General features: G+C 46.6%; 4 protein-coding genes across 4 annotated transcripts; all 4 read left to right on the top strand.

The window, feature by feature from the left end:
• The first annotated feature begins 29,571 nt into the window (after positions 1 to 29,571).
• LOC115642558 (serine/threonine-protein kinase pim-1-like) lies at positions 29,572 to 39,523 on the top strand. Its single transcript, XM_030546184.1, has 6 exons — positions 29,572 to 29,659; positions 30,670 to 30,776; positions 31,019 to 31,069; positions 35,841 to 36,207; positions 38,206 to 38,382; positions 39,366 to 39,523. Exons 1-6 carry the CDS (start codon positions 29,572 to 29,574, stop codon positions 39,521 to 39,523), a joined length of 948 nt encoding a protein of 315 aa, XP_030402044.1.
• A 13,277-nt stretch (positions 39,524 to 52,800) lies between these two features.
• Positions 52,801 to 83,928, top strand: LOC115642543 (putative bifunctional UDP-N-acetylglucosamine transferase and deubiquitinase ALG13). The gene is given in 17 exon segments (XM_030546167.1): positions 52,801 to 52,941; positions 54,192 to 54,275; positions 64,061 to 64,111; positions 67,497 to 67,543; positions 68,733 to 68,805; positions 70,230 to 70,311; positions 70,581 to 70,761; positions 71,869 to 71,944; positions 72,753 to 72,861; positions 75,191 to 75,255; positions 75,976 to 76,076; positions 77,251 to 77,303; positions 77,306 to 77,365; positions 77,753 to 77,972; positions 78,149 to 78,262; positions 78,462 to 78,612; positions 83,905 to 83,928. Coding segments are annotated over 17 exon segments (1,632 nt in total).
• On the top strand, positions 83,913 to 112,001 carry LOC115642559 (fibroblast growth factor receptor 3-like). Its single transcript, XM_030546185.1, has 16 exons — positions 83,913 to 84,074; positions 90,665 to 90,788; positions 91,227 to 91,414; positions 92,025 to 92,169; positions 94,933 to 95,100; positions 95,963 to 95,982; positions 96,081 to 96,229; positions 96,317 to 96,438; positions 97,988 to 98,098; positions 103,447 to 103,634; positions 105,019 to 105,141; positions 105,840 to 105,910; positions 106,583 to 106,720; positions 108,566 to 108,671; positions 108,967 to 109,085; positions 110,804 to 112,001. The coding sequence occupies exons 1-15, from the start codon at positions 83,934 to 83,936 to the stop codon at positions 109,057 to 109,059; spliced, it is 1,887 nt and encodes a 628-aa protein (XP_030402045.1). The 5' UTR covers positions 83,913 to 83,933; the 3' UTR covers positions 109,060 to 109,085; positions 110,804 to 112,001.
• A 6,254-nt stretch (positions 112,002 to 118,255) lies between these two features.
• On the top strand, positions 118,256 to 137,245 carry LOC115642557 (protein phosphatase 1G-like). Its single transcript, XM_030546183.1, is given in 11 exon segments — positions 118,256 to 118,398; positions 118,400 to 118,459; positions 121,222 to 121,291; positions 129,370 to 129,455; positions 130,179 to 130,311; positions 131,747 to 131,895; positions 132,448 to 132,585; positions 133,403 to 133,637; positions 134,694 to 134,823; positions 135,210 to 135,312; positions 136,552 to 137,245. Coding segments are annotated over 11 exon segments (1,371 nt in total). The 5' UTR covers positions 118,256 to 118,332; the 3' UTR covers positions 136,753 to 137,245.
• The last annotated feature ends 6,027 nt before the right edge of the window (positions 137,246 to 143,272 follow it).

Below are 143,272 nucleotides of genomic sequence, written 5' to 3'. Positions count from 1 at the left end.
TTTGATTAAAGGAAATGAGAAAATAAGAACAAACAAAAGTAAACTTTCTGTGAAAGAGTACAACATGTGTTTCTTCTGTAATACACTTCATCTGTGCTGAACACAAAATGGCAGCTGCAATGAGTGGACAGTGACTCCTAGAAAATAAGATTTGTACTCCAGAGGAAACAAGACCATCGCAGTTACATAGCTGTATATAGTACAAGATAGAGTGGGGTGCAGTGTATGGCCCACCCATAGTCCAGTGGTCGAAGCATGTAACATATAACTGTGCTTTAATACATATTAATATTTATTGTTGATTTAACTATATCAGTTTACTTAAAGCAACATAAACACCTAGTATGGACACAGTTATTCTTATATAAAGGTGCTTCTACTGGTGTACTTTATTCACATACAGCCAACAGGAAGGAGAATAAACTATACCAGTAGAAGCACCTTTATACTAGTATAACTGCATCCATACTAGGGGCTGTAGCAGTATAACTATTTCTGAGAGAAAAAAAATCCACACCCCTAAATGAAATAGTTATGCTAGCATAAAACCTGTATGTAAACTAGGCCTTACACATCCAGGAACCACAGATTTGAATTTTGGCAGGAGTTCAGCTAAAGATATTTATTCACCTTCATAAAATATTTCAACATATTATTATACAATTTGTTGTGTGTGAATCTTTCAGGTAAGACCTTAAAAACCAAGGTCATTTCTGCCCTGGATATATATTACTAGATCTAATGGGCCACTATTCAAAAGGGTTTTCTCTTACCTGTTAGCTAACAGGGCATGTTATTCAGCCACCAGTGCAGTTGTGCCACTGTAGTTCTACTGAAGACAGGAGAAGTAATGTCTTTTATTTGACCCATTGGCATTGGTACTCCACCTACGCAAGAAGCAATCACACTCCCATCTACATAGCACTGTCTATACCGAGGGCTAGGTTGGTATATAACTATGTTCCTCAGGAGTGTGGAAAATCCTGAGCAATGTAGTTATGTCATCATAAATTTGTAGTGTAGACCACAGCTTTGATCACTGATGTGATCCATGAAGTCTACATTTCTGCTGGGATAATAACTGTAAGAATATGCACTGGCATATTTTGAAATGGTTAGTCACTGTAAATAAAGCTACAGCTTTTACCTGCCGAGGGTGAGTCTCTGTGTTCTTTGTAAGGTTAGAGAGGGTTAAGCGGATGCAAGTCATTTTCTCTGAGTACAGTTAACATTTACACTATAAATACGTGACAATTCACATTGTCTAATACTTGTTTAGATTCCCCTTCAAGATGATCTTGCATAATTAGCATAGCCTTTTAAATCAGGATTTTTTCCCTGCAATTTATTTAATTATACAGATCAGAACTATTATCTATTCCATGAAAAAAAAATCTAGCATTAATGCAATATTAAAGCAGAGAAATCAAGAAATTAAGAGCTTAAAAGAGAGAAAATTCAGAGTTAAAGTTGAAAGCTCAACCCTCAACTTTATTCCTTTTGTTTATACAAGGGATTGGCAACCTTTGGCATGCAGCCCACCAGGGTAAGCCCCCTGATGGGATGGGATGGTTTGTTTACCTGCTGCATCTGCAGGTTCGGCTGATCACGGCTCCCACTAGCTGCAGTTTGCCGTTCCAGACCAATGGGGTCTGCAGGCCGAAGGCTGCCGATCCTTGGTTTATACCTTAAATATGGTTTCTCTTTGTAACATACTAAATTATCTATCAATAAAACAAATCATGTAATACCAATCAGAATTTCTAATATTTTTCAGAAATGTAACAGTTTTCAAACTTGGTCTAATTTTTTAGTCTTAGGTATTATCTATACAAAAAGGTTGCATCTCTTGAATTCAAGATTATTTAAAACGTGTCATGGTAAATCTGTATAAACATGTAATGTCGATATATTTAGCCAGTTTAACCCCTGCTTAAATTGCTTTATTTTGCATCTGTAATTTAAGCAATGGTTAAAGTGGTTTAAGTGTATGTACAGTAAGGGTTAAATTGATTTTTGTATCAATTTACTTAAACTGGTATAGATAAAACCTTTAGAGAGATCTCCAAGGCAAAACAAATTGGAAAAGAATATGTTAAGTAGTTTCTCAGAGAGTTGCAATAAAATCTTTACTAATCTAAAACACTAGAGACAAACTGAAAATCTTTGCATACGGTGGATTTCATATAAAGCATGTTTACAGTGCCTTGAAATATATTTGTTTTGTCTTGTTTCCCTCTGATTTGTTGTTCTGTTTTGTATGCACTGCAGACTACTAGACCCTACTTTAAAGGTTAACTGGACTTTAGTATCATAGACTGGGTGAGTGAAGTCTTTCTTGTATCACCTTTTGTGTCAACACAGACATGATATACCATGAAACATATGATGATGTAATACATGAATATGATGCATGTATTACAGAAAAAGAAAATGATTCATTGTTAGATTGGAGATTCTCACTCTTATGTGGAACAAACTAGCTAGTAATTAAGTGAAATACTGTATAACATTTAGGAAACCTGAAGTCCACACTCTGTCTAGTCTCCATAGGGCCAATCCTACTCCCATTTAAGTTTATATCAACACTGCTAAAAAACTGGGTCTTAAATCAGAAAGTTATTAAGTGTAAGAGATGATGTGTCAGAAATCTACATTTTTCAAGAAATATTCTTGATTAAATGGATCTCAATAAATCACTAAAATCCATGTTGAAAAGTCATAGCTCATACTACGATTAATTTAAAAAATCTACCAGATTTATTACAAGGTGTGACACCCTGTAAATTCTAGGATTAACGAAACTGGGGAAGCAGTAGGTGTAGGTGACTATACTGCTGAAAGTGAGATAAGATCTGGTGAAACAGGAGGCCAGAAGCACTTTGCTGACAAAGAAGGAACAAAGGCTCTTAGTTAGAGCCCTCTGAAGTGAACAGAAACGCTCCCTCTGAAGTCAATGCTTTGAGCTTTGGATCAAAGGAGAGCATCCAGGATGGGAAGAAAAGTCACTATTGGGAAAAGGGAGACATTGGAGCAAGGAACTGTAATATAGGAGTGGCATTTCACCAGCTCACAGCAGCTTAGCAAAATGAGTTTTTTTATTTATTTGTTTTTTGTTGTGGCTGCCAGCTTGTGCTCCAGCACCTAAACTTCTATTAAAAAATTATTAAGTGTCTAGCCCAGATGATTACAAAGATCATCTTTAAAATGTGAACCAGTGCAGTGATGTCACCCTGAGTTTGCAAACAGCTTGAAACAAAATTCTGTAAGGTATGAAAGGGAAGTTACCTTTCATAACTGGAGTTCAAGAAGTGTGGTCCCTACCTGTATTCAACTACAGGTCCATATGTGCTCCATGCACCTGAGACCAGAGAATTCTAGTCCGTTGGTCCATGCCTGCCTGCACCATTGCTCTCCTCATACTCTGTGCTGAAGGTTTAAGGGTGATGTCTCTCCAGTTTTTCCTGCTAACACAAATCAGAGAGGATCTGAAGCAGAGGGGGAAAGAGGGTGGATAGTGGAATACAGATAGAGAGCACACATCTCAAAGAACTCCAGTTGCAGAAGGTAAGTAATTTCCTTTTTCGCTTTGAGTGCTGATCACTATGGATGTGATCTGTGAATGACTGATGATTTGACAAGCAAGTACTCAGAGAGGTGGAGGGGAGGGATAGCTCAGTGGTTTGAGCATTTGCCAGCTAAACCCAGAGTTGTGAGTTCAATCCTTAAGGGGGCCACTTATGGTTCTGGTGCAAAATCAGTACTTGGTCCTGCTAGTGAAGATAGGGGACTGGACTCAATGACCTTCCAGGGTCCCTGCCAGCTCTGTGAGATAGGTATATTTCTATATATTATGTAGGTATATTGCTGCTCACAGAACCACTTTTCCAAAGGGTGCATCGGTAGAGGTTTGGACCAAGGCATAATGTGTGAATGGAAGTCCATGTTGCTGCCTTAGAAAATATCAAGATACTTCTTGAAGTGATGCCACTGAGGCTGCCTGGCTCTCATAGAACGAGCCCATATCCCATGTGGGAGAGGAAGATGTGCCAGCTGATAAAGTAGGATACAGACAGAGATAAACTTGGAAGCCCTTTCAGAGGAAACAGCTTGACCTAGGGCTTGTTCTGCTGTGGCATCCATAACTTTCTGATCTGTTTTGTCCTCTGTAGGTAAAATGGCAAAGTTCATCTCATGTCAAGGGAATGAAGTCTCTTTTCTATGCTGGAGGCTTGGTGCTTCAGGAAGAACACAGGTAAGTGAATAATCTTGTTTATACGGAATTCTCAGGGCCATCCAGAGGATTCAGGGGACCCCCACCACTGAATTGCCACCAAAGACCCGGCACTTCAGCAGCAGGTCCCAGGGAGGAAGGACCCCCTGCTGCGGGTTTTTGGAGCACTTTGGCAGTGGGTCCCAGAGCAGAAGGATCCCCTGCCACAGGTCTTCAGGGCACTTCAGCGGAGGGTTCTAAAGTGGAAGGACCCCCCACCGCCAAATTGCCACCGAAGACCTGGAGCGGAAGAAGCTCCAGGAGACCGGGCCCCACGAGAGTTTTCCGGAGCCCCTGGAGCAAGTGAAGGACCTCGCTCCACAGGCCCTGAAAAACTCTTGTGGGGGCCCCTGGGCAAATTGCCCCACTTGCCCCTCACCCTCTGGGCAGCCCTGGGAATTCTGAAACAAGGAGTTAATTGGTGAGATCTTATCTTTATGAAATATTGTGTAATGTGCATCTGCCATTGGGGTTCCTACTTCACCTACATGTCTGGCCAACATATGATGGCAAGAAGAAAGACAACCTTCATAGACAGGTAAGACATCAATGGGCAGGTATTAAAAAGGAGGCTTGGTAAGTGTTGAAAGTACAAAATTAAGGTCCCATTAAGAAGTTGGTCTTCTAACTGGTGGAAAAGTTCTAATTAAGACTTTTAAGAATTCTGGAGGTGATTGAGTGAGTAAAGACTGTCCATTGGAGGGCTAATTGCCTCTGGGTGAACCCATATCAAGCTAAGGGAAAGATCCATTACTCTGAAGGGAAGGAGGTAATCCAAAGTAGCTGGAATATCTATTGTCTCAGAAGACATATGGTGCTGCTGGGCCCAGGCAGAGAAATGCTTCTACATAGGACTGCTGGAGTCCTTCCTGCTATTAGTAAGAACAGCCTGTACAGTTTTGAAACAGGAGTGTTCTAGGTCCAACACCCCATCCAAATACTCAGCTGTAAAGTGAAGAACTTTGGGACTGGGATGTCAGACTGTGACAGGATCCCACTGGGGTGCCACTGAGCCCCTGACCCATCAGCTTGGGCTCCCTGTACACAATACTGCCATGACCAGCCTGACAAGCCCTCTTCCAGGATCCAGCCTACACTTTTACCATCACACATACAGGTAGGGACACACCCTGCTGCAGTTACATATAGATGTGTGATCAGCTCTGCATGGGGATGCTTCAGCTAAGGAACTTCTCAGCTATTCAGGTACCACCTCAACCCCCTGGGGTTTAAACCCAAAATTATACCTTCCTGAGCTGCACAGAGAACTGTGCAGAGAAATTTACCCCCTGTGGCAAAGTACCTGCTTCTCCTCTGCTGGCTCAGCCCCTTGCTGCCTTAGAGCCACAGGCTTGGGCAAGGCAAAAGCCCTTCCCGGTCACACAGGGTCTGGCCAATCCCTTGCTCAGTTTTTCTCTCCTTCTGGGGAAGAGTGCAGTCTGCCTTGCCGGAAGCATTTCAAAGTCCTGCTGCAGCTACTCTACTTCTCTCCTCCCCTGCTTCCCTGCCAGGGAGGGTTTAAAAAGGTCCCCAGCAATTGGGGCCAGCAGAAGCTAATTAGTTCCCTGGTAACCCCTATTACAGCTGAGCCTTGTTCCTCCATGACTATCTCCCCTCAATGGCTAGGGAGAGGCCTTTTAACCCCTCTGGGATTAATTACTACCCCTCTCCTGGTAGCTAATTGTCCTGAGCTTGCCACACCCCTTACTCAGTGTGGAGTGGAAATATACAAGAGCTTTTTGCCCAGAGTTCTGACTCCCACCCACACTGCTTTTAGACAAAGCAAAAACAAATGTATTAACTACAAAAGATAGAATTTCAGTGATTATAAGGGATAGCAAACAGATCAAAGCAGATTACCTACCAAATAAACAAAACACATAAACTAAGCTTAATATACTAAAGAGATTGGATATGAATAGCAGATCCTCACCCTAAGTGATGATCCAAGCAGGCTGCAGATTCTTAAGGGGCAAGCTGCACTAACTTACAGCTTGGAATCCCCAGGTGTTTCATTCCCAGGCTAAAAATCCCTTTAGCCTGGGTCCAGCACTTCCCCCCCAGTTCTGTCTTTGTTCCTCAGGCATTTCCAGCAGTCTTCTTGGGAAGGGAGCCAGTGAAGAACCACAATGATGTCACTCCGCTGCCTTATGTAGCTTTGTTTCAAAGCTTTGTTTCCACGCCAGTCAATGGAAAAACACTGGTATCCCAAAATGGAGTTCAGCACCAGGTGACCAGGTCACATGTCCCTGTAGTGTCACAGCAGACATAACTCGGAGGCTGTCTGTAAGGTACTCAGGAAGGTTCCCTGGTGGGAAATAAGCTTCTTCCAAGGCCTTTTGTTTTCTCCTAATGGTTCATTAACTAGAATGGCCCTTCCCAGCCAGCCATCTAGACCGAGTCTTTTGTCTAGTGGGTATTCCCCATGTGTAAACATTTGTAACACTGATACATAGTCATCTTCCTAACTTCAGATACAAAAATGATACATGCATACAACTAGGATAATCATATTCAGTAAATCATAATCTTTTCAATGATATCTGATATGACCTATCTTGCACAAAATACATCAGAATTATGCCATAATTATATCAATAATATCTCTATGAAGAACATGGTGTGCAGTGTCACACAGACCTTGCTATTCTCTTGAGTCAATAAGTCTGGAAAGGAATGAGTGCTAAAGAGTCCCCAGGCTGACATATGCAGGAGACCTGGGAACAGGAACTACATGGGCCATTTGCACACTTTGAGATTGACTTGTGTTTGTCCTGTTGAATAATCTGCAGTACTTGAGGAACAAGTGGGACAGAAAGAAAGGCATAGTTCAAATGGTTTGTGCAAAGGAACAAGAAAGCATCACCTTTGAGGATTTGTGCAGTTCTAAACTGCAGCACCTCCCCACCAGCTTCTAACTCAACCCTCAAGCTGTTCTCACCCTGCCCCCACACCACACAGGGAGAGACACAATTATGTGAAGGAGCTCAAATGGGGCCTGATCTGATAGGTATGCTCAAAGGCATTGCAATGTCTAAGTCCTTTTGTGAATTCAGACCAAAGCAACTTTCCCTAGATCACACAGGAAAGGCTGTGGCAGAGCCTGGAACAGCTCTGACTCCTAGTCCTATGCTTTCCCACAGAACCATCCTTCTTTATATTCTATAATATGGAATTTTACTTTATTTATTAAGCACATTCTCAGTATTTGATAGATAAGTGATACAAATAATGATAGGATAAAGAAAACTCCCATCTCATTCCATAGTAGTAGCATGATAGGAAAGCTGTGCTCAGAAGAACATTGGGCAAAAAACTTGTCTACACCAGTAGCTCTCAACCCTGTACCCCTGGGGGTATGCAGACGTCTTCCATAGGGTACATCAGTTCATCTAGATATTTGTCTAGTTTTATAATAGGCTACATAAAAAGCACCAGTGACGTCAGTACAAACTAAAATTTCATACGACTTGTTTATACTGCTCTATATACTATAAACTGAAATGTAAGTAGAATATTTATATTCCAATTGATTTACTTTATAATTATATGGTATAAATTAGAAGATCAGCGATTTTTCAGTAATAGTGTGATGTGACAGTTTTGTATTTTTATGTCTGATTTTGTAAGTAAGTAGTTTTTAAGTGAGGTGAAACTTGGGGGTACGCAAGACAAATCAGACTCCTGAAAGGGGTTCAGTAGTCTGGTAAGGTTGAGAGGCATTGTTCTACACTACAGAATTCTTGCAAAATATTCTCAATGTTAGTAATTGTGATTCAACTGTACTAGTGTTAGCAACACTGGGAGCTCTAGTGTACATGGCTCTCTGGATCTGGCAGCCATTTCTAGCATTATGTCAATTAAACCTACTAAGAGCAAATCCAGCCAGCACATCATTGAAAATGGCTGCTGGAACCAGAGGACTGTCTCCATCAAGAGCTTGTCTTCCCGTGAAACACTATAGTAGCACCGATGTAGCACATCAGCATAAACATTACCTGTGCTGACAGGAGGGATTCTCCTGAGGTAATCCAACTTCCTGAAAGGTGATAGTCATATCAACAGATGAATTCTTCCATTGACTTAGCATTGTCTACACAGCGGGCTAGGTCAGTTAACTACATCACTCAGGGATTGGATTTTTCACACCCCTGAACGATGTAGCTGGGTTGACCTAACTTTTTAGTGTAGACTGGGCCTGAGCTTCCCAACTTTGCTACCACTTGTTTGGTTGAATCAGTGTTAGCAACAGTGGGATTCTTTGGTAAATATTTACTAGTAAAAAAAGGAAAAGAAAAGAAAAAATCCCCAAAACCAAAAGTCTACATTGCATTCACAGTTCTTCCTCTAGGGAGAGAATGAGAGAAAAAACTAACTATATGCAACAGATGTTAGACACGTAGTTTTATGTACTGAGGGTAGTACAAGAACATGTGTAGAATAGAACAGAATGGACAAGGCTAAAGGGTCTGTTCTCTCCCATATCCTCTTACTGCCCCCCCTCCCACACCGCCAAAATGCATAGGCCCTAACTTCTTTTTTAAAACAGTGTTTTGTTAGATGGCCATTCTTCTATAATGGCATCATTTACATTGTTCTATTTAAATCAATGCCTCATTGAGGAGAATAAAAGGTTAAAAGAATAATTTAAAGGATAAATTGGCCAAAATCAACTGTTTTTTTTTAAAGTGTAGTAATTCCAGCTGAGGGTTTTTCTTATATTGCCATTGATTTAAGTTAGTATATAAATAGTATGACCAGCTTTCAAAATTAACAGCTCACTCTGGTGATAATTGTTCGGGAGTCACAGGTCATACTTGGCTACTACTGTTCTTTGTCTGGAGACAGCTTTCAGCAAAACGCTTTAACAGGATAATGTTTTACCCTCCGATGCCTTTGCAATAGTAAAATATGGAAACAATTTGCTTAAAATAATAATTTTGTATGTAATGTTTATTTAAAATCGGTGGCTCACATAAAGCAGAACATAAAAACCACTGAAACTGGTAAAAGCAAGTAACATGAAGGCCCATACTCTCTGCTGGTGTTTATTAAAGTGTGACTCAAAATTAAGAAAATCGTATCACACCATATTCCCTAGAGAGGAACAGAAAAAGTTTTATAAAAAATTCTGGAAAGCTTGTCTAGAAAAGGAAAAAAAATTTAGTTCTTCCTTGTAAAAATATTAACACTATATTTTTCACTTTGTTTATTGGTTTGTATTTTTCAAATGTAATTCATGTTAGACATTCCTTTGCAAATTTGCAGGGTAAACAATGACTGGGTTCATTAACATGCAATAAGCATTAATAACATTTATAAAATGAATAAAATTAATAATAGTATTGTATTTTGACAAACTCTAAGAATGTTCATCTTATTAAGGTGCTGATGTGGGAAAACATCCTTATTCATGTTAAGTACTTTTATGTATCTTCAGTAACTGACAGTATAGGTGAAATCACCAGTGGTAGCAACCGTGACTGTTGTACTGCAGCCAACAATTAGGCATTTTTACAGCCAATATGCTTCTACCCAGGGCCGGTGCAACCATTTAGGCCACCTAGGTGGTTGTCTAGGGCACTAGGATTTGGGGGGTGCCATTTTCTTCGGCAGCGACCACAGCGGCCAGATCTTTGGCCACCCCAGTCGCCGCCAGCATTTAGGCAGACGGAGCTGGGGAAGGGGAGCGTGGGGAGGGAGGGCCGCCTGCAGCAAGTAAGGGGGGGTGCGGCACACAGGGGAACTCCCCGCACCAGCTCACCGCTGCTCTGCCTCCTCCCCAAGCACGCCATGGCTGCATCACTTCTCCTGCCTCCCAGGCTTGCGGTGCCTAAGCTGATTGGTAGGGGGGAGAAGTGAAGCAGCGACGGCATGCTCGGGGTGGAGGCAGAGCAGGGGGGAGCTGGGGTGTGTGTGTGGGTGCCTCAGGGTGGGGGGTGGGGAGCTGCCACAAAGGGGGCACCTCAGGACGGAGTTGAGGAGCTGCCATGGGGGGACCTCAGGGAGGGGGTGTGAGGGGGGAGGGCGCAAGGTGGAAGTTTTGCCTAGGGTGCGAAATATCCTTGCGCTGGCCCTGCTTCTACCAGTGACAATTTACTAGTGGTGGTAATGTAGGTTAGTCCTAAGAATCTGATCCAGCAAACACTTGCAATTGTGTGTAGTCCCACTGAAGCAAATATGTCAATGCCCAATAATAAAAATTGATCCTTGCACATGAATGAATTCAGTTACAGTCTCGGGTCCTATGTCTGGCAGTAAGTCTTTCCAGGATCAAACTCTAAAATTCTAAAAAATCCATATACTCAGTATAATCATATATTAGCAACTCTTGCAATGTTATCTTGAGTCATGGGATATTTGATGTTTTTCTTAAACACCTAGCTCCTGCATTCATTAAAAAAAATTCTAGTCCTCATGTTGGGGGAAAAAACATGGAAAAGTCTCAAAAAGTAGAAAGCTAATAAAAAGAACCCCAGATTTATTATTTTTTAAAAATCTCATGATTTACAGGGGCCTGACTCACGTTTTTATAACACTTTGGGTTGGCAATACTATATGGTGGTGTAAGGAATTATAACCCCCCACCCTTTATATGTAGCTTTAGTGCCGGCCAGGTCAGGCCTTCTTTAGCCACTGCCTCTAAAGGTTTGCTGTTACTGGTGTGGACCCCGCCCTAGGGTTCTGGTCGGAAAATAATGCACGAACAGTACTCTTGTGGAGGGTTCCCAACAGTGATATGGGCATCTGTGGTCCTGATATATAATTGAATACTTGTAGCTTTCTGTTCTTATAGAACCTTGTTCAGCCACTGCCTTTAAGATCTTGCTGTCACTGGTGTGGCTCCTGCCCTACGGTTCTGATTGAAGACCATGTATGATCAAGTACCCTAGTGGTAGGTCCCCAACAGTAATATGGGCATCTACAGTTCAAATATAATTAAATACTTGTAAACTTTTGTTCTCATAAAATCTTGTTTAACCAGTGTTCTTTTAAGAATTTGCTGTCACTGCCACGGATACTGCAGCAGGACCCTGATTGAAATAATAAATCAAATCAGTTCCGGCTGCAGATCCCTGACATTGATATAAGCCTCTGTAATTTTAATATAATATTGTAATAATTATAAATGCTTTTAGCTTTATTGGTTTATAGGCCCATATATCCAGGCCTACCTTGCTTATCAGTAATTTCTCGCGCTGGGTGGGGAGGAAACAAAATATTGTGAAATAGGGTATAGTATACTGACAAAAGAGGAACTGGGTAGGGAGAGAACAGGGGTCTTTTCCTGCCAGTCTGGCTTTAAGCAAAATATAGCATAATAAGACTTCTTGCTTACAGAAAATTGCCAGGTGGCATTGTCAAGTGACCAGTTTAATCACTGCCAAAATGTGTGACCTATGCAATATGCTAATAGCTTGTGCAATATGTATTCGCAATCAAGAAGTCATAAGACAATGTAATTGCAAAAGCCCCTAAGTGGAAATACCCCAAGCTGAATTTACAGTAAATAACCTGTTGATCTGCAATATTAACTACCAAAATAAGCAAATAACTTGTGTAATCAATATGACGTCTTGCGGTTTTAGCCTTTATAAGCTGGGTGAAATTTGTAAGGGACAGAGCAGTTTTTCCCTTGCATGAGATTTTCTGTCTCTCCCTGTATGCATACTTGTACTCTTCTTTAATCAATAAAGGTGCCTCGACCTGTCTGACCAAAATCGAATGGGTGGTGGTCTTTTCCACAACAGTGGTGTCTCTGCTAGAGTAACATCAGGCTGATCTTTTCATGTTAGTACTATCCTGCATGGTCCTGCAAGATGTTAGGTACACTGAAAATGGATTGGTGCAGCATTAATATATTAGCCTTTACAAAAAACATACAAACTTAACCACAACTGGCTTGCACTGATGGGCTCGCTAATATTGAATCATAGAATCATAGAAATGTAGGACTGGAAGGGACCTTGATAAGTCATCTAGTCCAGTTCCCTGCACTGAGGCAGGACTAACTATTGTCTAGAGACCACTCCTGACAGGTGTTAGCCTGGCTTGTTCTTAAAAACCTCTAAGGAGGGAGTTTCCACATCTCCCTAGGTAATTTGTTCCAGTGCTTAACTACCCTTACAGTTAGGGAGTTTTTCCTAATGTCTAACCCAGGGTCGGCAACCTCTGGCACACGGCTCACCAGAGTAAGCACCCTGGCGGGCCGGGCCAGTTTGTTTATCTGCTGCATCAGCAGGTTCGGCTGATTGCAGCTCCCACTGGCTGTGGTTCACCGTCCCAGGCCAATGGGGGTGGTGGGAAGCCATGGCCAGCACATCCCTTGGCTTGCAGCGCCTCCCGCCATCCCCATTGGCCTGGGATGGCGAACCGCAGCCAGTGGGAGATGCGGTCCGCCGAACCTGCCAGTGTGACAGGTAAACAAACTGGCCTGGCCCGCCAGAATGCTTACCTTGGCGAGCCGCGTGCCAGAGGTTGCCGACCCCTGGTCTAACCTAAATTTTCCTTGCTCCAATTTAAGCCCATTGCTTCTTGTCCTGTCCTCAGTAAATAAGGAAAACAATTTATCACCCTCCTCTTTATAACAAACATTTATATACTTGAAGACTGTTATAATGTCACAGCTCAAGCTTCTCTTCTCCAGATTAAACAAACCCATTTTTTTCAATCTTTCCTCTTAAATCATGTTTTTTGTACCTTAAAACATTTTGGTTTCTCTCCTCTGGACTTTCTCCAATTTGTCTACATCTTTCCTAAAGTGTGGTGCCTAGAACTGGACATAGTACTCCAGCTGAGGCCTTATCAGCGCTGACTAGAAGTGGAAGTATTACATGTCATGTCTTGCTGAATAGCTCAGTGGAAGCTTGACAGCTTGTCTTTCATCAAAAAAAGTTGGTCCAATAAAAGATATTACCTCATCCACCTTGTCTCTCTAATTTAGTTTGTGATCCACTATAATTTCCAGATCCTTTTCAGATGTACTCTTTCTTAGGCAGTCATTTCTCATCTTGTATTTGTGCAATTGATTATTCCTTTCTCTGTGTACTAATTTGCATTTGTTCTTACTGAATTTCATCCTATTTATTTCATACCATTTCTCCAGTTTGTCCAGATCATTTTGAATTATATCACATCCTCCAAGCACTTGTAACCCCTCCCAGCGTGGCCACAGATTTTATAACTGTACTATCTATGCCATTATCCAAATTATTTATAAAGGTATTGAATAGAACTGGACCCAGGACAAATCCCTGTGGGACCCCACTCAATATGCCCTTCCAGCTTAACTGTGAACCACTGAAAACTAGTCTCTGAGTATGGTTTTCCAACTAGTTGTGCACCCACCTTACAGTAGATTTGTCTAGGCTGTATTTCCCAAGTTTGTTTATGAGAAGGTCCTGTGACAGTATAAGAAGCCTTACTAAAATTGAGATATATCACAGTACCCTGCCAAAAAAACAGGTAGATAAGGTTTTGTGGCTTTCTACATTTTTATCACCTTGTTAATTGTTAAGACACCTTTTGTAGTTGTCTCTAAACTACTGGACACTGGGTAGAGGAGATGTTCTGGAAGAAAAGACTGCATGGCCAGACCATTTGTGTGCTACAGCAATCCCTTGTGGCTAAAATGGTCCAGAGAGAAGTAATTGGCAGGTAACATCATTTATATACTCTGCTCTAAACTATCCTGGAGATCAGGTAGGGGTCCAATCCAATTCCCATTCAAATCAGTGGAAGATTTTAATGACAGTTGCATCAGGCTTTAAATACAGAAACAGCCCAAGGATCAGGGGGATGTGAAACAAACAGTTCCTTTGCCCTTTCCCTATCACTTTCAGTCAACTGCATAAAAGAGGTTCTGGTCTTTATTCCAAGTCAGTTTCAGATGCAGTTTCCCCACCCCCAGGAGCCACTGCCAGACATGCTGTGTGCCACTGCCAGCCCGGAGTCGCTTGAGGTAAGCAGCACCAGGCTGCAGCCCACACCCTGAACCCCTCCTGCACCCCCCACTCCAATCCCCTGCCTTGAGCCCCCTAACACCCTGCCTTGAGCCCCCTGCTGCACCTCGCACCCCTCCTGCCCCCCAACCTCCTGCCCTTAGCTCCCTCCTGCACCCCAACCTCTTGCCCCAGCCCCTGCATACAATTTCCCCACACAGGTGTGGCCCTCGGTCCAAGAAGTTTGCCCACCCCTTGCCTAACAAGTAAGGATGTCTGCACTGGCAAGACAATACATGTACCATGACATAACATGCTGTCCCCAAACAGGGAATGAGTATAGTCAGGCCTTCTGGTGTCAACCAATTCTAAACACAGGTGCTTGCTACTTCCAACTCAATGCCTGGTCTACCTCATGCTCTCAACTGCAGCTTATTGTAACACTTCCATTGCTGTAACAGCTGAGCACTGTGAGATAGCTGTACAAACTGTGCATTGTAATATTAAACTGTATTGTATTCATAATAGCCCATCTCCAGTTCATACCTGAGCTTGTTACAGCAAATACAGGTGTAGTGAAAAAGGAAATACAGTATTTGAAAATTGCAAAGGCTACCTTATCATTAGTATGTAACAGGCAGATTGAATTGCTTGAGCTTGATTTTAGGCGCATTGCTTGCATTTTACGCTGCCATAGAGGGACAGCAAAACCATCAGACCCTCAAGGCTGCTGTAACTCATGCTACTGATCAGATAGATCATTGGCCACCTCCAAAATCCAGAAGAACACAAGATTTCTACTGCCACCTTTCTTCTCCATCTTCCTGAGTTCTGCCAAGGTCAGATCAGTCTCAGCTTAGAATTAGTAGCAAAATGTAGCTGGGTAAAAAGTTAATATTAGGGCAATTTCACAGAAAGCTGTTATCAATTTAGAGAATTTTTCTTTCTTGTATTATCCAGGAGTAATCTAGATAAGCAACTGCAGTGACCTCCTTTATGGCCTTGACAAATGCAGTCATGTCCCCTAAAATCCATTATAAATGCTGCTGCAAAGGTCATCTTCCTAGCTTGTTGCTTTGACCATCTTAGCTCCATTAGCTCCTCCTTTCCACTACATGAAACAGAAAATACTTATCTTCATTTCTAAGACCCTTCATGATCTAGCCCCACCCTAGATAACATCTCTTGTTCTGCTGTCCATGCATTATTCCCCCCACCTCGACTTTGCCAACAATGCCACCCTTTATTGTCCGTTAGTCACATTTTCCCAGAAGCATCTCTGTGCTTTATCCTTTGCCACATCTGATGCACGAGAGAAGCTCCCCATACAAATCTGCAATACCACTACATTTTCCTCCTTCAAATCTACCCTTAAAGCTCATCTCTGATGCCTTCAAAAAACTCAACAATGGCAAGGCAATCAGTGTTCTGTTGCTACTGCTTATTACACTTACTAGAATAATCTCATTGTTACCTTGTATGGTCCCTCATCTGTTTGTTGTATCCACTTGTTATCCATTTTATACAAGATTTTAAGCTGTTTGGGCTTTTCTTCACTAGACTTTTTATTAGACTATAGATCTACACTATATTTTGTTTATCTCCATTACCAATTAACTCATACTTAAAACATCTGTGGAGGCTGGCGTAGTCACTCCCCATATGCTTGATCAGGGCTACAGGTTTGTGTACACTGCACAGTTAACCCAAGCGCTTACCCAGGTTTTAGCCTTAACCCTTCTCCCCTGTCATCCACACAGGAAAACCTCTGACCTAGGTTTAGAGTGGTGTTAAACTCAGGCTAGCTTACCTGGCTGAGGTAGTGGGTTAGTACTTAGGTTCCACTTTCACTTGGGCTGGAACTAGGCAGTGATGAGCTGCCAAAGTATTAACAACAGTTTCCCTCCTCCTCAACCCATGAGGGGGTCGTGCCCCCCCGAGAGTCGTGCCCCATCCAATCCCCCATGCTCCTTGATGCCCCCCCAGGACCCCTGACCCATCCACCCCCTTTCTCTGTCCCCTGACTGCCCTCTGCCGCCCCATCCAACCCCTCCTCTTATGGGACTGTGTGAGGAGCTCGCCTGCAGCCTCTGGCGCAAGGACACGATATTGAGACCTGCCCTGATGGTGGAAAAGTGGGTGGCTAGTGCAATGTGGAACCTGGCAACTCCAGACAGCTACTGATAGGTCGCTAACCAGTTTGGAGTGGGAAAGTCGACTGTTGGAATAGTGTTGATGCAAGTTTGCAGGGCCATTAATCGCATCCTGCTCAGAAGAACAGTGACTCTGGGTAACGTGCAGGACATTGTGGGTGGCTTTGCCCAAATGGGTTTCCCTAACTACGGTGGGGCGATGGATGGGACACATATTACAATTCTAGCACCAGCTCACCTAGCCTCCCAGTGCGTTAATTGGAAGGAGTATTTCTCTATGGTTCACCAAGCGCTTGTGGATCACCGTGGGCGTTTCATTGACATTAACACAGGCTGGCCTGGAAAGGTGCATGATACATGCATTTTTCAGAACACTGGCCTGTTCAGGAAGCTGCAAGCCGGGGATTTCTTCCCAGACCAGAAGATCACCGTAGGGTAAGTCAAAATGCCCATTGTGATCCTTGGAGACCTCACTTACCCATTAATGCCGTGGCTCATGACATCCTACACAGGGAGCCTTGACAGCAGCAAGGAGCAGTTCAACAACAGGCTGAGTGGGTGCAGAATGACTGTGGAGTGTGCTTTTGGCCATTTAAAGGGCCGCTGGTGCTGTCTGTATGGGAAGCTAGACCTGACCGATAACAGGATCCCTGCGGTTAAATCCACATGCTGTACCCTCCATAACATTTGTGAAGGGAAGGGTGTACAATTCACTAAGGCATGGAACTTGGACATTCAAAACCTGGAGACTGAATTTGAACACCCAGAGAGCAGGGCTATTAAAGGGACCCAGCACGGGACTGCAAGGATTATGGATGCCTTGAGGGAGCAATTTGAGGCTGAAAGCCACCAGTAATGTCTGGTGCCCTGCATGGGAATGAAGTGCAGTGGTTCCAATGTTAGTAGGAATCTGTGTTTTCTACGCCGACTTGCAGTGCCTGTTTCTTTCCTGGGCTAAGGTATCTTTTACTTTATGCAATAATAAAGAATGTTTTCAAAGCCAAAAAAATTCATTTATTGAAAAGAAACACAACTGCTTGGGAAACAGAAATGGCAAGGGGGTGGGGTGGGAAACGGTACAATGACAGATTTGCATATGTCCTGTCTGGAGTGGTGTGCAATGAGTGCTGCACTTCAGGATGGCTATACTACATGGTGATGGGGGTTGAGTGCAGTGGGTACAGGTCATGGTTTTCAGGGCTGGGTGGTGAAGCTACCAGTGTTGGAGGCAGCTGGTGGTGGTAAGAACCCAGATGTTGGGGAAAGTGGGTTGGAGATGAAATGGGGGCACAAAGGAAAGAATTTTGGGACAAGGGCTGCAGGGGGGAGTGGGCGCAGTAGTGCTCTGCCTGCATGGCTACGAGCACCTGGGTAGAGTCTGCTTGGCACTCCATTATGCTTATCAGCCGATCCATGCTTTGTTGCGCGAGCACCGTGCTTTTGTGCCGGTGCTCCTTGTTCTGCTGGTGGATCCTCCTTTCACTCTCCCACCACTCCTGAACTTTTTGATTTTCATTACTTGAATGCTGCATTACCTCATGCAATATGTCTTCCTTGCTTCTACGTGGCCTCTTTCTGATTCTTTGGAATCTTTCGGCCGGTGATAAGAAGGATGGCTGAGATCTCAAGGTTGCATCTATAATGGCAAAATGCAACATTTAACAGAGACAGCATTGTTCACACTAGACAGAGCAATGATTCCCCCGCACAGTCTACACAATAGCATAATTTGCCTGTCCCAAAGCGAGCATACATAAACCCACAGAGAGCCCCAAAATGGTGTGTAAGCACAGGGGCAAGTGTGACTGATTGCTTCATGGCCGTACTGTCCTCTGGGTTTCTGTGCCACTGAGAGAGCCAACAGCTGCAGGGGGTCCCTATACTGAACACTGTCCCCACATTTTCCACAGGAGTTCGTCCTGGAAAATATCTCACTGCTGAGGGTGACCTGGGAAGCAAGGGAGGGTCTTCTACTACAATGTGGTTTCTGCTCTGGCCCACATACAACCTAATCAAGGCTTTTAGGGTGCTACTGCAATACAAATAATTAATGAGAGTATGTTTTGTAATCTGGACTGACCAGGATCTTGTGCACAGTGGACTGCTGTGAAGCCAATTATAGCGTCATCATTATCATAGTGTGCTGTGCCAGTCCCAGGCATCCCAAAATCACTAATCCAGCCCTCACCCCCCATATCATGAGATTCTTTTTAGAACAATAAACTGTGGGAAGAGGCTGCAGGAGACCTCAGGTGAGAGTGGTTCTGGTGGGATGAAGGAGGCAGGATGGAGTTGGAGGGGTGCATCTGGAGTGGTGGGGATTTTAGAGGAGGTGGGGCCTAGGACTGTGTCAGAACTTTAAGCGGGGGCCTAGGAAGAGTAGGATGAAGGGGGTGTTGAAGTCTGGGAGGGAAACGGGTGGCATTGCAGGGACAGTACTGAGTGGTGTGCAGGGGGCATGGCAGTTGGTTGGACTGTGGGAGCCATATGGAAATGTGAGACAAATGGGCAAGAACTGGGTGGGGTCTGATGGGAAGAAATGAAGCGGAGAGGAGGAGCCATGGTGTGATGACCCACAAGTGACCAGCAGAACAGAGCTCCTCCTCTCTGCTGCACTTTCTGCCAGTTTTTCTCCTCTCCCCTTCACATCTCTGCTCACTCTCCCCCTCCTTCACCATCCCTGTTTGCCATCCAGATGCCGCCCCCCCCCCAACACACATACAGCCCTTGCTGTGTCTCCCAGCACGGTTGCTTATTCCACCTTGGCTCCCCATAGTGCTGCTGCATTGTGACTGGGGGAAACCAAGAGTGATGGTGGGGGAGGATGTGGAGAGGGAGTGAGGGGTGCATGTGGAGAGGGGAGGAATGTTTTGGGTGGAGAGGTTTGCTGGGAAGAACAAGGGGCATACAGATGGTACCTTGGGGGTCTAGGCAGCATGCTTGTCGGCACTCAAAGGGCTCTTCATCTGCTGCTGCCTTGACTCCCGAGTGCATTGCGCTGGCAGTACTGTGGGGAACCCCTGGTACATCACTGCCTCTGCACAGAAGCACTTGGCTCCTCTGGCTCTGCACAGCATGGTGGGCCAGAAAGCAGAGGATGGGCTTCCCCTTTTCCTTCCCACCTAAGTCTCCCTGCTCAGTGTCAGATCCCTGCACCCTAACTCACCCCTATAAATCTCCACACCTCTCATGCACCCAAAGCTTCCTTCACTGGCTCTGCCTCCTGACCCCCTTGCTGCCACACATGGGCTTCTCCAGAGCCCACCCCCATGTTCCCTGCCTTCCCACAGGCTGTGTGAGAAGGAAAGCTAGTGAGTCAGGGAATGAGACTAGCAGCAGCCCAGAAAACAGAAGCAATTGAAGGAACTTGCCCAGTGTTGACAGCGCTGCAGCATTTAAAGCGTAGACATATCTTGACTGACAGAGGGAGGGAACGAAGAGATGTACCCACACATCACCAAAGCTCAAATGCTTCCAGAGTGCCAGAACTCAGTGTCCCCTATGCTGTCCCACTTCTGAAAGCTCCGACTGGCCCCTCCTCCACTGTGGAAACTTTTAATTCCCCCCTCTGCCAACATCAGCTATACAATTAGGTTTTTGCCATACAAATATCTGCAGCATGTTGAAAATGTAGGGGCAGTGTAAACCCATTCAACACCACACACTACACATTGGATTAGTTAGTAAGAAGCCTCTGTTTTTATACTTACCAAAAGAACATGGCCGTACCAGGTCAGACCAAAGGTCCATCTAGCCCAGTATCTGTCTACTGACAGTGGCCAATGCCAGGTGCCCCAGAGGGAGTGAAGCTAACAGGCAATGATCAAGTGATCTCTCTCCTGCCATCCATCTCCATCCTCTGATGAACAGAGGCTAGGGACAACATATTTTACCCTTCCTGGCTAATAGCCATTTATGGACTTAGCCACCATGAATTTATCCAGTTCCCTTTTAACATTGTTATAGTCCCAGCCTTCACAACCTCCTCAGGTAAGGAGTTCCACGAGTTGACTGTGCGCTGTACGAAGAACTTCCTTTTATTTGTTTTAAACCTGCTACCTATTCATTTCATTTGGTGACCCCTAGTTCTTGTATTATGGGAATAAGTAAATAACTTTTCCTTATCCACTTTCTCTGCATCACTCATGATTTTATAGACCTCTATCATATCCCCCCTTAGCCTCCTATTTTCCAAGCTGAAGAGGCCTAGCCTCTTTAATCTTTCCTCGTATGGGACCCTCTCCAAACCCCTAATCATTTTAGTTGCCCTTTTCTGAACCTTTTCTAGTGCTAGAATATCTTTTTTGAGGTGAGGACACCACATCTGTACACAGTATTCAAGATGTGGGCGCACCATAGATTTATATAAGGGCAATAACATATTCTCAGTCTTATTCTCTATCCCCTTTTTAATGATTTCTAATATCCTGTTTGCTTCTTTGACTGCCTCTGCACACTGCATGGACATCTTCAGAGAATTATCCACGATGACACCAAGATCTTTTTCCTGACTCGTAGCTAAATTAGCCCCCATCATATTGTATGTACAGTTGGGGTTATTTTTTCCAATGTGCATTACTTTACATTTATCCACATTAAATTTCATTTGCCATTTTGTTGCCCAATCACTTAGTTCTTCACAATCTGCTTTGGTCTTAACTATCTTGAGTAGTTTAGTATCATCTGCAAACTTTGCCACCTCACTATTTACCCCTTTCTCCAGGTCATTTATGAATAAATTAAATAGGATTGGTCCTAGGACTGACCCTTGGGGAACACCACTAGTTCCCCCTCTCCATTCTGAGAACATACCAATAATTCCTACCGTTTGTTCCCTGTCTTTTAACCAGTTCTCAATCCATGAAAGGACCTTCCCTTTTATCCCATGACAGCTTAATTTATGTAAGGTGCCATAGAAGCTTGAGTCTGCGACACCAGAGAACCACAGAAACCAGGGACACTGGCAACATAATTTAGATCAAGTTGCTAGAAAGTACGTGGGCTTTTCAAATGCAACTGCAATGTGATTCTTTTCAAAATTAGATAGGATTATTTAAGTAGTCGGCCTGGGCATTTTGAAGTTAACCCTTTGGAAACAATGGCTAAATGATATAAACACTCAATGACTTTCTCCTCTTATTCTGGCCCCCACTCTGGTTTCTCTCTCTCCCTTCTGATCTTGGCTTCCGTTTAACACTTTCATATTCACTACATGAGATTTGCACAGCACTTTAACCACATACAAACTCTATCATTCCTAAGTATTGGTGATATGTTTCTTAGAGACAGACGTACCTCATCCTACCTTCAAACTTGTGTCCCCCATTATAACTCTTTCCTTCTGCTTTTACGCTCCATGACCACCTCACCTTCCAAACCCTTTGGTCGTCTCCATATCCTGTAGTGTTTTGTGCAACTTCAAGGCTCTACACTCTTTTCTCCAGTTCTTCACCTCATAGGTGCATTCAGTATTTGTTGTGACAACCCAAAGGTCCTGTGAACCTCCCTTCCTGGCTTCCTAGAGGAAAACATACCATTTTAATCACTCCCTAGTTTATCTTTCCATAAACTGATCTTTCTTCTCTGATGAATACACTTTACATGACAGTTCTTTTCCCTCCACTGGATTTTTACCATAAAATACTTCTGTGTCAGTGGCACTTTCAGTTTCCTGGTCTAAAATAAACCATGTTGCACACCACATTATTGGATTCTCAACCTGTGGTCCATGGACCATTGGTATTGTATGGAGAGTTGGTTGGTTGCATGGTGCTGGCCTTTCCTAATCTCTAGCTATTAGATCAAATTAGAAACACATAAACAGTCATCCAAATACATTCTTAATATTACACTTCCACGTTACACAGGGATGTCAGGCAGTTATGAATGGGAAGTGGAGGGGGTCCACTTGCCAGTGAATGGGAAAAGAGGTGTGCATGAGGCACTGTCTGTCAAGTTGTGGTCCACACAAAGACCTCGATTGAGGACCCCTGACTCATAGGGTGTCACTAATGTAATATATTGTACCCAGCAGTTCCCAGGATCTGTTAGGAAAATCTTCTCTTCATTAGCATGCAGGAGTGCCCTATCGCAAATCACTACCAAAGCTAGTAGATGTCATTGTCCTTTGTTAATGTTTGTAAACTCTCCAAAGATATAAGGCACTCTCTAAATGCTAAGTGTTGTTATGTTATTTCCGGCAGACACACAAACCACTGGCATTGGAGCGTTCCAGGGGGTTTCTCTACAGCTGGGAATTTGTAGTAGATTGAATGGTAAGAAATAAAGCTTTTAGTATGAAATAAGACTTACGGGTCTCTCACATCAGTAGCGCCTCCCCTTTCTGAATCCTTTCTAGAACAACTGACAAAATTGGCACTCGGCTACCTTTCCCCCGCAGTATCTTCCTGATAATCAGGGATTATAATGTACTTATTTGCCCTGCAACAGTGAGCCATCACTCAGAGTTTAGGGCCTGATTTTCTATTGGTCTACGCCTTGTGTAATTATTTACACCAGTGAAAAGCATGTGTAAACCTCAACCACTCAGATTTGGTGGCGTCTTAACCCCCCTTGCACGGGTATAAATGACTGCACAAGGCAGAGAGCAATGGCAAATCAGGCACTTAGTTAGTAGTCAGTGTTCACAGGAAACTGACTGAGGCATCACTAGATCATGTAGTGAAGAATCATCAGCACAGACAGGGTTCTTCTAGCTCCCCTACCTTCGTTCTAAGCAACAGGGACAACATTTTCCTGTGGTGGTTTATACCATTTACACCTAAATCCATATTTACGCAGCTTAACAGAAGTGGCTTCTTCAACTCTGCAAACCAGACCACTCATTTTGGTGCCTGACTGAAGAGCCTTGCATTTGAAAATGTTGTGACAGAAGGCTGCAGTTTCATACACTGTGTCGGAACCTGCAGTGGTGCCCTGTTCACACCATCATCAAGGGTAGAATTCAAATTCAAGAACCTAGTGGCAGAGACTCCAACCCTGTTCACTACACAACTCTCATTTGCTGCTAAGAGACACTTCAGAACCCGCAAGGCCTCACCCAATGCCCACTGAAATCTTCTGTGGATGAGGGCCATGGTGAAGGTACACGAGTACTTGTAGCACTGGGACGGCCCCCAGTCTGAGCCAAAGGAGTCAAATTACAAATCCCATGCTGATTAGTTTGGAATGATTTGTCATATTCATTACGTTCTAATTGTTCTGCAATCAGCTGAAACTGCTGACTAATGGTGGTTACTACACATCAGCCCTAATACACCTACTACATTCTTCACTGTATCACCTCACTTTCCCCCATTTCTCACGTAACTCCTAACCGAAGTTCACGCATATGGTATCAACTAACAGAGCCCATCAGCAGAGATTCCTCTTCTCTGGCAGGGTAGCATAATTAAAACACCCACGATAGTAAGTGTACAGGAGTAAAGACATAAGGGTAAGTTTTAATATTCAATTGAGTCTCCAGTGCTCTAGTAGCTGCAATATTTCAAGTTAGCTTTATCACTCAGGCTGCCATTCTGTCATATCTCCAAAGCTAAGCAGGCCAGAGCCTGGGCAATGCTAAGGATGAGAGATGGTCATGGGCAAATAAAAGTGGGATTTTCTAATGTGCTCTGCACACTAGCCTAAACTCTGTTCCCACTGAAGTCAGTATTAAAACTCCCACTGGCTTCAGTGCTGAATGCTTCTGAAATCCCCCCTCAGAATGCAGCTGGAAATGGTAATGGTGATTTCAGGAAGTTATGTTCTTCTCTCTCAGTCTCTTCTGAACCAACACCTTTGAGTAGTGCTAGGGGCCCTGTGTTGCTGGAGATGCTCTTTCTGAAGGGACAAATATCCTTCGACGCTTGTGGTCACTAAAAATCCTACTACACTTTTCACCAGAGCAAGATAGTTGGCACCAGCATCCTGTCTGTCTAACTGGCTGCAGCCCCCGTGCTGCACCCTGTGTGTGGGGGGTCTGGTCACTGCAGCCACCCCCACTGCACCCTGATGGGGGGGGTCTTGTCACTGCAGCCCCCCTGCTGCACTCTACTGAGGGGGTCTGGTCACTGCACCTCCCCTCCCTGCTGCACCCTGGGGGGGGGTCTGGTCACTGCAGCCCCCCCCCACTGCACCCTGCCAGGGTGGTGTCTGGTCATTGCATCCCACTCCCTGCTGCAGCCCCTACACTGCACCCTGGGGGGTCTGGTCACTGCAGACTCCCTGCTGCACCCTGGGTGGAGGGTCTGGTCACTGCACCCCCCTCCCTGCTGCACCCTGGGGGGTCTGGTCACTGCAGCTCCCCTGCTGCACCCTGCTGGGGAGGGTCTGGTCACTGCCCCACCCCCGCTGCACCCTGGGGGTATCTGGTCACTGCAGCCCCCCTGCTGCGGGGTCTGGTCACTGCAACCCCCCATGCACCCTTCGGGGGGGGGTCTGGTCACTGCCCCCGCTGCACCCTACTGGGCGTGTCTGGTCACAGCAGCCCCCCTACTGCACCCTGCTGGGGGGGGGGTCTGGTCACTGCCCCCCCTCCCTGCTGCACCCTGAGGGTATCTGGTCACTGCAGCCCCCTACTGCACCCTACTGGGGGGGTCTGGTCATTGCAGGCAGCCCCCACCCTCGCTCTCAAACACCGGAGCGGGGGGAAACTTTCTTCTTGCGCTCCGATTGGTCAGGGCTCTGTCTCCTCTTCCTATTGGCTGTGCCGGGAGGGGCGGAGCTTCCCGAGGACTTCACGTGGCCCTAAGGCGCTCCGGAGGTGGTTGCTGAGCGGCACGTGGCGCAGCCTGGAGCGTGAGCGGGTAAAGTGGGGGAGGGCGAGATTCCTACATACGCCCCGCCCCCTCCCCAAATACTCCCGGTCCCCCTCTTCTACGCCCCACCGCAAAACACCCCCTACCCCCCTCCTCTAGCCCCTAGTCCTGCCTTTGCCCCCCCCAACACCTACCTTGGCCCTCCAGTACTCCCCCATTCCATGACCCCTCCCCTTCCTCCATCTGTAACCCCCTCCCCAGCACCCCCCCTGAGCTCCACCAGCCAGGCCTGGAACCCAGTGCTTTGCAACCTTTTCCATTTGGGGCCCCTCCCAAGCATTTCAAAGGGAGGTGCAGACCGCGCTGGACATCTCAGACGTGATCTGCAGACCCCCAGGGAGCCACGTATCATAGGGGGAAACCTACTGACCTAGCCCCCCCCCCCGAACATCTACCCCAGCTCCTCTGTCCTGGAGACCCCCTGCCCAGCCCCTCTTTCCTGCTCTAGCCTTCGGAGATGAAAGGGGTCTCGGGGCGGGGCCTCTGCCATCACCCCTGGTGGCTTGAGGACAGGCTGGCCCATTGCAGGGGGCTCCCAGTACAGTTTAACCAGCCGAGACTGAGGTGGAAAGGGGGGGAGCCATGGTGGGTGAGTGGGGCAGATGTGGGGAGGGAAGATGGACATCATGGTGTAGTGGGGGGTTGGTAGGAAGGGCTGGGGTTGGATGGATGGTGTGGCATAGTGTAGGGCGAGGGTCTGGCTGGCTAGGAATTAATGTCAGTTTAGAATAGCGACATCAAGAGACAAATTCCAAATGGCTGTGTACTGTACACATCTTCCCAGAAAACAGATCCATAGGGTGTGTGCCTGGCTCGCTCCTCTGAATGTGAAGGGCCTGTGCCACAGGAAAGGTGAAAGAACATCCTGGTCTCTAAGGAGTGAAGGTTATATGTGTGTAGCTGAAGCTGCATAACTTAGATCAGTTCCCCTTCTCCCCCCGCCCAGTGTAGAGCAGGCCATCGAGAATTGCCAGTTTAGGCCCACAAGGTGGCCAGCTGACTGCTTGTCCCTTCCATGTCTTTAATACATCAGGCAAAACAATAACCTCCTCTGAGCTCATCAGTGTCACCCTGGATATACCTTAGTGCCCCTACACAATAGCTGGTTTTCCTGGCTACTTCCCCTCAGAGTCCGACTCCTACTCAGAAATCTGTAGACACAACCTACCTGTGTTAACTAAAGGGAGAGTTCAGTGGCCCTGTATTCTCTGCTTTTTTTTTTCCCTGAAAAGAGATAAAAATAGTTTTGTTTCTCTTAACTCCTCCTCCTCTCTCTTTCACATTGAATTCCTAGCAAATAACTGAGGTTTTCCCCCCAGAAACGTGAAGTGTCATGTTGTAACTGTATTACTTTGAATGCTGTATTACTGCTTATCTTTTAAAACCAAACTCAAAGAGCAACCTAGTGAGCCCCATTATCTGGTTGCCAGTAGAGCGCCCTGGCTAGGATTTGCTGGATATAGCTCTTGTATATGTACATAGCTTCAGATTTCAGGGACTGAAGTTTGAGGTTTTGGATTTGGGTTTTGAAGCAAGTTCTCTTTGCTAATCTGTATATTCTGGGGGCAAAGAATAAAGCAGTATTTATGACTGACCTGTCTTCAGACTTTCCAGAAGACCAACTTTTTATGTTTATTTTCAGATTTTAGATCTGTTGAGATGAGATTATTGATTATTGTCAACAGGTAATACAAGTTCATCATGAGACAAGACCTTTGTAGAGTTAGTCATCAAGAGAGCTAATTGTTAAAGCAACCTGAAAAGTATTGATGAAATATTTTATGCACGAATGCACATTGGGCAATGCACTTCCCTTATCTTGTGATTGGAATTCTTACTCTGCGATGAACATATGAGAAATAATATTCAGCCTTTTGCAGTGCTTGATGGAACAGCATAAGGATAGGTTACCCACGAAAATAGAGAGGAAAATGTTGAATTGCTTAAGTAGGACCATCTTCAAAGATGTCCTATGCCTTAAAGTGACACCATTAACTTAAAACTCACCTTCTGTCTGAATTTACAACTGTTTACATTTGTTGCAAGTAAAATTATTGTACTGACAGGCTATTGAAAAAATACTGTTTTCTGTTTGCTTGCCTTGGCTATTCAAAAAGTTATATCAAATATACAATTTCATTATAATACTCCCTATCTCTTCTATAGCACTTTACATCAGTAGATCTCAGAGGAGAACAGTATCTTTATCTCTGTTTTACATACGGGGAAACTGAGGCACAGAGAGGGGGACGTGATTTGCCCAAGATCATCCACCAGGCCCTCAGCAGAGCCAGGACTAGAACCCAGATCACCCTGAGCCCCAATGTAATGCTTTAACTGCTAGGCCATATAGTTAGTTTCTTCTGTTGTTTGTGTGAGTCTTTCACAGAGCCATGGGAAAAAGAAAAACACCTTTAAAAACAGGAATATGCAACTGTAAAACCATTAATTTTGGCATAGGGATTGAGGGCCAGGGTAGTGTATAAAACTTATTTGAACCTGTTTTTTAAAAAATTGGTAGATTTCAAATTGACAGTGTCCCTTTAACAAATATATGGTTCTAGACCTGGGAACAGTGAGTGCACTTGGAGAACTGCCAAGAATGATGCTGTTAAGGGGGAATCTGTAGAACTTTTGACAGTGATTGAAAGTTTAAAAAAAAAAGGAAAACATTTCTAAAGATGAAATATAAAGCATTTGTTTAAAAGGGAAAGTGTATCTCATTTGTATGGGTCACACTGGAATTAACTAATGTAAGAATAAGTTGCTAATTACCATGGCAATTCAGTTGAGCTGAATATCATAAACTGATTATTACAGTGTGTTTCCAGACAGATTATACTTTTCTTTTGTATTGCAGTAGCCTCCCCGTGTCCCCCCACTGCCGCTCGTCCAGTCTCTCCTCTCCTCCAGCTCCCTCCCTGTGTCCCTTCTCCCACTCGCCCAGTCCCTCCTCCCCTGCACCCCTCCCTGTGTCCCCACTGCTGCTCATCCAGACCCTCCGCCCCTGAACCCCCCTCCCCATGTCCCCACTGCCGCTTGCCCAGTCCCTCCTCTCCTGATCCGCCCCTCCCTGTGTCTCTGCTGCCACTCGCCCAGTCCCTCCTCTCTTCCACCACCCTCCCCATGTCTCCCCGCTGCTGCTCGCCCACTCCTTCCTCTCCTGCACCCCCCTCTGTGTTCCCCCTACTGCTCGCCCAGTCCCTTCTCTCCTGCACCCCCCTCCTCATGTCCCCACTGCTGCTCGCCCAGTCCCTCCTCTCCTCCAGCCCCCTCCCTGTGTCCCTTCTCCCACTAGCCCAGTCCCTCCTCTCCTGCACCCTGCTCCATGTCCCCCCCGCTGCTCACCCAGTGCCTTCTCTCCTCCACCCCCCTCCCCATGTCCCCACGGCCGCTCGCCCAGTCCCTCCTCTCCTCCACCCCCTCCCTGTGTCCTCACTGCGCTCGCCCAGTCCCTCCTCTCCTGCACCCACCTCCCTGTGTCCCCGCTGCTGCCACTCGCCTAGTCCCTCCTCTCCTCCACCCCCTTCCCTGTGTTCCCCCACTGCCGCTCGCTCAGTCCCTCCTCTTCTGCACCCCTTCCCTTTGTCCCCCCACTGCCCCTTGCTCAGTCCCTCCTCTCCTGCACCCCTTCCCTGTGTCCCCGCTGCACGCCCAGTCCCTCCTCTCCTCCAGCCCCCGCCCCATGTCCCCCCACTGCCACTTGCCCAGCCCCTCCTCTCCTCCAGCCCCCTGCCTGTGTTCCCCTGCTACCACTCGCCTAATCCCTCCTCTCCTCCATCCCGCTCCCTGTTTGACCAAGTGTGACAAAGTGGGTCTGTTCTTATTGTTTTCTGTGAATACTGTGTGGGTGCCTCAGTTTCCCCTTTGTCTTTCTTAAGTGTCTGGGTGGGGGGATCAGGGTGTGTGATTGTTGCAGAGCCCTAGAGGGCCGGTGTGATGGTGTCTGTACAGAGAATGGCCAGCACCCTGTGTCCTGGCAACTAATGGCGTGGGCTCCTTCCCTGCAAGGTGCCACCTGAAGGTGTTGGAGAACAGAGGGATCAGGGGACTCCTGGTCAGGGAAAGACACAAACTGGAGAGTCTGGCTGGGAAAATGGAGAGAGACCCAGCCCAGGCAGGGCACTGGGCTCCCTGCCCCTCAAGATGGACCTGGCTAAGGGGTCCTGTTTCCTGTATCTACAAGCTCTGTTTTAGACCATCTTCCTGTCATCTAATAAACCTGTTTTACTGGCTGGCTGAGAGTCTCAGAGAATCGCAGGAAGGGGGGTGCAGGGCCGTGACTCCCCCACACTCCGTGACACCAAGTCACCTGGTACTGGACGCTATGATAGAATTACTAGTGTTTCTCTATTGAAAGGAAAGTCCTGGAGTAAGGGGACAGGATGGGGATGCTGCTCTCCAAGTCCAGCTCGCTGGCCAACCTGTGGTCCGGGTCCGAAGGGGAACTGCACCCGGCCAAGCTACAGCCAGGTGAGGCTCAGTTGGGTTCAGTTTGGTTTGGATGGACTGCAGGGGTGGGGGTCTGCAGTGGGGGGGCCCGGAACAGGCCGGGATCAGTTTGGGAGGCGCCCTGTCCTGCTAGGCATTGGAGAGGCTCATAGAGGAGTCTGATTCAGTTTGGGTTGCAAGGAAGTCTGATCTGGTTTGGGGGAGGGATGTCGGTCTGGTCCGGTTTAGGGGGGTGGGGCTTGTTCTGAGGAGGGATGGGGGTCTGCTCTGGTTTGGCTTGGGGAGAGATGTGGGTCTGGTCTAATTCTGGGGTGGGGGTGGGGATTCGTTCTGAGGAGGGATGTGGGTCTGGTCCGGTTTGGCTTGGGGAGGCATGTGGGTCTGGTCCGGTTTGGGACGGGGGGTCATTCTGAGGAGTGATGTGGGTCTGGTCTGGTTTTGGCAGTGGGTGTCGTTCTGAGGAGGGATGTGGGTCTGGTCCGGTTTGGGACGGGGGGTCATTCTGAGGAGGGATGTGGGTCTGGTCCAGTTTTGGGGGGTGGGGGGTTGTTCTGATGAGGGATGGGGGGTCTGCTCGGTTTGGCCGGGGGAGGGGTGTGAGTCTGGTCTGGTTTTGGAGGGTGGGGGGTCATTCTGAGGAGTGATGTGGGTATGGTTTGGTTTTGGGGGGTGGGGGTTGTTCTGAGGAGGGATGTGGGTCTGCTCCGGTTTGGAGGATGGGGCTCATTCTGAGGAGGGATGGGGGCCTGCTCTGGTTTGGCTTGGGGAGGGATGTGGGTCTAGTCTGGTTTTAGGGGGTCATTCTGAGGAGGGATGTGGGTATGGTCTGGTTTTGGGGATGGGGGTCGTTCTGAGGAGGGATGTGGGTCTGCTTTGGTTTGGCTTGGGGAGAGATGTGGGTCTTTCCGGTTTTGGGGGGTTAGGAGTCGTTCTGAGGAGGAATGAGGGTCTGGCCTGGTTTAGAGAGTTGGCCTGGTCTTTTGAGGACACAGCTGGGTCTGATCCTGGTGTCTGTGTCTCTCTCCCTGCAGGGAAGGAGAAGGAGCCGCTGGAGAAGCTGTACCAGGTGGGCCCGCTGCTGGGCATGGGTGGCTTTGGTTCTGTCTACTCGGGCACCCGCCTGTCGGACAGCGCCCCGGTGAGTAGAACCTGAACAGGGACCCCCCCACCCCACCTCTGAAGCCCGCTTCTCATGCATGCTGCTCTATAGAGCGCCATCTTTGGTGAGAGACCCGTCCCTTACCTCGTTACATCTCCTTTGCTTTGCCCTGGCATAGCCACCATCTTGCCTCCTCTTCACTGGTCCCTTGTTTGCCTCCCCTCTTTCTGGGGTTGCTTGACCCGATTCTGATTGTCTGGCTGGTTCTGGTTGTGTCCTAGGTAGCCATCAAGCATGTGGACCGGGACTGGGTTTCTGACTGGGGAGAGCTGGTAAGTGTCTTGGGCAGGGATATCTGCTGTGGCTCTGCATTGCATGGTCTTGGCTATGTAGTGAAGGTGTCATAGGTAGCTGTCACGGAGTCCCCGGGCGATGTTCTGGAACTGCTCCCCACAAAGCCAGTCAGGACTTTGGGGAGCCTCCTCTCCCTTGGAGCAGACTGTCTTTAGGGCAGGAAGCTCACATGGAGCATTCAGCAGGTGCCCCTCCATGTGCTTCCCCCAGCGAGTCCGCCCAGGCAGGATCCTGGGGAAGCCACAGGGTCCTGCACCCCCACTTTGCAGTCAGACGTGACTCTCAGCCAGCCAGTAACACAGAGGTTTATTAGATGACAGGAACACAGTCCAAAACGGGTCTTGCCAGTACAGACCACAAGACCCCCCTTAGTTAGGTCCGTCTGGGGCCCCAGGGAGGCCACAGCCCCGCTGGGAGGCCTGAACCTCCTTGGGGCTCCCCTCCATTTTCCAATCAGCTTCCAAAAACTCCCAAACCCCCTCCAGCCCCTCCTCTCGGGGCTGTCTCTCTTTCCCGGGCCAGGAGGTCACCTGATCTCTCTGTCTCCAACACCTTTAACATCCCGTGGCAGGCGGGAAGGGCCCGGCCATTAGTTGCCAGGTGACAGAGGGTCGGCCAGAGCTGAGCCCCCCCACAGTAATCAGAGGGAACCTTAAAACCTGTCCCACTTCATCACACCTCTCCCTCCTTCAAGACCGAACTGAGCGGGGTCACTTCAGCCAGTGACCTGGGGAAGTTCAAACCTATCCGCGTTCCCATGGATGCCCCAGCGTCCCCCCCTCGTGGGGGAAGAGTTACACCAGGTCCTTCCAGTTTCCTGCCCCCCTTTAGGTTGCGGGTGCTCGATGGCACCTGTAGTCTGCAGGTGGGAAGGCTTATGTGGCTCATGTCCTTTCCCCACCCTAATACCCCTGGGGTTCAAACTGGGCTGAGGTCTTCTCCCTGCGTTCCAGTCTGAGGGGCTGTGATTCGGGCTCTCTTGGTTCAGAGCCCCCCCTTTTGACCCTGGCCCCCCTCTGGAAAGGCTCCTTTGTGCTGGGCAAGGGTCCTACAGCCATTTTCCCCTTGTCTCGGGCCTTCCCCACCCCTCTGGCAGGGGTCACAGGAGCGGCAGTGCTGACAGACATGAGTAAAGACCCCAGGCCAGTAAAAGTTGTGTAGCAGCCTCTGCTGGGTACGCCAGGTTCCCTGGTGCCCTGAGAGGGGGATATCATGGGCCCGGCACAGCAGCTGGCGGCAGTATTTCCAGGGTACCACCAGCTGCCTCCTGATCCCCCCCGACTCCATTTTCCCAGGGGGAGCCCATTCTCGGTACAGGAACCCCTTCTCCCACAGGAACTTTTTCCAGCCACTTCCTCCCATGGTCTGTACCACACTGAGGTCGGCCAGGGCCCTTATCTTCCACAAGGAGGGATCTTTCTGCAACTCAGCCTGGAACTCAGCAGCTGGGGCAGCAATGGGGACCTGCTCTCTCTCACCAGCTGGGTCTGAAGCTGCAGCCTCCTTGAGCTGTGTCTCTGGGCATTCTCTCCCCACCAGGGCAGGGTTCTGCTCCTCGGGCAAGGTACCCTTCCCGAGGTCAGGGCGCAGTGTCGCATGCAGGCTTGGGCTACAGGTCACGACCAGGGCACCCTGGGGGTTGCTTGGCCAGTTCTCCATGTCCTCCCCCATTAACACCTCAGTGGGTAAATGGAGGTGCATTCCTACTTTCTTGGAGCCCTCCTTGTCCCCCCATTTCAAGTGTACTCTTGCCACAGGAACCTTGAATGGGGTCCCACCCACCCCCATCAGGGTCAGATAGGATGTTGGGCATCACCTGATCTGGAGCTACCACCTCGGGTCGGGCCAGTGTTACCTCAGCGCCCATGTCCCTGTATCCATAGACCTTCCTCCCATCCACCTCCAGGGCAACAAAGCACTCGCTCTGTAGGGACAGCCCAGTGCCCACCTTGTAAACGAAAAACCTGATGTCCAGAGCATCCAGCTCAGTGGAGGAGGTGGCCTGGGGCCCTTCTCCCTCCTGAACAGTTGATAAGCTGCCAGCCCCCCTTTCCTGGGAAACCTGCCCCTTGTCCAGCTGGGCCGCTACCCAGTTAACCCTCTGTGGGTTCAGTTTGCTTGGTCTATACCTGAGCCTGGGGCACTGGGTCTGTTTGTGGCCTCTTTGGCCACAGTGATAGCAGCGCATGTCCCACTGGTCCCCTCGAGCTGGTCGGTTGGCCCTGATGCCGGATGTTCCCCTTGGGAGGGGGTTCTCCACGTTTTCCTTATGGGAGGTCCAAGGATCACTCTCTTTCTGCATCGCGGTGGGCCTGTTCCTTTGGGACTCCTCCCTGCCACCCCCCCGACCGGCTCTTCACAAACGCATCGGCCAACTGCCCTGCATGTCGCGGGTTCTCTGGCTTTTGGTCCCTCAACCACAGCCTCAGGTCGGATGGGCACTGCTCATACAGTTGCTCCAGTGCCAGCAGTTTAACCAGGCCCCCCTTCGTCTGGGCCCCATCTGCCCACTTGCTGGCGTATCCCTCCATGCGGACGGCTAGCTGCAGATATGAGACCTCAGGGGTTTTATCCTGACTCCGGAATCTCTCCCGGTACATCTCAGGAGTCAGCCCAAACTCCTGCTTGAATAGTTTGTAGTTCCCTTTCTCCTCCTCTCCCAGCTGGCAGTACAATGCCATGGCCTTGGTGTCCAGTAAGGAGTGAGAACCTGGAGCCTGTCCACAGGATCTACCTGGTGCAGCTCGCAGGCCATCTCAAAAGCATCCAGGAAGTCATCCATGTCCTCCCCCTCCTTACGCTGGGCCAGGATGCACTTATCAAACTCTGCGCCGTCCTGGGCCCCCCCTCGCTCACCGCAGTCGGGGGCCCGCTGCCCCTCAGCCTCACCAGTTCCAGCTTATGCTGATGCTGTTGTTCTTCATGTTCCCTCTGTCTCTCTTTTTCCTCCAGCTCCCATTGTCTTTGTCTCTCCTCATGCTTCCTCTGTTTTTCACGATCCTCCAGCTCTCTCATTTTTAGCTCTCTCTCTCACTTCAGCCAGTTCTGCTCCACGGATGCCGAGCGTCGCCGGGATTATCCCCTGCTGGGGGGTGAGCTTTGCCGGGAGGATCCCCTGCTGGCTGGGGGTGTCACGGTGCCCTCGGTATTCGCTGGGCTCCTCCCCGCCCTTCCCCTAGGCATAGGAAGAGGGGGTCTCGGGAAGCCCTCAGCCGGCGGCTGACCACTCCCAGTGGGGACAGACACAGGTGCCTGCGCTGCATCTTCCAGGCTGCTTCCCTCAGAGACAGGGATCAGTTCATTCAAGCGATCTCCCTCCTCCAGCTGGGCAATCAGCTGGTCTTTGGTGAGCCTCCCCATGCACAGCCCCCTCTGCTTGCACAGCTCCACCAGGTTGCCCTTAAGGGTCTTGGCATACATCTTCCTGCTGTCCACTTGCAGGCCTGGGTGCTCACTGCTCCCCATGGTTTCCAGGGAGACCCCAAGCGTGCCAGTCCTTGAGGTCATCACCTCTCTGCCAGGGTCAAGTGGCAGACTCCTCCGCCCGTAGGACTGCTCGCTGTGATCCCCCAGGGGACCCTGTTCCTGCGAGAGCCTTCTCTCTGGTCACACACTCCCAAGGGTTAATCGTCCCCTAAAACTGTCTCTCTCTGAATCTTCGGCATGCCTGGGCCCCATCAATCCCCTTAGTTTTACTGCTCTCCAGTCACTTACTGCAAGAAGCACTGTCCACAGGGTGCAGTAGATCTCACCCCTGCCACCAGTTGTCACGGAGTCCCCGGGCGATGCTCTGGAACTGCTCCCCACAAAGCCAGTCAGGGCTTTGAGGAGACTCCTCTCCCTTGGAGCATACTGTCTTTAGGGCAGGAAGCTCACACGTAGCATTCAGCATGTGCCCCTCCATGTGCTTCCCCCAGCTAGTCCACCCAGGCAGGGTCCTGGGGAAGCCACAGGGTCCTGCACCCCCATTTTGCAGTCAGACGTGACTCTCAGCCAGCCAGTAAAACAGAGGTTTATTTGATGACAGGAACACAGTCCAGAACAGGTCTTCCCAGTACAGACCACAAGAGCCCCCCTTAGTTAGGTCCGTCAGGGGCCCCAGGGAAGCCACAGCCCCGCTGGGAGGCCCGAGCCTCCTCGGGGCTCCCCTCCATTTTCCAATCAGCTTCCAAAAACTCCCAGACCCCCTCCAGCCCCTCCTCTCTGAGCTGTGTCTCTTTCCCGGGCCAGGAGGTCACCTGATCTCTCTGTCTCCAACCCTTTAACATCCCCTTGCAGGGGGGAAGGGCCTGGCCATTAGTTGCCAGGTGACAGAGGGTCGGCCAGAGCTGAGCCCCCTTACAGTAATCAGAGAGAACCTTAAAATCAATCCCGCTTCATCACACCTCTCCCCCCTTCGAGACTGAACTGAGTGGGGTCACTTTAGCCAGTGCCCTGGGGAAGTTCAAACCTACGCACGTTCCCAGGGATGCCCCAGCATCCCCCTCTTCATGGGGGAAGAGTTACACCAGGCTCTTCCAATTTCCTGCCCCCCTTTAGGTCGTGGGTGCCCAATGGCACCCATAGTCTGCGGGGAGGAAGGGCCTGGCCATTAGTTGCCAGGTGACAGAGGGTCGGCCAGAGCTGAGGCCCCCCCCCACAGTATTCAGAGGGAACATTAAAACCAGTCCCACTTCGTCACAGTAGTTCTTGACTTTGTGGGTCGATTTGCCTGCCTCTGATGGAGCTCTCCTTTCTCTCTCTCTGAAGCCTTGCGGGAGCAGAGTGCCCATGGAGATCCTGCTCCTGAAGAAAGTGGGCTCAGGCTTCCGGGGAATCATTCCGCTCTTGGACTGGTTTGAGAGACCGAACAGCTTTGTCTTGGTTTTGGAGCGACCTGATCCTGTGCAGGACCTCTTTGACTTCATCACGGAGCAGGGTGCTCTCCCCGAGGAGCAGGCCCGCAGCTTTTTCCGACAGGTTGTGGAGGCGGTTCAGCACTGTCATAGCTGTGGGGTATTGCACCGGGATATCAAAGATGAGAACATCCTGGTTGATCTGAACAGCCGGGAACTTAAACTCATAGATTTTGGGTCTGGGACATTACTCAAGGACACAGTGTACACTGATTTTGATGGTGAGTGTCTATTTCCATCCCCTTCTATTTTATCTGCATAGGGATGGAATCCAGGGAAATTCGTCTTTGAAATGAGTTGTTCTCTGCCTGTAAATGTTCAGTAACTTCCCAGCCAGGGAATGGTTTGTTCCCTCCTCCCCCTGCCATTCTCATTTGCTAAATATACTCTTGTGTGATGTGCAGCTTTGATACCTTTGGGGCTTTCCTCCCTGCCTTGTATCCAAAAAGCATTTAACAAATGTGTTTGCCCTTTTGTTGGGTGTTAACCGGTGGCAGCTGCCCATGTCATGCAGGGGTTGGGGGTGGGGGCACATGGCAGAAACCGGGTGTGAACTCACAAGCATCAATCTCTGGAGTCCCTGTGAGCAATAAGAGGAGAAAGTTGGGCTCTGGTTCCAGTGATTTGGTTTTCTCTAGGTCCATGACATCTGTAGCATTTCACCAGGGGTCTGGCTGGTATTCCACCCTCCAGGGGTGGTGCAAACAGAATCTGCCTCACCTCCTAGATGGGGAAAGATTGAGTGAAACCTCTCTGCAGCCATGGCTGCTCAGGTGTTGGATCCTACCCTAATCTACCAGCTAGAATGCAGGGGAGGGGAAGTCCCCTCCTCCCAAGAATAAAGAAGAGGGCTCTTGTGCAGTTTCTTTCTGTGGGGACGGATGGACATCAATGTGGTGAGGGGATCAAGAGGAGAAGCTGCTGTCTCTGCCATCTCGGTAAATTATTCATTTAATTGGAAAGTTGTGTTTTGTTACGGGATGAATGTTGTGAAATAGGATCGGTGGGAGATCTGCTTACAGCTGGCTCCCTTTCCTCTGCTCCCCAAAGGCACCTGAGTCAGATCTTTGGGGAGGGGGGAGCCAGACCCAGGGAGGACTGTTTGACATTGGAGCAGGGATGCAGGGATCTGCGTGGGGGACAAATAAACAGAGCAGCAGGCATTCTTTCTGATGCACTTGAAAGATACATTCAGGATAGGGCCGTTGACTTTCAAAAAACCAGATCACTGTTTGTTGTTGAGGGTTTGTTCTGCTTCTGCCCTGCAGGATGGGTGCTGCATTTTTTGTTTTTAATGTAACGGTTGATGACAAGGGATGGGTTTTCCCCTCCCAACCACCCATCTCCTGCAGAATTTCCCAAGCTAGTGGTGCCCCCGGTGGAACACCAGGTTTCTTTTTACAACCCAAAGTTTGTAAACAGTAGTCACGTGGCCAGAAACCAGACTAGGAGCTCTGACCTCAGTCTCCTCTTCCTGCCAGAAGGGAAGAGATCAGATACAACAAAGGCAAAGGGCGTAAGCCTCTGCAGAGGCCAAAACCAGGGTTCCAAGCATAATTATCACATGCACAACGGTACAAACTAAAACCACTCCCTTGAAGTTGTACAACAAACCTTTGTCCCCAGCTCTGGAGTAGGCAGGCTTTATCCCTGGCTGACTCAACAGTAGTCAGTGCCAGAAAAGGAATAAACTCTTCAAGGTATCTGCCCTTCTTTGGGTTAAGCAAGGAAACCCTTTTATGTAGAAAGGACTGTAAGGTTGTCTGGGGTCCTTGTTGTGCAGTAGACAAGGCCTCAGCCCCTCCCAAAATGCTCTGGCTGCACTGGGTCACCATAGACTGAAGCATCTGCAACCTGCCTCTCTCTTTACCTCACTGAGAAATGGTTACATTGACAGAGATGAAGTCAGGATAATGGTGGCCTTAAGAAACCTGTTATTTATTGTGGCTTGTATTGCAGCTGAAAAACATGGTTGTTTGCACTCCATTTGGTTCTGCTTCATTTGTAGTCTAAGCACCTAGGGGTTTAAATCCCAATCAAACTGGGCTGAAAGTTAAACAATACTAAGATATTGCAACCTGAATTGGGGGCTGAAGTACCTGACTTGGTCTCTTGGTCACCCTGATAACACCTGAACAAATCATTAATAACTGGTTGCTCTGCTTAGGGTAAGAGATGAAATATTTCTGCTAACCGTGCTCCTCTGATCTCCTCCACAGGGACCAGAGTGTACAGCCCCCCAGAATGGATCCTCAATCACCAATACCATGCCACGTCAGCCACAGTCTGGTCTCTGGGGGTCCTGCTGTATGACATGGTCTGCGGGATTCTCCCCTTTGAACATGATGAGGAGATTATTAAGGGCCGCATCTGCTTTCGGCGGCGCATCTCTCCAGGTGAGCACACTCTTTTGTAGTGTTAGAGCTGGGCGAACAACTGCTTAGCCTGAATGCCACACTGACAGAGCGATAATATGATGACTTAGAGGTGCATTTATCATCACTTCATGCAACCAACGAGACATGCAAGGCATAGTCTGTGATCTAGTGGTCCCTTCATGTCTTGAACTCAATGAGATGCTTCATGCTATTGAATCCCCGGGAAATGCTGGGGATCCCGCTGTCTTCCCTGCCTTAGACAGCTGCTTCAGGGCTCACTGTTGTCGTTCACTTCAGCACTTGACTCTCCTGCCACTCGCTGGGGTCTTTAATGTGGCTACTGCCGCTGACTGATGAAGCAGTCTTACAGAAAGTGGAAATGACAAAACAGCATGAACCGAATAACTCTCCAGTTTAATCATCTCACCGGGGAAGGGAAAGTTGATTTTTGCTATTAGTCTGCGTATGAATGGCGGGGTAGGATGGCCTGCTCATGGACTTGCACTGCTAATTTGGTCCCTTGTGTATTTTTGGAGTCTCCATCCAAAGATGGGACATGGTTCACCTACGTACTAGGGTGTGGGAAGTAACTAAGAAACCACATCTAGGGCAGGTCTACACTCCGGCCGGAATCGATGCTGTGAGATCGAGCTGGGGGGGGTCGATTTATTGTGTCTAGTCTAGATGTGATAAATTGACCCATGAGCGCACTCCCCTTGACTCCTATACTCCAGCACCACAAGAGGCGCAGGCGGAGTCAATGGGGGGATGGCAGCTGTCGACTCACTGTCATAAAGACACAGCAGTTGCATATCCTAGATCAATTCCCCCCCTCCCCTAGTGGAGACCAGGGCCTAGCCACAGCCATGGTCATCTGTCCTGTGAAGCAAGAAAGGCAGATCCCAAAGCAGACTTGCAGGTGGTAAAAGAGGGAGGCTTGCAGGCTTCCCAGACATTACTCAGCAGCACATACTCACTGACTGCTTGTTTTCTCTCCCCAGAGTGCCAGCACCTCATTAAATGGTGTCTGGACTTGAGGCCTTCAGAGAGGCCATCCTTGGAAGACCTTCTAAATCATTCATGGATGCAAGACGTCCCTTTGCCACAGAAAACAGCAGAGATGCACCAGCACAATCTAATTCCAGAGTCTGGCGAATAGCAGTTCCTCTCATCCATTGGGTGTAAAAGAGAAAACTCTTGCCAGTGGTTGCCTGCCTGTTACATGGGAACATTCATATCTCATTCCGGAAGCCAGCTAACTGGCGATTCTTCTGAGAGGCTGGAGGTTAGGCCCTGCCTTACTTGATGTCTTGCCCAGGGGCAGTTCCAGGCCCCAGCACACCAAGCACGTACTTGGGGTGGCAAGCCGCGGGGGGAGCTCTGCCAGTGCCGCAAGGGGGGCAGGCAGGCTGCCTTCACTGGCACGCCTGCGGAAGGTCCGCTGGTCCCATGGCTTCAGAGGACACCTGCGGGAGGTCCGCTGAAGCTGCGGGACCAGCGGACCCTCCATTGGCAAACCGCCAGAGGCAGCCTGCCTGCCGTGCTTGGGGCAGCAAAATTCCTAGAGCCGCCCCTGGTCTTGCCAGTAGACTTTTTGTTTTGTTAATATTGTAAAGGGGAATTCAGAAATCCTGTTGTGTTTTTTTTATACATGCAGTTTTAAATAAAAATGAATCACTTGACTTAACCTGAGACCCTGTCTCTTTCGGGTGGAGTAAAACTGTCAGTTTGACAGCGCGGAGAAGCAGTAAACATCAGTGCTACATTGGGGCTGCAGTATGTTACTCATGGACGTGGCACATCGGATGCTGACCATCCGTGTCAGGGCACAGTGTGTTTCAGTAACACGGATCCTGTGGGGTGGGCTCTGGAGACACTAATGCTTCACATCTGTGAAGGGATTGTTAATAATTGCCTGTTACGGATGTCTGATTCGTTAAGTACTATCACCATCTACAGCCAGGTTGGGACTGGCCCAGAGCTATGGGGGCTGTTGGGATCCAGGTTAGGAGACCTTGGTCATTTCCACACTCTTCAGCATAAACATGCTGGTCTTCCCTTCTTTAGACTAAAGTGCCCACACCTTGCAGGCGACTGCCTATCAGTATGAACAGTGACTTGTGCAGCACTGAATCTAACGCAAACTTTAAAACTCTGCTTTACCCTGGTGGAGCCAGGATCTATTCTTTCCCTGTTCCGTTTCAGGCTGCCTGCCTGTGGGCTGAATGGAACAGCACGCTCCCCCTGGCTATAATCTTCATGGCGTTGCCTAAAACCGATGCTGTTAGTTCATATGTAGGGCTGTCTAATGTTCAGAGATGGCGCGTGACTGCGAGCATTGTTTGCAAAGTGCATTTCTTTTTAAGACCTTGTTGTTGGAGCCTCCCAGGGAAATATTTGACCTTCTCGGTGCACTATCCATTTGCTGCTGCTAATCTCCAGCAAGTTGCTTGCCACCAAGTGAGCGCTGGAGTTGCCTGGAGACTTCTAGGATGGGGCTGGAGTACTAGCATGAGTAGCAGGATATAGGAGTTCTATTCCCGCACCGCAATTTCCTTGCCACGCGCCTTGGGCCAATTCATTTTCTGCTCTATGCCTCAGTTTCCCCACCTGTAAAGAGCCCCCTGTGCAGTCCTTGCAGGTTCCTTTGAGGAAAGGCAGTAGTGAGTTCATTTTTCAAACATCACTGTGGTGGGTGGAACAAGACAGCTCAGCTCCACATCTTCAGAGGCTGGGGCCTACTTCGCGTTGTGGTTTCCGTTTAACCACAGGCTCTTGTGCTAAACCAAGACAAACTTTATAGCGTCTTGTTTTGACAAAGTCCATCTCACCCGTTTATAGCAGCAGATGAGTCTCTCGTGGTGAGTGAAATTTAGCTGGGTGCAGTTACCGTATCACAGCAAAACTGCTCCCCCACTGCGTGCGGGCTCTCCCTCCTTCCTGTAAACACTGCTCAGGTGCTACTCCCCTTCTTAGAAACCTCACCACAGAAAGGCCAAGTAAGATCAGAGGGACCAATGTGATGATAGCCACTATGCTTCCTGCTGCAGCTTATGTTGCTTGCCCGGCCCAGCCAGCTCAGTAGGAGGGAAATGCTGTCAGGGAGACATGACATCCAAATGGCACAGAGTACCTAATCTGGCCCTTTGCCAGGTAGGCAGAACTCCTCACTGAGCTTGGGAGTTAAATCTAAGAGCCTGGTTCAGGAAAACACTTAAACATGTGCTGAAGCCCTGGGAAGTCAATGGCCCCTAACTGGTTACGTTTACACTGCAGCTGGGAACACCCTAGAACAGGGGTACGCAACCTATGGCGCGGGTGCCGAAGGCGGCACGGGAGCTGATTTTCAGTGGCACTCACACTGGCCAGGTCCTGGCCACCGGTCCGGGGGGCTCTGCATTTTAATTTAATTTTACTTCTTAAACATTTTAAAAACCTTATTTACTTTACATACAACAATTGTTTAGTTATATATTATAGACTTATAGAATGAGACCTTCTAAAAATGTTAAAATGTATGACTGGCACATGAAACCTTAAATTAGAGTGAATAAATGAAGACTCGGCACAGCACTTCTGAAAGGTTGCCGACCTCTGCACTAGAAAATAGCAGTGTCGACATCTTGGTACCGGTGGAGGACCAATGGTAACATGGTTCCGCAGTAGTGGGGACGCAAGCTGCAAGCGAATGTAGGCTTTCTATATAGTGCGTATCATGAGATCAAATTAAAATGCAAAGCCCACTTTTTTGAGTGGGCAAACTTTTTGGCCCGAGGGCCACATCAAGGTTCCAAAATTGTATGGAGGGCCAGGTAGGGAAGGCTGTGTCTCCCCAAACAGCCTGGCCCTTCCCCCATCCGAGTCCCACCCACTTCCTGCTCCCTGACTGTCCTGCTCCTTGGCCCATGACTGCCCCCGCAAGATCCCTCCCACCACTGCCCTGGGACCCCACCCTGTCCCCTGACTGCCCTGACCCCATCCACCCCACCCTGCTCCCTGTCCCCTGACTGCCCCCCCGAGATGCTCCCCATTGCCCCAGGACCCCACCTCCCACCCTGCTCCCTGTCCCCTGACTGCCCTGACCCCTTCTCCCCACTCTCCAAGTCCTGACAGACCCCAGAACTCCCACAATCCAAGCCCCCTGACCATCCCTGCCCCCAGAACCGCTGCCCCATTCAACCCCCACCCCGCTCCCTGTCCCCTGATTGTCCCCTGGACTCCCTGCCCCTTATCCAACCCCCTTGGCCCCAGCCCCTTACCATGCTGATGAGTATTTGCTTCAGGTTGGGGGGCTGTCTGTAAGTGAGGACTGGCCTGTCTCCCAAGATCTGTAAGAGTGCTGGGTCATCCTTCAGGATAGGTTGTAGATCTTTGATGATGCGCTGGAGAAGTTTTAGTTGGGGGCTAAAGGTGACAGCTAGTGGCGTTCTGTTATTTTCTTTGTTGGGCCTGTCCTGTAGTAGGTGAGTTCTGGGTACTCTTCTGGCTCTGTTAACCTGTTTCTTCACTTCAGCAGGTGGATATTTTAGTTTTAAGAATGCTTGATAGAGATCTTGTAGGTGTTTGTCTCTGTCTGAGGGATTGGAGCAAACACGGTTGTATCTTAGAGCATGGCTGTAGACAATGGATCGTGTGGTGTGTCCTGGATGGAAACTGGAGGCATGTAGGTAAGTGTAGTGGTCAGTGGTACTTAAGAAATGAAGCAAAGTCATAGGGTTTTTTGGTAAAATTTATACCCATTTCGCATGTAACTGCACAATATGTTTGTTGCACCACTAGCATAGAAAGCAAAGGAGAATTCTGGAGAATTTTAATAAAACTGGAGATCCCAATCTCGGTGCCAATGAAGGGAAGGTTAACACTCCAAATAATCCCAGTGTTGGGACAGCAGGACTGAAGTTTACGGACTGAAGTTTTCAGTGTAATGTGTCAGCATTATCTGAACAAAAGTATTCCTTGCCTTCCAAAGACAAGTTGACAGCAAATCGACGCAGGTTCAGTCTACCTGCTTTCTTCATTCCTTTCAGGATATGTGCTACTCCTTAGGTATGCCCAAACATTTCCAATTTTGCTCTCAAAAGATTTCCCCGAGAATTGTTTACAAGAGAAAACAGTCATTTGAGTGCAAACATGGCATGTACATTCATTTCAGACTCAACATGGAGTTAGAAGGTATGAGCTGTACACGGCAGACCTATAAGCAGGGTAAACCTACATCAACAATGCATCATTCATTGACCAGTCACAAGACAGGCATGAATAAATTGCAGGCATGGGCATAATATTTCCCCATGCTTATCCTCCCCCCGTCCCTCCAGTTCCTTACATCTTGTCAAGTGCTGGAAATGGGCCATTTTCATTACCATGACAAACTGTTCTTTTTCTCTCCTGATGACAACAGCTCACCTTGACTGATCGCTCTCCTTATAGTGTGTATGGTAACACTCATTGTTTCATGTTCTCTGTGTATATCTATATCTTCCTTCTGTATTTTCCACTACATGCATCTGATGAAGTGGGTTGTGGCCCATGAAAGCTTATGCTACAATAAATGTGTTAATCTCTAAGGTGCCACAAGTCCTTCTGTTCTTTTTGTGGATCCAGACGAACATGGCTGCTACGCTGAAACCTGTCATACACCTTTCAGTATCACCTCATGTCATAACATTTCTTCCCAGATCTGGACCTTAGCATCCAAAATATGGGTGTTAGCATGAAAACCTCCAAGCTTAGTTACCAGCTTGGACCTGGTATCGCTGCCACCAGCTAAGAATTATACAGTGCCTAGCTCACTGTGGTCTCCCCAAAACCTTCCCTGGGGAACCCCAAGACTCAGATTCCTTGAGTCTCACAACAAAGGGGAATAAACCCCCGCCCCTTGTTACTTCCTCCCAGGCTCCCCTCCCTGGACGACCCTAGGAGATTCCCTGCTTCCAGTCCTGGAAACACAAGTACCGAGAGATCTAATCTCTCCCCCTCACCCAGAGGGTATGCAAAGTCAGGCTTAGTAAATCTAACACAAAGAGATTTTCCCCCTGACTTCTTCCTCCCAGCAATTCCCTGGTGAGCTGCAAACTCAATTCCCTGGAGTCCCCACTAAAGAAAAACTCCGACAGGTCTTAAAAAGAAACCTTTATATAAAAAGAAAGAAAAAGGACATAAAATATCTCTGTATTAAGGTGACAATATACAGGGTCAATTGCTTAAGAAAAAAGTGAATAAACAGCCTTATTCCAAAAGAATACAATTTAACACATTCCAGCAACTACACACATGTAAATACAAAAAAATATATAAACCTATTGTCTTACTATCCTTGTACTTACAACTTGGAAACAGAAGATTAGAAAGCTAGGAGATAGAAAGATCACTCTGAGACGAGAAAAGGAACAGACCAAAAACAAAGGACTCACACCCAAAACTTCCCTCCACCCAGATTTGAAAAAGTCTTGTTTCCTGACTGGTCCTCTGGTCAGGTGTTTGGTTCCCTGTGTTAACCCTTTACAGGTAAAAGAACATTAACCCTTAGCTACCTGTTTATGACACCTCATTCTCAGCTATGCCCTTCATCGGTCATTTTACTGTAATTTAACTAATCAATCCAAACATAATGTCACTTGATTATTTAACAAATTAGATCCCACCACCTTCATTGGTTTACACCCAGCAAAATTACTTCATCAGAAAAAAAAAAATCAACCAACCAGGCAGAGACCAGACAGATAAACAATAGCGAAATGGGGACCAATAAAATCACCATGATTACAGGCATGCAAACCATTTCAGAAATGCCTATGCAGTTATTGTAAAGACTCTTGATTATCCACACAGTTGAATGGCGATGGTGTGGCACTGGGCATAGGGTGTCCGAGGGGTGGTGGGCAGGGGGCTTGTGCGGATCTTTGGATGTAGGGATGCTGGGCGTAGAGGGTCTGAGGGGTGCTGGGGATGGGTGTTTTTGTGGGTCTCTGGGGGTTGTGGTGCCGCACGTAGGAGGTTCGAGCGATGATGGGTGGGGGGGGTCTCCAGGTGGCATGGCGCTGGGCATAGGGTGTCAGAGTGGTGCTGGGCAGGGGGGTTTCATGGGGTCTCTTGGGGGTGTGGCACTGGGCGCAGGGGGACTGGGTAGGAGGGTTGTGGGGGTCTCCGAGAGGGCGTGGCGCTGGGTGTTGGGGGTCAAGGGGTTTCTGGGCAGGGTGATCTGTGGGAGTCTCTGGGGCTGTAGTGATGGGCAGGGGGGTAGCATGGTGAAGCACAGGCCCTCCCCCAGGGAAAGAAGCACGATGGCAGTGCAGGGCCGGGCTGGCCAGTGTGTGTCTGGCGGCTCCCAGTTGTGAACAGTGCCTTGTACTGGGCTGGGTGGAGCGGGGCTGTCCCTGCCGTGCCATGACCCATCTCCCATTGCCTCAGGCAGCCCCTCGCTCTGAGGACTCTGCCCCCCCACCCCATGTCCCTTTGCCCCCATGCAGGCCAACAAAAGGGTAATCCAGCCCTGTTTGGGGTGCAGGCTGTGGGGAGAGTGGGTGAGGGGTGCAGGCTCTGACCTAGGGCAGGGCATTGGGGTACAGGAGGGAGTATGGACATTTGGGCTCGGGGAGGGAGTGCACGGTCAGTATTTCACAGCGTTCAGTCTCCTGGCTGCACTTGTATAAGCTAGAGAGGAGCTGCAGTATCTAAACATTTGCAAAGATGTATATTTTAAGACAGGGTGACTCACAGACTTTAAGGTCAGAAGGGACCATTATGATCATCTACTCTGACCTCCTGCACAATGCAGGCCACAGAATCTCACCCACCCACTCCTGTAACAAACCCCTAACCTATGTCTGAGTTATCGAAGTCCTCAAATCGTGGTTTGAAGACCTCAAGCTGCAGAGAATCCTCCAGCAAGTGACCCGTGCCCCACGCTGCAGAGGAAGGTGAGAAACCTCCAGGGCCTCTGGCAATCTGCCCTGGAGGAAAATTCCTTCCCGACCCCAAATATGGCGATCAGCTAATCAGTTCTGGAAGCTACTGAAGTGAATAAAACTGGGGAGGAAGATGCAGTCCTAAAACCAACCTAAGAAGCTGTTTTTAGAACAAGCTTCTGGTTGTGGTGAAGTGAAGGAAATATTACTAAATCCATTCTACTGTTTGATAAAGCCTCAATTCTGTCAGGTACTAACAGCATTGTCTGAGCCCATCTAGAAGGCCAAATAGTGTTTTAACCATATTGGGAATTAATGTGAAACCAGGTCCTCCACCACAGCAGCTTCTTTGGTAATCTAGCCTGGTCCACACTTGGAACAGATCTGTACTAATTACACTTCTGTTGATACACAGCTGTTATCAAAGTTTAACCACATCTCCCCAAATGTGGTGGGGTTGGGTTTTGTTTTAGGCGAACAGTCGAACATAGTGGTACACTGCTAAAAGTTAGTCTTCAAGAAAACTCACTAGCACAATTTCCAGGGGGAAAAAATCACTGTCCACACTGACTGACACCCTGCTAGTTACACGCATATCAACAAGCATGGTTTAGTGTGGTTCTGATCCCTGTATATGGGATACAAGTCAACCTACACTTAAATGAAAGTGCTCTGCCTCTAAATGTTCTTTAAATGTGTTTGTATTTGAAAGTGGACAGTGATGCCGTTCCAAATGTCACGTACATGTGAATACAAACGATTGAAACAAATTCATTTATTTCATAAATGCCAATTGAGCGAGGCAGCAGACATACTTAATAAAAATCCAGTCCCTCCTCCTAAACGTTTATAAGTTGTTTTGATAGTTCCCCCCCAAATTTAGCTGTGTGATTTTGGATATGCAACAAATATGTGAAAGGGACAGAGCAGAAGAGAAGCTTTGTTTGGAGTATTAAAGAACTGAAAAGAGGAAAATTGGCTCAACTGAATCTCCTAAAAAAATAGTATGAACACACACTCTGCAACAGATTTCAGAATTCTTCATTTCAATTATGTGCCTTCCGCTGACATCTTTATGTCAACAAAGAGGTTTTTTACATGTCATAGCATCAGAAAAGCAAAGCAAGGAGGCCGATGTAAATTTTGGTGAAGAAGTACAGTGAAGTAAGGTTTGTATAAGGGCTGTCAAGCAATTAAAAAATTAACTGTGATTAATCGCACTTAAACTTTAACAATAGAATGCCATTTATTTTCAATATTTTTGGATGTTCACTACATTTTCAAATACATTAATTTCAGTTACAACACAGAATACAAAGTGTGTAGTGCTCACTTTATATTTATTTTTATTACAAATATTCCCACTGTTAAAAAAATTGGATTTTTCAATTCACCTAATACAAGTACTGTAGTGCAATCTCTTTATCATGAAAGTTGAACTTACAAATGCAGGTTTTTTTGGTATATAATTCTACATTCAAAAATAAAACAATGCACAAATTTAGAGCCCACAAGTCCACTCAGACAAATAAGGTTGGTTACGATTTGCAGGTGATAATGCTGCCCGCTTCTTGTTTACAATGTCACCTGAAAGTGAGAACAGGTGTTCGCATGGCACTGGTGTAGCTGGCGTTGCAAGATATGCATGTGCCATATGCACTAAAGATTCATGTCCCTTCATGCTTCAACCACCATTCCAGAGGAAGTGCTATTTCTTTTGCTTACCATTTTTACAGTGCATATATTTGTAATTAAAACTAATAATATAAAGTGAGCGCTGTGCACTTTGTATATGTATTGTAATTGAAATCAATACTGAAAATGTAGAAAAACATTCAAAAATATATAATAAATTTCAACCTGCGTGACCTCTGACATGGACTTGCAGCTGTGTAAATAAATCAGACCTAGAGTCCAGAAAACATTTAGGTTCTGTCTGGAGTAGAAAAACAGGAGTTTAGGGTTGCCCATGACTACCTAACACATGGAGACAGATCTTGCCCTGTCTCCACTAGGTGATTAATCACAATTAATTTTGAGTTAATCATGCGTGTTAACTGTGATTAATTGATAGCACTAGTTTGTATGTATTATGTTTGTGGTGTGTGTATTAATAAACATTTACACAACAAACAGAACTTATTCTTGGTTAAATACACCTTTGTCTGACAGAATTTTGGAAAATCTAGACTATTCGGTCGAAAGGTCTTACAATATTGTAGACCTGTCCAGCGAGGTGAATAGGTTGGGTTTTAAACCACGTTAGCAAACACATTTTTAAAAATACAGTATTATCCAGCACTTCTCACCTAGTGGAGACAGGGCAAGATCTGTCTCCATGTGTTAGGTAGTCATGGGCAACCCTAAACTGCTGTTTTTCTACTCCAGACAGAGCCTAAATGTTTTCTGGACTCTAGGTCTGATTTATTTACATAGCTGCAAGTCCATGTCAGAGGTCACGCAGGTTGAAATTTCAAAGTGCCAATAATTCCACCAAACTGAGAACAGAAAGCACATCTATATCAAATCAATCAAATATCTGTGTGAGAGTCTCAGAATATATGTATACATATGCACACACGAACACAAAGCACCAATAAAATGCAGCATCCTCTAAGGTGAGAGTGTGGTAACCAACCAGTCTACTGCACAGTGCACAACAGCTGCAGACGGAACGTTTAGTCCAAGCACACCAGGAAAAATCACTGCTACTTCAAGAAGTGTAATTGGGTCTTTAATGTTTATGGAGGGAAAACAGGACCTTGTTTTTTAAAAAAAGAAGGTTTAATTTAAAATAAACTATTTAAAAATCATTTTAACCAGGGCTAAACAAGTTTTGTTAAACTCTTGGCCACATATTCACAGACACCAACACTGCTAGATGTGATCAAACCCAGCACCAGAAGAATGCATCACTTGCACTAAGGCAAGTCTAGGGAGTTGGCTTCACTGCAGAGTTAACGGTGTTCTAAGTTGCGTGTTGCCCCCAGATCAAATCCCATCCACACACAAAATCTCTGAACTCAAGCATGGGAGTGCTTTAACTTGATTTGGCTGGCCGGTCAATGGAGCTCAAGTGAACACAACTCAGCAGGCAATTCAATCACTACGATCTGAATGTTATTTCACTGTGTAGCTGCTCTCATCCGAGTTAGGCCAATTTGAGGTGTCAACTGCAGTGAAAACCTGGGTTAGAAGTTAACAGACTGTACAGAGGTGGACACGTGAAATAGGCTCTCTTATTACTGGAGCTAGGTGGGAAATAGTTTTCCCATCCCATGAAAGTTTTAAAGATTCTGAAATTTATCCTACCACAAATTGTGACAAATTATAAATCTCATATTTTTATGAACTGAACCTGAATTGTTTTTTTTTTAATTAGGTAAAATGAAATGTTTCTTTTTGATACTTCCAAAATTTTTTATTTTTATTTCAACCTTTTGGAACCTTAATCTCCAAAAAGAAACAAAAATTTTCAAACCAAAAAATGTAACTTTTTGTTTAGATAATGTTGAAACAACATTTTGACAATTTCAAAACATTTTTTAAAATAAAAAATTCAAATTGGGAAATTTGTCAAAACCAACCCTTTCCCCCAGAGTTTCAGTTTGACAAATGTAGCATTTTCCATTGAAAAATACTTAGTTGGAAAACTCCAGACTAGCTCTACTTATTACTTAATTGTTCTAATGTCCTGACAAAGAAAAATATTGTTTGTATATCATTCTAATATATTGGATATTATCCTCCTTGCTCTGACCTGAGCTTTAGGTTGGGATGGAGATGGAAAAGATTTCAGATGATTCATTAACACTTTATAGAAAAGGAAATTATGTGCTTTACAATGTTTACAGTGCCTACTCCCCAAAAATTGTTCAGGTCTTTAACTGCTGGGACACTGTTCGTATTTCATCCTGGATCATCTAAAGACCTGTAACCTTCTGATTTCCTATTATACGAATCTCTGTACGAGTTTCCATTTCTCTTCTATTGATCAGACACTCTAGCCCGTTTCTAAGCACTAATATTTCCATTCCAGGTCATGGCATTTTCATCGTTTGTAGTTAAAGGAACAAGTTTTGATAAGTTTTTACAGTACTAATATGAATGGTTTTCAGTTTTTAGGGAAAAGGACTGGTTTGCTCTCTCGTTGTAGTATTCTGGTCATCTTTTTGTACTGTTTTCTACTAAACCATCAGAGGCCTCTACATTTAGGGGGAATCACATGGCTTGTGAGCTCTGGAAGTGCATTTAGTTTGCCAGTTCAAATCCAGCCCTAAATAAATAATAAACAGATGTTTCAAAGAGGGTTATTTGAAATTATTTACTTTAAAGAAAAACCAAACCATCAGCATAAAAGCATGCGCATCCAGGCTCGAGGTGAGCTCCACAACAACCGAAAGCACAATCCAAAAATAATTACAAAGAAAGTAACCAAACCGAGATGCCATCCTGCAAGCTGCTCCCAGTGGAGCTAGCCTCCTATGCCTCTGTGGAGAAGCTCACAAAATCAGCCCATAACAGTCACCAGTCAGCAAAATCAGTTGAGTTCCTACTCTACCCTTTCTCTTCAAATGAACCTCACTCCTCCTCAGACAGGCTTTGCAAAGGAGTTTTTTAGGCCACAACAGGAAACGGGGCCCTCACAGAACATATTAAAAATCCCCACTCCAACTGGTAGTATCAAGAAGGAGCCGCAGGATAGACTAGGCACGCACACTAACGTTCTTCCACCTGGTGCCGGTACATTGTTAGTGTGGTGTAAGGCTTGCACGTCAACTGCCCTGCAGTTTTGTTCTGCAAATAAATAGAAGTCATCAGCACTCTCACCATCGGCACTTACAGGAGCATGGAAAAAGAGTAAGAAAGACGAAAATGCCAGCAAGCGGGCTTTTAGAGGGTTTTTTTCCCCAGTACGATTGGCATTACCACCCATCAAGCAGATACAATTAAACCTGCTCCAGTTTTTAAGTAAGAGTTGTGAGCCTTGACATTATCAACACAGAATATTTTGTTTCTACTACTAAATGATCAAGTAATTGTGCAATTGGTCTTAAATGTCACTCCATTAAATACTGTTTGGCCTAAAATAAGTTTTTGTTTTTTTTTAAAAAGCTCTGCAGCTAGGTGTTTGATGTGTAGTTACATCCCTTATTAACACCTGAGAAACACAAGCGACAGCTGTCTTCAGAATCAAAAAATTTGTATTCAAATACTGCTCTATAACCAGTTTATCTGCTGGCCAATGGCACAAGAGTGAATTTTTCTAAGCCCCAAACATTTTCATCAAGGAGATTTTCACTTCCTAAGTCGGCAAAGAAAACACAGCTTGGTTAATATTTACCACTTTCAACCCAACTCCTGCAAGACACACAGTCCCTATGAAACTACTTAGTGGTTTTGGCTGAGTAGGGACTGAAGGATTGAACCCCCAAATTGCCACATTCTATTTATAGTCATATATAGGCACATCAGGACAAAAAAAGCTCTAAATGATCAAAATGGACTCAGCTAGCATGAAATCCCTTCTCTCCCGGGGGTGGGATGAACAGGGGGAAGGATAGTTCAGTGGTTTGAGCTTTGGCCTGCTAAACCCAGCATTGTGAGCTCAATCTTTGAGGGGGTGATTTGGGGATGGGTCCTGCTTTGAGTAGGGGGTTGGACTAGATGATCTCCTGAGGTCCCTCCCAACCCTAATAATCTATGATTCTAGACAAATAGAGAGCAGCTGTTTCCAGGATTTTAGTGATCTTTCAGTCAAAGAACAAGCCATTTCAAGAACAAAACCCCAGCTCCACATATGACCCCTGAAGCTGCACCTGAGGAATTTGCCATGGGAACAGGGCCACTGAGTTCAATGATTTGCAGGAGTGGGGCCTACAAGCATAAACAAGAAAGCCCAATGCTTTTTACTGACTTGCACTACATCTCCAGGAGCCTAGCAAGGCAGCTAGATGTGCATGTTCTCCTCGTTGCTGGCCTCCTTTGCTCAATGGAAGTGAATGGCAGCAGCTCTGTGGATTAGGAGCAGAAGCGCCTTTGCACCTGCTAGGAGGCAGATGTGAAAGGGGACTGTACCCACCTCCCAGGCCAAAGCAGAGCACCTCGGGGCGGCAGTCCAAGGAACTACAGCCTGGGACGGGCTCTAACTTGGTTCCATTTTTATGCATTCCCACAAGCAAGTTAGCGCACGTGTGCAAAGCAGCCCCCAGCCAGCTTCTGCTGCAGGCGCAGGAAACGCTCCTCGCGGCGCGCATTGAGCACGACGCCCGCTGCTTGGAGCGGACAGCGCTGCAAGGAGCAGCAGCCCCCCAGCCCCGAGAGCGAGCTCTGCGGCCTTGTTAAATTCCCCCGGGCTTCGCGCACCGACTGACTCCGGGGCTCGCCGGCTGCAGCGGGGCTCCCGGGGAGCCATCTGCACGCAGCGCCCCCCAGCGGCGCCTCCCCTCCGCGCCAGTCCCCGGGGGCCAGCGCAGCCGCCCCGGCCGAGGGCTCGCCGGGCACATCGCAGGAGTTCCCCGCTGGCAAGATGCAGCCGGTCTGGAAGAAAGACTTCGGCCAGAAGTCCGAGGAGGAGGCCATCATGGACACGTATCTGGCCAGCCTGGGGCTGTACCGCAAGCTCACGGCCAGAGACGCCTCCTGCCTCTTTCGGGCCGTTTCCGAGCAGGTAGCAGGAGTTTCACCCCCCCCCCTTGGGGGCCGCTCGTGGGCCTGCCTGGTTCCCCCCACACCCAGGTCCTAGCAGCCACTTCAGAACTTCTCCTCTCCCTGCCCCCACGTTTCTGGTCCCCTCTCTCCTAAACAGGACCCGCTCAGCTTGCAAGTCCAACCCCACTTACTTTCTTTGGGGGGGAGGGGGGCTGGGGTTGGATGAGATAAGGCCCCATTTGGATTTTGGAGCAGAGGGGGAGCTGGGTTAGGCTGCAGCTGTGTAAAGCGACAAGGGTGCCCGTGGCACTTTGTAGGCTAACAGAAGTCTTGGAGCATAAGCGTGCATCTGGCCAAGCGGGTGTTCACCCACAAAAGCACCTGCTCCAGGACTTCTCTTAGTCCAGAAGATGCCACAGGCCTCCGTGTCACCTGGTATTTTTGGCTTTGAAGTATCCACCTTGGAGACATCTGAATCCTCTCTATTCCCAAAGCTGGAGCTGCAGGAGTTGCATCAAAGTTTCCAGTTCTGGTCTCTCTCTCACAAAATGGGGGTTGGTTCTAGTTTTGCAAAGTGACTGTAGCTAGGGTCTAGTTTCCCTTTTCTCCCAGAGTTTGGGGTAAAGGGTCTTATTTGGACTAATACTCTACCAGTGGTTACCTAAATAACAGTAATTAATTTTCCTTTAGCAACTTCAAATTCTTCCCCTTACAAATGCATGGGCAAAGAACAGAAGGCACAGATGTGCATCCAAAAAGGAGCATGCTATATATTGAGGTTCTATTTATGAGTAGCTTATAAAGGTTTTATTAAATGATTAATCACTTTCTATAGACTGTTAGTTGTGGTTGATCTATAGACCTGTTGGACTATCACAGCAGTTTGCAAACTTCTGTACTGGTGACCCCTTTCACATAGCAAGGGTCCCCCTTACACATTAAAAACCACTTGTTTATATATTTAACACCATTGTAAATGCTGGATGCAAGTTGCTTAGGCATTGGCTTCCACCTCAGGTGACAGGGCTCAGGCCTTCACCCCATTCAGTAGGGCTTCAGCTTCCTGCCCTGGGCCCCAGTGAATCTAACGCTAGCCCTGCTTGGCGGTCCCCCTGTAATCTGCTCACTGCCCAGCAGCAGACCCTGGACCCCCAGTTGAGAGCCACTGATGTGAACTATATGGAAAAGGAGCCTTAGTGTAAAAGTACAATTTAAAATGAGCTGCAACCCTTTGTTTCAGTGCCTTTTAACACCTTCTCTATTTTCTAGGTGTTTTATTCTCAGATTCATCACCAGGAAGTCAGGAAGGCTTGTGTTTCATTTATGAGGGAAAACCGAGAGAACTTTGAGGCTGTAAGTAGACTTGTGTTTATGAGATGCAATGTTTTGTGTGTAAACTTAGGAAAAAATGGGGGTGTTTACACATCAACATTATTTACGTAGATCTGTGCACTGAAATCCTACATCGCACTGTACTGTGGGTTGTTCTTAGCGTCTACGTTTTGACCAGTCACAGGTTTAAGCTAGTACTAAGCGAGATGAGAAGTTGAGGGGAAAATGCTTGCTCTTTTGCCTCACTCTGTATACTGTCCATTAGCTTCTAGTCAACTTACATTTGTTTTTAAACCTTGGAAACATATGGCACAATATTTTTATTTGTAAAATATAATATACAGTTACTCTAAACATCTGAGCTCTTGCTTTAAGGAACTGTGATTACAGACATTAATAAGCTGTCTTGTGAAACTGAACCTTCGTGTGTGTGTGTGTGTGACACTCTGTTCTGAAGTAAAACATGCATCTCTAGGAACAGTGGTGTTGCTGGCAGATAACTGCCTGAGGCCAAGCAACAGCGGGGGGGTCCGTCGCCTGGTGTGCCGCGCCAATAAACACACCAGGGTGGAGAAGCAAACCAAGTTTATTTGAGATCTCAAAGCGATGCAGGGAGATTGACTCAGATCAAGCACACCTAAACGAAGCAGTCTGTTCCTTTATATCCATGAGAACTTTTCTCACTGACTAGCAATCCCCCGTTTCCCCTCCCTCCTCCTCCTTCCTCCCCCTGTAGCAATTATGTAAGCGCAGGTGCATTAAGTAATCTTGGCCGCGGCAGCTCGTTAGTAAGTTTTCCTTCTGCAAGTTATCTTGTCCTTCTGCTAAAGGTGCACAACCCTCATTATTTCTGATTTAGACCAGTTAGAACTGTTGCAACTGATAACAGCTGTTACACCTGGCCTTTTAGGTCGATTAAAGTTCAAACATGGAGGGACTCTTGTCTGCTGAGGCCTAAAACCAGGAAGGCTCCATACTCTTGTGGCCTTCCACCCTCCCGAGTTACGTAGGGTTATGCTTAGTGACACCAACAACTCCCTCCTTTGAGAATACTCAACAAACTTTTGGCTGAGTGTTCTCACATTTAAAGGATAACATGTGATTAAGCCCTAGGGAGCTGGAGTGCTTTACAGCAAGCAAGCAAGAGAAGAGTAACAATACACAACACCACACCAGTGAGCAGGAGGTGAACAATGCCTTCCCCTAGTTCTCCCAGGTTGAGTAACCAGCCCCAGAGAGAATCAGAAAGAGTAGGTTTCCTTTCCTGGGCCTTCCACTGTTCAAAAGCCTGTTTGGCTGACAGGATGTGCTTGTTAATATCCTGTGCGCTTTCTGGGACATAAGTACAGCATTCATCCCCTGTAAGGGCGCACACCCAGCCCTGGGAAGCCACACTTCCACCCAGGAAGTGTCCAAGTATGTCTCCATGATCACAGATCAGATGGTATTCCTGATGCGTCTGTAAGGGCAGTGGGCCACGTCTGGTACTCAAGATCACTCCGAATGGCCATCAGCTGGTCATTTAGGAAATCGCGAATTCCTAAACATACTAGATCCCACTGCAATGCCTTCCCAGCCTCAGTTATATTTAATACCATCTTTTCTTGGTGTAGTACTATAGTACACCTGTTGTTTAACTATTCTCAGGTACTGTCAAAAGGCATTTCCATTAATAGCATACATTATTAGTCACTGGAATGGTTTCAATATGGGTAAAATTTCTAGTAGCAGAACAAACTCTTTGGGTACTTGTTATTTAAAATCCAATTAGAGAGAGATATATATGCTGCAGGATTTATCCAAAACACAGGGCGCAGCCTGTAGAATAAACCCCAAAATCCAATTAATACCACATTCCCAAACATGGGTCCCACAAATGTCCTCCCACCAGTGTATAATTCTTTGTTTCTTCACCAGGGTCAGTTCTTAATGTCCTTTCTAGTCAGGAATTCCTGGACTTTGGCAATTTCAGTGGAGCGAGTGTTCCTTCTTTCCCAAAACAGTCGTGGTGCAGCATCCTTGTACTTTTTCCCTACTGTCCAGAAGGCACAGTGGAGCTGGAAGGTGAAATAGGCTAATCATCAGTAGGAGAATTCTCCCGAGGTGGAGGGGTCTTTTTGCAGTGAGAATCTTGGGTCCAAGCAGTCAGTCTTTGGCACTTCACAGCAGTGTTGGTAGGTAGCAGGACTTAATAAGGGCCTTTCCAGCATGGAGCCAAGGTAGTCTTTTGTCCGTGGACCTTTACATCAATCCCGTCTCCTGGTTCCAAGGAGTGGCAGGGCTGCTAGGGTCTTTGGGTAGCCCTTCTTTACCTGTGAGAATAGAAACTTAACACATTTCATTAGTGCCTGGCAATGTTTTTCAGATCTCATAGCTGTGTGGGCAAATTCAAGCCCTCCTTTTCCTAGTTGTTAGCCAAGTCTTAACTGTGAGCAGTGTCCTTGAATGGAGTCAGTGTCTTATCTATAGCCTGAGCTTGCTAGCTAATTTTTTTTTTTCCCGTTAACTCATTCTGTGCTTTGTTCTTCTTCCTTTCTTGTCTTCTTTTAACCTGCAAAGGAAACTTCCACTTTTTACTTATACACCTTTTTCCCAACAATGAAGACATAAACATTGTCATTATACAGTAATTAGTCTTATTATTTAATATATGCCACACACACCCTTTTACTAAAATAACCTTATTACAGAGCTTTGGAGCAACAAGCCAGGACAAGCACACCCACTTTGAGGAGTTAACTCAATACAACCTCTAGTCCAATAGCCTTCCACCATCCCCAGCCCTCTGGCTAGAAATCTGAGGTAGCCAGAAAGATCCCATGTACAATATGGGGAGTGGGTTAACTTTTCATGTCTTTGCTTTCAAAGACTGTTGGTATGCAAATTTTAACAACAATTTTTGCAATTAACAGTTTGGCCAATGAAATTTCTTGAGGAAATGCATTATACTTTAGTATATCACATTCTCCTGATTTATCCAAACACTTTGTATTCCAAGTTGAACAAAACAAATATCTGCATTTTAATTTAACCTTTTTGTTTGATTTTAAACTAGACTATTTTATAAAAATATTAAACACAAAAATTCCGGCCACAAGACAAACACCACAAGACAGAACATAGAACACAAAACATAATTTCTATTGTGCCAGTAAATGCATGGTATGTTGAATGCTGTTCAGCTGGCATCAGTTTTCTCTGATTATCTGAAAGACAAAAAAACAAGAGGTCTACCCACCCTTTCTGGGCAGACAATCATCACTTGAAATATACAAATACTCTTGTTGGCTTCAGGCAAAACAGAGGAATTACCCCATAGTTTCTTGTATTTGTTTCATAGGCAGCACAGGTTTTCAATTACATAACACTGTATACATTCTTCAGCTAATTCAACTAAATTGTTCATAGCCACACCAAATGATTGCAATCCAATAACTTCTTTGCCTGAATTTATTTACAAACATTTCACAGACACCAAAAACTTTTTTTTCTTTAGCATTTTTACAAAGTTCAACTGCCGTTTTCTCCAGCAACTACAGAGTTAACTTCTCACTCTCCCTTAAATCACTTGCTTGTCTCCCAACAGCCACTTTTATCAACTTAAATCACCATTCCAAGTAAGTCCTGGGTATTTGAAATCTCCATGCTTACACTTACTGACTCCTTCCTTCCACTACAGCCTTAAAGTTTTCCAACCTGCTTTCCAATCTCTCTCTCTCTCTCTCTCTCTGTTGCCTGCCTGCCTGGGCCCGATCCTGCTTTTTTTGCTGAACCGTTCCTTCCATGGGCACCAACTTGTTCCACTACCAGTTTAGCTAGGAGGGTGGGCTTCTCATCTAGCCCCCTCCCTCCTGGTCTCTTCCCTTAAACATTCTTACTCACAAGACTACCCGAGTCCTCCTTCATGAGGCTTGCCACCTGGACAAAAACACATGGCCCATTGGGCAAAGGCCATTTACTTAACATATAATTTAAAGGACTATTCTTAGAGGGTTTACCCAGAGACTCATTCATCTGTTTGACACTTAAACAGAAAAGAGAATTACACAGAGAGCAGAGGGAATTACAGTCTAAGCCAGACTTTCCCACTTCTATACACTGACCGCTACAGGGGACGGGACAGAAGGATCTCAATTCGACCTCAGAGCTTCCTCGCACGCATGGCTTCCACTCCAAGGAATTACGAACGAGAGGTTCAGTTCCGCCCACACTCCTAACGTCCAAATGAACAGAGCAGGAAAACAACAGTAACCGGTTAAACAGAACAGAACCAGAACCAGATAGCGTTTTCTTATCCTATTAGGACTCACTTTTACTCATGCAGTTCTCAACATATAACACCAACAGTACCAAGCAAAGCAAACACAAAATAACAAGGGTAAAACAAATAGATGGTGTAAATTCTGCAGGGCTCCCCCCTTCTTAATTGCTCACCAAATTGTGACAAATTTCTGTTACCAATCTATCCCTCATGTCAGGTGATCAGGCTGACACTACAGGATCGTTGGGGGAAGATAAAGAAAACACACCACATAACTGAATTTTAAAGCTTCATTAATAAAATAATAAAACAACAACGGAGAGTGTTGGGAACGCTCCCTCATCACTCAGGAAAACATTAATGCCCCAAGCCCCTTTCATACCCACACACGTACGTCCAGACTGGCCACTTCTGTGTATAATGTTCAGAGAAGGGGGGAGAGGTGGACTGGAGATTATCCTGGATACAGCTTGTCCAGAATTTCTAACATGCTTCCTCTCTTTGGAGGGCTGTTCTCTTGCACCCTGGAATCTTCTGCAGCATCTCTTTCAGAGATTCCAGTCCAGGTCAGCTGCCTGCGGCTTCTTCAGTGTCACCAAGCCACACCGGCTCCGGGGTCACAAAGGCACACTGTTGGATCTTACTGGACAGTTAAGCTTTGCAAATGTAATCTTAGTTCTGTAACTTGTATTGCCTTTGGTTCGCCTCTGTCTATATTTTTTCCTTCACAGCCAGCTGGGGCCGAAAGCAGTTTTTCTTTGTACTTAGCATAGTCTGCTTTGATTCTGGACCTTGAACGCAGAGCAATCCCCCCCCTTCCATCTCTGGGCCAAGATGATTTTTAAATTAACCCGTTCCTTTCCTCAATAGACAAATTTGCTCACCCTGTGTCAGGGCTTTTTGGTGATTAAACACTCCTCTTAGATGTATGATCTTATCTAGATTGAAGTACCTTCTAGTGGGCATTGTTTAGATGGATTTTCACGCGTGTAAATATTCCATTTCTCTAAATACCTGCAAGTTGTTGAACCATAATGTACATACATATAATATGCTGGGGTACCCTAGGGGGTGAGGTGGAATGTTTAGACTGCCCCCCCCCCCCCATTTTCCACTTACACACACAGGGAGGGTGCCCTGTCCGTGCTAGCGGCTCATAAACTAAGGATTTTTCCCTACAGGGTACTCACACAGGAGAGGCTAACGAGGATGGCCACGACCCTCCTACACCTCCCTTCAGCAAAGAACGTCGGCTAGTCTCTCCGAGACGGCGTCGCTTACTCTGATTGCATCCAGTGAGATGATCAGACTGTCAGTAGCCCACACGGAAAGGAAAGGGGAAGGGAAAATGGGTACACACACTCCTAGACCCAGGCAGCTTCCTCACTGGACGATGCCAGGCCAAGTCAGCCCACCATGGGTCGGACCTCCTAAAGATCCACTAGTTACCGGGCTTGCGTTAGAGTAGTCCTGGTCACGAGCTTTTGCTTCACAGGGTACTCTTGGCGTCTTCTGGTAACAGTCACTCACACTGGCCCCCAGTACCATTCTGCATCTGATCTTGCTTTTTAGCTACAACAGGGAGAGAGTGCACTAGGACATAGGGTCTCCCTTTTCTAGACAGGTCCCTCCTTTGTCCCTGCACTATCCCTAACCTGCTTTTTGGATCCTTGCACTCTGCCAGACAGAGGGAAGAACTGGAGCTACAGTGGGGTATTTTTACAAGAGCTCTCCATACAAACAGCTTCAGAAGCTACCCATTTACTGACAAAACAGGAGTAATTGGAGGATCATGTTATAATTAAGTGATCCTTCCGGTGGCCACCTTTCTGGTCCTCTAGTTGATATTGAGGCCAGTCTACTATACAGAACTTTTTAGTTTGCTTTTAGTTAGTGGATCTGATCCAAGCACTTCCCAATTCGCTAGAATGCATTCTAAGGGTGTACACCGTGCCCTGCCTGTACTCTGTCCCTGCCCCATATCCTAGGGTGACACTGGGAGTCCCCAGGTCATAACAGGCAAAAATCCAGACCACTGGACTGTTGTTCCTACCTTATCCAAGGGACCGGTTCCTCACCGTCACCCTCAACTGCTTCTCCACCACTCGAGCGCGTTGCACCGTTGTGCCCTCTGGGGTCAGTCGAACTGCGTCTCCGCCGAGGCCCCTGGTGAAGTCACCGGTGCGCGCTTGGCATCGGTCGTCGCCGCAATCAGTCGACCACCAGAAGAGATCCAGGCAAGGCTAATTTTAGCCTCAGAGCCCCACGTTGGGCGCCAAGAACTGTTGCCGGCAGATAACTGCCTGAGGCCAAGCAACAGCGGGGGGGTCCGTCGCCTGGTGTGCCGCGCCAATAAACACACCAGGGTGGAGAAGCAAACCAAGTTTATTTGAGATCTCAAAGCGGTGCAGGGAGATTGACTCAGATCAAGCACACCTAAACCAAGCAGTCTGTTCCTTTATATCCATGAGAACTTTTCTCACTGACTAGCAATTCCCCGTTTCCCCTCCCTCCTCCTCCTTCCTCCCCCTGTAGCAATTACGTAAGCGCAGGTGCATTAAGTAATCTTGGCCGCGGCAGCTCGTTAGTAAGTTTTCCTTCTGCAAGTTATCTTGTCCTTCTGCTAAAGGTGCACAGACCTCATTTTTTCTGATTTAGACCAGTTAGAACTGTTGCAACTGATAACGGCTGTTACACCTGGCCTTTTAGGTCGATTAAAGTTCAAACATGGAGGGACTCTTGTCTGCTGAGGCCTAAAACCAGGAAGGCTCCATACTCTTGTGGCCTTCCACCCTCCCGAGTTACGTAGGGTTATGCTTAGTGACACCAACAGTTGGAATACTGCAGGGCTCTTAAAGCCAATAACACACCATGGTTAAATGTCACTGCACACTTTCAGTGGATGACCACTATTTTCTCTACTGTAACTGAAGTGGTAGAGGTCTGTGGTTTTCATTCAGAAGACCACAAATTCAACCCCTGCCAACTTACTGCGGTGCCTTTATATACCAATTTTATTACAATACTACTGAATATTCAGAAATGTGCTTGTTGCTCTGATGGGTCAGTGATTGTCAGCAACAGGTAAACTTACCAGTATAGACAGGTCTTGTGAATCCTTTGAAACAACTTGGTTCTGGAAGAGCATTCTGAATACTCTGTTGGCTATCAGAACTCTAATTCATAGATGGCTTTCCCTGCCTCTTAAGGGAACAATTCTAAATGTTTTATCCACAAAATAGATGTTGAAAGCAATAAACTCGCTTCCTTAGTATTATAATACCGTGCAGTCTTTCCCATCAAGTGATATTAAAGTGCTTTGTACGCTGTGGACATGCCCCACTTAATGACAGGTTTCAGAGTAGCAGCCGTGTTAGTCTGTATCTGCAAAAAGAACAGGAGTACTTGTGGTACCTTAGAAACTAACACATTTATTTGAGCATAAGTTTTCGTGGGCTACAGCCCACTTCATCGAATGCATAGCCTGGAACGTACAGCAAGAAAATATTTATACATACAGAGAACATGAAAAGGTGGAAGTAGCCAGACCAACTGTAAGAGGCCAATCAATTGAGATGACCCCACTTAAATGCAGCTACCATTGGGGTGGAGGGAGACATCCAGCTGATCTCAGAACATGCTGTATAATAGTGAGATAAGAGAATTTTTTGGTGACAGGCACTTGCACAAGTTCCTACTCACAATTATTGCTGTGCTATTTTAACGTCCTGAAGTCCTGGTCCTGAAGTTTTATTGTCCAGGATGGGTTGTAGATCCCTGATGATGCGTTGGAGGGGTTTTAGCTGGGGACTGTATGTGATGGCCAGTGGAGTCCTGTTGGTTTCTTTCTTGGGTTTGTCTTGCAGTAGGAGGCTTCTGGGTACACACCTGGCTCTGTTGATCTGTTTCCTTATTTCCTCGTGCGGGTATTGTAGTTTTGAGAATGCTTGGTGGAGATTTTGTAGGTGCTGGACTCTGTCTGAGGGGTTAGAGCAGATGCGGTTGTACCTCAGTGCTTGGCTGTAGACAAATAAAAGGAAGCACTGAGGTACAACCGCATCTGCTCTAACCCAGGAAAGAAACCAACAGGACTCCACTGGCCATCACATACAGTCCCCAGCTAAAACCCCTTCAACGCATCATTAGGGATCTATAACCCATCCTGGACAATGATCCCACACTTTCACAGGCCTTGGATGGCAGGCCAGTCCTCGCCCACAGGCGACCTGCCAATCTGAAACATATTCTCACCAGTAACTGCACACCGCACCATAGTAACTCTAGCTCTGGAACCAATTCATGCAACAAACCTCGATGCCAACTCTGCCCACTTATCTACACCAGCGACACCATCACAGGACCTAACCAGATCAGCCACACCATCCCCAGTTCATTCACCTGCATGTCCACCAATGTAATATACACCATCATATGCCAGCAATGCCCCTCTGCTATGTACATCGGCCAAACTGGACAGTCGCTACGGAAAAGGATAAACGGACACAAATCAGATATTAGGAATGGCAATATAAAAAAACCTGTTGGAGAACACTTCAACCTCCCTGGCCACACTATAGCAGACCTTAAGGTGGCCATCCTGGAGCAAAAAAACTTCAGGACCAGACTTCAAAGAGAAACTGCTGAGCTTCAGTTCATCTGCAAATTTGACACCATCAGCTCAGGATTAAACAAAGACTGTGAATGGCTTGCCAACTACAAACCCAGTTTCTCCTCCCTTGGTTTTCACACCTCAACTGCTAGAACAGGGCCTCATCCTCCCTGATTGAACTAACCTCATTATCTCTAGTTTGCTTGCATATATATACCTGCTCCTTGTAATTTCTACTACATGCATCTGACGAAGTAGGTATTCACCTACGAAAGCTCAAAACCTCTGTTAGTCTATAAGGTGCCACAGAATTCTTTGCTACTTTTAAAATATTTAAGACATATCATTTAAAATTAAATTAAAATGCAGAGCCCCCGGACCGGTGGCCAGGACCCGGGCAGTGTAAGTGCCACTGAAAATCAGCTTGCATGCCGCAGGCTGCCTACCCCAATCTACTGCATATAGATAAAACAGCTTTTCAGCAAGAAGTTACCTCCTTTACTAAGCACATACATACACAATTGTTCCTAAATGTGGGGGCAAGGGAGACATCATTCATGATCAGGAAGGCTACTTACTTGCCTTATGAACCTGAAGGCTGTTGGGCTAAGACCACTGCCTATATGCTGACCAATCTGGTCTCATTGTTTCTTTGTACTCCTTCCTCCTCCAATTGTCTAAGACAACAGATGGATATAGACTTGGATTGTAAGCTCCTTGGAGCAGGACCCATCTGTTGTTTGTACGTTGCCCAGCACAATGGAGTCCTGAGCCATGACTTGGTTCCTAGGCACTATGTAATACAAATAAGAAAAATATTTTCAGTTTTCTTCTAAACTCTTTAAATACAAAGTGCAAATTCTGACTCTTAATGTTTCCAGCAGATTGAATAATGATATGCAGCCAATTAAATCAATTCTATCTTTTCTTCTTAAGTATGTGGAAGGATCATTTGAAGAATATCTGGAATGGCTGGGAGATCCAGATGTAAGGCCAGATTTGTATTCCTGAGGCTGAGCCCAGAAAGCTCATGATGTTTGCTGGAATGTGGGTTTGAATGTTGTTTCTGTTGTACGTCAGTCTTGCTGTCAGATTCACGTGCACCTGAACAGAGCCCTCTTGATTTCAGTAGGACCTTGCGTGGGTGCAGTAGGACTCTAGATCTGATGGCAGGATCAGGGCCTTGGTTCTTGCTTGTGGGCAAAAGATGGGCATTATCAAACCACAACAATGTAATTTCAGCTGAGGGAACCAAACTTTGGTCCTGTCAGCCTGGACCTTTAAAAGGCTGTTACAAAATTGGGTGCATAATTCATAGCAAATGTTTGACACATTTTGCATTTTTTCCCAGTTTTTTGGGGGGGAACCCTGCTTTCTTACTGTAGCAGGATGGTCACCTGCTCCTGCCTTAAAAGGTTTGGAACAGCCCCGGGGGAGCCTAAGGCTGGGCTGATGGGGAGGCAGCCACAGCTAGGCTATTCCAATCAGACTGTAGCTGGCCTTGTAAAAGGCTGTGAGCCAGGCGCTCAGGCAGCCTCCCTGCAGGCTGGGAGAGAACAGGGCCTGGCTGACGGTATGGAGGGTAGAGCTGGAAAAGGATCAGGTAGAGCTGGGGAGCTCAGGCCTGGTGACCTCCCAGGCTTCAGGCCTGATATCAAGGCCTAAAAAGGTACTGGGTGGCAGGGGAAGACAGCAGGCCCGAATCCGCTTGCCTAGGATGAGTGGCTTTTACACTGCAGTCTGCCCCAGTGAGTGGGGGCTTGGTGATGACTGGCAGTAGCCCAGACTAAGGCAAGATGGGGTTAGTGGGTTGGGGGTTCCCCAGGAAGGGGAGACCCAGAGGCAGAGTGTGGGGGGGTTACTACCAGGGGGCAGCACCCTAGGGTAAAGGGGCACCGGGGTCTGGGAGGGACATGGAGGCGAGTGGCAGCAGGACACTGGCCTGAAGAGGGTGCCTTGGTGTGGAAAAGAGCTAATTCCCAATGACCAGCAGGAGGCGCCGCAGGGGTGAGTCGCTGCACCCTTTATACTTACTGTTTCTTTTGAAGATTTTTAACTAGTGAACATGAGCAGGATATAACAGTATCTAAAGCAAATTTAGCATGTTTATCAAAGAAATATTTTAAAATATATTTGAGACAGCCTCAGGTCTAGCTAGTAGAGTTCAGCTGCAGCTTTGCACAGGATTATTGGGCAAAAGCTTGAATACTTAATTGTCCCATGTCTGTGATCTTCTCTTCAGGAATCCTCACATTTTACAAATTTCCAGATGCAGAAAGAATCAGAATTTTATAAAAGATGGAACTTAATATTTTAGGGGTACATCATCACTTCACATTGATTCTCTCCTCCCACCCCTTGTTGGGTTTTCTTCAATGCCCACAAATATTTAAGGCAGCCTCTGAGGGGTTTTCCCCTTACCACTAACTTGTAAAGATTGAGGAGTAGACCCGTCTCCTTTTCACTATGAAACACTGTTATTGCAGAGGGAAGTATATTCAGATGTACTCCTTTGCGTAGGCGTGTGAAGCACATTTCATTAGAGTGCACACCCAGGGAATTTTATTTTAAAGGCAAACATTTATTGAATACTCAGTCATAAGGATGTTATTTTTATTCATCAAACAAACTAAAGAAAATAAAACTTAACTTAATTAAAAAAAAATTAACTTCTAAACTTTACTTAAAATGAGACGCAAAATACCACATTTTTGCTGTAGTGATACCAGGCGTATACAAAGATGCAGTCAATTTTTATGATCTTTAACCAGATAATGAGCTAACCCAAAGTGACCAAAACAGATTAAGGTTTCTTCATCTTCCTGTCCTAGAGAATGAGACATCGCTCACCAGGTGTTATGAACGTAAATTTCTGAATCACGTCATTGTAATTAACTGACACAGCCAATTCTTGTTCTATGTACAAAATCATGAGTTGGGGCGCTATTGGGACAGTGTACTTCTTAGTTTGTTTTTTACATGTGCTAGTTTCGAAAAGGCGCTTTCACGTGAACTGCTTGTCTGCTCCTTTTCTTCTCTTAACAATGAACTGACCCATATTTTAAAATTAAAAGGGAGTATCATACGATTGAGTTAAAACGTAAAGCCACGGGCTTGTTATGCTGTTTCAGTAGAGTACACGCGACAAAGATTACAAATATTGTAGACACTGCACTGGGCACGCCTGACGCGGCCGCTGATATAGGTCAAAGAATTTTCTAGAATCGTAGTCGGAGGGGAGAGGAGGAGAGGACCAATGGTGATGCGGTGCCACAGTAGTGGGGACACATGCTGCAAACGAACGTGTGCTTTCTATATAGAGTATCATGCAATTTAAATTAAAACGCAAAGCCATTTTTTTTGAGACATTAGGGCAGGCGTGGGCAAATTTATGGCCCGAGGGTTCCAAAATTATATGGAGGGCCAGGTAGGGAAGGCTGTGTCTCCCCAAACAGCCTGGCCCTGCCCCCTATCTGACCACCACCCACTTCCTGCCCCCAACTGCCCCCCCCCAGAATCCCCGACCTGTCCTGCTCCTTGTCTGCTGACAGCCACCCGAGGCCCCACTTCCCCCTGCTCCCTGTCCCCTAATTGCCCTGACCCCTATCCACCCCCCGGCTGAGTCCTGACAGACACCCAGGACCCCCACAATCCAACCACCCATTCCCCATCCCCTGAACACACCCCTCCCCTGGCTGAACCTCTGCCCCATCCAACGCCCCCCCGCTCCCTGTCCCCTGACTGTCCCTGGGACTCCCTGCCCCTTATCCAACCCCCTGGCCCAGGCCCCTTTACCATGCCGCTTACCCCCACCTCCTCCCTCTCCTGGAGCCTCAGCGAGCCGTGTCCAGGAGCTCCTGCCACTCGGCCCAACAGAGCTCGCAGCCCCACCCCCTGACCACATGGCTCTGTGCAGCAGGAGCTCACGTCCCGCCGGAGCCACGCTGCTGCCGTGCTGTCTAGGGCTGCTCCTGGACAAGAAGCGCTTAGGCGCCGGAGGATGAGGGGGAAGCCTTCCTGGGCAGGAGCTCAGGCGGGCCAGGCAGGATGAACTTGCCCACCCCTGCATTAGGGTGTGCTTGGGCACACCCCATACGCACGCCTATGCTCATTTGTAGAGCCTGGTTTGAGTCTTTCAGAGCTTTGACGACAGGGGCTTAGAAGTTTACACCATAGTTAGAGCTGGTCAGAAAATGCTTTTAAAAAAAATCATGAAAAATGTTGACTAGCTGAATTAATGGTATATAGAGAACCAGTATAGCGTTCCAGGGACTGCAGGGCAGGCTCGGTAGTCAGCTCCACTCCATGTTTGATGAAGAACAGTTATTTTCGTACCTTCTAACATGATCTTAAAATATTTGTGTACACGTAGGGAAGGGCTGGCCAGCTGGAAATAAGTGCTCTATCACTGATGTATAAGTAAGTCTCTTCCTTTTTTTATTTTAAATTAAAATTAATTTTGTAATGGGCTTTGGATGTTTAAGGGTACTAGCTGTGGGGCCCAGAATCTCTTGATTGATAGATTTTTAAGGCTAGGAGGGACCATTGTGATCATCTAGCTTTGAGGCCAGCTTGGCTTAGGAGTGACTGCCGGTCAATATTTATTACATGAATGGGTGGCTGCAGACCAATTCCAGGTAAAGAGGATCCCACGTCCTGAAATGTACTGAATTGGCATCCTAGGTAAGTCTCCCAAGAGAACAAAGACCTGGTGGCCATGGAGATTGAGCTAACCCCGACTACTGGAGGTTTCATTGCTGCTGCCCAGGAAATACTGGCTCTGTGAATTATCAAAGGGCTTTGGTCTCTAGTGATACCTATTTGGCATTTTTCTTAACTATTAAACTCTTTTAAAAAAAAGTCTATGGTGAGAGACTTATTGATAGGAAGTATGTGAAATGATGTGGAGTTGTGTGCATTGGAAACATCTAATGCTGGCTATAGAAGTTAACTGCCAACACAAAAGTAAAACTCTGTGCTTGCTATATGAGGTGGCCTTGAAAATTCAGGAACTCAGAAGTGCTGCTCGGTGTACATGCCTGGAAATACATTTAAAATAAATTATCATTTCAAATGGCATTTGTGTCTGCTGCAGGCACTGTCTGTCTTGCTAAAAAAAAAAAAATACTGCCACTTCTGAACAAACAGTTTAGGAGCCTACTGGCAGAGATGCTAAAACACTCTGTATGCTGTTCCAGTCCAAAATAGACAATTGGATTTCTACAATGTTCTAATGGCATCCTGTACTGAGGTTTTAACCCATTTGGGAACTACTTTGTTAAGGATTAATTGCCTCACTATCAGAGCAATCAGTCTTTAGATCAGAAATACCTGAACTAATAATAAAAAGATGCATCTTATCTGAAACCAAACCTTGTAGGTTTTACCAAATATTTCTTCTTTCAAGTAGATGGTTCCTATTTGTGAATTTAGTTATTGCTTAAATTTAATGTCGGCATTCACTTGTTAGGAAAAATATTCTGCTCCCATTCTCTCTATTAACCAACAGTAGATTCTCTAAACTATTCCTTCCAATGTCTTCATAACAAGCACTTGCATTAAACACCTGCTGTCTCTCAATTCTCTTGATTTTCCTCTTCTTGCCTAGACGAGACTTTATTCTGTACCAGGAACCTGGACAGCTGCCCACCTGTGCTACAAACAATGGCTTTGAAGACAAGGTAAGGAAATGGGAGCCAATTTTCTATCCCCCTACTCCTAGATGGCTCTAATTTCACCCCGTTCGAATGAGCTTGTCACTTCCGTTTTGCTCTTGTAACTCCCGTGAAGTCTCTACACGTTTTGCCCACTTAAAAAACAAAACCAAAGCTAACTTCAGCAGGGCTGATGCTTTCACAGCTGAACACTCTCATTGAACAGTCGTTAACCTTTTGCTAGACTAACTCCTGCAGCCAACAGGAACTTATGATATTACAGCCCAGGAATCTTCCCATTTGATCAACTGTGACTTTTTGGGGGTGATGGTGCCTGAATAAGAACATAAGAACGGCCGTACCGGGTCAGACCAAAGGTCCATCCAGCCCAGTATCTGTCTACTGACAGTGTCCAATGCCAGGTGCCCCAGAGGGAGTGAAGCTAACATGCAATGATCAAGTGATCTCCCTCCTGCCATCCATCTCCATCCTCTGACAAACAGAAGCTAGGGACACCATTCCTTACTCCTCCTGGCTAATAGCCATTTATGGATTTAACCACCATGAGTTTATCCAGTTCTCTTTTAAACGCTGTTATGATCCTAGCCTTCACAACCTCCTCAGGTAAGGAGTTCCACAAGTTGACTGTGCGCTGCGTGAAGAAGAACTTCCTTTTATTTGTTTTAAACCTGCTACCTATTAATTTCATTTGGTGGCCCCTAGTTCTTGTATTATGGGAACAAGTAAATAACTTTTGCTTATTCACTTCCTCCACATTACTCATGATTTTATATACCTCTATCCTATCCCCCCTTAATCTCCTCTTTTCCAATACAGTTCCCTATGACTATTTTTTATAATCTCACTAGTTAGAATGAGACACTTGGATTGAGTTGCTAATGAGAAAAGTGAAGATGTCAAGAGTAAACAAATATATGGGTGAAGAAAGGGCTCTCTTCTCCGTCCCCCAAAAGTGAGCAGAGGAGATTTTTGGGGTGTATTCTTTTTTCCTTCCTGGATAGAAATTAATTAGCTTGAATTTTTTTTTGTGGGTTTTGCATTATGAAAAGCAGTAAATAGTCTAAACCCACTTGAGGTTTTGACACAATTACAGGGTGTAGGGAAAGTTCTGTATTTAGCTTTTCCTCTAGTTTGATACTCGTGGGCCAATAAGTTTTTGCAGTTTGCGGATTTGAGATGCAAGAGTGATTGGCATTTAGCATCTAGACCATTAGTTGGTCATAAGGTAGCTGACTCTCAGTAAAGTCTCTCATATTTGACCTTTAACAGTTCATGAGATGACTAAAGAGTGTCCATGGGGGTAATAGGCAAACTTATTTGTACACCTGCTACAATCTCTTCTATAGGGATCAACTCTGTTTCTAACATTCTTAGAACATGTTTTGTTTTCTTTGATTTCTTCCTCAAAGCTTTTTGTCTGTTTTTTCAAGATCTTGCTGTGTTGTTCCAGTGACTCCCATTACGACTCTGTGTATACAGAACAATTTCAGGCCGATGCTGCTGTTTGTCAGGGTAAATTAACTCTCTTACTCTTTCCGTTACAAATAGTGTATTTGAAGTACTTCCCAACATTGTTCTCTTTCTTGGGAGGAGAGGGGTACTGAAGGGAGAAGAAACTGGAAAGCTCATTAACCATTTTGAATGGCGTTTAGTGTAACTGGTATGTTGTGGAAGTCCACAGTGAGCACATCTGCTACTCTAAGGTCACCTATCAGACTCCAGGTGTTCTTTGTCTGGCACCGAGTCAAAACCGTTGGGTTCTATGTGCTTTGTTTTCCCAGCTGTCTTGTACGAGATCCTGTACAAAGATGTGCTTGGTGTGGAGGAGAAGGAATTGAGAACTGCAGTTGACTGGTTTCGACGTGAGGAGAAAAAGAAGAGAAACAGGGCCTCTGTTGGAAGTGAGGATGCAAACTCTGATAGCCTTCCCAAGGAAGGGTCCAACACTTCATCAGAAAGGAGGTACTAGTTTAAAAACAAAATATCCTGTGAATGGTAACTGATCACTTAAAGGTGGTTTGTTTTTTTTAGAGGGGGGGAGACTAGCCTACCAGTTGTGTTCTGAGCTGCCACATGGAACATCTGCCTTCATTCTCCAATGTCCTTGTACCGAGCCAGAGTCTGAGCATATTGTGGAAAAAGCAGCGTGCTTTCCCTGGGACTGGGAAGTGACGTGTGGTTGAGCAGCAACCTCTCCCACTGGCTAGAGTCAATTGGCACTTTCTTACTGAACAAATCACGAGTAAGCAGAAAGATTGGCTTCCTTTAGCGATAAACTATTATGCTACTTTAATTCTTAATAGTATGGCAGCAGCAAGACTGCTAATACTATGAGAAAGTGAGCTGGATTCTATTCTGGCTTGTATGTCGCTAACAAAAACTAGGCCCTAAGTTTAGTACCAAACCTTGCCCTCATTTGCAGTGCTACTGTGGAGGCCGTTTATTTCTGATGGGGTAGGAACCAGTGGGATTGTACAGATGAGAGGACAACATTGGACCTTGTTAATAGTGATGAAGTGCAAGCCGGAAAGAACTCAACTTAAGTTGCTGGCTCTGGCAGTTCTTAAACACTTTGTCATGTAGACACCCTTATTAAGGAGTCCTTCAGATTTAAAAAAAATAATGGCGGGGGACTCCATAATGCCCATGAGTGAAACAACTGAAGGAGTGTTTAAGTTTGCAGAACGGAACTGAGCTGACCTTTCCTTAAACATAAAACAATGTTAGCTGCTATTGCATGGAAGACCTGAATTGAAGGGGTTGGAGTGGGGGGAAGAGCATTTTATTTATAATCCGAAAAAGGTTTAGTGTATTTGAGTGTTGCAGGTGCACAACTTCATATTTGTACTACATTAGAATAGTGTTTGGTTCTGGCTTGCATCTTATCACTTGATGGCACCATAATTCTTCTGTAAGGTCATTCAGCCACTTTGATCTTGTTGATTTCAGTGCTGGCCAGAAATCTTGCATTGTATTTTGTAATCCTATTTTTAAATTGCTTAGAGAGGAAGACTGGGAAGGCAACAATACTGACAATTCACCTGAAGATAAACTCAGACAAGGCACTAGAGAGGAAGACTGGGAAGGCAACAATACTGACAATTCACCTGAAGATAAACTCAGACAAGGCACTGAAGAGGCAAAGGTTTGGCAATTAAGGGAGAATCCTTCAATTCTTTTATTAAGGTTGAATCAGCCCTTCCTATTCTAAATGCTGCTGTTGAGGAAATAAAACAGGTGTAAATCCCCAGGCTTACATGTGCGTGTTCCGTTTTTAGCCCTGGTATTCTTTATCTCATCTTCTAAATTAATTGTTGAGCCTCTCAGCAATAAATACTCTCTTGTTCTCTAGCTAGCTTAAAAAAACCAAGCAGTTTTAAAAACAAAATTTGGCAAACAATCCCTCATCTGGACTCTTACTTAGAAACCATCTAGTTTATCTTATTTAATCTAATTTTGTTTTAGGCACATGAACAGTGCTGCTGTTCCATTTTACCAGGCCTGGCTCAAAACACTGCTCTAGCTAACATTCAAGGAGTGTGTGTGTGTGTGTGCGCGTGTGTGTAAGTGTAATTGATTTGAAGTTGTGTGGTCAGCTGCTTCGGAAAGTCAGTCCCTAGTTAGTTTCCTTCCCTATTTTTACCTCCTCACTAAAAACTTTCTATCCTGAAATCAAACAACCACGGACTCTACACTGAGCTAAATAAAAATCATGTTGAAGTTATGGCTTCTGAGGCTCATGGACAAAGCAAATAATACCTAAAGACTTGTTCATATTCTTCTTTGCTTCTCTACTTGAAGCAAACTAATTGCCTGTCCTAGTGTAACTGAAAGAGGCAGAGAAGACAAAGTGTATATGCTTGTTTAAAATAATTAGACCCTCTGCAAGGAAAGGAAAGGGTTGTGAATATATGGCACGCTTTTAATTGTTGTCCATTTTAACTCTGTTTTAGCAGCCAGAAAGCCCACGAAAGAAGTATTTTGCCTATAGAGTTCTAAAAGCCCTGGACCCTCGGATCTATCGAAATGTAGAGTTTGAAGTTTGGTTGGACAGCAGAAGAGGTACCCAAAAAGCCATGTTGTATATGCTGTAAATTCCTGGCTAAAAGTAAAAGTTATTGAGGCCCAATGAGGTCATTTTATTGACTGATTTACAAGTATTTTGGACCTGCACAGGGGCTTGAGCAGATAGCCATGTACCTGAAACGTAAAGGGCATTGTCTAACCCAGCAGACATATCCGTGGAGCGTACATCCTGTTACCAGCCAGACACTTCTTATTTTCATCTCTAAGCAACCATTAGAGTACTTCTGGTCTTCTATGATGTCCATCATGCTCCTGAAGTCTGATCTGTTGAGAAAAACATACTGGTTCTGGACTAGAATATAGGGGGATTCAGGAAAGCTAAGTGCAATAGCAGAGTATCATCTTGTAACACTATTTTCAGATAGTGTTCAGATGTAAAATGGGGGTGGGGTTATGTTTTTACTTTATGGTAGCAGTGTCTGCACAAAGGCTCATGTTCCATAAATGTGTTTGGGTTCAGAGTAATAGTAAAGGAGCAGGGTTGGTTAGTGTGCACTCTGAACTGTCAAATGAGGCAAGTAGTCCCTTCCTCTCTGGCTCTCCAGGGGCTTGAGCACTAGGGAAATATTACCCTCTCTCCCCACATCTCATCTTACACACCAAAGAATCCCAAATCATGAACGCAGCACTAGGTTCACTTCACTCATCACGGAAATTCAGTCCATTCCTTTCTGGGACTAAACAGAGGAGCCAGTTCCCAGTGTGCAACAGCGCTATACAGACACTTGGGAGTGAAAAAGGAAGAATAACTTTTCAGAATTTCCCTGTCAGGGAGGTTTAAGTAGATTACAATTGTCCAGCTACATCCCATCCCGCCTTACAAAATGATCACAACTGGTCAGCATTTGGTGTTTTCCTCTCTTCCGTTAGCCAGGCTGGGCTTTCGAATCCCAGTACAACTACACTGCCTGCTGCTTTTGGTGAGGTGCAGAGTAGATACACTGCACACATCTCTAGCATGGGTATTCGTAGCAGTGCAAACAGCGAGGCTCTGCTTAGGCAAGTCGAGTGAAGACCTGCCTGAACCCGATGTGTGTGTACTTGCACAAGCAGTGGTTCTCCTGTCTCTCTGCTCACTGCAGGGAAAGGCTCCAGCAGTTGGGAAAGGCTCCAGGAGCCAGCTAACCAGAGCCTTTTCTCATAGCAGGGAAAGGCTCTGGCAGGAGGGAGGTAGTGGAGACAGACCCTGGCAGTTCCCTCCTGCCAGAGCTTTTCACTGACGCATGTAGCTACATGTCAGTGTAAACAGGGAATAATCTTACTACGCTGTAACTGACCTCTGGAAGCTTCTCATAATGCTTTTTTAAATAAAGATTACGCTCTTCGTTTTGTTGTGATGCCTCTGTTGTGAACTCCGGGCTCTTGAAGCTGCTTATCAAAAAAACAAACACAGCTCCTGTTTGCCGTGAATGAGCTCCCTTTGGAACGCCCACAGCTAGTGTTTGCTTGAAGAGAGGGGGCTTGAGGAGAGAAGCAGTGCGGTGTGCGGGAGGGAGGTAGGGAAGGAGGGCTCCTTTTCAGGGAGGCTGCTTATCTGGTGCTTTCAGTGAGCGAGAGAGGGTCGGAGAGGGGCTTGTAACTTGCAAGGCAGCTGCTGACAGAGTGTCGGCTCCAGAAATCCACTCTCTCTCTCTCCCCACGCTCCCTGTCACACTCCACCGCACCCCCTTTTGAAAAGCACGTTGCAGCCACTTGAATGCTGGGATAGCTGCCCATAATGCACCGCTCCCAGTGCCGCTACAGATGCTGCAAATGTGGCCACGACAGCACGCTGGCAGCGTGGACAGACTGCAGCGCTTTCCCTACACAGCTGTATGAAGACTGGTTTAACTGCCAGCATTGTACAGCTGCAAATGTAGCCATACCCTCAGAAGAAAGGGACGTCCTTTGTTTCTGGCCCAACATTTCTATATAATATTGCTGCACACTGGTCCCAGAAAAAACTGAATTTCAGTGATGAGCAAAGTGATCCTGTTGTTGCATATGTATTTTGTAAAGTGCTTTTGGATTCTTTGTGCCTTCCAGATTGTCTTGCATGCCAATCTTCCTCCAGAGCCCGACTGCTGGCAGTCACATGGGAGTTGTCACTATGCTTTGTGGCATCCCAGGTTGTGGAGAGAGTGCAACGTTTCCCTCGTGCTCAAGCCTTGGAAGGGACTACTTGGTAGTTCAGAGTGCTCACACAATGATGTCCAGGAAAATACAGGAGATAATTTACTCGTTTCAGCCTATAATACTTGAGTGCAATTCTGGGTAATGGGTAAAAAATGAACCTAGCTTAAACTTTCACTTTGATCTCTTGTAGAACTTAGAAAAACTGGTTACTTCATGTTGGCTGGGAGAAAGTACTGTGTAGGAGACAGATGTCAGGTTAGTACTTGAAGCAGATTCAGTAATGATGAATGATTAAAGTTGCTTTAAATAAAGTATATTAAGTCATAAAACTATCTGAACTCATAGGGTCTTAAGAGATTTCTTCTCTCATTATAGCTATTAAATATGATGGGGTCATCTGAATGATTTTTTTTTAATTAACTTTCTGTAAATTCAAAACTAGCACAAGATAGCACATGGGAAAGGCTGTTTGGAAGCTGACCAGGAACCAGTGCTATAAATCCTGAAAGTATAGGAGTTTAAGACTGAACTCTTGAAATGCACAGATGCCACAGTGACTGGCACTGTATACAAACCTCAGCAGAATGGAGATGAAATATGGACAATAAGGGTTTTCTGTTTTATGTGTGTGCAGTGGGTCCTGTTTAGTTTAGTTGTTGAATCGTACAAGGCAGTTTTGGTTCTGACCTGTCCCCTCCCTGCCTTTGTTCCATCCATGAGGTCATCTCTTCTTCTTTTTCTTGTTGTTTGTATCTGTTCCTGCAGTCTCTCTCCCTCTGCTGCCCACTCTTCTACTGTCTCTGTCAGGTTGGGCGGGCAGTGCTGGACTGAGGTTTTCCAAGACTCTGAAGCTAGCTCAGTGGTATATGAGCAGCATGAAAACAGCTCCTATGTTACCAACCATTGGGGGGAACCAGAGCACCATTAATGTGTCGCCATTTGGGATTACCTACTCCCCCTTTATTTCCTCCTCAGGTATGTCTGGAGCCTGGGGGTGAGTACTACAATGCTTGTATCCGGGAAGTTGAACCTGATGACAACATGGTGGCCGTGTTCATTGAAGAGCTGGCAGAAAGGTAAGTAATCTGGAGACAGCCTTAAAGCTGTGTCTCTTATTTGCTGAAATCCTCCTTTTTGGTGACTCTGCGCATACACATCTCTCTCCCAACAGGTGTTTAAATTGTGGCTGTTGGAATGTTTTGAAACTCTGGGTTCAGTTTCTCTTCAAAATATAACATAAAAACCAGACCCCGTTCCTTACCAGTTTAACAGCATGGCAGTAGCTACCATTCCACTGGTAGCATATGGCAGGGGTAATACCTCTTGGGTTTTCACTGAAAACATTCCAGGTATAATCTAACTACCATGCAGAAGAGACTCCTGCTTCTTGGGCTGAGTTCATGGTGAACAATGAGTCTATACAACTGGCTTCTAGAACTTCTTAGGAATGGGACTTACATAACAGTTAAATAACGGGTTCTGACAACTCTCATTCAAGTTCTCTCCTTGCCCCTCCCCCTTCATTTGGGGAGTTTTGTAAATGCCATACAATAAATGTCATACCTCTAGCAAAAATGCCATGTGTTGGGACATCCCAAAATTACCTCTGATGATCTGTCTGGATTGTAAGATTAAAAAGCACAACTCTGGTGCTATGTGCACGTTATAAGTGACGGGTATTGCAGCATACCCTTGAGTGAAAGAGTGTGCAGGAGTTAAAGACTGGATTAAAGATAAATTAAAAACAATCCTGAGAATAGCTAGCTAGTCTCTGAAAGCCAAGACAATGCTGGGATCCAAATTTTAAAAAGTGTGTGTGTGGGGAACTGACTAGTGTACACATTCTACATTACTGTTTATGTTACTAGTGCTGTTCTGGGGATGATTCTGCCTCTGACACTGGATCTGTCTCTAAAGAATGGCGTTGGCATCGATGCAAGTTACATGTCTATAGCAGGGGAGACTTTTGTTTTGCCCTCATCTAGCTCTGAGAAATCTCAAGTAGGGTTACTATACACATGGGTTGGAAGGCTAAAAATGCTATATTTAAACTGTCCTCTGGCTTTGGCTAACACAGATGTACATAGTTTAGAAATGTATGTCTTTGTTTTCATGAGCTTCTTAAATACAGAAAAGTCTGTTTAGTAAGATCTGCTCACACTTGATGGCAGTGTTTTTTGTCTAACGCGGCACTGATCTGCATTAGCATGCATTCCTTGGGCACTACTTACACTACTATTTTTCATGTAGGTATATTGTTCCATTGCCAAACTTTAAACCAGTGACACAAGTGACTCCTGACCCTGTCCCAGTCAAAGAGGAGGAAACAATGAGAAAATGACTCGTTCCCCATCGGAATCACAAAGTAAGGTCTTAAGGGAGGGGTTTGAATGATGAGAGTACTGGCTTGGCCTTGCCAAAATTAGGAGGCCACTCTGTGTGTACGAGGCTTATTAAACATTCTCCTCATCTACCTCTAAAGGCTTAAATTAGTATTTTAATAAGATCACACATTTGATTGCATTTTTCTGGGTGGGTGACACCCCCCCCCGTACTCCATATGCAAATATTAACTTACAGAATTTCTCATAAGAAATTGTCTAGCACTACTTTATAATCTGAATGTACCTCTGGAGTTTGTTTCTCCGTTTAAGGCTGTCACGTAGATCCGTACAGATGTTTAACTGATCTAACTTCTCTTTTCCATTTGCACCCTCATTATTTTTTTTCCTCTGCTGCTTTGAAATTGCAGGAATGAATAGGAAATCATGGAAGAGACTATTAAAGAAAGTCCATGGGAAAGAAGCTAACATGACAATGACTTATAATAGGAGTCAGACAGTTCTTCCACCCTTGCACAATGTTCCTTCAGGTCACCCTTCTCCATTTAATTACTCTCAAACTTCTGGGAATACAGCATCCTATATTTACTACCATCCTCCGATGCATGGCAGGGGATATAGCATGCCCAGGTACGAAGGCTTGGAATACAAACAAAGACCGGTATTCATTCCCTGTTCTGTATCCCACAGGTTTAGCCCTAGCTAATCTTCAGATATTTAATAGATGATTCTACTGGTGAGTTTCATCTGAGAGAATCTGTAGGCCCTTCTTGGTAGTTGGATTTTTTTTAACCCTTTAAACTTAGAGGATCTGCTCGATTTACAAACAGGCACAACATGGTTGGCCCTCAGGTACCATTGTACCCTTATCCAGGGAAGAGGTGTTATCAGAGCTATGGCAATTTCTTCTGTGTGTCCCAGTAAGTGATTATACATTTCTTTACAAAACATTGTACTATAAATAAGGGGAAAATAAGCTTTTAAAATGGCATGATACTAAACAATGTGTAAATAGCACTTCCGCATACTTACGTAAGGGCATTTCCAAAAGAAGTATAATCTAAGCATATTTCCATTAAGTTTTAACTCCCGTGTGTGTGTCTTGATTTTTCTCCGAAGTTTATATACCCATAGTCACCAGCAGTTGCAGTATCTCCATCAGGCATATCCACATGTACCACAGACTGGGGAGGAGCCTCAGGCTTTGGAAGAAACTGTAACTTCCAATGAAACTGAAGGAGGAGATGAGGCCGCTTTTCCTGCTGTCCCAGTAAGTCATGAGCTAGAAGCTCATGTAGAAGTCTTTGTGAAAAGGAAAAGCCAGTACAAGTGTGCAATGGTGGGGTGGGTTGTTAACATACCACTCATATTTCTTGCAATAGGCTTTTCAGACTTGCATGTGCAGCTTTGAAAGATGGGAAAGGGAGCTCTCCTCTTCTTTGCCATGCTCTAGTTAGTCTCTTAGTTAAATAACTATGAAAGCTTTAAAAGCAGCAAACAATCCTGTGGCACCTTATAGACTAACAGACGTTTTGGAGCATGAGCTTTCGTGGGCCACTTCATCAGATGCATATAGTGGAAATTTCCAGGGGCAGGTATATATATGCAAGCAGGCTAGAGATAATGAGGTAGTTCAATCAGGGAGGATGAGGCCCTGTTCTAGCAGTTGAGGTGTGAAAACCAAGAGAGGAGAAACTGGTTCTGTAGTTGGCAAGCCATTCACAGTCTTTGTTCAATCCTGAGCTGATGGTGTCAAATTTGCAGATGAACTGAAGCTCAGCAGTTTCTCTTTGAAGTCTGGTCCTGAAGTTTTTTTGCTGCAGGATGGCCACCTTAAGGTCTGCTATAGTGTGGCCAGGGAGGTTGAAGTGCTCTCCTACAGGTTTTTGTATATTGCCATTCCTAATGTCTGATTTGTGTCCATTTATCCTTTTCCGTAGAGACTGTCCAGTTTGGCTGATGTACATAGCAGAGGGGCATTGCTGGCATATGATGGCGTATATTACATTGGTGGATGTGCAGGTGAATGAACCAGTGATGGTGTGGCTGATCTGGTTAGGTCTTGTGATGGTGTCGCTGGTGTGGATATGTGGGCAGAGTTGGCATCGAGGTTTGTTGCATGGAGTGGTTCCTGAGCTAGAGTTACTATGGTGCGGTGTGCAGTTACTGGTGAGAATATGTTTCAGATTGGCAGGTTGCCTGTGGGCGAGGACTGGCCTGCCACCCAAGGCCTGTGAAAGTGTGGGATCATTGTCCAGGATGGGTTGTAGGTCCCTGATGATGCGTTGGAGAGGTTTTAGCTGAGGACTGTATGTGATGGCCAGTGGAGTCCTATTGGTTTCTTTCTTGGGTTTGTCTTGCAGTAGGAGGCTTCTGGGTACACGTCTGGCTCTGTTGATCTGTTTCCTTATTTCCTCATGCGGGTATTGTAGTTTTAAGAATGCTTGGTGGAGATTTTATAGGTGTTGGTCTCTGTCTGAGGGGTTAGAGCAGATGCGGTTGTACCTCAGTGCTTGGCTGTAGACAATGGATTGTGTGAAGTGCATTGGTGACCTTCCAGAAAACACCATCCTAGCCACCATGGATGTAGAGGCTCTCTACACGAACATCCCACACACAGATGGAATACAAGCTGTCAGGAACAGTATCCCTGATGATGCTACAGCACAACTGGCTGCTGAGCTCTGTGCCTTTATCGTCACGCACAACTATTTCAAATTTAATGACAATATATATCTCCAGATCAGTGGCACAGCTGTGGGCACACGCATGGCCCCACAATATGCCAATATTTTTATGGCTGACCTGGAACAACGCTTCCTCAGCTCTCATCCACTCACACACCTTCTCTACCTACGCTACATTGATGACATCTTCATCATCTGGACCCATGGGAAGGAGTCTCTGGAAAAATTCCACTATGATTTCAACAGCTTCCACCCCACCATCAACCTCAGCCTGGACCAATCTACACGGGAGGTCCACTTCCTAGACACCACGGTGCAAATAAGTGATGGTCACATTACCACCACCCTATACCGAAAATCTACCAACCGCTATGCCTACCTTCATGCCTCCAGCTTCCATCCTGGGCACATCACACGATCTATTGTCTACAGCCAAGCACTGAGGTACAACCGCATCTGCTCTAACCCCTCAGACAGAGACCAACACCTACAAAATCTCCACCAAGCATTCTCAAAACTACAATACCCGCATGAGGAAATAAGGAAACAGATCAACAGAGCCAGACGTGTACCCAGAAGCCTCCTACTGCAAGACAAACCCAAGAAAGAAACCAACAGGACTCCACTGGCCATCACATACAGTCCTCAGCTAAAACCTCTCCAACGCATCATCAGGGACCTACAACCCATCCTGGACAATGATCCCACACTTTCTCAGGCCTTGGGTGGCAGGCCAGTCCTCGCCCACAGGCAACCTGCCAATCTGAAACATATTCTCACCAGTAACTGCACACCGCACCATAGTAACTCTAGCTCAGGAACCAATCCATGCAACAAACCTCGATGCCAACTCTGCCCACATATCCACACCAGCGACACCATCACAGGACCTAACCAGATCAGCCATACTATCACCGGTTCATTCACCTGCACGTCCACCAATGTAATATACGCTATCATATGCCAGCAATGCCCCTCTGCTATGTACATCGGCCAAATTGGACAGTCTCTACGGAAAAGGATAAACGGACACAAATCAGACATTAGGAATGGCAATATACAAAAACCTGTAGGAGAACACTTCAACCTCCCTGGCCACACTATAGCAGACCTTAAGGTGGCCATCCTGCAGCAAAAAAACTTCAGGACCAGACTTCAAAGAGAAACTGCTGAGCTTCAGTTCATCTGCAAATTTGACACCATCAGCTCAGGATTAAACAATGACTGTGAATGGCTTGCCAATTACAGAACCAGTTTCTCCTCCCGTGGTTTTCACACCTCAACTGCTAGAACAGGGCCTCATCCTCCCTGATTGAACTACCTCATTATCTCTAGCTTGTCTGCATACATATACCTGCCCCTGGAAATTTCCACTATATGCATCTGACGAAGTGGGTATTCACCCACAAAAGCTCATGCTCCATAACGTCTGTTAGTCTATAAGGTGCCACAGGACTCTTTGCTGCTTTTACAGATCCAGACTAACACGGCTACCCCTCTGATACTTGAATCCTGTCTGTGTTCTGTGCACATCCAAAATTCCTGCTGAATGACCCACCCTGGGAGCGAGTTACCACTGACCCAGGGCTAGGGCAGAAAGAGGGTGGAGGTGTGGGGAGGAGCCCACAGCTGGGGCAGCAGGAGGTGCAGGCAGGGCCGTCCTTAGGATTTATGGGGCCCTAGGCAGTATTATTAATCTGGTGCCCCTATGCCGGATGGCAGCCCAAGCTCACAGCCTGGTGGGGGAGGGGGAGGGGGAGGAGGGACTTGACAGCAAAGGATAATGAGATGCCCAGCCTACCTCATGGTGGCGGAGAGTCACAGTTCCCCGCAGAGACTTCCATGCACTCTCCCTCATGCAGAATGGACATGAAGAAAGTACCTAATTAAAAGCACTAAAATTTGGGAATAAAAAATGTCCGTCACTGGTTTTTTGATATGCCCTGAAGTTTGTCAGAGATTTATTTGCAAAAACATCATAGTAAGGGTGAGTCAGCTGTCCTGCTGAATACAACATTACATATAATGGAATACATGATGCAGCTCTTCTCTGTTTTACATTTTCTTCATCAGTATTTCTAAGTTGAATTTATATTTTAAATGTACTCAAATCTTAAGCCAGCATTCCAGATTACTACATATTTAACTCACTGAAACAAAGACATTCTTTTAAATTAATCAGAGAGATTTAGTGTGTTCATAACAATGTTCATTGCTTTTAGAAAAAGGGAACAGTAATTTACTTTGTGTGATCTCCATAACAAGAGACATGGTTAGGAAATTTCACCAACTTTAAAAAAATGTGTTTCCAAAGATTTTAGGTATAACAAGGATTTTGTCTTACTAAGGTACTGATTTTGCTGGAAGGTTCTTTTAAAACTAGTTTGTCGGATAGTCAGAAGTAAAGAAAGGGAACTCTTTGTCCAGCTATCTGGAAGGGAAGGACTGTTGTCCCTTTTAAGGGCTCTCTTCAGTGGGGAGTGGGGGGAGAGGTGGTGAAGGGATGGACAGAAAAGACAGGAAGACTTGGAAGCACTTTTTTTTTAACTATAGTAATTAAAATGTGTATTTTAGATAAGGGAGATCTTTTGAAGGATTTATTTAAAAAACTCTGTGTGAAGATCCACACATTTAAGGCTAAAGATGATTGTGCATCTAAAACTCTATGCAACCATTTTTTAGAAATGTGATTTTATAATCTTCACCAGCTCACTAATGAAATATTTTTAAAGCAGATTTTTAACTAAGGTCCTGTAGACCGACATGTTCTGTGCAAATATTACATTAATGCACAACTGTTTTTGTCAGTAAAGTCAGAAACTGACTGTTTAAAAATTTATTTGAGCATAAGCTTTCGTGGACATCTGATGAAATGGGTTCTAGTCCACAAAAGCTTATGCCCAAATAATTTGTTAGTCTTTGAGGTGACACAAGGACTCGTCCTTGTTTTTGCTGATACAGACTAACAGGACTACCCCTCTGAAACCTGTCAGTATATACCTTGGGGTTGGCAAATGCCTGTTAAATGGCTTTATTACCCCTTGAATGTCTCTTTAACAGTTTTCAATGTTGTGCTAATAGGTCTGGCAGGCTGTAGGTTTTTTCACTTTTAACTACTAGATTCCCTCCCAAGGAAGACTCACCAGGCTAGAGCAGCCATCTGTGGGAGCCTGCAGGAAGGGTCAGAACAGGGATAGGAAAACAAGAGGGTGGACACTAAGACCCAGTGGTGCCCCAAATTTTCAGGTGCCCTACGCAGCTGCCTATGTTGCCTATGCCTAAGGACAGCCCTGGGTGCAGGTGGAGAGGGGAGAGCCCAGGGCTGGGGCATCAGGGGGTGTGGGTGGAGCAGGGGGGAACCAGGGCTGGGGAAGCAGGGGGTGTGTGGGTGAGAGGGAAGTGAGGAGCCCAGGGCTGGGGCAGCAGGGGGTGCGGCGGGGAGCCAAGGGCTGGGGTGGGGGACAGCCAAGTTGTATTTGCTTTGGGCAGCAAAAAAGCCTAGAGCCGGACCTGGTGACCAGCAGCTCCTGACAAACGCTCAACACCTTTAATGCCTTGAAGCCAGTGGAAGTAAAACAAGTAGTCAGCACTACTCAGGATTTGGCCCTGACTTGAGAAACTCTTGATTTAACTCAATTTATTGTTCTTTGCTGGTTTATATATAGATTTTTTTTTAAAATCTGATTTATAGTAAACTGCTTCATCTCTTAGCACCGGGTGTCACAAAACACGAGCTGTGTGGTGTTACAAAAGGCCACATGTGTTTTGCCACATGTATGTATAGCTTCTATTCTGGGTCTTAGAAAGCAGCTGCTCTACCCCATGTTATGCTCTGCAGAAATAAGCCTATTTGTTTTGTGTCTTTCACTTCTCAGGTGCTCCTTATTGGACCCAGTTAGAAAGGATGGAGAAGACGCTGCTAGCTGTGCCCGCAGCAAGTACTGTTCGCTTCCATTGCCGTGCAGCAGGCAACCCCACCCCATCCATATACTGGCTGAAAAATGGCAAAGAATTCAAGGGAGAACATCGAATTGGGGGCATCAGAGTAAGGCATTGTGGGTCTAATCTTGGCTATGCTGTGTTCATTCATCTCTGGATCTATTATTGATGGCTCGATCGGAGCCAGCGTTCACTGAGCAATCCTGATAGGGGCAAGCAAGCATGAGATCCCTGGCTTTACATAGTAAATATTTCCATGACCATTAGAGCTTGTGACATTTTTCTGCTCGGTGTTTTTTCTATGATATGTACAAATTGCATTTCCCTTAGTACTGCCCATAATCCTGGCAACTTTATCATAAGTGAGCGAGAAGGATATCAGTGTATATCATCATAAACCCCAGTGACTGTGCCAGAATGGGGGTATTTTTGATAACCATACTAATTGTTCCAATAATTGTTAAAATTAGCTGCTGCTCATTCTGGTGGAATGCCAACTCTGAGCATTTGTTCATGTTGCTAGTCTTTTTAAAAGTAACCTTAAAAAAAAAAGATCAGGTGTATTGCTGTGCTCGCTGCAATAGCTGGATGCAACAAGGTACAAAGAGATAGGTTTTTGTCCAGGTTACAAAAGTGTAAACCCAGAGTGATACCACTGAAATCAGTGAAGTGACTCCTGACTTACACCCATGTAACAGAGATCAGCATCTGATCTAAGCTCTTAAGCAGACCTCTCTCTGTCATCATTCAGATGTGTAACACGAGCCCAGCAGAAATACTGAGACTCAGTTCAGTAACATTCTTGTGGTGAAATGCTGGAAGCCCCTTTGCCCTGGGTAATACCAAAGAGAGACCAGTTGGCAGTGTGATTTTGATGTCTACAAACAGAGCCCACAGACACTGAAAACCAGTAAATGAATGCCTAACCAGGCGACCTATCTGACCACAATTTCTGTGCCACCTTGTAATTGTACATCAAAATAAGGCAGTAACTGAGCATGAAAATCAGTTGCTCTTGATTTTTTCCCTTCTTGTACTATACAAATGCCTTCCTGTTTACCCTTTTGGGGACCAGAATAGTTGGTGGGATGGTTATAAACACAGCAGTGTCACAAGACAGAAAAATCTCTCTCTTTCCAAACTGTTTCCTCCTCCTTCACTCAGACTGCTCCTGGAAGAGCTGAATGTGTTTGTTTCACTTAAACCTTTGAAGCTTCCTAATCAGCACATTGTGGTTTGTTGACAAGGTTGAGGGCACACAGGCAATTCTAGATCTTTGAAGAAGTTAAGGCGAGAGGAGAATCAGGGAGGTAACTCCTCTCTGCAACTGATCTGATAATAGATAACATTTCCAAGTCACCCAGTGCAGCACAAACATTTTTGTACTAATTGCATGCCGTGCGGATCATCGTAAACTGCTTTCAGGCTTGCATGTGCATTTATACAAAAATGTGTGACGACAGCTGCACTAAATTATGCTTGCAGAATTAAACCTAAAGGTAAAAGTAATTCCACTTCCCACTTTCCTGTGGTGTGAATCTCTCCTTGAGTTCAGATAGAAAAGTTTCATCCTCTGCATCACAGTCACATCTCTTGCACCATAGCACTTCATTTTCTCTAGAGGCACCTTCCAGCAATAAGTAAATGTTTAAAAAGCTATCGGAGGCAGTGTGAGGCCTGTTAAACCAATAGGAGTGTAATCCTTCTGTCTGTCTAGAAAAAGATCTCTCTCTCTCTCTCTCTCTCTCTCTCTAGATACAGAAACATCACTTTGTTTCTCTCTTTCTTGCCTCCTACCCTCGTAGAGCTTAGATAGATAGATATGCCAATTTATATCAGGTGAGGATCTGCGCCAGAAAGAAAGTAAAAAATAAATCAGTTCAGTGTGTCATTTATTGAAGATTAAACTCTTCAGGTACGATTGAGTTTCTATCCCAGGATTTAGGCCCGGTAAAAGTGAATGGCCAGGTCAACAGCTGGTGGCACTTGGACAGTTTACACCAGCTGAGGACCAAGCCCAGTGGATTAACGTGCAAAGACCAGAATCACAAATATTAACATTTCTGTGAAGATTAATGGGAGGAGGAGGCACACATCAGAGCCCTAAGGGGGCTCCTATTAGGACCTTATTGGGGCTCTGGGTGTTCGCAGCTTCCCACCACCCAACACAGATGTAATGAGGTTGAGTAGTGTCCGCAAAAGAGAAACTAGCAACTAATTATTCCTCAAGAAAGGCTTTTAATGACTTACGACTGTAAAGGCAACACAGACAGAATAAGAAGAACAGAACTGAAGACCAACACTGAGTGAGGATTAATATAAATGACAAATTGTACTGGAGACAGGCACAGGAACAAGTAATATTATGCATTAACTTCTTATTCCTATAAGTTCATATATGACAGACAATTAACATTGGAAACAGTTACTAGAACATGCAATGCTGCTATTTTTGATTAGCTAACAACCTTACAGGCATTATATTCACCTCCAATAGCATATAATCCTCTATGTGATACTAATACATTGATTAACTATATTTTACCAATCTTAACACATATGTATATTTTTATTTAATTAATATACTTTTACTAACTTTTATACTAACTTTATGGTAATTTATACTGAAGACAGGCACAGTGACTTGCAAAGTTACTATGATTTATAATCTGTTAACCTTGCCCACACCATGCCCGTTTCCAGCAAGGCACAAGTACATATACTGTTGCTATATAATGATTTGCTATTAATTCCTACTACTTTTAAACAACTTAAACAATTGATTGATAAACTTAACCTATAGTATTAATACAGATTTAAGATTAACCAGCTCAAGCATTACCAGACCGTTTTACCTAATACCTCACCCTATTTTCATCCAAAGATACATTACCTTTCAGTTGACCATTCCCTGCACTGGCCAGGCACAGATAGTCAGTGAAGCGCAAGTCCCTTTGGTTCAGGGGGTGTATGTGAGCCTGACAAAGAGCGATCTCTTTTAGGTTAACAACACACACACACATATGCACTTCTGCATTTTATTTATACGGTACTTGCTGGCCGTGCTTTTGAGCAAGTCAACCAATCAAGGTGGCCAGATTTTACAGGGTGGCATTTGCGGTTGTTTTGAATTAATGAACTGTGCACCTGTGACCAGCTCATCTTTCCTTTTTGCGGCTAGTTGTGGTCAACTTGCTAGACTTAAAAAACCTTAAATTGGCTTAAAGAGGTGTCTGGTTGCAGAGCATTGTAACCACAAGTCTGTATCAACCTTTACCGAGTTTCCTTCTTAATCTATAAAGCTTCTCCATAGATTATGCTTATGCTTGCAGGATTCTACTGTACTCTCTTCTTACAGCTTCCGGAAGTTTGAGGCCTAACAGTACTTAGCCTGACACTACTTGGCAGGGCTTATGCACATTAAGCACAATTTCCTCTTTTTCGTTTTCTCCAGAGCTCAGAATAGTTTAGACTTTGCTCTTTGGAAATCTGTGGCCAGCAGAAGAAAGCTGGAACTTGCAACATGCAAGTTTGGATTTTTTTTTTTTTTAATATTCCATCCTAACCTCTAATTTTTACCTCTGGTAAATGGCATTTAGATACCACCTAATGTGCCTCAAAATGGGGGAAGAGAAGACTTCCAAACATGGATGAAATAAATTATATACAGTTCATTCTTAAATGCCAGAGGAGTGAAATTCATGTGACTTATCACATGACATTTCCCAAAGAGAATTAATATTATAGAATCCTTGCTGGAATCTATAATATTGTAAGCCTGTGTGTGTTAAATGACCTAGAAGGGAATGGGGGGCTGGAAGGGGGAGACTGAGGATTATCCCTTCCCCAGACCATTGCACCGGCTTGCGTACCAGTCTAGCAAACATGGCCTTAGTTTCTAAGTGTGTCTGCAAATGTTTGTCTCTCAAGGAGCCAAGAGTGACAACCAGGGCCACCGAGAGCGGGTTCGGGCCCCACTGAAAAACAATTTTCAGGCCCCCCAGCAAGAGTGGACTGGCTAAACAGGACCGATGAAGCTGGGGAAGCCAGGGTCCCATTCTAGACTGCCGGGCCCCGGTAATTTGTACTGGCTTCCCCCGTACCCTCTCGTCAGCCCTGGTGACAACACCAAATAAACCAGAGGGATTTCCAGTATCTCACTGATTTGATTAAAGTCTGCAATGAATTACTTCATGTTTCTAATGGTTTATCAAATACACTGACTGCCCAAAATTGGGAACATCCTTCTTGTGATCCCCTGGATCTGGACTCAGCTTTCTACTAAAACTTTTCCTTAGTTATTTTTAAAAAATCTTTCCAGACACCTTCTGTGTCACAGGAACAGAGCTCTGACCCACAGTTTGAATCTGTCTTCAGATCCCACTTCCCCAGAGCTCAAGTCCCATACAATGAGGTGATGGACACTTTATATCTAGAATAGGCAAGACATGTGGTTGGATGTTTGGAGTGTTTGGATCTAGGTTTATGACACCGCTTTGCCACTTGCTTCGTAGCTGGAGGCAAGCTTTACCAGAGTTCAGATCCTAGATACTACTATGATGGATGCTTTAAAAATGCCTAGGAGAGAAGGATAAAGAGGGGTGTGAAGATGCAAGGCTATGATATAAGCCACTATAGAGACAGATCAGTAACAGGTTTAGACTAAGACACCCCTCTTCCCACCCCAAGTTCTGGCATCAAATTTGGTCCAGTTTCACCTGTAAATTACATGACAGAATGCCCAGTGAAATCTCCAGGAAGAGCATCAGAATTGAACCCATAATCGTCAGCAGCCAAAACCTTTCTTCAGTCAAAACCTTTCTGTCTTTCTATTAGGTATGCATTTAAATGCAGAGACATGCCTTGCTGTCAACACTTAAAAACAAGATTAGGAATGTAGGCCAGTCAACACTGTTACTTGAGCAGATGCTGAGATACAAAAGGTGGGGGGAAAGTATAGTTTTATGGCAAGAGTGTGACACCCTCCATTAAAACCAAGCCATGTTCGCTTCATAGCCCTTACACCCAATGCCCAGTGTAGTGGGGGAGGGACAGCTGAGTGGTTTGAGCATTGGCCTGCTAAACCCAGGGTTGTGAGCTCAATCCTTGAGGGGGCCACTTAGGGATCTGGGGCAAAAATTGGTCCTGCTAGTGAAGGCAGGGGGCTGGGCTCAATGACCTTTCAAGGTCCCTTCCAGTTCTAGGAGATTGGTATATCTCCTATTATTATTATATTATTAATGCTGCTTTTGACAGGTTAATTGTGCTCTGATCCCTTTAAAACAAGGCATGAGGATCCAGATAACAACTAGTGAAAGATGATTACAGTGGCTCCATTTGATTTCACCAGCTGTAGCTAAAAGTGCTGACAATTGGTTAACCACTCATTTTCTGCATCAGCCCTTAGTTTTCTGTAGTGTGCAGAACTGGCATCACTAGTGCCAGTTGATTCTGTGTACCAAGAATATGCTCCAAAACGCGTTGTTAAAATACTATTGACAGTTGTTCGGGGGCCGTTGGCTTCTAACTGATGTCCAGAGGCTTGGGAAGGTTAACTAACTCTGCTCATGGGGATTATGCATACCGAGCACACGTGTGTGTGTGTGTCTGTGTCTGTGTATGTATGTGTGTGCGCACGCACATGTGCACATGAATCACTTTGAGGCAAGGACGCCAACATTCATTTTCAGCCCTGCAACTGATGGGCCCCTGTAACCTTGGCAAAGTCACTTAAGGTGGACACCATTGGTCTGAAATCCAGTCAGTTAAAGAAAAGACGGGGTGTTCATATACTATACCCAAACCAGTGTCAGACACCCTGACAGTTTTGTGCTTTACGCTCATGGTTTTCCTATGGTTTTTAATGTTTGTCTCTCACCTGTTACCCACTGGAAGACACACCCATTGAGAAAGGGAAACAGATAACTATATAAAGGAAATAGTGAGGCTGACTGTACATAAAGTGCTGCCTAATACCCAGAGTAAACAAACTGTAAAAAACAGAATTTTGTTTTCTCACCGATCTCTTTCAGTTCTAGTGATCGGCAGGTAGGTGTTACTGGTAAAACAAGTAGGTTAAAGATTTGCCAAAAAAAAAACCCCAAAGGTGTGGTTCTTTAAGCTGATGGAGTCCATTTAACTTCTCTGGCCCCCAGTTGACTGGAGTATGTGATGCTATCTTATTTAATGTCTTTGAAGCACTTTCAGTTCCTCAGATGAAAGGCAGAAGATAGAAGTGCAGCTCGCAATTATTTGTTTTACCTTAGCTCCTGTGAGCTCTAGCTGTAGACCTGGTCCTCATTGTGCTAGGTGCTGTACAAACGTAGAACAAAAAGATGGTCCATGCCCCAATGGGCTTACAGCCCATTATTTATATTATGGGAGCATCTACAGCCCCCGGCAGGATCAGAGCCTGTAATACAGCCCACTGTATGGTGATTCATTGGGCTTGATTCTCACATAAAGACCACTTTACACCAGGCAGGCAGTGTAAATTGTCCTTAAAGTGGTCATAACTTACATTTACACACGTGCTGCAGCCCCAGCACGCTGGCAGAGTGGGGAGGGGGAAGAGGCCTGGGAATAAACAAGAATGAGGCCCATTGTGTTTTGCTATTTGTTCATTGATTATAATGGTCCAATGAAATATTAGCTGGTGATGTCTTATGATTGGCTGATGATTTTTCCTCCCTCTAGTTACAGCATCAGCAGTGGAGCCTAGTGATGGAGAGCGTGGTTCCGTCAGACCGAGGGAACTACACGTGCATTGTAGAGAACAAATATGGCAGCATTAGGCACACTTACCAGCTACAGGTACTAGGTAAGATTTCTCTACTTCCTCTTCACTTCTGATACACAGTCATCATCAAGATGGCTTATGTGCAATGATGATTTTGGGCTTAATCATATAGTCCGTCCCCTGAAGTGAATAATGCGGGTCCATAACCACAAACCCAGCTGGCCCTCCTTCTCAGCAAGCGTTCAAGGAGTGAATGCACTATCCTGGACATAATGCTTCCTGTTCAGGACTGAGGCATGTTGATTGGGGCAGTGTCTGGGAAGCCTGTGCTGCAGCTCCCCAGGTGTACCCTTTCTGTGGGTAAGCAAAGAGCTGTGTTCTCAGGGGTTGCTCATCGAGTGCCTTTCATGAGCCCTAGTCCAAGCTCCTGTGCAGACATTGGTAGTGGCGCTGAAAGCCACAGACAGGCATGTTCAGTGGGGAGAGGTGTTAAAAACGAGTTCCCTGTTTTCACTTCAGAAAGGTCCCGCCACCGGCCTATTCTCCAGGCTGGACTGCCTGCCAACCAGACTGTGGTGGTAGGGAGTGATGTCGAATTCCACTGCAAGGTGTACAGTGATGACCAGCCTCACATCCAGTGGCTGAAACACGTGGAAGTCAACAGCAGCAAATATGGATCCAATGGGACGTATGTCACGGTACTGAAGGTTGGTAGACTGAGTATAAAGTGAGAGGCAAGTCAGCCAGTCTAGCTCCCTGATAATGTAGGAATGTTCCCTAAAGGACGCTTTCTAATGGTGATCCAGAATTACATTATAGCATCAAGAGCTGTATTAACAGATACACTTTTGGTGTTGAAATTGTTTTTAATGTCAATGTGTTCCTCTGTAAATATTTTTCTGTATTAAGTCACCATTTATCTGGTCAGCACTTTACTCTTTTCTCTCTACATCTCTTCCTTCTCTCTTTCTCTTTTTCTTACAAGCTCTGTTTTTTCCCCCCCACACTCACCCTACTAAATAACAGTCAGTCCTGTTGTGGGGGCAATTTTTCCTTTTGATGCTGTTGCTTGCATGCTTCATTAGTGGGACAGAGTAAGAGCCTGGCGAAGGGAGCCTTTTGCTTTTACTACAGGTTGCAAACAGGAATGAACAAATAAATGTGGAAGATAGGCCACTGAGAACAAAGAAACAAAAAAATCTTCATCTGCTTTTGAAATTTGCCTGTAAATTTGTGTGGTGTCCTCAAATGTGCTGTGAATGTGGCTTATCCTCTGTTTTTCCTCTTTCTATATATGTGTATGTTTCCCCCTTGTAGACGTCAAGTGTTAACACAGCGGATAAGGAGCTGGAAATTCTGTACTTGCGAAATGTTACTTTTGAGGATGCAGGGGAATATATTTGTCTCGCTGAGAATTCTATGGGGTTTTCACATCATTCTGCTTGGCTGACGGTTCTACCAGGTATTTCCTTCTGCGCTGTGCCCTTTCTTTCCTCTTGGTGATTCTTCAGTGTTCAAATTAGAAATGCCACAGTTCTGCAAACTCTGCATTACATGGAGCAGTGAGTTTTGATCTTTAGTCGACTTCTCTGCAGAAAGAACTCTCCTCTTCAGTTTGCCGTGCAGATCTCTAATCAAAACTGCAGTTGCATGTTAAATATGGACATGCTCACAAAGCACTTTAGAGATAATAATGATTTGAACAGCTCAAGATCCCTTTGATTTAGACATGTAGTATTATTTCTACTTCAAAATAATTTCTCAGCCTGCTCATCTATAAATGGAAGGTCACAGTGAGAGTCCCTTGTAGAGATGGAGGTACAGAACCCAGGAGTCCTGGCTCCCAAGCACTCCTGGGCTGATTTTCAGAAGTGCTTATACTCTGAGCACCAACTGAAGGCAATGGGAGCTGTGTAGGCTCTGAAAATGGAGGCTGAGATGACCCCATCTTCTGCTCATTTCATGTACAAGAGTTACATTGACATAGAACAAGTTCAGAACATGCAACGGAGAGATCTGCAGTGCTGCTAAGAGAGAGAGACTGCACTGTCCCACACCCTGAAAACTGGTCTTGTGTTAAAATGGATGAACTCGTGTGTGGGCTAGACCGCATGGGGAAGGTTCAACCAGCATTCCCCCTGAAGCTGATGGGGTTCTGCCCAAGAACAATTGCAGAAGCAGACCCAAATCCAACCTTTTCTTTTTATGTAATACTCATTTTAATAGTCCATTGAATGGGCAGCAGATACATTATATTCTCTTAAATTCCCTGGGTATAAAATACATTTTGATCCTGCCTACCACCACCACTGGTAGCCCTTGCAAACAGATGTGCCCCAGAACATTTTTATGAACCAGAAACTTTGGCATTTCTAAACCCTGACATTAACTGAATAGGTGATTTTTTCATATTAATTGCCTTTGTTAGGGGTCAGAGTGTCTCCTCAAAGACTGGCCTTGAGGCAAGTGGGATCTGCCAGTTCTTCTCTCTAAAATGGCTGGTATCTGATTCTGTTTCTGCTTCTGCCATCCCCTTGATTAAAAAAAACATTTCCATTGGTTTAAGTTCAGAGGTTTACGTTATTATAAGTATCTGCCCAGATCGTATCCTCAAATTGTTGCATTGGTTTTAAAATGTATGAACTCACAACATATTTAAAAAAAAAAAAGCCCAGCTAAAGTGGAACTTGATAGTGAACTCAGATGCAAAGAAGCTCCAGGTATAGCAAACTGGAACGCGGGGTCCAGACTGCACCAACCATTAGGGAGCAGCAGATTGTAGTCATCTGCGGTGACCCTTCCACTTTCAGCAAAGAGAGAAAGGGCCTTGATTAGAGACTTCGGAGCCGTGAACCTTGGTGCTGTGATCAAATGTAGCAGTACCATCCCAACGGTATTTCATGGCATCTATACTCCCAGCCCTTTGTGAGGTCCCTCAACTGCTTCTGACTTCACTGGGGGTTAGCAGAGCTCTGCACCTGCCAGGGTCAGGCCCTGTGCAAAGGTTCTCTGCTCATCTGCTAAGCTGGCTCACAGCTATGTAGCTTGCTGCACAGTCTGTACGTGTATATATAGACAATAGCCATGCCCTGATTATGGGTGGAACCCCTGTTTTTCACATTGCTATGTTCCTTCATGGACACAGTCACTGAGAGCCTGATTCAAAGTCCAATAAAGTCAGTGGAAAGACTCATTGAAATGAATAGGCTTTGGGGTGGAGCTTGAGTGGTTCCATATGCCCTTTGCCTACGAAGGATTAGTGTTCCCCTGTGAGTTTTCTTCATTACTGTGCCCACAAGTGCAGCTGTACAACTGCTTTCAAGTCACGTGCACCCAGCTTACCCAGCTCAGCATTGAGCCCAGAGTGAAGTGACTGTGTGAAAGGAAGCAGAGTAATTTCACTATAAGGAGTTCCACTGCTGATTAAAGAATCATGGGGCATCCTCTTTCTCTTAGTATGTTTTTGGTTTTGCTTTGACCTCTTGTAAATTCAGAAGTGCCTGGACTGAAGGGAGCAAGTGGGGAATCATTCTTGATTTGCGCTTTTCTTGAGGGGGGGTTGCAGGATTGAGCTCTGAGTGCATGATGCTAATTATCTTATAGCCGTCAAAATGATTGCGCTCATGCCTGTTCAAGGGGCCTACGGGAAGTTCCGACTTTCTGGAATCCTGGGGTGGGATTTTCACTAAACTTATTGGGATAATCTGTCCTTCCCTAACTTGTCCGAACAAAATATTTACATTATGAATTATAATATAATTAAGCCAAGTTTCCCATTTATCCTCATTCAAGTATCGTGTTTTTAACCTCACCATACTTTGGAGACAGGCGTGATTCAGGTGAGATAAACTGAAACCTTAGCTTGAGTTGCCATGTTAATCCCTTGTCTGGGGCACATCTGTTGCCAGCATTGGAGTCAAAACTGATGAGTGAAATAGAGGAAGGGCCCGATCCTCCATTGTTTGCAAAAGCAAAACACCTGTTGTAAGCATTCAGAGTTGTGGATTTGGGAGGGCTCCTGGGTCAAGTCCAATGGGATTACGCATAGACAAAGATGTGTCCAACCTAGGCCTGATCCAATTCCCACTGAAGTCAATGGGAAGATTCCCATTGGTGACAGTGAGCTTTCGCTCAGGCCGTACCTGAATTTCTCGCACTACATGTGCACATGTTGGCTGCTGTTGCCTGTCCTCACCCTTCATTTCCATCTCTTGTTACTCTACAGAGCTAGTGGAGGCGGATGATTCTGGCTCCGTTTTTGCTGTCATCCTCAGCTGTGGGGTTGGCTTCGGCTTCATTTTCTTCTTCTTGGTGGTGGTCATCATAATTGTCTGTAGGGTGAAAATGACCAACAACGATGCCATGAACACCCCTACTGTACAGGTAACAGAAAGTAGATACAAGATTCCTATCCCCCCTATAGCTACCTTTACATTTCCTTTCTACATTAAGAATGTGACCCTATGTTTTTACTCAGGCTACAATCCCATTAACATCAGCAGGCCCTTTGCCTGAAGGAGGGTCAGGCCCCGTGTCTCAGTGTGTTTCACTTATTCATTTATTTTTTTCAGTGAAAACGTAGTGTGTGACAGTTAACTCTCTTTTTAGTTTGCAATTATTGTTTGTCAGAGGCCAGCAATTCCACAGAGCCCTGGGCTTACCTAGGACTAGTAAAACAGACTTTTAACCAGCCCTGCTGGCCGCACGTAACAACACCTCAGGGAAGATGGACCTTCCAGAGAATAGCCTACCGTCCTGTGCCCATAGCCAGCGTGAAGGGGAGGAGTGGGAAAAGAAGTGTATTCCTGGTCCTGTTCCCACTGACGTCACTCGCAAAACTTCCACTGATGTCTGTGGGTCCAGAATTGGGCCTTCTTTCCACAAGGGACAATGATGGCACTCTGTGCAATAAAAATCCCATCCAGCCGTGCATCAGGGACTGGCACTGCAGAGCAGTAAGCGTAGGAATTAAAAAGGACTGCAAATCCTGCTGGTTCAACCTCTCTGGCTGTAAACCACCTATTGGGAATGGAAAGCTGGGACTGACTCCATGGACACAAACACACTCCATGCATATAGGCCAGAACTTTAGCTGCTATAAACTGATGTAGCTGGTGTAAATCAATAGAGTACTGTCTTCAGTGAGGCTGCTCTGGTTTACACTGGCTGAGGATCTGGCTCTGCATGCCTAGATAGATACACTCCCATAATATGAGACTGATATTTTTAATTTCCAGGTTACAATTGATTGTAAGTCTTCAATATTCAAAGATTAGTTCAAAGTGATTTTCTTGGCTGGTTCCTTTTCAAGCACCGCTGCATGTATCTGACACAGAGGCAGTTGGCAATAACATTTTATTTGCTCTATTGAAGCCGGTGTCATTGGAGTCAAACCCTTCCATGAATTCCGGTACCCCGCCGGTCAATCTCACCTGCGTCTCATCCAGTGATGGGCAGAAGCTAGCAAATGTTTCAGAGCTCGAGCTGCCTGCTGATCCCAAGTGGGAATTAACGAGATCTCGGTCAGTCAAACGTGTCATTCTTCTGTCTTCATTCCAGTCCTCAGCCCGGTCACATATTAATTCATTTGTTTGTGTCTGTCACTTCAGCCTGACTCTGGGGAAGCTTCTGAGTGAAGGTTGTTTTGATCAAGTGGTGATGGCAGAAGCGACTGGGATCGATAAGGACAAGCCAGACAAGGCCATCACTGTAGCTGTCAAGATGTTAAAAGGTACAGAGAACAGCACCATGAAGGAATGACAGGAGTTGGGGATGTTAGGCATTTGCCCTTGGCATTTATCTTGGTTTGGGGTTCATTTTTTATTTAAAAAATATGACTAAATAAAAAGAGCAAACCTAAGGCCAAATTCTCCCTTTGGCTTTCATAACTGATGCTTGTTTCCACAGATTTCTGTTAGGGTGGGTCACAGGAACTGATAAGTGTTATCTTAAGGGTAGCTAAGTGGATACAGCATTGGACTTGGCTACAGGAGACCTGGGTTCAGTTCCTAGCTCAGCCACAAATTTCCTTTATGATGTTGGACAAGTCACTTTCTTTACCCTTTGTCGGAGCACCTGGCCTTTAAAATAGGGATAATGCTTCCCTATCTCATGGGGGTATTGAGTATAAAATCCATTCAGGATTGTAAAGTGCTTGTCTACTTGGGTGATGAGGGTCATATAAGCACTTCAATAGATCTTCCTGTCAAATTGAACCCTGGCCAAGCTCCCTGAGATTACATCTCAACAGTTTAAGAAGAGGCAAAACAATGGGATTGTTGGGTTCCTCCAGATTCTCCTGTTTTCCCTGCCTAAAGCACTGAAGCTGCAGTAACTTGACTAGCTGTGGAAAACACCTGGAGGGGAGTGGCATGGCTAAGCCAAAGCAAGAAGTGCGGAGGTTCTGCACAGTATTACTACTAATACCAGCTGCAACTTTTTTCAAATGAAAAATTTTTCCATGAGAAAGTGGGTTTTGACAAAACCTCATTGGTCAATTTTGATTAAACTTTTTTTGATGGAGAAGATTTCAACATTGCCAAACTGAAACATTTTGATGTTTTGTGTTTTGGTTTGATTTTGAAAACTAAAAAAAAAATTTGGTTTTCCAATTTATTCTGGGTGCTTTTACCCCACGATTCCAGACATATTTTACCTGCCCCTGATTCTTTTCCAGTACGAAAAAAATGGGAGAAAGTTTGTTTGTATGTATGTAAAAAGGTGAGGTAGAGTGGCAGTGAAGCCCCCAAAATCCTAAAACTGAAGTTGACAATCCAATTTTTTTTTCAGTTTCTAAATATCAAAACAAAACGCACAATGTTTTATTTCCATGTCAAAATTTTTCCGAACTTTTTGTTTGGCAACAAGTTTTGATGTTTCAAGTTTTCACTCTGATTTGGGACAAAAGCAAATAGAGCGGTTAAGCACTGGAATAAATTGCCTAGAGGGGTGGTGGAATCTCCATCATTGGGGATTTTTACGGGCAGGCTGGACAAAAACCTGTCAGGGATGGTCTAGATAATACATAGTCCTGCATGAGTGCAGGGAACTGGACTAGATGACCTCTCCAGGTCCCTTCCAGTTCTGTGTTTCCTGATTAACATTTCCTGCAGGATGACTTGCTCTCATAAATGCTCAGATGGCCAGCCTCCGTTCATTGAGTGTATAACATACTGTATAGTACTAATGCAATCTAGTTATGCTTTTACTCTCTCGACTCTTAGAAATGCCTATTCCCTTCATAAGTTTCTTTCTCTTTTTCCCCCCCTCATCTTCTCCAGATGATGCTACTGACGAGGATCTTTCTGTCCTGGTGTCCGAAATGGAAATGTTGAAAATGATTGGGAACCACAAAAATATCATTAACCTCCTAGGCACCTGCACGCAGGATGGTATGTTTCAGAGAAGGCCATATGCAACCATCGTACTTCATGATTTCAGTGGGAAGCAGTCCAGGGCCGGTGCAAGGAAGTTTCGCACCCTGGGCAAAACTTCCACCTTGCACCTCCCACCCAGCTAATCTTGCCCCCCCATGGCAGCTAACTCAGCCCCCCACCTGGGGAGACCCCCCCGCAGCAGCTACCCCCCACACCACGACAGCTAACCCCTCTGCACCCCATCCCCCCATGGGAACTAACCCCACCCAGGGAGACTCCCCCTGTCCCCCCACGGCAGCTAACCCCACCCGGGGAGACTCTCCCCCATCCCCACAGCAGCTAACCCCACCCGGGGAGACTCTCCTCCATCCCCCTGTGGCAGCTAACCCTGCCTGGGGAGACCTCCCCCATCCCCGCCACAGAAGCTAACCCTGCCTGGGTTTTCCCCCATCCAGCTCACCTCGGCTCCGCCTCCTCCACTGAGCATGCTGGCACTGCTCTAATTCTCCTCCTCACCCAGGCGTGCGGCGCTGATTGGAGGAGACTTAGAGCTGGGCTGTGTGCTCAGCGGAGGAGGCAGAGTGGAGGTGAGCTGGGGCGGGGAGCTGTTCCCCTGTGTGTCCTCCCCCCATTACTGCAGGCAGCCCTCCCCGCGCGTCGCACCACCCAGCTCACCTCCACTCCACGTGCTTGCCTGAGGGGACTTTTAGGCGGCCCCAATCACTAGGCACCTTAGGTGGCCGCCTAGTTTGCCTAAATGGTTGCACTGGCCCTGAAGCAGTCCCATTCTGCTCTGTGGTACACACAGTACTAGCTCAGCCTTATGTGCACACAGTTGCTTTTCTATACATCTACTGCAGGTTTCTGGCCCAGCAAGCAGAGAGATTTCCCCCTGTAATGTAATATTGTGCTCCTGGCGCCTCTTATTCAGGCTGTGTAGAGGCCAGGAGGATTTCACCCTTTCTTCATGCATCTGAATTGGCCACATGATTAATTGTGTGCACAGACATAGTTAACTGCTTTGCTCAGTGAGAAGTTGGGTGGGTTTTAGATGTTGGAGCAAATATATATATGGTTCTACCTGTTATCGATACTGGTTTTTCAAAAGCTTTTCCTTATTGTCCTCCTCTTTTGGGGAAAAAAGTGGAGCTGGAAGCAGAGAGATTGGTGGTTTGTCTGTCATTTATTATTATTTACTCTCTGAATGCCCAAAATATGCTGGCTTTAAGTCCCAACTCTGTGGGTTTAGGCAATTCACATAATACCCTCTATGTCTAAGCCTTCCCAGCCATCAAACGGAAAGGATAATGCTCACCCACAGGGCAGTGAGGCAGCTGAGTTAATGTTTGTGTGTCGGTTCTGAAGAGAGATGTTTGTCAGTGGCCGCTTGGCTAGGGAACCTGACCTGAGTCCTGTTCCTATCTGACTTTCTTAGGTACTTTGGTGGCCCTCAATACTATAGTATCTGAGCACCTCATAGTCTTTAATTCATTTATCCCCAGAACACCCCTGTGCGGTAGGGAAGTTCACAAACGGGGAACTGAGGCAAAGAGACAAAGTGACTGACCCAGGGTAACACAGGAACTTTGTGGCAGAGCTGGGGCTTGAATTTGCATTTCCTAGGCTAGTGTTCTAACTATTGGCCCTTCCTCTTCAGTGCTACATTGGCTGCTGACCTGCCTCATAGACTCTACATCAGAAGGGACCATCATGATCATCTAGTCTGGCTTCCTGCACAATGCAGGCCACAGAATCTCACCCACCCACTCCTGTAACAAACCCTTAACCTATGTCTGAGTTATTGAAGTCCTCAAATTGTGATTTGAAGACCTCAAGGTGCAGAGAATCCTCCAGCAAGTGACCTGTGCCCCATGCTGCAGAGGAAAGCGAGAAACCTCCAGGGCCTCTGCCAACGTGCCCTGGAGGAAAATTCCTTTCCGACCCCAAATATGGCGATCAGCTAAACCCTGAGCACGTGGGCAAGACTCACCAGCCAGCACCCAGGAAAGAATTCTCTGTAGTAACTCAGATCCCACCTCATCTAACATCCCATCACAGACCACTGGGCATACTTACCTGCTAATAATCAAAGATCAATTAATTGCCAAAATTAGGCTATCCCATCATACCATCCCCTCCATAACCTTATCAAGCTTAGTGTTGAAGCCAGATATGTCTTTTGTCTCCACTACTCCTCTTGGAAGGCTGTTCCAGAATTTCACTCCTCTAATGGTTAGAAACCTTTGTCTAACTTCAAGTCTAAACTTCCTGATGGCCAGTTTATATCCATTTGTTCTTGTGTCCACATTGGTACTAAGCTTAAATAATTCCTCTCCCTCCCTGATATTCATCCCTCTGTTATATTTATAAAGAGCAATCATATCTCCCCTCAGCCTTCTTTTGGATAGGCTAAACAAGCCAAGCTCTTTGAGTCTCCTTTCATAAGACAGGTTTTCCATTCCTCGGATCATCCTGGTAGCCCTTCTCTGTACCCGTTCCAGTTTGAATTCATCCTTCTTAAACATAGGAGACCAGATGAGGTCTCACCAGTGCCTTATATAACGGTACTAACACCTCCTTATCTTTACTGGAAATACCTCACCTGATGCATCCCAAGACCACATTAGCGTTTTTAACAGCCATATCACATTGGCGGCACATAGTCATCCTGTGATCAACCAATATTCCAAGGTCCTCCTCCTCCTCTGTTACTTCCTACTGATGTGTCCCCAGCTTATAACAAAAATTCTTGTTATTAATCTCTAAATGCATTACCTTGCACTTTTCACTATTACATTTCATCCTATTACTTTTACTCCAGTTTACAAGGTCATCCAGATCTTCCTGTAGGATATCCCGGCCCTTCTTTGTATTGGCAATACCTCCCAGCTTTGTGTCATCCGCAACCTTTATTAGCACACTCCCACTTTTTGTGTCAATGTCAGTAATAAAAAGATTAAATAAGGTTGGTCCAAAAACCGATCCCTGAGGAACTCCACTAGAAACCTCCCTCCAGCCTGACAGTTCACCTTTCAGTACGACACGTTGTAGTCTCCCCTTTGACTACTTCCTTATCCGCCTTTCAATTTTCATATTGATCCCCATCTTTTCCAATTTAACTAATAACTCCCCATGTGGAACCATGTCAAATGCCTTACTGAAATCGGGGTAAATTAGATCCACTGCGTTTCGTTTGTCTAACAAATCTGTTACCTTCTCAAAGAAGGAGATCAGGTTGGTTTGGCACGATCTACCTTTTGTAAAACCATGTTGTGTTTTGTCCCAGTTACCATTTACCTCTGTCCTTAAGTACTTTTTCCTTCACTTTTTTCCCCCAAGACCTTGCATACTACAGTTACTCGGATCACTTTTTTCCCCTTTCTTAAAAATAGGAACTTTGTTAGCAATTCTCCAGTCGTATGGTACAACCCCTGAGTTTACTGATTCATTAAAAATTCTTGCTAATGGGCTTGCAATTTCATGTGCCAGTTCCTTTAATATTCTTGGATGAAGATTATCTGGGCCCCCCAATTTCATCCCATTAAGCTGTTCGAGTTTGGCTTCTACCTCGGATGTGATAATATCTACCTCCATATCCTCATTCCCATTTGTCATCCTACCATTATCCCTAAGCTCCTCATTAGCCTCATTAAAGACTGAGGCAAAGTATTTGTTTAGATATTGGGCCATGCCTAGATTATCCTTAACCTCCACTCCATCCTCAGTGTTTAGCGGCCTCACTTCTTCTTTCTTTGTTTTCTTCTTATTTATATGGCTATAGAAGCTTTTACTATTGGTTTTAATTCCCTTTGCAAGGTCCAACTCTACATGGCTTTTGGCCTTTCTCACTTTATCCCTACATGTTCTGACCTCAATAAGGTAGCTTTCCTTGCTGATCACTCCCGTCTTCCACTCCTTGTAGGCTTTCTGATTTTTCTTAATCACCTCTCTGAGATGCTTGCTCATCCAGCTTGGTCTACAACTCCTGCCTATGAATTTTTTCCCCTTTCTTGGGATGCAGGGTTCTGATAGTTTCTGCAACTTTGACTTGAAGTAGTTCCAGGCCTCCTCTGTCTTTAGATCCACAAGTTCTTCAGTCTAATCCACTTCCCTAACTAATTTCCTTAATTCTTTAAAGTTAGCCCTTTTGAAATCAAAAACCCTAGTCCCAGATCTATTTTTGTTTATCCTTCCATCTAGTTTGAACTGAATTAGCTCATGATCACGTGAACCAAGGTTGTCCCCTACAACCATTTCGTCTGTGAGGTACTCAGTACTCACTAAAACCAACTCTAAAATGGCATCCCCTTTTGTTGGTTCTTCAACTACTTGGTGAAGGAATCCATCAGCTATTGCATCCAGAAAAATCTGAGCCCAATTATGATAACTAGCACTTGTCCTCCAGTCCATATCCAGGAAGTAAAAGTCTCCCATGATCACACAATTCCCATTAGTGTTTACTTCATTAAAACATTAAAGAGGTCTCTATCCATATCCAAATCAGATCCCAACAGTCTGTAGCACACCCCAAGCACTATTTCAGGGGAGGCTCTAGTAGCTTGCTTCCCCAATATTATTTTTACCCAGACAGACTCTATCTTATCCATTCCATCCCTTCTTATTTCTTTACAGTTAACCTCATCATTGACATACAATGCTACTCCACTCTACCTTTGCCTTTATTTCTGTCTTTCCTAAACAGCACATAGCCTTCAGTACCTGTACTCCAGTCATGACTATTACTCCACCATGTTTCTGTTAGCCCTATAATATCCGGTTTCACTTTCTGCACCAGTAGCTCTAGTTCCTTCATTTTTTTACCTAAGCTCCTCGCATTAGTGTACAAACATCTTATTTTTTGCCATTTGGCTTCACTAACATTCTTTACCCAGTTAGGCACAGACATTCTACCACCAGTATCAACTATTAGACTGGTATAACACTATCCTTCCTCCTTATGTCCATTCTTCTACCCGCAGCTGTATTCTTTCTTGCTTTGTTTTCTTCCCTCTCAATGTTATATTCTGGCGTGGAGATTACCTGGACGTCGCCCCCAAATTCCTAGTTAAAGCTCTCTTAATCAGTTGTGCACCAGCCTCCATGCTAGAAATCTATTTCCCTCCCTACTTAGGTGAAGTCCAGCCCAAGAGAACAGTCTTCCACCCATGAATGCTTCCCAGTGACCATACATCCCAAAGCCCTCCTTATAGCACCACTGCCTGAGCCATCTGTTGAGCGCCATAATGTCACCTCACCACCTCTTTCCCTTTCAGTAAAATGAGGCTAGTGACTCTCACTCCGCTTTGCAAGGCGCTTTGTAATTATGATGTAACAGCCAGATTGTGACTGTTTTTTGTTGGCAGGCCCACTTTACATTCTGGTAGAATATGCGTCAAAAGGGAACTTGCAGGAATATCTCCAGGATCGTCGGCCGCCCGACATATTTTCACTCTACTCCTGCAAGCTGCCGGAAGAGCAGTTAACATTTAAAGATTTAGTCTCGTGCGCCTACCAGGTGTCCTGTGGCATGGAGTATTTGGCGTCTCAGAAAGTGAGTTGAGTGACTTGGAGTCTGTTGTTATTTATCACGTACATAAACATACGTGTCATGTGATAGGTGTGCACAGTGCATTATGGGCAAATATATGACTGGGTTCTGCCTTTAAGAGCCTACAAGTACAGGAATTATTTTTTTTCAGTAAGAAATGCGTTGGTGCTTGCAAAGAAGCATTGTTAAGGGACCTAGAAGTCCATTTGTGTATGATCACATCCATTTATGAGCGATTTAGCTGGGTGCCCCTTTGCTGTAATCAAGAATCCAACAGTAAGTGTGTGAACAGTTTGGCAATACTTGGACACTGCACAGTCCGTATGAAAGGCAGACCTCAGTTGCGTGTTTTCAGTGAGCAAATACAAATGTCACACAACAGAAACGTCTAAATGCAGAAGTAATTGACTTTCAGATGTCCGACCCTCGGTCAATCTCAGCCACTAGCCAAAGGTGGCCACGGTCAGATTTAGAGCCATGCTGTGCTGTACGCTGCATCTTGGTGGTGTCAGTATGACAGCAAAATTGAAAGTCACTTTGAGAGAGAATCTCATCTCAGACAATAGAATCAGGAGCCTCTGTGGCTCCTTTTCAGAAATGCTGAAAGTGCAGAGCATCAAGGCTGAGGCAGAGACACAGCCTGTGACAAACATTCGTTTGTTAGAAGAGCAGTATCTCTGCTAAGTTACCAGGTGAACATAGACTCCCTTTGAGTTAGCCCAGCGAGGGATTTGGCCCATTCATAACAAGACCTGACACTTACATAGAGCTATCCATGGGCTCCGAAAGCACTTTGCAAACATTGGACCTGACACTAGTCTCACACTTGCTACTCTGGAGTTACTCCTGATTTATACTGACGTAAGCAATTGGACAATCAGGTCCATTTTACAGATAGGGAATCTGGGACATTAGTTTATACACAGTGAGTCAGTCGTAGAGCAGGGAATCAAATCCTAGTGTCTTGATTCCCATTGCCCTCCTGTAAGTAAACCGTTGGCCCAGACTCTCCTCCCTTGTGGTGGCAGCTTGGTGTACAGTCCTGGGATCTAGCCGATCTCCAGTCCGAGTCTCCTGTCCTGAGAGAGCAGATGAGGAAGCACTGCTGGCTTGCCTCTGGAGGGGTGTGTGTGTGTGTGTGTGTGTGTGTGTGTGTGTGTGTGTGTGTGTGTGTGTGTGTGTGTGTGTGTGTGTGTGTGTGTGTGTGTGTGTGCGCGCGCTAAGAAGCAGTTTGCCTGAGACTGCATGTGGCAGCGATGATCTAAAGGGCGAAGAATTAAATGGTGCAGCTTTATTGGCTTTCAGGTAAATGTATCGGCACTTCATAAACCACGAATCATAAGCAGCTTAACAAGCCCATATTTATCTCCATGCTCACCTTTCACAGTGCATTCACCGAGACTTGGCAGCCAGGAATGTGTTAGTCACTGAAGACAATGTGATGAAAATAGCCAATTTCGGCCTAACCAGAGATGTTGGCGACGTCAGCTGTTACAAGAAAACAACCAGTGTGAGTACACAGCTGCCAAGTGCATGGGAGGTCCCAGTGGTGGAGGAGTCAGCAGCACACGCCCTTGGTCCACACCTTCTTTTTAAACAAATTACTGCATTGAGAAAAACATTTGGTCCTGATCCAGCAATTGGTAGCAGGCACACAGGCCCCTGTACCCACAAGGAGCCCTGTTGAGATCATTGATAGTCCTGCTGAAATGACAAGAACACCCCATTTGATTTCAGCGGGATCAGAGTGAAGCCATTGGGTGAATTCACTCTGTGGATTTCCCCCTACAGTTCAGACTAAACAGCATTTTTGCACTGAGTGAAATGATCTCTTCAAGCCAGCGAGGCCTGTATGTGTTGGTCCCACTCTATTTTGAAACGGTCCAGCCCCACAGCTGCGTTCGTACATGATGGATGCAGTTTTTCATGCAGAGATTTAAATGTCTTGATTCATTAAACCTGTCTTGGCAGTGAAATACAGCACGCAAGAGGGGGAGGGTATTTATAATGCAGATAGCAGTGAAAACCGGCGATCAAATGTTATTATCTGTTTTCATGTGGCCACTACTGCCTGCACAGTGATCAGGGAAGCAGATGTGGTTGCTAATGAAAATGTTTCAAACTGGATTAGAATAGAAGATTCAGATAGTGCCCTTGTGTCTGAGTGAATATGCTGATGGAACATTCCCTTTGTCTTCCTAATTACAGGGTCGGCTGCCTGTGAAATGGATAGCTCTGGAAGCATTGTTTGACGGGGTCTACACTCACCAGAGCGATGTGTAAGCATTATTTGTATTCTCTCTTCTGTAAATTTCACATGCTGTAGCTTCAGTGCTCCAAAATCGTAGTTTCAGCACACAGGTAATGCAGCAATGGACACGTCAGTTTACCTAAATTAGAGAGATAGAAAGAGATATACAATCTCTATTTTAAAAAAGAAAATGAAGGAGGCAAAATGCATTTTGAAAAAGTGGACTTTTAAATATAGCACAGCAGCAGTGCCAAGGCATTTAACATTAGACCTGTGCTGATTTTTGTTGAGTGTTTCTTCCAGTCTGGCCAGTGAAATAAGAGTTGTAAGAAGCAAGCTTTGATATCAGCTTGCACAGTGGCCTGTGGTTCCTAGCCTCTGATATAGTGAAGCTGGGCATGAATCATTGGATTTGTTCCATTCAGTGGAGCTGGTGGAAGACCTAACGAAGAGCCCGGGGTAATAAATGGGCTGTCACCTATCTGATTAAATGCTCATTTCAGTTTCAGACGTGGTGCCTGGGAGTTCTTTGCTAGTGAGTTGGATCAGCAGAGATCTCCAAGTAACTAGTGAAAATGGCCTAGGCAATTAGTCATGCTATTGACGGCTGTGTTAGCTGTGCACTGCACTGAAATAAAGCAAAAAAACAAACAAACTAAAAAACCTCACTGAATTTTAAACATCTTTCTTTGATTCCCAGCTGGTCTTTTGGAGTGCTGCTATGGGAGATCTTTACTTTCGGGGGGTCTCCATATCAGGGAATTCAAAGCAAGGAACTCTTCAAATTCTTAAAAGAAGGCAATCGGCTGGACAAGCCAGCAAACTGCACTCATGATCTGTAAGTGAGGGAGGGAGTAGCTTTATGGCCTCATTTCTAGAAACCGTGGCTGACGCACAAGTTTATTTTCCTTCTTAATTCAGTTTCTCCAGGGTGTGTGTGTATAAATATTGCTGCCCGTTCCTTTGTCTGACCCCCACTTACTACTGTTTAGCTGGTCCTGCTGTGCGATTGTCCGGCTGGCTCCAGATAGACTTACCAAGCCTGATGCATTTAGACTCATTACATCACTGACAGTCAAAATATGCAGCTACGCTTGCTATGCTTGGTCGATTCATGTCAACCCATGCCCAGCTCAGGTCTGTGGATTTGCCTAGTGAGGCTTAGGCATAAGCAGACTAAGCAGTTGCTTAGGTCCCCAAGCAGTATTTGTTGGGGTGGAGCAGGGGAAGAGGATAGTCCTTCTTTGAGCCCCCAATGGGCTAACACTGCCTCTGGTGACTTACCCTTAGAATGCAGCATTTCCTGTCTGATGTATTTGTCTGATTGCAGCAGTACTCCACTCCCGACATGTTGGTCACTGTGCAGACAAGAAACACTTTCTCTGGCCCTGAGACCATTGCTAGGAGGCCGGTTCTGAGCCTCTGAAAATGGCATCATTACATTTAGTTTCCTTCCTTGTTGTTTCAACTTCAATAACGCCCTAAACAAATGTGAATTAAGTAACATTTAATTACCTGTGTCTAACTCCAGTCAGTACGCTGGGACTGAGGCAGGACAAATCACTATTTGGTGAGTGTTGTGCTAGCAGTACTCCATTTTAAGCCTGTTGTCTCGCCATTCCCGGCTGTTGCCTTTTAACTCTTTCTTGGTCCAGTTGGCTTTGCCTGCTCCACACTGTGGACAAACTGTGGACAAACCTGCTGTAGGCAAAGCTTTCCCTGCTGTATGCTGGATTTCAGAGCAGACCAATCTGTATGAAAATGGTATTTGCTCTTGTTTCATAAGTGCTGCATCTCTGTGGGAGGACGCCCTCTCCTGTAAACATCATTGGTTCCTGCTTAAGGGAGAGGGCACTCAAGACCAACAGGGCCTGATGAATGTCCTTTTCCTCCTAGCAAAGTGACAGGGTGAGAGCCAGGCCTTAGCATTGTTTACCATACAAACCAGATTTCCGACTAGGACATTAGGGGCTTCTGTTTGGATAATCCAATGGCTTCCTATTCAAATATGACAATTTATGGCTAGCTTTGTGATTTGCTGGTCACCCACGTTATTGTAAAGGGGTGTGCATGCATGTCAAAGAAGTCGAAGTGTGAATTTCCTCCTCCTTGATTTCCCTTTGGGGCCTCTGGTCCTGCTGCCAAGACCATGAATGCTGGGGCTACATAGAGCACCAAGCCATTGGCAGCCTTAGGCCTATGCTCCCAATGCCATTGCCAAGGACTGTGTGATAGACAGCTACAGTGATAAAACTCCTGATAGACCCAGCTGCCTTTCTCAGTACTCTGTAGCCTGGGCTTTCCCTCACTCTTCACACCCAGTTTCCATACCTGCCCCTTTTGGGCTCTGGCACTGTGGGTTCCTAAGGCCCCGTGCTGGAGAGGTTTACCTAGGGGATCCCCTTTCTTTACTTCTGCTGCAGGCATACCAGCTGGGTTGTGTTATGCCCTGTACCAAGGCACAGACTGGTGGCTGTATCTGGGCTGGACAGTGGGTTCAGGCACAGAAGGAGCTGCATGTCTCACTTTGTTTAAAGCAATGCAAAAGAGTGGGGGCTGGTTCTGCCCCAGCAGGTGCATGGGCCAAAGCCTGGCTGTGTTGGGACATGTAGATCTGCACACGTGCTCTTCTCTCTCCCCCACCCCATCACAGGGAAGACCTCTTGCTCTTTGTTCTCCTCAGGTACATGATCATGAAGGAGTGCTGGCATGTAGTCCCATCGGAACGGCCAACCTTTACGCAGCTAGTGGAAGACCTGGATAGGGTCCTTACTGTAACAACAACTGATGTAAGTGTTTCTCTCTGGCTAAAGATCAGTCCTGAGCAGAGATGGGCTGAATCAGAACCCTGCAGTTGAGCTCTGGAGGTGGCTTGAAATTCAGACCTGGCCCCTATCTTTATAATTGGCTAAGCCAAAATCCCAGATCCCAAAACCCTCATGCTTTGGGAGTGTTCAAAACCCAGCTGTGGCATCCCCAGATCTAACCCTAATGCTTGTGGTAACTGAAAAGTGTTGCAGCATCATTAGCTATCTCTTCTCCCTCACCCCCGACCATGTAACCATGTGACTTTTCTCCTTGCAGGAATACCTTGACCTCTTCGTGCCATTTGAGCAGTATTCCCCTGCCCGCCAGGACACACACACAGCACCCACTCTTCGGGAGACTATTGTGTAATGAAGCCTCTTCTGTGAAACTGCTTGGTAATTCAAGAAGCTTTTTGTTGTTGAGCTGTAGAAGAGTTGTAGGGGTTTGGGGTTATTTTTTTCCCCATTTTGCTGTATAAGAAGTCTAAAAGCACTGTTTCTCCTGAAGGAACTACTCTCTAGCCAAGATGATTTGATATATATATATATATTTAACAAACAAACAAACACCTCCCTGTTAAATGTAGAGGTGCTGACTTCTGGACCTCCAGAAATGGATTATCGAGTGCCAAAGTTGCCATTCTGTGCCTGAAATATAAAGAAGAGGGGAAAAAAAAACCTTTCTTTTTCTGGGGAGGAGAAGTGTAAAGAACGTAGAAATTCTTTGCTTATGCAATCTGTTCATGAAGCTTTTTGGTGAAGCTGAAAAGACACATTGCCCGCAGGGATTAATATATTTATATAAATAGCTGTATTTTTGTTCGTTTTTTTTATAGTCGCTTGTTCATTACCCAGCTACTTAGAAAAAAAAATCCCCCTCACACACAGTCACAATCTCAACGGAGTTAATGATTTGGTGGCAAACAGCGGTTTGACTGTAATAGATCATAACCCTCTCTTGCACTTGGGCTGTGGGTGACTGGTGTATACAGAAGAGTCAGAACCTTCCAAACGGAAGGGCAAATGCATGAAAGTCATTGTAATGTGTTCATTTGGGGGTCATAGAGAGGAAAGCATCAAAGTGGTGGGTATAAAGGTACCACACGTCTCCAGGGAATTGCTAAATGATTAAATCAGAAGCAGAATTAGGGTATGTCTATACTACCCACCGGATCGGTGGGCAGCGATTGATCCAGCGGGGGTTGATTTATCACGTCTAGTCTAGACATGATAAATCAAGCCCCAAGCACTCTCCCATTGACTCCTGTACTCCTGCGCCGCGAGAGGCGCAGGCAGAGTCGACGGGGGAGTGGCAGCAGTCGACTCACTGCAGGGAAGTGAAGACGCTGCGGTGAGTAGATCTAAGTACGTCGACTTCAGTACGTTATTCATGTAGCTGAAGTTGCGTAACTTTGATCAATCCCCCCTCCTAGTGTAGACCAGGCCTTAGTCTCTGATCTTGCAACTTCTTGCACATAGCAGACTGTCCGTCCAGAGCCCTATTGTCTTCAGGGGGGCTTCATGTGAATGCAGTATTTTGCCAGTGTGCTGGATGCTGCAGGACCAGGCTCTAAGAATGTAACACTCACGCTCTTGAGATGGAGATTTGAGATTTTGGTTTTTGCTTTAAAGCCCAAGAGAAGCAGCTGTTTCAATACTTCTCCCCTTTCAAGCTAGCAGGTTGTCTTCATCCATCCACAGTGACTTGGAGAGAGAAATTACGGGTGCCTGTAGGCAAGAGCCTTTAACTTATATCAAAAAGATTTATTCCAGAGAATTGTGTATATATCTGTCTATCTATCTAAAAAAAGAATGTATAATATTAATGCAATGTAAAGCAGTACTGAGAGGGAAATCTCTCAAAATAAGAGCATTGCAATCTAGCATATACTGATCTGGGCAAAAGATTTTTTTTTTTTAATATCTTCACAGTTTTGTTTTAACAATTGTATCTTAACATGTATATTTGTAAATTTATAGACATTAACATGTCTGTTCATCGGTTGAAATAGCATAGCATTACTGTAAACTTTAAAATTTACTGCATTTAAGTTCTTTAACTTATTAAATATGGAGAAAAATAGATTAATCAAGTTTTTCTTTTGTGTTTACAGGAAATACTGAGAGACTATATAGATGTACATTCCTTTAACAAATTACATTTAATGTTATAAATATATATATATTTTTTTAAATTAGTTTAACCTGGATTGCAGTGAGCAAAGGTAAGTTTATTTTGCAATACATCATCAGTGGTTAAATCCAAACAAATAACAGAGAGACGATTTTTACATATTTGAAAATCTAAGGCCAAGAATTCTTCCATCAGTTTAACCACTAGGCATTAAGGAAGTGTGGGTGTTTTATTTTTCTATTTTTGAATGAAGGTATCTTTGAGGTTGATCTTAAAAACAAGTATGCGGCAAAGCTAAATGTTGACTTTGAATGATACTATTATTTATTTATTTTTCTCCTTGCCGGTATCATTGCATTGTCGGATTTAAGAAATAACACACTGGCCAAACAGCAAGAAGAGCCACATTCTTTATAGGGGAAGTACAATGATTGTATATCACTTTTAAGTCTAACGCATGCAAAAAATCCCAATAATGCCTAATTTACTGGACTTACCTTTTGTATGCTATTTATATGCCTCTGTGACAAACCACTGTTTCAAAGCACACTAACTTAAGAGGGGAACTTTAGTATGGACCAAGAAGGCATGGGGAGGTATTTTTGTGAGAAGATTTTAACTCTTTTACTAACACAAAGAGGCAAATATCATAATAACATGGTGGTTTGGTTTATTTTTTCTCCTGTGCATACGACATATCAGTGATTCAAAATAACAGGCTGACAGCATCTCACATTAGTATTATTTTTTAGCACCACAAGGCTCTTCTCATAAATGTAGTAATTTATACTTTGAGGTTATGTCAGTGGAAGTTCTTGAGAAAGTAGATTTCTATAGATTTGTTGGGGGGGGTTAATTAAAAGAAATGTTGGTATTTTCTTACAAATGTTTGCTAATTGTACATTCCAAGTACCTAAAGCATTAGGTTTCCCATTAAAAATGTACAAATTTGTGCATGATTTCAAATGTTATTAGATATTATAGATATATAATGTAGTGAGGTTTTTACAAGATGTATCTGTAGACTTGTTGACTTTAACATTTCTGATACAATGCTTATATAGTCTTATAGCCTGGACTGTTATCTTTTAAAGCTTTTAAAAAAAAATTCTGATTTTGTTGCATTTTATACTGTTGATGTTACAATCCACAGATTTGCACAATGTGAAATTTTTTTTTGTTGGTGAGCAACTTTATTGTTTGTTTGAATATTGTGTTTCCTTTCCTGACAGCTGCAACTGTCAAAGGTGTGAAATGAACACTAAATAAACTTATTCTGCTTTTGTTAACATGAAAAAAATGTTTTACCCAAAAATACAAATAAATGCGTTGTTGAATTTGTTTTTCCAGTTTCAATGGGTCTGTTCAACAATAAATCCTCTGTTTTCTAGTGTGTCTTTAGTGATTGTCATGGTAAAGAGACGTTGTATGGTGCTGCATTGTGATATTTATTTTACAGGCCTAGTCACCACCCAGATTTTGTGCAGCTATAACTGTTGTGGTTAGGGGAGCAATTTTTACCAATATCAGTTATTCCACTACAAGCCTTAGTCTACATGTAGCTGTAATGGCATATAAGTGCCGTATACTACTAAGAAGTTTATTCCTCTTCTTGTACTGGTACCTTTACAGCAATGTAACTTCATCCACAATGCGGGAGGGCGTGTGTGATGACAGATCATCTTTTCGGTGGAGATAAAGCCTTACTCAGTTAGTGAAATCCTAGCTTTACTGATGTCAACATGAGTTTTCCCATTAATATCAGTAGGGCCAGGATTTCCCCTAGCTAAGTAATATTTACTCCACTGGGTCAGTGATGCTACAGTGGTGTAAGATACGCTTCACTGTGTGTACAAATAGCAGTCTGGTCAGTGGAGTCATTGTTGTCATGGGTCCAATCCTGTTTTCCTTACCCAGGCAAAAATTGCATTGATTGTAATGGCAGTTGGCTTTAATGTGGACTACAGGTTTGGTGCATTTAGTGTTAAGTTTCATGAAAAAACTCAAGTATTCATGGAAGGTCCCAAGTGGCCTCAGCTCCCATTGAGTGAGAGATGAGGGAAATCCGACCTAGGTCTTCAAAGGTATTAGATGCCTAATTGCCACTGATTTCAGTGGGAGTTAGGATGCCTTTAAAGATCAAGGCCTCAGTACCGTGCAGGATCGGGCCCTGCTGCAGCCAGTCCTGCTGCCAGTGAAGGGCTGAGAGCCAGAGGGGGCCAATGTTTTGCTCTGTGTTGAGGTGTGGGTTAGGTTTTTGCATTAAGTTGCCCCTGGTGAGATTTAAAGCAGCTGGCCTATGTATGAGAAGCGTGGGCTGGACTTTAACTGTAATATCACAGCTCTAGAAGACCTAGGTTTCAGCTGCACAACTATCCAGACCTACTGGGCTACAGTCTGTATTTAACTTCATTTACAGGCTATGTCTACACTAGGGAACAGGTGTATTTTTAACGTATGTTACATTCCTTGTGTAGACAAGGCAGCTGTAGTTTTAGCGCTTTTGCCGGTCAATGGAAATGCTGCGGGGGGCGAGGGGGCGGTGGCAGCCAGTGAATACAAGGTGACACTTTTCAGAGTAGCAGCCGTGTTAGTCTGTATCTGCAAAAAGAACAGGAGGACTTGTGGCACCTTAGAGACTAACAAATTTATTGTAGCATAAGCTTTCATGGGCTACAGCTCACTTCATCAGACGCATGTAGTGGAAAATACAGAAGGAAAATATAGATATACACAGAGAACCTGAAACAATGGGTGTTACCATACACACTATAAGGAGAGTGATCAGTCAAGGTGAGCTGTTGTCAGCAAGAGAGAAAAAGAACTGTTTGTTGTGGTAATGAAAATGACCCATTTCCAGCACTTGACAAGGGGATGTAAGGAACGAGGGGCGGAGGGGAGGATAAGCATGGGGAAATAGTTTTACTTTGTGTAATGCCCCATCCACTCCGAGTCATTATTCAACCCTAATTTAATGATGTCCAATTTGCAAATTAATTCCAATTCAGCAGTCTCTCATTGGAGTCTGTTTTTGAAGTTTTTTTGTCGTAATATTGCGACTTTTAGGTCTGTAATCGAGTGCCAGGGCGATAGAAGTGTTCTGTGACTGGTTTTTGAATGTTATAATTCTTGACATCTGATTTGTGTCCATTTATTCTTTTACGTAGAGACTGTCCGGTTTGGCCAATGTACATGGCAGAGGGGCATTGCTGGCATATATCACATTGGTAGATGTGCAGGTGAACGAGCCTCTGATAGTGTGGCTGATGTGATTAGGTCCTATGATAGTATCTCCTGAATAGATATGTGCACAGAGTTGGCAACGGGCTTTGTTGCAGGGATCGGTTCCTGGGTTAGTGTTTTTGTTGTGTGGTGTGTGGTTGCTGGTGCGTATTTCCTTCAGGTTAAGGGGCTGTCTGTAAGTAAGGACTGGCCTGTCTCCCAAGATCTGTGAGAGTGCTGGATCGTCCTTCAGGATAGGTTGTAGATCCTTGATGATGCACTGGAGAGGTTTTAGTTGGGGGCTGAAGGTGCTATTGATCATGATATGGTCAATCTGGTTCTTATCTCTGCCACTTGAAGAACACCATGTCAGCTTGTGAATGTCACTATGTTTATATAGGGTTCCACTGATGACTAGGTCATTCATATTATAGAAATCAACAAGCTTTTCTCCATTTTCATTCATGGTGCCACACCCATGTCTTCCCAATGCTCTGTCATTGTTTGTGTTGTCCTTAACAAACCTTGGCATTAATGTCTCTCATAACAATAGTTAGGTCATGATGTGGTACTCTCTCTAACTTTGCCTGTAGTGTAAGGTAGAATTTGTCCTTCACTTCGTCACTGTCATTTGTCGGAGCATAGCACTGTCTCAGTCTGGCTCTCATAAATCCACTTTCTTGAGCGGTAACAGCTAATTTAGACCCCATAACATGTATAGTTGGGATTATGTTTTCCTATGTGCATTACTGTGCACTTACCAACATTTATCAGTTTTCTAGTATATTTTCTATATGGAAAATACTCTGTGACAAATGTATGGCTGGTCACAGCTGTTGAGGATTCAGAAAAACTTCAGAAGGATTTCACCCAGGAATTTACTTAGACCATTGGGCCTGCTCCTTCCTAGAAAATACTCCAAGGAGAAGGAGGCAGATGGTATCCACAGCTGTATCCTGTGCAACCCCCTGCAATGGAAACCCAAGGGTCCTTCTACCCTCCCACTTCACCACAACCTCTACGGTGTCAATTTCCATGCCCACGTGTATAGGGAAGAGGAGGATCAGTCCCACAGGAAAGAATATATGGGGAGGGGGAAATAATTGAGGATCAAGAAAAAATGAAGAGATGTGATCAACTCTTTAACACACACAAAACATTCATCGTGTTAAACACAGTTACAAGCCCATAAAATATGTCCCTCTTGGGACTTTTGTAGAACTGATGAATGAAATTGTTCTTAATTAATGTAATTTCTGTTTACCATTCACTACACTTGCCTACATTGTAACTTCTGTTCACTCTTTGCCATCCACTACACTTGTCTATATTGTAACTTCTGTTCACTGTTTGCCATATTGTAATTCAAACCCCATTTTAAAACGCTCACTCCATTTTGTAAAAGCTTCCTCCAACCTTCATTTTTGCAAAGCCTGCTGTAATCTTATTACTTTAGGTTAGATGTGTGACTGAGGTATGTATTGATGATGGAATCAACCTCCAGCCCCAGACTGTCCTGATGAAATAGAGTTCAAAGCCCACCGGCTGAAGATGTATACAAGAGCCCTAAGTAAGAAGAGTCCACCCTAAAAAGAAAAGGTACAATAGAAGAAAGATCAAAGCCAGGTGCCAGGCTGACAGTCACACCTGCAATTGACGGGTGATCAATCACCAAACCCAGAAGCAGCTTGACACAGCAAGACCTACAGACTCTGGATTCAAACTAAAGCCTACAAAAAGGATGGGTGAGATGGGAGACTTTGGAGGGTAACGTTCTGCTGCCAACATGGAAGGGCATCGGTGCAGGCCCAACAGGGACCCAGATCGTTCTTGTGCCCGGCTTTCCTGGCCAGTTAGCTGCCACAAGCTACGAACCCAAGCTGCAAAATCAAGCCATGAACTTAAGCTATCTTCAGGACTGGTAACTGTGCAGCAGCTGCAGAACATCTGGGGTGTGTGTGTGTAGGTATTAGGTATAACGTGTGTATAAGGATTAAGATATTAGTTATTGGTCATAAATCAAATTATCATAATAAATGTGGCATCTTTGTCTTGCCCCCTGAAAAGATCTTGTGTAGTTTTCTCTGTACAACACTTTTTCAGCTTAGCAATTGCTGGAGGTGCCAATGAGGTGAGGCCATTTGAAAGCAAATGAAGGCTGGGAGCCTGCCCTTGACAGTGTCCGGTTGTAATGGAGTGGGGACTGTCTGTGTGGGGGTGAGAGAGACGGGGAGGACTTTAGGTGGGGGACAGGACCTAAGCCTGTAACCTGAGCCAGGTGGGCGGGAGGGGTGTCAGCACCTTTTGCCGGGAAGCAGGACAAAGGAAGGGAGGAGGAAGGGGCCTGCTGGGGGGAGTTAGTTCAGTTTCAGTTTTGGGCTGGGTGGTAGGAATTCAGGGTATACTAAGCTGGGATCCAAGTACCCTGAACCCCCAGAAGGACTCGACTGAGGGGTCCTGACTGTGCCTACAAGTTCTGCTGTAACCTGCATTCCTGTTGTCCAATAAACCTTCCATTTTACTGGCTGGCTGAGAGTCACTGTGAGTCCCAGGAAGAGGGGTGCAGGCCCAGACTCCCCCACACTCCGTGACACCGGTTGCTTCAGTGGTACCAAGAGACTTTTAGTCTTTCATCTTAAATGTGACCCGCTGATCAAACACATTGGGTTTGTGCCATTTCCTGATGCATGAAAGCCTGCAAGGGTTCAGGGACCACATAAAAGCTTTCCCCTCTCCATGAGAAATCTCTGACTCATCAGGTCTCCAGTCCGCTCTTTGGCGGGTCTCTCTGGTTTGGGAAGTTTATCAGCCTTTCACTGAAGCCCTGTGCCAGGGCTTTCTCCGAAAGGCTGGAATTAGGTATCAACCAAACACAGTTTCTCTCTGGATTGTGAACTGCACCCTCTCTAGTATATTTATTCCCAGTAGCACCCACAAAATGCTAGGAAGTTTCCAAACATGCAGAAAGCTGCAAGTCCTGTGCTGCCTGGATGAGCTGACGCTCAGACGCCTCATGGGGAGACTGGAAGCCAAGTTGCCTTACTCCGCTGTAAAAGGGATGGATTCTGCTGCAGCGGGCAGGATTGCCTTCTGACTCTCAAGCTAGTCAGGTCAGGTGTCTCTATAGCAGGCCCCAAGCCGCACCTGTGCCAGCTCTCCCATGGCCACTGCAATTCCAGGGACATGGTATCCTGAATGCAAAAACAGCCCATGGGCCCTGGGGGCATGCATACAGGAGCCTATGGCCAGGTCCCCAGGGGTGCACATGAGGGGAGGGGGCACACATACAGTCCCCAAGGAGCTGGATGATACACACAGTGGGAAGGGGCATACAAGGGCCCCCAAGGGTACACACACAGGGCCACAGGGGCAGAGGATGCACATGGTCTGAGGGGTCACACACATGGTCCCTGGGGGGACACATGGGAGATGAGGAGCACACACAAGGTCTCCGAGACGAAGGGAGGGGAGCACACAGGTCCCCGGGGGTGAAGACTGCACTTGGGGGGGGGTTCACATGGGGGGAGGGGGATGCATGTGGGGGGAGGGGCACGCACAACCCCCCCAGGGAGTGGGGGGTGCACGTGGGGGAAAGGGGGATACACGTGGGGGGAGGGGCACGCACACGTCCCCCCAGGGAGCGGGGGGTGCACATGGGGGGAGGAAGGGGATGCACGTGGGGGGGAGGGTGTGCACAGACCCCTCCAGGGAGTGGGGGGTGCACGTGGGGGCAGGAGGGTGATGCATGTGGGGGGTGGGGCGCGCACAGGCCCCCCCAGGGAGCAGGGGGTGCACATGGGGGGAGGAGGGGGATGCACGTGGGCAGAGGGGCGCACATAGGCCCCCCCAGGAAGCAGGAGGTGCACTGGGGGTAGGAGGGGGATGCACGTGGCGAGAGGAGCACACACAGGCCCCCCCCCAGGGAGCGGGGGTGCACATGGGGGCAGGAGGGGGATGCACGTGGGGAGAGGAGCGCGCACAGGCCCCCCCCAGGGAGCGGGGGGTGCACATGGGGGCAGGAGGGGGATGCACGTGGGGAGAGGAGCGCGCACAGGCCCCCCCCCAGGGAGCGGGGGGTGCACATGGGGGCAGGAGGGGATGCACGTGGGGGAAGGAGCGGGATGCACGTGGGGGAGGAGCGCGGCCGCTCCCAAAGACTCAGAGTTCCGTTCCCGCCCTCCTCGCGCGCGTGCGCAGACTGGCCTCCGGCGCGCGCTCCGTCCCTCGGCGTCTCTCTTTCTGTCGCTTGCGGTCGCGCTGGTTCCGCCTCCCGCCCGCCCCCGCATCATGGGCGGCTCCCTGTCCAAGCCCCACACGGTGAAGAGCTCGGGGGACGGGGCCCGGGGCCCGGGCTGGGCCGCGCCCGCTGCACTTCGGCTACAGCGCCATGGAGGGCTGGCTGGGCTCAATGGAGGTGAGGGGAGTTGGGGAGCGGCGTGGGGAGCTGGGGGGAGCGGCGTGGGGAGCCGGGGGGCGGGAGGGGAAGCTGGCGGGGGAACGGCGTGGGGCGCCGGGGGGCGGGGAGAGCGGCGGGGGGAGCCGGGGAGCCGCGCGGGGAGCTGGGGGGGAGCGGCGTGGGGAGCCGGGGGGCAGGAGGGGAGACGGGGAGCGGGGGGGGGGGAGCGGCGTGGGGAGACGGGGAGCCGCGCGGGGCCCTCAGTGGGAGGGAGGGAGGAGAGATGGGAGGGGGCGCGGCGCGGGACCCTTAACTGCTGCTTGGTACATTTTATTCTCTCCCTCCCCATAAGCCTCCGCAGACTGATAGTGACCCATCCCCAGGGGTCTCCTGTGCCTTTCCCTCCCTTCTCCTTCTGCAGAGCTAGGGGGATTCCCCTCGTCTCACACCCTCAGCCACTTTCTCCAGCCTGGGGCATGTGTGGCTCCTCTCTGAATTCCCTGCCAAGCTGTCTGCTGGGGACCTGCTGGCACAGTGCCATCACCACTAGATGAAGGGGTGCTGATTCTCTCTGTTTGCATTAATGCCGAGTGGAAGCAAACTCTCTTACTAAGGATCCAGCCCCCCCTACCGCTGTGGTTAAGGGCTGAGAACTTCCAGGCCATGTTTCAGTCCTCCAAGGAGTCCCCTGGCAAAAGTGCCAGGACACAGCTTTCCTGATACTTCCACAGAAATAAACCAAGTCTTTTTGCAGGGGCGACTCTCCTCTCTAGTCTCTCTGCTATACCATAAAAATAAAGCTGCAGTAAAGGAAGGACCCATGCCAAATTCAAGTTCCTCTGGCATTTCCTGGTTTTTGAGTGTTTACCTGTGCACTTCCTATCAGCCTAACATAGGGTTTAATCTGCTGTGCCAGTGTAAACGTGCCTGTCCTGGAGTTCTTGGGCCAGCCCAACAGAACTCCCCCAGTGGCATTCAGATAACCATCACAACCTGTTGGATGCATTGGATCAGCCTATTTCCTCACTTCCTTCCCTCCACCTTCCATTCTGGAATTGGAAGTGGAGCAGAGCACAGGGAGCTGCCCATTCCCCCTGGCTCCCCAGCCTCTAAGGTTAGAAGAGACGGCGGATTAGTGCTGAAAAATGATGGTCACCTGCATGGAAACCCCAGCCTCCCCTGCTTGCCCAGTGAGCACCAGCCAGAGAACTGTTAGTTTGAAAGGCACATTCTGTGCTTCAAATTCAGCCCAAGTCACTGCCAGCTGCTGTTCCTGGCCCAGATCTGGGGAGGGGAAGGAATTTGGTCATGAGCCCTTGTCTGCTGTTCTGTGATGTTCTGCTCTGTATAGGTGATTGTCCCATGCTCGTTACCTCAGTGTCTGAGTGCCTATAGATAAAGGCCAGAAAGGATTTCATTTTTGTGTCAAACAGTCCCCTTGGTGGGCCACCCTTTCTGCTGGCTCACCTGAGAGGTTCCGTGGGCGGCCGGAGAATGAGCAGGATTCTGACACCAGTGCCATGGCAGAGATGCCTGCCTGGGAGGTGGGATTTCCGTAACACTGTTTCTGATTCGCTCCAGTGCACAGAGAACACTAGGGGACAGTGTCAGTTCTAGACTCCTCGGCCTACCCTTCAGCTCATTTGAGGCCAGCACGCCGTTACCCAGCCGCATGGGGCATGCCCAGGAAAGGCTTGGCACACTCAGGCTAGAGAGAGGGGAAAGGCCTCTAGCCCAGGTGTGCAGAGATCCCCTACAAGGGCCTGGGGAGTGTGGTGGTGCTCCCGTACCACTTTCTGCTCTCAGTAGTCAGCGGGACACTCTCCCTCCTGTCAGGTATGACTGGAGCAGGTGACACTCCAGTGTGCATGGATCTGGGCTGCTTATGAACTGGGGAAAGGAGCCAGGCAGTGGGAGGGGCCACAGACTCCCTGTTTGACTTTGGCCACGTCCTTTGGGGCTTGTCTACATGGGGAAACTTACTGGCATAACTACCAGTATGATGCTACCACTGTTGTTCTCCTGGTGTGCTATGGTGGTGTAGTCATGCCAGTACATTTCCTTGTGTAGATAAGCACTTGGTCTCCCTGGGCCTCCGTTCCCATCTGTACAATGCGGCCAGTAGCCCCATCCTGCCGCACAAGGGAGTGTGAGGATAAAGACCCTCGGATGGTACAGTGACGGGAGTCTGGATGGATAGGGCTGGAGTCTGGCTCCAGACTGGCAGAATCCCAAGTTACCATTTTAAAGAGCTCTCAGTCTGGAGGAGTGCAGAGGTTGCTGTGCACAGCAGAAGGCTGAAGAGTTGCATGCCCCTTCCAGGAAGAGCGAGCTGCTCTGGTGAGCTGTAGATGGAGCGTGTGCTGTGGGTCTGGGGGGGGGTCTCAGGAGTGTGAAATTCACCCCCCTGCCTGCTGTAGTTGCGCTAAGTCACTCTCTGGGGCAGACATAGGTAGGTCAATGAAGGACTGCTTCCATCAGCCTAGATACCATCACTAAGGGAAGTGGAGTTCCTGCGACAGCAACACCCCTTCTGTCACTGGAAGAAGCGTCTGCGCTATAGTGGCATGTGGCTGTGCTACTGTAGCAGCTGCTTCTTACTGTTCATGCCCTTCTCTGGTTTTCTGAGAACAGCGTGTGAGTGGGAAATCTCCAGGTGTGCAATGTGAGCGTGTCTGTGCTGGTACCATATTTCCCTGCCCCTGAGCACCGTTCATGCTGGGTCAGCTGCTGGGAGCCAGTGCAACCCCAGCACTCTGACTTGGTGCTTTCTCTTTCAGGATGCGCACAACTGCATTCCAGAGCTAGACAGTGAGACGGCCCTGTTCTCTGTCTACGATGGACATGGAGGTAACTGCTCCCCTTGCTCTTTCCAGGGAATTGTACTTGGGCAGCTTCTCGCAGGGGCCTGCTCTGGTCTGCTGCAGTGGCTGCCCCTTCAGGGCAAACTGCTCTGGCTGTAAAAACCCTGCTTTTTCTTGAGAAGTGTTCTCTGGGGCAAAGTGCGGACTGAGGCTGCCAATGGCTGTGGGAAGAAGGGCACTGGGTTGGCACAGTGGGATCTGGACAACCTCCTTCTGGTGGGAGTTGGGCTTCAAGGGTCCACAGGAGGCATTCCAGGACTGAGGCTGTTTTTCCAGCTGGGCAGGGGAGCGGTTTGAGGGTCACCACTTTGAGGTGAGCACGTGCGTAAGAACATAAGAGTGGCTGTACTGGGTCAGACCAAAGGTCCATCCAGCCCAGTATCCTGTCTACTGACAGTGGCCAGTGCCAGGTGCCCCAGAGGGAGTGAACCTAACAGGTAATGATCAAGTGATCTCTCTCCTGCTATCCAGCTCCACCCTCTGACAAACAGAGGCTAGGGACACCGTTCCTTACCCATCCTGGCTAATAGCCATTGATGGACTTAACCTCCATGAATTTATCCAGTTCTCTTTTAAACCCTGTTATATTCCTAGCCTTTACAACCTCCTCAGGCAAGGAGTTTCACAAGTTGACTATGCACTGTGTGAAGAAGAACTTCCTTTTATTTGTTTTAAACCTGCTGCTCATTAATTTCATTTGGTGGCCCCTAGTTCTTATATTATGGGAACAAGTAAATAACGTTTCCTTATCCACTTTCTCCACACCACTCATGATTTTATAGACCTCTATCATATCCCCCCTTAGTCTTCTCTTTTCCAAGCTGAAGAGTCCTAACCTCTTTAATCTTTTCTCATGTGGGACCCTCTCCAAACCCCTAATCATTTTAGTTACCCTTCTCTGAACCTTTTCTAGTGCCAGTGTATCTTTTTTGAGATGAGGAGACCACATCTGTACACAGTATTTGAGATGTGGGCGTACCATGGATTTATATAAGGGCAATAATATATTCTCAATCTTATTCTCTATCTCCTTTTTAATGATTCCTAACATCCTGTTTGCTTTTTTTGACCACCTCTGCACACTGCATGGACATCTTCAGAGAACTATCTACAATGACTCCAAGATCTTTTTCCTGACTCGTTGTAGCTAAATTAGCCCCCATCATATTGTATGTATAGTTGGGGTTATTTTTCCCAATGTGCATTTCTTTAAATTTCTCCACATTAAATTTCATTTGCCATTTTGTTGCCCAATCACTTAGTTTTGTGAGATCTTTTTGAAGTTTTTCACAGTCTGCTTTGGTCTTAACTATCTTGAGCAGTTTAGTATCATCTGCAAAGTTTGCCACCTCACTGTTTACCCCTTTCTCCAGATCATTTATGAATACGTTGAATAGGATTGGTCCTAGGACTGACCCTTGGGGAACACCACTAGTCACCCCTCTTCATTCTGAGAATTTACCATTAATTCCTACCTTTTGATCCCTGTCTTTTAACCAGTTCTCAGTCCATGAAAGGACCTTCCCTCTTATCCCATGACAGCTTAATTTACGTAAGAGTCTTTGGTGAGGGACCTTGTCAAAGGCTTTCTGGAAATATAAGTATACTATGTCCACTTTGTCCACACGTTTGTTTGACTCCTTCAGAGAACTCTAATAGATTAGTAAGACACAATTTCCCTTTAGAGAAACCATGTTGACTTTTGCCCAACAATTTATGTTCTTCTGTGTCTCTGACAATTTTATTCTTTACTGTTGTTTCAACTAATTTGCCCACTGCTGACGTTAGACTTACCAGTCTGTAAGTGCTGGGATCACCTCTAGCTACATTAGCTATCTTCCAGTTATTGGGTACAGAAGCTGATTTAAAGGACAGGTTACAAACCATAGTTAGTAGTTCCGCAATTTCATATTTGAGTTCTTTCAGAACTCTTGGGTGAATGCCATCTGGTCCCAGTGACTTGTTAATGTTAAGTTTGTCAATTAATTCCAAAACTTCCTCTAGTGACACTTCAATCTGTGACAATTCTTCAGATTTGTCACCTACAAAAGCCAACTAACGTTTGGGAATCTCCCTAACATCCTCATATGTGAAGACTGAAGCAAAGAATCCATTTAGTTTCTCCGCAATGACTTTATCGTCTTTAAGCGCTCCTTTTCTATCTCAATCATCAAGGGGCCCCACTGGTTGTTTAGCAGGCTTCCTGCTTCTGATGTACGTAAAAAAACATTTAATTACCTTTGAAGTTTTTGGATAGCTGTTCTTCAAACTCCTTTTTGGCTTTTCTTATTACATTTTTACACTTAATTTGGCAGTGTTTATGTTCCTATTTACCTCACTAGGATTTGACTTCCACTTTTTAAAAGATGCCGTTTTATCTCTCACTGCTTCTTTTACGTGGTTGTTAAGCCACGGTGGCTCTTCTTTAGTTCTTTTACTGTGTTTTTTAATGTGGGGTATACATTGAAGTTGAGCCTCTATTATGGTGTCTTTAAAAAGCGCCCACAGCTTGCAGGGATTTCACTTTAGTCACTGTACCTTTTAATTTCTGTTTAATTAACCTCCTCATTTTTGCCTAGTTCCCCTTTCTGAAGTTAAATACCACAGTGTTGGGCTGTTGAGATGTTCTTCCTCCCACAGGGATGTTGAATGCTACTGTATTATGGTCACTATTTCCAAGTGGTCCTGTTATAGTTACCTCTTGGACCAGCTCTTGCACTCCACTCAGAACTAAATCGAGAGTTGCCTCTTCCCTTGTGTGTTCCCGTACCAGCTGCTCCAAGAAGCAGTCATTTAAGGTGTTGAGAAATTTTGTCTTTGCATTTCGTCCTGAGGTGACATGTACCCAGTCAATATGGGGATAATAGAAATCCTCCACTGTTATTGAGTTCTTTATTTTGTTAGACTCTCTAATCTCCCTTAGCATTTCATCATCACTGTCACTGTCCTGGTCAGGTCATTGATAATAGATCCCTAATGTTATATTCTTATTAGAGCATGTAATTACTATCCATAGAGATTCTATGGAACATGTGGATTCACCTAAGATTTTGACTTCATTTGATTCTACATTTTCTTTCACATACAGTGCCACTCCACTACCTCTCCCCCACCCCCCCAGACCTGTTCTGTCCTTCCTATATATTTTGTACCCCGGAATGATTGTGTCCCATTGATTGTCCTCAGTCCACCAGGTTTCTGTGATGCCTATTATATCAATATCCTCCTCTAACACAAGGCACTCTAGTTACCCATCTTATTATTTAGACTTCTAGCATTTGTGTACAAGCACTTTAAAAACTTGTCCCTGTTTATTTGTCTTCCCTTTTCTGATGTGTCAGATTATTTTTTACGTGAACGTTTCTTCATACACAGAGCAGGTCCTAGAGGAAGGGGCACTTCCAGTTCTGCGGTGCGGGGATGGCTTTGGGTTTGCAAGCTGCTCTGGGGGGCTCTGCAGTTGATGGCCTTGATCCTGCTTTAGTTTCTAGACTGTAGCTGAAGGTCCTTGCCTTGATGCTGCTGCCCGTGCCCCACTTCCCATGTCAGACTGAAGCCTGTGTCCTTAGAGACCAAGAGTGTTTTTAATGTATAAGGGGGATGGCACTCAGAGGCTTGCTGTATGAAAGGGGTCACCAGTGCAAAACGTGAAGAACCACTGAGCTAGTCCCTTCCCCTCCGCACGCCCAGCTAAGCCAGTACTAGATACATGGGCCACAGTCTCCATGGAACTAAGCTTTCTGTAAATGCCTGGGTAGATGGATTTTGTCCAGGGTCGGTTTCCAATCAAAATGCACGTATTCTGTGGCTGCAGACTCCACCTCTGTGCAGAAACATGGCCTGGCCGCTCTACTTGCGGTGTAACCAATACAGTGACATCCACTCGAGCCTGCAGACAATAACATTTATTTATTTGCCCCCTTCCGCCCCTCCCCAGTCGTATCTGAGCAGCTCACACCTTGCAACAGCCCTGCCAGGTAAGACAGAGTTGTTATCCTCTGGCTGGTAGGGGGCGGAACAGAGATGGATCAAGGACTTTTTGGAAGTGCCTTTGAGTTCAGGTGGTGTTTGGGTGCTGGACATGTCTGTCCAAAGTCACGTGCTGTCTGCCTGGCCAAGGTCACCATGGAGTCCCTGTCGTAAGTGCAAGCCTGCTCTGCCTCTTGCTGCTGTGTCCCAGCAGGGTGCTCACTTTGAAACCGAACCCGGGAATTCTCAGCCTCCCCATGAATTGTCATTGAGTTTCATGTTGTTAGTAGTATTGGCATGTTTCATGTTGCCATAGCAGCTACACGCCTCCGTCATGGCCAGCACCCCTGTGCTAGGCGCTTTAGACATGGAACAAAAAAATGACTCCTGCCCCAAAGAGCTTACAGTTGAAGTCAGGCCAAGAGAGACCCAGCCAGATGGGTCTGCAAGGGAACAGAGAGACAGCATTAGTGAGCCTGAGGGGCAGGGGTCTCTGCACACCAGCAGCCTAGCAGCTGTCAGTTTTTTGGAGGGTTCATGGCAGCAGAGGTGTTGAAAGAGTTGAATGAGGTGTCATAAACAGGTAGTTAAGGGTTAATGTCTCTTTTACCTGTTAAGGGTTAAGAAGCTCAGTAAACCTGGCTAACACCTGACCAATAGGAGGACAAGATACTTTCAAATCTTGAGGGAGGGAAGTCTTTCGTTTGTGCTCTTTGTTTGGGTTGTTGTTCGCTTTCCGGACGGAGAGGGACCAGACATCCATCCAGGCTCTCCAAATCTTTCTGAATCTCTAATGTTTCAAACTAGTAAGTAACAGTCAGGCAAGGCGGGATATTATTAGCCAAATGTGTCATTTCATCAAAAATAGCATGTTAGTTTGACAGGATCTATTTTCCATAAACCCATGTTGATTTGCATTAATTATATTATGTAAAAACTGCCACGTAGTGTCAGCCATGGTCCCTCTAGCACAGTAGCCTGTCTCTTACAGTTGTCCATACTGGAGCTTCATGGGGAGTGCACATAACAAGGTAGTTAGTGATCCATCCTGTCTTCCCCTGCTGGCTTCTGGCAGTCAAAACTTTAAGGTTGCCCCAAGGGTTGCGTTGCGTCCCTGACCATCTTGGCTAATAGCCATTGATGGACCTGTCCTCCATAAACTTCGCTATTTATTTTTTTGAGCCCAGTTCTACTTTGGCCCTGGCAATGAGTTCCACAGGTGAATTGTGCATTGTGTGAAAAGGTACTTCCTCTTGTTTTGTATTCATCCTGCTACCTGTTAATTTTATTGGGTGACTCCTGGTTTTTATATTGTGGAAAAGGGTAAATAACACTTCATTATTCACTCTCTTCACACCAGGCATGATTTTATCTTTGTTCCACTTTTCTGAACCTTTTCTAGTTCCATTATATCCTTTCTGAGATGGGGTAACCAGAACTGGACACAGTATTCAAGGTGTGGATTTGCCATGTACTTACTATGGGGCATTATGATAATTTCAGTCTTAGTTTCTATCACTTTCCTAATGGTTTCTACCATTCTGTTAAGCTTTTTGACCGCTGATGCGCATTGAGCTGAAGTTTTCGGAGAACTATTCACTGTGACTCCAAGATCTTTCTTGAGTGATAACAGCTAATTTTGAACCCATCATGCGTTACTTTGCACTTATCAGTGTTGAATTTCATCTGCTCAAATTTCCCTGCTGAATCACCCAGTTTTGTGAGATTCCCCCTAGAACTTTTTGTAGTCAGCTTTGAACTTAACTATCTCGAGTAACTTTGTATCATCTGCAAACTTTTCCTCTTCACAGTTCACTCTTTCTTCCAGATCAGCAGTTAATGTATTAAACAGCACAGGTCTTTGTACAGATCCTTGGGGGATCCCGCTGTTTATCTCTGTGCATTGTGACAACTGACCATTTATTCCTACCCTTTGTTCCTGACTTTTAACAAGTTACTGATCCATGAGAGGACCTTCCCTCTAATCCCATGACAGTTTAGGCTCTGGTTACACTACAGCTTAAGTCAACATAAGTTATGTTGTTCATGGGTTTGAATTAGCCACCCTCCTGAGTGCCATAACTTATGCCGGTGTGGGCAGTGCTGTGTTGTCGGGAGAGCTTGCAGGGGCTGGAGTAGTTAAGCCGACAGGAGAGCTCTCTGGAGTGGTGTAGCTGCATTAGTGCTCTCTTGTGTAGCCACAGCATAATTTTCCTTAAAAGTCTTTGGTGAGGGACCTTGTCAAAGTCTTTCTGGAAGTCCAGGTACGCTCTAACCACTGGATCTCTCTTGGCCACATGCTTGTTGACCCCCTCAAAGAATTCTAATAGATTGGTGAGGCCTGATTTCCCTTTAGAAAAGCTGTGTGGATTCTTCCCCAATTGCCTGTGTTTAACTCGGTATTTGATAGTTCTGTTCTTTACTATGATTTCTGCTAGTTTGTGGAGTGCTGTAACCACTGACCGGGATTGCTTCTGGAGCCCATTTTAAAAATCAGCATTACATTCTAGTCATGTGGTGCACTGTCCTTTAATGCTTTATAAACTGAGTCCTGTATCAGCTGTTCTTTTGTTCTGGCCAGGACTGATGTCTGTCTGATAGGCCTGTGGTTACCTGGGACATCCTGTTCACCCTTTTAAAGTCGCCACCCCAAGATGGTCACTGTCTGTTTCACTGTTGTTGATCCCTTTCCCCCACGCTATCTTCTAGCTCAATGGTTACAGCACTCACCGGGGATGTGGGAGGGCCAGGCTCCAATCCCCACTCTGGAACAGACTTGAAATGGGGCTGCTGATTCTCTCTGCCGCTCAGGGTGAATATGGTCTGACCGGACGGGTCTGCATCATCCAACTTCTGATGCATCCCCTTTTGCCAAAGCTGTTTTCACAGGGTTTCCATTCCTTGCCAGTTGCCCAGTTTCTTCTCTCGCTCCAGGCAGGTTTGAAAGAGCTGTGTGTTTGCCATTCATTCCTTACTTCCCCTAACAGTGCCATTACCTTGGGGGGACCCTGCATTCTCGCTGCCCTTCTCCTTTCCCTGCATTCTTGGCATGTTCTTGTTTGGCTGCCTCCCCCTTCTCCATTCCCAGTTTGGTTCCTTCTCCCACTCAGATCTCTGGCCCTTCCCTTCCAGACCAGAGGGGCTGCTCCTCACCTCTCCCATCAGAGCTTTTCACTGGGCTGCTTCCCTGCCCCTCTGTGCATTCTGCCAAGTCCCATTGGATGAGCTGAACTCCAGGAGTTAGTGATCACTGCTGCCATGTCAGTGCCGTCTTCTCTTAGGGGGGCCCACCTGTCGTCTGAACCATGGCCCTGTGGTCTGCCTGGCTGCACTGGTTACCCAGGCACCCCCAAGGAGGAGTCGTGATGTCAAGCAGCTGACAGCTGGTTCAGGAGTGAAATAATCTGTATGCTTATGTGCAGGCCGTGGGTCTGTTACACGCAACTCAGAGAATTTCTCCTTCTTCCGTGTCTGGCCCTGTGGCTTGCTTCTCCTATCGTCGCCTCCTGCATTTCTTTCCTTCCTCTCCCAGTAGGACTCCGCTCTGCCCATTAGGACCACAGTCTCCCTCGTTAATTGTAGCATCTCCTTCCTCTTGCGCTGGGGCAGGCGCTCCTGTATGTGAACACTCACTGGCTGCCCCCTGCATGCTGGAAACATGGCACCTCCCAGATTATCTGCACTGAGCATTAGCCCCCTTTCCCCTGCTGCAATATCAAAGCTCGGCTCTCCAGGTGGGACTGGCCTGAGAACAGTGGAGTCCCTTGGAACCTGGCCAGCCCCAATGAAGGATGAAAAGCCTTGGAGATTTGCTGGGGTCCCAGGGCTTGTCATACTGATGCTGTCTCCAGTGGCAGCAGCAAGTCCTCCCACCTCAGTGGTGCAGCTCCTTGGGAAGTGGAGGCCCTGCGCCAAACCCTGAGATATCCCACTAGCGACCTCTGCTCTGCAGCTGGTTGCTGTCTCCTCCTCCTGCACTGACCTCCTTCCTGGCTGGAGTCCCCAGATTTCCCTCGGGGCTGTCAGCTCAGCTCGCTCTGTGCCCAGGGCCACTGGGAGGAGCAGGATTTTCAAGCAGCCTCTGCTCTCTTTCAGGGGCAGAGGTTGCCCTGTATTGTGCCAAGTATCTCCCGGAGATAATCAAGGAGCAGAAGGCTTACAAGGAAGGCAAACTACAGAAGGTAAGAGCCTGGCACTGCAGTGGATAAGTGTCGGCATCAAGACAGGAGAACAGGCTTCTCTGGGTGTCTAGTCCCCACCCAGATCCCGGTGTCACCTGGGATTGCCCAGCCCCTCCCTCGTAGGCAGTCCCAAGGCCTGGTTAGTCTCCCAGGGAAGCTTTCTTCCTTTTTCCACTTTGGGTCTTCTGCTCACTAGCTGTTGGCCTTGTTGTTTAACTGTTCCACCTCCCTCCTTTAGCTCCCTTGAAGTTACTGAGAGGCCGTGCTCATTTCTGGCTCATGCCTTGTGTCGCTGCAGAGTCCCCCTCTCTGCTCTCCATATCCCCACAGAGCTGCCCTGGTTTTCAGTCTCCTCCTGGATCAATGCAGGAATTGGACTGATGGGCAGCAGTGTAGGTGAGAGAAATGCAGCCCTTTGAGACTCTCAGCGATGGCAGAGTGGAGCTTTCAGAGAAGAGGCATTAGGCGGCATATCCTGAGCACAGGCCAGTCTGGCAAAGCCAGTGACCTATAGGAACAAGGGGTTGTTCTTATGCTGACCCTCCCCAGTGCCATCTTGTCTGCCCCATGTGCTCTCTGGCAAACGTGGCCAGTCACCTCAGTGATTCTCCTGAAGGGGCTGGGGTCGTGATGGGATCCCAGTGCTGCTGAGAGAGGGCAGGGAGGGTGGGCAGGCACTCCCCTGAACAGCATGCAGCCCCTGTGGTGTCTGTTTGTCCGTAGGCCCTGGAGGATGCCTTCCTGGCCATCGATGCCAAGCTGACCACAGAGGAGGTGATTAAGGAGCTCGCTCAGATCGCTGGGCGGCCCCAGGATTTCGACGAGAAGAAAGAGAAAGTAGCTGATGAAGATGATGGTAAGTGAAGCATGTGCCCAGCCAGTATCTGAGGCTGAGCACTGAGGTGCTGGCCGCCAGCCTTGGGGGGGGGGGGCAGGACAGTGACTGCTGGGGAAGGGTTTGCTCTTTAAAGGAGCCAGTTAAACAGAGTGCAGCTGGAGCTAACTTAGCGCTCTCCTCGAGGCGCCTCCCGGGCTGGCATGGTGGAGTCAGAGCTGTTTTGGCAAGCTTGCTTGTTTAACTGACACACGCCTTCCGTGGACCCCTCCCTTGGGCGTATCTGCAACAGGTGCTCTGCTCCAGCCAAGGGTTCGAGCTTTCTGCGCCATGGCAGTACGGGTCTGAGCTGAGATGTGGTGTCAGTGAAATGGGCAGCAGTGTCCCAAGCTTGTAGCTCCAGGGTGGGGTGAGTCGTGGACGGATGGACAAGTGGTGGGACGGAGGTGAACTCAAGCCCCCCCCTCCTCCCCCCCCCCGGTGACTGGCCCAAGACTCTGCCTTTTTCACTCAAAGAAGCAGATGTGCTTTCCCGCTTGGGCATGTCTATCAGGGCAAGGAGCAAAGGCCCAGACAGGAAACCAGAATTACTCGCTGCCAGCCTTCGAGTGAACGTAAAGCGGCACCCGCACTGGATCCCGGCATTTTTCTGCGAATGCTGGGGACACCCGGGTTTCTAAACCTGGGGGGGAAGCCCTTTAGTTTGCTTTCTGCATCTGGCAGCACTCTGGGTAGAGTCGTTTCACTTCCCATCTTTGAGCTGACTAGTTAAGTTAAAACTAGCAAAACGGCAGCTTCAGGGAAGCAGCAAGATTCCCCCTTGAACTGCTGGCCCCAGTTTGGTGTTTGGGAAGGGTGTGTCTTAGCATCTCACGTTTCCCCAAGGCCCCAGCGCCTGGTTCTCAGGTGGGTGAGCGACCTGTGCCAGAGCCCTCCGGAGCGACTTGGCCCTCGAAGCTTAGCCTTTCCCGTCTGTGGTGTCGGATCTGTGCAAGGAAACAGACCAGCCAGTGTCCCAGCACTCGGCATCACCACAGACCTTCAAACAAAACCCAAACGCTTGGCCAGCACCAGCTGTTCTCACTTGCGAGCTCACCCCCAGCTCCTCGAGCTGAGCTTCCATTGGCGAATCCCTCCTTGATGGCCACTGTGTCCATGACGTTGGCCAGCGAGCTTCACCTGGCTTAGCAGCTGGGAGCTGGCTGCTGTGTGTCCATGCAGCCCAGTGTGTGCGCTGTGCCTATCAGCTGTGTGAGTGTGATGGTCGCCTTCCCGACTGCTTGGTCTGGGAGCTGGGTGGGGGCAGCTGTCTCGTGTGTGTGGAATGCCCAGCCCAGTGCGGGCACTGCTGCAACATCAGGTATCTCTTGGCTAGTGCAGCTTGGATCCAAACCTATGCTGCTGCTGCCACCCCACAGGTGGCGTTTCCTGCTCTGACTTCCCCTTTCTCTTGCAGTTGACAACGAGGAAGTGGCTCTTTGGCATGAAGAAGCCACAATGACCATAGAGGAGCCGCTGACCCGCTATGGACAGAACTGCATCAAGAACCTCAGAAACAAGCCACTTGCTCCGGCCGGGGAGATGGGCCAGGAGCATGGCAGGGAGGTGAGTGTGAATGGAGAAAGCAGCCCGGGGGAGCTGGCCAAGCACAGGGAGAAGAAGAACAGGAAGCCAGATGACGAGGCCACGGGCATTTCCTCCACCACAGATGGAGCAAGGATGAGTCAGATGAGGGTAACGAGGAGGACGACAGTGGAGTAGGCGCCAGAGCTTGGAGGCAGCTGCCGTTCCTGGAGGTGGAGGTGGAGAAGGACTCTCTCTCTCTCTCTCCCCCCACCCCCACATTCTTTAAGGGCTGTGAGAGCATCGGGCCACCCCAGGCCTACCGTCAAGGTGGGATTTACGGGCTGGTGCCTGTGTCCGCACTGCCTCACAGTGGGCCTGTGGAAGGAGGGTGCTGCAGACACTGTGGTCTGTCCAGTGCATGAGCTGGGAGCTGCTACCTGCTGCCCAGCTCATATGCAGCAGAGAGAGAGAGACGACCTGCTGGGTCATCGGCTCCCTCTTGCTGAGCTCATCTTGTCCATCCTCCCGGAGGGGCTTGTGCCCTCGGAGCCGGGCACTTCTGCTCTCTCATGGTGTCTCTCGTTTCTATAGGAGTGCAGTGAGGATGAGGATGGCTACAGCAGTGAGAAGGCAGAGAATGAAGAGGATGAAGGTGACACAGAAGAGATTGAGGAGGATGAGGACAAAGAGGAAAAGATAATGTTACCACGCATGAAGCGGAAAAAGGAGGTGCACATCCCATTTCTGCCTTCTCTAGGTTCTTTGTTAGTCCTGTGCCGGGGAGCACCTGTGGGTCACTTGGGAGCCAGAGAATGCCCCTTGGCCATGGAGGCTCTGTGCAGCCCATGGATTTTCTACACAGCTTTCCTGCAGCAGAGCATGTAACCTGAGGCAGGTGTCTTCCCACCCGGACGCGGTGGAGGGTTTGGAATGGGGCCTGGGCTGTGGGGCAGCAGGGGAGATACTGCAAAGGGGGACTCCACTGCTAGCTTATCTGATCGGACATCCCGCAGACCAGCATGGCAATTCCTCAGGATCAGCCAGTCTGGCTGTGTGTCTCACCTGCACACAACAAACACTAGTAATTAGCAGCTCTCCAGCCAGCCGGCCGGCTGAGGACGGCATTGGCAGCTGGGCAGGACCTGTAGCTAGGTGCAGTGAAATGGAGATTGCAGAAGCCTCCATCCTTGCCACTACAATGCAGTGCAGCCCCTGCTTGGGGCAGGCTGAGGCTGGAGTTGCTGAAGGAGAGGACAGCTGCAGGCCATGCTATTGATCTCACTGGTGTTCCTAGGACAATGTGTTAAACTGAGGTGGCCCACTCCTGGGAAAACGTACCCATGCTCTGTTCCTTTCATACCCCTTCCCTCGCCTCCTGCGGTGGCCCCCTCTTTGGGCCCTGCACCTGGAAAGGCGAGGTCTGGTACAGCCAATGTCCTGTAAGAGCTCCTGGGCTGGTTTGTACTCTCTCTCCCTGAATAGCTCCTTTAGGGCTAGAGGCATTATGTATCTGGGAAGAAGTCTCACCAAACCCCTTGCCTCTCAGCCTGGCTCTGACAGCGGGACGACTGCCGTGGTAGCCCTTATCCGCGGGAAACAGCTGATCGTAGCCAATGCTGGAGACTCTCGCTGCGTGGTGTCGGAGGGTGGCAAAGCTGTAGACATGTCCTATGACCACAAGCCGGAGGATGAGCTGGAGCTGGCGAGGATAAACAACGCCGGCGGCAAGGTCACCATGGATGGGAGAGTGAACGGGCGTCTCAACCTCTCCAGGGCAATCGGTGAGTGAATCCAGGAGGCTGGCCAGGGCACCCTGCAGCCGGGGGGATGGCACGTGCACGGAGACTGCCTGCTTCACAGTGGGTTTGTGAGTGATGAATGATTTAGATGGGGCCCAAGGCATGGTAGCTGTCAGCCAGGAGTGGTGAGAAAAGCAAACGATACTGGGATGTATAAGGCATGGGGTGGTGTGGGCTCATCTGAACACGATGTAGGGTTCTCATCACCCTCCTAAACAGGGTGTTGCACAGCTAGAGGGGTTAGAGAAGGGCAGCAAGAACGGTCAAGGACTTGGGGAAATCTCTTCTGTGCAGAGGGGTTTGTCCCCGTGCAAAGGAGATGGATGAGGAGGGACGTGATTAAAGTTTCTAAAGCAATGCACGGTCGAGAGAAAGGGAGATCAGTGTCTGTTTAAATGATGGGGACCCTGAAAAGGCACAAGGAGCCTCTGGAACTCCCCGTCACATGAAATAGCTGAGGCTAAGAGCCTAGAGGAATTCAGCGAGAAGTTAGATATTTCTCTAGGAATGGGGAATATCTGGAATTATCAGAGGAAATACTAACCCTTAAACCAGAGTTCTGAACTGGCCATGAACCCTCTTGCCCCAGAGCATGATCCTCTAACTACTGGGGCTGGGGGAACCTTCCCCTGGGGCAGGCTGCCTGGTCGCTGCACCTTCCCCTGAAGCAGCTGGCGCTGGCCCCCATCGGAGATAGGACACTGAACTAAATGGACCCCGGTCTAGTCCGCATGGGCAGTGTCTGTGTTTGTGCTCCTAAAAGCACAGGCGGTGGGGAGATGTGTGGCTGGGCTGGGGACACACTGTTTTGGGGTTCTCGCTCTTCTTCAGTGTTGTCGCAGTGAAGTGCCAGGCTCTGCTCAGCTGGCCTCATGCTCCAGCTCAAACACAGACCTCAGTCTGCGACGGGGGAGGCGGTTGTCCCCTCTTGCCTGCGGGAGTGCTGGCCTGGGTTCTCAGGCAGCCCCTCCCCAGCAGTCAGGGCAGTGTAGCTGGAGGAGACTGTGCTGGCACACTGAACTTCCCCCCTCTTGCCAGGCGACCACTTCTACAAACGGAACAAGAATCTGCCCCCGGAAGAGCAGATGATCTCAGCCTTACCCGACATCAAGGTGCTGACAATAAATGAGGAACACGACTTCATGGTTATCGCATGCAACGGAATCTGGTGAGCACCAGAGGATCAGAAGCCCCTATGGGATGGATCCTGCCCCAGCCTTGCACGGGGCAGCAGGCCAGGTGGAAATCCCCGTGACACCTCAGTAAGAGTTAGGGGCCTCTGGGATAGCTCATCAAAGAGTCCGAGGCAGGCTGTCCTCAGTGGGGCGCCATTCCCTGGGCAGAGGATGGCACAGCGCGCTCCACGGTGCCCATGGCCCCTGAACGAAGGGATCTCCTTTAACACCTGTCTTGGTGCGCACCCTGCTCCTCCCATTCAGCGAGCCAGCGCTCTCCGCCATAGCACAGCAGAACCAGGCCTCCCTGCCGTCAGCTGCAGGGCACTCTTCCCTTGGCCTGCCAGCCACTCTGACCCGTCACTCGCTCTGCTGGCAGGAATGTGATGAGCAGCCAGGAAGTGGTGGATTTCATCCAGGCCAAGATCAGCCAGAAGGATGAGAACGGGGACCTGAGGCCTCTCTCTTCCATAGTAGAAGAGGTAAGCAGCCTGATTCCAGCTGCCCTTTCCTGGATGGGCTTCCTCAGCTCGCTGGGCATTTGCACGCTTGCTGGGCAGTGAGTCCCTGCAGGGAGAGTTACTGGGGCCGGCTCATTGCTGGGTGGTGATGAAATCCATACGGACCCAACAACTTTATCTGCTTCCTAGTTTCAGAGGGGTAGCCGTGTTCGTCTGTATCAGCCAAAACTACGAGGAGTCCTGCTGGCACTTTAGAGCCTAACAAATTTATTTGGGCATAAGCTTTTGTGGGCTATAACGTACTTCATCAGATACATGGAGTGAAAAATACAGTAGGCAGGTATAAATATACAGCACATGAAAAAATGGGAGTTGCCTTACCGAGAGGTCGGTGCTAACGAGGCCAATTCAATCAGGGTGGATGTGGCCCATTCCCAACAGTTGACAAGAAGGTGTATCAACAGAGGGGGAAAAAAAATTTTGTAGTGACCCAGCCACTTTATTCAGGCCTAATTTGATGGTGTCCAATTTGTAAATTAATTCCAGTTCTTCAGTTTCTCATTGAAGTCTGTTTTTTTAAGTTTTTTTTGTTGAAGAATGACCACTTTTAAGTCTGTTGTTGAATGTTCAGGGAGATTTTTGAGAATGAGCCACATCCACCCTGATTGAATTGGCCTCGTTTGCACTGACCCCCCCACACTTGGTAAGGCAACTCCCCCCATCTTTTCATGTGCTGTATATATATCTGCTGCTGTATTTTTCACTGCACGCAGCTGATGAAGTGGGTTCTAGCCCACGAAAGCTTATGCCCGAACAAATTTGTTAGTCTCTAAGGGGCCACAAAGACTCCTCTTTGTTTTTGCCTTCCTAGTGTTGTTCTGAACAGCCAGCAGGTGGCAGTGCTGAGTAGCCCAGGGCCCTGCCAGCAGAGGTGGTCAGCACATCGGGATATATGAGGGATGCCCCCCAACACATACTAATAATGAACAGGGGGCCCCCTGGATGTGCTCTGGGTGCTAAGCAATTGCTTGGTCTGCTCATGCCTATCGCTGGCTCTGCCTGCCGGCCTCCCAAGGCACTGAGCACTGCCTTGAGCTGTCCCGTTCCCTCCCCTGGGAGGAGCTGGAGCCTGGGGCTGGCCCCAGAGCCGGGAGTCAGCCAGCGAGCGAGCAGCTACCTTGGACTGCTCGGCTGCGTGTGAGGTTGGCGTCCTACTGGCTGCTCCTCATGTGCTCTTAACTTTGTCTTGTTCCCTCTCAGCTCCTGGATCAGTGCTTGGCTCCCCAGGCCTCAGGGGACGGCATCGGCTGTGATAACATGACCTGCATCATTATCTGCTTCAACCCACGCTCCACGCAAGCCCACACCGACAGTGGCAAATGGAAACTGGCAGCAGCAGAGGCCCAGGCAGTGGGGAAGGAGAACGGCAGTGACAGCAGCAAGAAGGCCAAGCGGGACTAGCAGGCCCAGCACAGAGACTTGTCGTGCACTCCCCAGACTCGTTTCCTAAACAAGTTGAACTCGAGACTCCGAAGTCTCATCTTTTTTCTGGTTTTTAGCCTTAGCAGAGGCCTCGTTTGTGTCCTGGACAGGGGTGGGGTGAGTTAGCAGGGCATGTCCTGTTGATTTGTAACCCTTCCAAAGAGTAAGCCGGGAGCAGAGCTGCCAAGCGGGGCTGGCTTCTGTTCCGCGCACACAGGAGCCCCGGCGGAGATGAGTAGCACGTTCGTGTTTAGAGGATGGACATCCCAAGATTGTCTCCATGTAGGTGTTGCCATTTTTGTGCCTGTGACTATTCTGTTTGGAGGGAAGAACTTTTTCACTTGTTGAGGTTTTTTATTCTGTGCCCCCTTTATTTAAGGCCCGTTCTGTTTTTATTTGTGGAACAATCTGGATCAGGTGCCACCGTTGCACCTCGCTCTGTTCCTGTTGAATAAACCTGTTTTACTAGCTGGCTGAGAGTCACATCTGACTGCAAAGTGGGCGTGCAGGATCCTATGGCTTCCCCAGGACCCCACTGGGGCAGGCTCGCTGTGGGAAGTGCACGGAGGGACAGAGGATGCTGAATGCTCCAAGGAGAGACCCAGGAGGTGAAGCCATGTGAGCTTCTTGCCCTGAACAAGTCTGCTCCAAGGGAGAGGAGGCTCCCCGAAGTCCTGCCTGGCTTTGTGGGGAGCAGTTCCAGAGCATCGCCCAGGGACTCCGTGACAAGCCTCCAGTCTCGGGCTCCCTCCCTCCCACGACACCGCTGAGCCCTGGCCCTGCAGCATTTGAGCAGAGAGCTGGCCGTACTGCGGCGGAATGGCTTGGGGATGTGTAGACATGGGCAGTAGGGACAAACCTCCTGAGCTCATTTGTCTTTACTGGGTCCAAGAGGCAAGACTGACACCCAAACTCCTCAGGCCCCACCAAGCTCTCTTCCCTTCAGGATGACGGCCGCACGATGCGCTGGGCGAGTGCCAGCGCTGCACCCATCTCTGGCAGCTTGTGTGCTTTGTGCTGAGGAGCACCAGAGAAGCAAAGCGCCTGAGTTGGAAACTCAGCTGCTCCTTGTTCCTTCTCTGTGCCCTTCCTCCCCCCTGGGCCTTCTGCGTGGATCAGGACTGGGGGCAGAGTGAGGGGAAGGACTGATGGCTGAGTTTCCTATAGGCCCTTGCTGACAGAGGGGCTGTGGAGATGTTGGATCATCCAGTCCAGCTCCCTGCAGTCCCTCCCCAGGGCTCTTGGTCCATGGAGACGTTCACTGCTCAGGAGGAGCCGGCATTGCCCCCGAGCCCAGCGTAGCTGTGCTGCCTCCAGCTGCCACTGAGCCATGCTGGCCAGATCATCAGTCCTGCTCAATCCTGCCCCACAGCCCATGAACGGCCTTTGTGCATCCCAGCTCCCTCCAGCAGCTCATTACCCTTCTGCCTGCGAAGGGACCAGAACGGAATTTGTTCCAGGCGTGGGCAGAGTATACAGAGAGGCTGTTCCCTGGCTGCCCCTAGACAGGAGGCCTGTGAACTTGCAGCTAAAAATTCCACTGGCCTTTTTGCAGCTGTCTCATAGATACACAGATCATTGAGGCCAGAGGATTGATTGTCTAATCTGACCTCTTGCATTCCTCAGGCCTGAGCACCTCATCCAGTGATTCCTGCCACAAGCCCAGAACTTCTGGGGAAGCTGAGCAGATCTCTTTGAAAGAGACGTTCCGTCTTGCAGCTCCAAGAGATGGAGACTCCACCGATTCCTGGTGTAGTTCAGTGGTCCATCACCCTCACTGGTAAAAGTAATTGGAGCCTGATTTCCAATTTTAATTTGTCTGGCTTCAGTGTCCAGCCATTGGTTCTTGTTCTGCCTTTCTCTGCTTGATTTGAAGAGCCCATTAGTACCAGTATTTTCTCCTTTGACACCGTAATCAAGTCTCCTCTCAATCTTAATTTTGATAAGCTAACCAGGTTGAGCTCTTCCAATCTCACTGTAAGGCATTTTCTCCAGCCCTTGGATAATTTATCTCTTCTCTGCACCCTCTGATTTTTCAACTCCTTTTTAAAATGTGGACCCCAGAACTGACGCAGTATTCCAGTACTGGCCTCACCAATGCCACATACAGTGGAAACTTCACCTTCCTCCTCAAAGTCACTGCTTCCCTGTGTGTACATCCAAGGATCAGATTAGGCCTTTTCCCCCGGTGCATCACGCTGGGAGCTCATGTTGAATTGCTTGCCCGCTGTGACCCCATAATTTTTCAGATCCCTATTTTCCAGGATCCAGTCCCCGTTCTGTACGTCTGGCCTGCGTTTCTTGTCCCTAGATGTATGACCTTGCATTGGGTTGTATTAAAATGCATTTTGTTGGAATGGGCTCAGTTTACCAAGCGATCCAGTCACTCTGCAACTGCCCTGCCTCATCGTCCTTCACCACTCTGCCAAGCTTTGTGTCGCTGCAGTGGTTTCCATAGTTCCTTCCAGATCACAGATGGAAATATTAAACAGCATCAGAACTAGTACGGATCCCTGTGGAACTCCACTAGGAACACTTCATTCCATGCCAGCTCTTAATCCGCGAGAACACAGAAACGGCTGTACTGGGTCAGTGCCAAGTACTTCAGAGGGAGTGAACCGACCAGGACAATTATCAAGTGATCCCGGCCTGTCATCCACTTTCTCGCAGTCAGAGGCCTAGGGACACCCGGAACATGGGGTTGTGTCCTTGACCATCTTGGCAATAGCCATTGATGGGTATGTCCTCCATGAACTTTTTTTAAACCCAGTTACTCTTTTGGCCTTCACAACATCCCCTGGCTTTGAGTCCATGGGCTGACTATGCGTTGTGTGAAGAAATACTTCCTTTTGTTTGTTTTAAACCTATTACCTGTTAATTTCATTTGGTGATCCCTAGTTCTTGTTATGTCACGGGCAAATAACAGTTTCCATTTCACTTTCTCCACACAGTCATGATTTTATAGACATCAATCATATCCCCCTTAGCCATCTCTCTTCAGAGCTGAATAGTTCCATCTTTTTAATCTCTCCTCATAGGGAAGCTGATCCAAACCCCTACTCATTTTTATTGCCCTTTTCTGAACCTTTTCCAATTCTCATACATCTTTTTTTTTTTTTTTAGATGGGGCGACCAGAGTTGCACACAGTATTCAAGATGTGGATGTCCCATGGATTCACATAGTGGCATTGTTATTTACTGCCTTATTGTCTATCCCTTTCCTAATGGTTCTTAACATTCTGTTCGCTTTTTTGACTGCCTCTGTACATTGAGCAGATCTTTTCAGAGAACTTTCCACAATGATTCCAGGATCTCTCTGTTGAGATGTAACAGCTAATTTAGACCCCATCATTTTGTATGTAGAGTTGGGATTGTTTCCAATGTGCATTACTCTGCACTGATCAACAATGAATTTCATCTGCCATTTTGTTGCCCAGTCACCCAGTTTTGTGAGATCCGTTTGTAATGCTTCACAGTCAGTTTTGGACTTATCTAGAGTAATTTGGTATTGTCTGTGAATTTTGCTACCTCACTGTTTGCGCCTTTTTCCAGATCAGGTCTGACTTGAACAGCACTAGTCCCAGTACAGAGCCATGGGGGACCCTGGTTTTACCTTTCTCCACTGTGAAAACTGATCATTTATTCCTACCCTTTGTTTCCTATTTTTTAACTAATTACCAATTCTTAAGAGAACCTTCTCTCTTATCCCTTGACTCCTTACTTTGCTTAAAAGCCTTTAGTGAGGGACCTTGTTTAAGTTCACTAGATCCACCAGATCCCCCTTGTCCACATGTTTGTTGACTCTGTCAAAGAATTCTAATAGATTGGTAAGGCATGATTTCCCTTTACAAGAGCCATGTTGACTCCTCCCCAACAAATCGTGTTCATCTGTATGTCTGATAATTCTGTTCTTTACTATAGTTTCAACCAATTTGGCTGGTACTGAAATTAGGCTTACTGGCCTATAATTATCGGGATCGTCTCTGGAGCCTTTTTAAAAAATTAGTGTTACATTAGCTATCCATCGGTCATCTGGTACAGAGGCTAATTTAAGAGACAAGTTATGTACTACAGCTAGTAGTTCTGCTACCTCACGTGAGTTCCTTCAGAACCCTCGGGTGAATCCCATCTGCTCCTAGTGACACAATATTTACATTGAACTATTTGTTCCAAAGCCGCCTCTAGTGACACCTTAATCTGGGACAGTTCCTCAGATTTATCACCTAAAAAGAATGGCTCAGGTGTGGGACTCTCCTTCATGTCCTCTGCAGTGAAGACTGATGCAAAGAATTCGTGTAACTTCTCCACAATGACTTTGTCTCCCTTAAATGCTTCTTTCACACCTCAATCATCCAGTGAGCCCATTGATTGATTGTTTGGCAGGCTTCCTGCTTCTGGTGTACTTACAGATTGTTTTGGTGTTCGTTTTTGTGTCTTTTGGTAGTTGCTCTTCACATTCTTTTTTGGCCTGCTTAATTATACTTCTACACTTGACTTGCCAAAGTTTATCCTTCCTATGTTCCTCAGTTGGATTTGACTTCCAAATTTTAAAGGATGCCTTTTTGTCTCTTCCCATCTCTTTTTTACTCTGTTGTTTAGCCAGGGTGGATTTTTTTTGTCTTTAATTAGGGGTATTACATTTAATTTGTGCCTCTGTTATGGTGTTTTTAAACGTTTTTGTGCAGCTTGTAGGCATTTCACTCTTGTGACTGTTCTTTTTAATTGCCATTTAACTAGCCTCCTCTTTTTTGTATAGTTCCCCTTTTTCAAATTAAATGCTGCTGGGGTATTTTTGCTCACCCCCACAGGATGGTCAATTTTTAAATACACTATGATTGCCAATACTGAGCAGTTCAGCTGTAGTCATCGCTTGTACAAGATTGTGTGCACCACTTAGAAATAAATCAAGAATTGCCTCTTCCCCCTGAGGGTTCCAGGACTAACTGCTCCAAGGAACAGTCATTAATGGTGTCTAGAAATATGGGGATAGTTGAAATCCCCCATTATTTTTGAGTTTTCTGTTTTTTTCATAGAATCATAGGACTGGAAGGGACCTCGAGAGGCCATTTAGTCCAGTCACCTACACTCAAGGCAGAACTAAGTATTATCTAGACCATCCCTGACAGGTGTTTGTCTAACCTGCTCTTAAAAACCTCCAGAGATGGAGATTCCACAACCTTCCTGGGAAATTTATTAAGCACCCTGACAGGAAGTTTTTCCTAATGCCAACCTAAACCACACTTGCTGCAATTTAAGCCCATTGCTTCTTGTCCTGTCCTCAGAGGTTAAGAACAATTCTTCTCCGTCCTCTTTGTAACAGCCTTTTATGTACTTGAAACTCTTATCATATCCCCCCTCAGTCTTCTCTTCTCCAGACTGAACTAACCCAGTTTTTTCAATCTCCCGTCATAGATCATGTTTTCTAAACCTTTAATCATTTCTGTTGCTCTTCTCTGGACTTTCTCCAGTTTGTCCACATCTTTCCTGAAATGTGGTGCCCAGAACTGGACACAATACTCCACCTGAGGCCTAATCTGAGCGGAAGAATTAATTCTCGTGTTTTGCTTACAACACTCCTGCTAATACATCCCAGAAGGATGTTTGCTTTTTTTGCAACAGTGTTACAGTTTATTCATATTTAGCTTGTGATCCACTATGACCCTCGGATCCCTTTCTGCAGTATCCTTCCTAGGCAGTCGTTTCCCATTTTGTAGCCTCTCTAATTTCCATGAGCATTTCACAATCACTGTCACCATCTTGGTGATGTGTTCGGTAGTATGTTCCTGCTTCTGTACTCTCATTATTGAAGCATGGAATTTCTATCCGTTTGATTCATTTCCCATTTTTACTATATTGAACTCTGTGCTTTCGTTAACAAATAGTGCCACTCCTACTACTTCATCATTCCTATATATCTTTATAGCCTGGTATTACTGTGTCCCATGGATTAGCTCCGTTCCTCCGAGTTTCTGTGTTGTTTTATATCTGGTGTGGAGCCTGCAAGGCCTCCAGAAGGTGCCCCTCTCCTTCCCTTCTCTCTTCCCCCCCGCCCCCCAAGCTGGGCACTCAAGGAGACACAGGTGATGTGCTGCCCTTTGCAATCTAACATGCAGTGTCGGGCTCTGGGACAATTTGTACAGTAGGGGTACTGAGAGCCACTTAACTAAACTGTAAATGATGGAAACCAAGTCATGGGGTGCTACAGCACCTCTAGTTCCAGCACCTATGTGCAGTGCGGGGGGGGAGGGGGGAGAGGGACAGGGGATACTGCTTCCTTTGCTGAATGCTGCTGCTGCCAGCCGAGCACTTCTGCCTTACTGGGGGAGGGGGTGCACTGGTTGCCCAGCACTGGGAAATATGCTCACTCCTCAACCCGTGGGCAAGAGTGCTGACGGCTGGCTGCAAGCCAAAGCCCCCAGCCAGCCTCGGGCCGAGCATGCCCAGGCCAGTGGGGTTGTATCACATGTGCCAGTCAGTGCCCAGCAGCCCCCCTGGACTG

This window comes from Gopherus evgoodei, unplaced genomic scaffold, assembly GCF_007399415.2.
Source record: "Gopherus evgoodei ecotype Sinaloan lineage unplaced genomic scaffold, rGopEvg1_v1.p scaffold_41_arrow_ctg1, whole genome shotgun sequence".
Lineage (NCBI taxonomy): Eukaryota > Metazoa > Chordata > Testudines > Testudinidae > Gopherus > Gopherus evgoodei.
Note: the sequence above shows the minus strand (reverse complement) of the source record. Positions and strands in the feature narration are given on the sequence as shown.

Excerpts from the sequence above, each read along its gene's own strand:
- LOC115642558 (XM_030546184.1), top strand. The coding sequence starts at position 29,572 with ATGGGGATGCTGCTCTCCAAGTCCAGCTCGCTGGCCAACCTGTGGTCC. Across the intron at positions 30,777-31,018 it reads GCCTGTCGGACAGCGCCCCG|GTAGCCATCAAGCATGTGGA; the intron begins GTGAGTAGAACC and ends GTTGTGTCCTAG. Across the intron at positions 31,070-35,840 it reads TTTCTGACTGGGGAGAGCTG|CCTTGCGGGAGCAGAGTGCC; the intron begins GTAAGTGTCTTG and ends CTCTCTCTGAAG.
- LOC115642559 (XM_030546185.1), top strand. The coding sequence starts at position 83,934 with ATGGAGAAGACGCTGCTAGCTGTGCCCGCAGCAAGTACTGTTCGCTTC. Across the intron at positions 96,439-97,987 it reads AGCTGTCAAGATGTTAAAAG|ATGATGCTACTGACGAGGAT; the intron begins GTACAGAGAACA and ends CATCTTCTCCAG. Across the intron at positions 103,635-105,018 it reads AGTATTTGGCGTCTCAGAAA|TGCATTCACCGAGACTTGGC; the intron begins GTGAGTTGAGTG and ends CACCTTTCACAG.